The sequence below is a fragment of the Budorcas taxicolor genome, chromosome 5 (genome assembly GCF_023091745.1).
Source record: "Budorcas taxicolor isolate Tak-1 chromosome 5, Takin1.1, whole genome shotgun sequence".
In the NCBI taxonomy this organism is placed as follows: domain Eukaryota; kingdom Metazoa; phylum Chordata; class Mammalia; order Artiodactyla; family Bovidae; genus Budorcas; species Budorcas taxicolor.
The window spans coordinates 89518505-89662683 of NC_068914.1; the positions used below are offsets into that span (position 1 = coordinate 89518505).

General features: G+C 38.7%; 2 protein-coding genes and 2 non-coding genes across 5 annotated transcripts; all 4 read right to left on the reverse strand.

The window, feature by feature from the left end:
• Positions 1 to 213: 213 nt before the first annotated feature.
• Positions 214 to 81455, reverse strand: MDM2 (MDM2 proto-oncogene). Its single transcript, XM_052639444.1, has 13 exons — positions 80913 to 81455; positions 79982 to 80092; positions 75994 to 76136; positions 24256 to 24340; positions 21719 to 21793; positions 19443 to 19576; positions 17428 to 17477; positions 14469 to 14536; positions 14233 to 14329; positions 10132 to 10292; positions 5527 to 5682; positions 4475 to 4552; positions 214 to 2312 (listed from the first exon to the last, which is right to left on the reverse strand). Exons 1-13 carry the CDS (start codon positions 81312 to 81314, stop codon positions 1737 to 1739), a joined length of 2136 nt encoding a protein of 711 aa, XP_052495404.1. The 5' UTR covers positions 81315 to 81455; the 3' UTR covers positions 214 to 1736.
• TRNAG-UCC (transfer RNA glycine (anticodon UCC)) lies at positions 52718 to 52790 on the reverse strand. Its single transcript has one exon. It is a non-coding gene; the product is annotated as a tRNA-Gly (tRNA).
• An 11715-nt stretch (positions 81456 to 93170) lies between the features above and the next one.
• NUP107 (nucleoporin 107) lies at positions 93171 to 140521 on the reverse strand. 2 transcript variants are annotated; one of them, XM_052641153.1, is made up of 28 exons: positions 140426 to 140521; positions 139107 to 139198; positions 138298 to 138384; positions 137544 to 137659; positions 135282 to 135426; positions 129729 to 129832; positions 126155 to 126282; positions 125443 to 125491; positions 119406 to 119477; positions 118916 to 119004; positions 116698 to 116776; positions 115029 to 115142; positions 112519 to 112609; positions 112298 to 112374; positions 110181 to 110240; positions 109292 to 109437; positions 109116 to 109164; positions 104752 to 104821; positions 104325 to 104443; positions 103317 to 103355; positions 102819 to 102969; positions 102385 to 102497; positions 101714 to 101816; positions 100968 to 101128; positions 100248 to 100373; positions 99755 to 99868; positions 93891 to 94058; positions 93171 to 93394 (listed from the first exon to the last, which is right to left on the reverse strand). In XM_052641153.1, the coding sequence occupies exons 1-28, from the start codon at positions 140431 to 140433 to the stop codon at positions 93287 to 93289; spliced, it is 2778 nt and encodes a 925-aa protein (XP_052497113.1). In that variant the 5' UTR covers positions 140434 to 140521; the 3' UTR covers positions 93171 to 93286. The 2 variants fall into 2 exon arrangements, with proteins under 2 accessions (XP_052497113.1, XP_052497114.1); XM_052641154.1 differs by lacking the exon at positions 110181 to 110240.
• On the reverse strand, positions 105616 to 105747 carry LOC128049160 (small nucleolar RNA SNORA38). The gene has a single exon (XR_008199522.1). It is a non-coding gene; the product is annotated as a small nucleolar RNA SNORA38 (small nucleolar RNA).
• Positions 140522 to 144179: the final 3658 nt, after the last annotated feature.

The following is a 144179-nucleotide window of genomic DNA, read 5'->3' on the forward strand; positions in this document are numbered from 1 at the left end:
CAGCTAGTATAAAAACAATCTGTTTAGTCTATCCCTGACAATATCCAAGAGACTGGAGAATGAGAAATGTGTATTTCTTTTATCTAGAAAGAGTACAGTAAGTACCCTACATACAAACAAGTTCTGTTCTAAGAGCACATTTGTTAAGTCCAGTATGTTCCTTAGTTCAACCAAGTTAGCCTAGGTACCCAACTAACACAATCGGATACATAGTACTATACTGTAATAGGTTTATAATACTTTTCACACAAATAATACATAAAACCACAAAAAAATAAAATTTTTTATCTTACAGAGCAGTACCTTAAAAAAATACAGCAGTACATTATACTAGTACAATTCAGCTGGTACGCAGGCATTGGCACCAAGTGAATAGGCAAGAAGAGTTACTGACTGGAGGGAGACGTTGGGGCTGAAGGATGGCCAGCAACCGGGGACAGAAGCAGGCTGCAATTGCACTCATGCTTGACGCTGATGGCACAGGTTCTGGTTCCTCACTAGATTCAACTCTATCTACCCTCTTGGAAAAACGATCCAGGGATGTCTGGGTGGTAGCTGTTTTTTCTCATCATAAAATGACATGGTAACACTGGACTGCATTCTGAATGGCTGCTGCGACCTTCTTGCTTCGTGTACTGTTCTACATTTAGCTCCTGTGTCTCAACAATGAAAGGTGCCTCCTCAAAGAAAATCCCCATGCCATTTCCTGTGTTGTGAACCTCTTTGGTTCTTCAGCTACATTTTTCCTCTTGTCAGTCCACTCTCTCAACTGTTTTCACTTTCGTGCCCAGTTACCACTTGCTGCTTTTTTTTTTTCGGCTATATGAAACTTTGAGTATTTTATTCATTTTCATAGTTTTACAGTATTGGTAAAAATAATGGCCATTATAAATAAGTATGAAATGGAAGCTGATGAAAAAATAACCCCTAGTCTTCCTTGATTCCCACCCTCCCACCAAAAAATTAGGTAATATATAACAAATATCCTTTTCAGACATTATCTTTAAGCATATATTCACTTTGTAGTGGTAGATGGTCTAGTTGCTAAGTCATGTCTGACTCTTGCAACCCCATGGACTGTAGCCTGCCAGACTCCTCTGTCCATGGGTTTTCCAGGCAAGATTACTGGAGTGGATTGCCATTTCTTTCTCCTCACTTGGTGCTTCTCAGCAGTAACAGCTATATCCCTCCTGCTTTTACACTTGCTTCTGGACATCCTGAGCTTGAAATAAAAAATACTGTACCACTGTACTCTGCACAGTAGTGTACAGTATATACAAAAGCACCGGCTGCAGAGGATGGATGCATGTGACAATGTATAAAAGATACGTGAACTTAGTGGCTGAGTATGCAAATGCTTGTTTGCGTCTTTGAAAGTTCGCAACTTAAAGGTTGCAAATCTTCACATGTAGGAGGCTTACTGTACTTTAAGTCTCTCTGAAAGACTACAAAAATGAAGGATTAGAACATTAAAGAGTATCTAAAATTTAAATATTAAATCTTTCACAGGAACTTTTTTTTTACATGAAAGGTACTAAATCCAATCTAAATTACACTGAAAGCCAAATATAAAATAGCAACAGAATAGGCATTTTCCTAAAAGGAATAATCACTATTGGGAGAGATCTACATGTAAGGTATTATCTTGCTTTAATACAGCTAAAAAAATAAAAATAAATTTCAGGTCTAAATTTTTAGGCCTATAATATATAATTCTGTTTTTACAGGTAGTTCAACTAGGGGAAATAAGTTAGCACAATCATTTGAATTGGTTGCCTACATACTGGACAGGGCTTATTCCTTTTTTTTAACTTCTTTGCACAGGTAAAGCATGCCATGAGATGTCCTGTTTTGCCATGGACGATGCAACCATTTTTAGGTCGACCCTGGCAAATCACACAAGGTTCAATGGCATTAAGGGGAAAACTAGACTCCATACTTTCTTCTTTGTCTTGTGTTTCTTCTCTCTCAAACTCTTTGACATCTTCTTGGCTACTATAAATGATGCTATTAGAAGTCGATGGCTGAGAATAGTCCTCACTTTCTTGAGACAGAGAGGCTTGTGTGATTTTATCATCATTTTCTTCAACACATGATTCTCTGGAATCACTGACAGTAGATTTCTTACAGTCAGGGACATCAAAGCCCTCGTCTTCTTGCATCAAGTCTCCTAGTTTGGCTTTCTCAGACATATTCCCTTTATCTTTTCCTTTATCTTCAGGAAGCCAATTTTCACGAAGGGCCCAACATCTGTTGCAATGAGGTGGAAGGGGAGGATTCATTTCATTGCATGAAGTACACTTCCAATAGTCCTTCAAGAAAACAAGAGAGTTAGCTTCTATAACTCTTCAATAACCAATCCAGCAATGCTAACAACTTGTTCAATATGTCTAAGGCAAAATGTTTATCATACAACTCAAATTTCAGCATTTCATGTTTTATATAAAACAATGTCTTTCCTCAAACACAATCTTGTAAATACCTTTTTTCCAGCCAAACTATGCTGAAAAATTATAAAATGAAAAATGTATTCACCATGACCTTAACATGTACCTCGGTTGGTTCATTTAGTGTGTGTGTGCTCAGTCGTGTCCAACTCTGCAACCCCATAGACTACTGCCCATCAGGCTCCTCTGTCCATGGGATTTCCAAGGCAAGAATACTGGAGTGGGTATTTCCTTTTTCAGGGGATCTTCCTGACCCAGGGATCAATCTCACATCTCCTGCGCTGGCAGGAGCCACCTGGGAATCCCTAAGAAATGGATATACAGTGTGTGTGCGCTCAGTCGTGTCCAACTCACTGTGACCCCATGGACTGTACGTAGCCCACCAGACTCCTCTGTCCATGGAGTTTTCCAGGCAAGAATACTGGACAAGCTGCCATTTCCTACTCCAGGGGATTGTACCAACCCAGGGATTGAACCCACATCTCTTGCATCTCTTGCACTGGCAGGCAGATTCTTTGCCACTGCACCACCTCCTTTGGTTTAAGCCAAGTGCTATGCTATGGGATATTCTCTGTAGACGTCTGTACCCACTCTACTCCCTTAAAAGCTCAGATCTGATACCTTGCCCAGAGTTCACCAAATCAATCTAGACAAAACTATTATCCAGTTTGCCATTGACTAAATCTCTTTTAGAAGTTCTATAAAACCAGGGTTCAAATGAGTGTTCCTTACTTTCACCCCCAAAGAAACGCTAAACGTTCTCGGCAATCACCACCAGCTAAACTCTGCCATCCTTGTCACTAGCCAAAATGCATGCCCTTACTTGTCTATCCTTTTCTGGGTTCTCATCTCTGTAACTGCTCACTGCTTCATCCTTATTTCAACTTTATTTCTCAAATCTTTCCACCCATGATGCAATTTGGTTAACAAACTCCACATCACAAGTCTCTTCACTGAACTATCCTTATCTTCCTGCCTTAACAGAAGCACTGTTCTTGCCTGAAACACTGTACATGTAAAACTTGCCCTATTGGTCCCATTTATCTTGCCATGAATAATATAACCATTTTTAAGCTGCCTGACAAATAACATAAGATATTAGCAATAAAGGTCGAGACCAATCATCCTCCCACACTGGTTCTTTCAAGTTGTAAAAGCAGGGCTCTACTAAATGATAAAACCAAAGACAAAGGTCTTGTAATGTGGGAGGAAGGAAATGGCAACTCACTCCAGTATTCTTGCCTAGGAAATCCCACGGACAGAGAAGCCTGGCAGGCTACAGTCCATGCGGTCGCAAAGAGTCGGACACGACTGAGCACACAGTGGAGGAAAGTGCTTCAAGAGTTTGATAAATTTTAAGACCTATGTCTAAAATATTTAACTCAACCTGACATCAAATGAGTCAATTAGTTATTTGAATTATTTTCTAATATAGTATAGTATTTTCCTAAAGTTTTATAATTTCTCTTTTGCTTTAACTGGATAATTAATAATTGTTTCTATCTCAGAAAACAGAGAAATGAGATTTCCTACCTAAATAAAAGGCAATATTAAAAACAAAAATTAAACAACAATATTTAATTTAAAAAATACACATTCAATATCTCAAGAACTCTGAGGCATAATGTAAATGTTTAAGTCCAAATTTCTTTAATAGAAAATCCTGTATTTTCTAATATGAATATGAAAATATTTATATTTGGTAAGACTGGCAAAATGTTGGTAAATGTTAGAACTGAATGATAGTACAAAGGAGATACACTGTACTATTCTCTATGCTATATATACTCAAAATCTTCCGTAATACAGTTCTTTAAAAGTTCAAATTCCAGCACAAAAAAAGTAGAGTAGCAACAGATTCCAACCCAATAAAAGAACAAAAACACTTCAAAAGTCATTAAAACTTCACAATTTTAACTTTATAAAAATTATCTCATGTCAAGAAGTAGGAGACTGGATATATATTTTTTAATCTTGGTCTCAATGCTATTTTTTGATTCCTTGAAAAAAAATAAATGTATACTTACAGCTAAGGAAATTTCAGGATCTTCTTCAAATGAATCTGTATCACTCTCACCTGCCTGATACACAGTAACTCGATATACCTAAAACAAACAAAACAACATTAGCATCGATTCATCACCTTTCTTCTTCAACCAGTAAGACCTGTCAGTGGTAGTAAGTCCTAAACAAACAATATGTACTACAGTCGTAGGACCCTCTGAGGGATACCTAAAGCTGCAGATACCTAAGTCCCTTGTGTAAGACTGCACAGTATCTGCATACAACCTATGTACATCCTTCTCTATCCTTCAATCATTTCTACATTGTTTATAATACTTAATACAATGTAAATATAATGTAATAAGGTGTAAATGCAACATGAATGCTATGTAAACAGTTGATGGCTCACAGCAAATTCAAGTTTGGCATTTTGAAACTTTGTAGAAATCTTTTTTTGAGTATTTCCAAGCTGCACTTAGTTGAATCTGCAGATGTGGAACCCATGGTCCAACTGTGCTATATATGAGAAATCTGAGACAAAGGTCACATGGAATGAGTGAATACAAAGGCAGAGAAATAGAGGACAATAAAATCCTCACCCACTACTGTAAAAGTCAACACAGAGGATATTTAAAATGAATAAAGTAAAAAATTCAGTACAAGCAGTTTTGTTTTATAAATATGCAGGTATTAAATAACAGTGAGATAGCTAGAAATGTTCAAGCTGATCATTTCTAGGAAACAGATCTGGTGGTAGTATGTGACTTTAATTGCATGATTTTTATAAAAAGTAAATTAACAGTGAAAAGAGGAGAACTGGATTAATTTTAAAACGAGCAGACTATTATAATGCTCATTAAGGCCTACTGACTTCTTGACACTGTATTTCTAAAAATATAAATAAGACAACAAGGAATTACAAAACCTCAAGTCCACAAACCAATATTCTAGTTTGAATAAATCAAGAGTCAAAAATTGTGATGTGAAATCTGATAACATTATTTCAACTTCAGTTAATGAATATGGAACATATATAAGAATTTTAGAATATAATCAGAGAAAAGAAAAAAACTACCTCATCATCTTCATCTGAGAGTTCTTGTCCTTCTTCACTCAGGCTATAATCTTCTGAATCAAGAGACTCAACTTCAAATTCTACACTGAATTGATCTGAAACTGAATCCTGATCCAACCAATCACCTGAATGTTCACTTACACCAGCATCCAGATCCTAAAATCAGGGGCAAAAAAAGATGACTTAATGGACATTACCTGTAACAGCTTCTTAACTCATCCCCAGTGCACCTAATTTCCCCTCAGTCCGATTCTACACACAGACACTAGGTTAAGCTTCTGAGTTACGACTAGATAAATATTTTCTCTGTTCAAAACTCCATTTAAGAAAAAGGCCAAATTCCCTTGGCATTCAAGAAGGTACATACAGTAACATCTATATTAACATCTTCATGTTTTCTCCAACTAAACACCCTGCTTCCCCTTCACTAAATATGAAAAATTAGCCAGATCCAGATTGTTTTCTAAACCAAACTTCAACTTCCACACAATTCCTCCCTAACTGGAGTAACCTGAGTTTTCAAATCCTGCTCATTCTTTTTTGCCAAAGGCTTTGTCAATACTGTAACTAAAAAAACACTCCCACCTTTAATATCTGTGCTACTCATATTATTTTCACACACAAATTATACAAAACATTAATTTTGCATGCATGTTTATCTGAATTACACATACTTTAAGAGTTAAGACAATTTCTAATCATCTTTTTATTTTGATGCTAGTAGTTATAACACATAAAATAATTATGATTTATATTTAATGAACTTTGAGAATTTCTTTGGAAGAGCTTTCATATATAATTTTTAAATTTTATTTTAAAAAATTTGTATCTGCTCATGTGATTCCTATTTTAGAACTCTGATTAACAGTATAAGAAACTAAGACCTTCAGTCCTGTAATAATTGCCATCAGTGGCTAAGGGTAAGAACATACATAAAGCAGAAGGCTAGAAACAGAAAAAGTACTTTGGTCTAGTATTCAAGATACATACATTCTTATTTTAGATTTGCCAGTAAGTGCCTCAAGCTTAGACACATTCAGTTTGTAAAGGCCACAACGATTTCACCCATGAAACATGAGTTTAGATTTAATCATTTATAAAACAAAGGTATATTATTTTATAACCACCAAGGTCAAAAGACCAAAATATTTTAAATCATGATGTTAGGAAAACAGTAGTAAAAGTAACATTCAAATTGCAGTTCTAATTCCTAAAAAAAAAGGGGGGGGGGGCTCTATTAACAATCACACTAAAATCATAAGCCAAATCAGAATACAGTAACTATCCATCCTTTCACAGAAAAAGTTGGCCCATGCTAACCTAGGGGGTTCTCTGAAGAGAGCAAAATTTAAGGTAGTTTTCAAAAGTTTCACCTGATGTTCAAAAAAGAAAAACCTAGAAATTAAACACTGTGTATTTAAAAAGCATCAGACAGCCTTGATCTGAAAAAATATTAAAATCTGTTTTCCTGAATTTCAACTGTGACAATTATTAGTTATGTGATCTAAAGTTATCTGAAACCCCCAAATCTTAGTTTTCCCATCTATAAATGGAGTTTGAGGCTGCTGAGGTGACAAAATATGGTAATTGCCTAGTATAGAGCCTAGAATATAGCCTTAGTTCCAATATTTTGAACCCAAAACAAAGAGAAGATGGGAGGCAGAGCACTTTCCTTTAGCGCCCTTCACAAACGGATGAATGACAACACCAGACAACCACCCCATGTGAGAGAAGCTAAAATGAAGAGGGAAAGAAAAAATCAACCCAACCAAAAGCTTCCACAACTCGGGACTTCACCTGAAAACCAACAGAATTTTAGTTTAATAAACAGGATTTTTAGAAGAGAGCGTAGAATAGGACTAACCAAAAAAAAAAAATACCCTCTACACTGCTTTGGCTACAAGGCAGTATTTCAGGTAGAATGAACAAAAACTTTAATATCGCTTGGCTAGAATTCTGAAACAACTTTAACAAAGACTGTAAGTTTAAATGGGGCATAGTTATTGTATTAAAACCATCTGTAAGGAATAAAGTTATCCAAACATGAAGTTCATGACACATCAGTTTAATATAAGTGAGTGAAATCGCTCAGTCATGTCCGACTCTTTGCGACCCCATGGACCGTAGCCTATCAGGTTCCTCAGTCCATGGGATTTTCCAGGCATGAATACTGGAGTGGGCTGCCATTTCCTTCTCCAGGGAATCCTCCCGACCCAGGGATGGAACTCAGTCTTCTGCATTGCAGACAGACGCTTTACCGGGTGGATTCAATTTTTAAATCACACACAGTTGCTCTCAAGAACCTATCTTTTCCCTCACAGCATTTATTGACTGTTTAAATTATTTGTTTGACTGCCGATGACCTATCTCCCAATGAGAGTAAGGATCATATCCACCTTGACTACTACTGTATCATTACTGCCAAAAGGAACCTGGCACAGAAAAGGCACAAATATCTACTGAATGAAGAACTTGCTCTTGGAGGAGAGCTCATGATGCCATCTAGTGGCCTATACAAGTAACAGCTCTATTAAATATTATATCTAAAGGGTACATCTCTATCAATAAAATCCCTGCTTCAGAAGAAAAAAATGCAAAGATAATAAAGTAACAAGAATACATAAAAGAACATAGTTACTATCATAATTGGTTCATTTCTTTACATATTCTAGAAAACTATAAAACAATCACTAATATACAGAATGGCCATGAGACATTGCCATATCACAAATAAAGATTCCAATTTTAAAGACAAATGTTTAATGACAAGAAAATATTCCATTTGTTAAGTGTTCTTGTTGGCAAAAACTTCTTTACAAACCTTCCTTCAGTGGTATCTTAAAAACATTAGTGCTGGCTAATACTGGAATTATTCTATCAGGAATCAAAAAGTACTGGTATTTTCCCATCATCCATGCAATAATATACAAATATTTCATGGCCTTAGTAAATACTTTCCCTGATGTCTAGACCTACATATGGCAAGTGTGAAGATGAGATTACAGCTGAGAGCTGTAATAAGGTATTTTTACTATAAATATTCAAGACAAAATTGTTTAGAATTCTAAGATTATCTTTGGTGCAGTGGCTCACAAAGATTCTCCAATATGTATGGTGACATCAGTAACTATTAACATTGGTATGAATTTTACCAACACACTCCAGTGCAACTCCATTATCCTCCACCCTTTTCGCCAAACCTGGGTTAGGGGTAGGGAAGATCTATCAGTTCAGTAGCGTCGCTCAGTCGTGTCCAACTCTTTGCGACTCCATGAACCGCAGCACACCAGGCCTCCCTGTCCATCACCAACTCCCGGAGTCCACCCAAACCCATGTCCATCAAGTCGATGATGCCATCCAACCATCCCAACCATCTCATCCTCTCTCGTCCCCTTCTCCTTCTGCCCTCAATCTTTCCCAGCATCAGGGTCTTTTCCAATGAGTCAGCTCTTCGCATGAGGTGGCCAAAGTATTGGAGTTTCAGCCTCAACACCAGTCCTTCCAATGAACGCCCAGGACTCATCTCCTTTAGGATGGACTGGCTGGATCTCCTTGCAGTCCAAAGGACTCTCAAGAGTCTTCTCCAACACCACAGTTCAAAAGCATCAATTCTTCAGCGCTCAGCTTTATTTATAGTCCAACTCTCACATCCATACATGACCACTGAAAAAACCATAGCCTTGACTAGACAGACCTTTGTTGGCAAAGTAACATCTCTGCTTTTTAATATGCTGTCTAGGTTGGTCATAACTTCCCTTCCAAGGAGTAAGCATCTTTTAATTTCATGGCTGCAATCACCATCTGCAGTGATTCTGGAGCCCAAAAAAATGAAGTCTGACACTGTTCCCATTGTTTCTCCATCTATCTGCCATGAAGTGATGGGACCGGATGCCATGATCATCGTTTTCTGAATGTTGAGCTTTAAGCCAACTTTTTCACTCTCTTCTTTCACTTTCATCAAGAGGCTCTTTAGTTCTTCTTTGCTTTCTGCCATAAGGATGGTGTCATCTGCATATCTGAGGTTACTGATATTTCTCCCAGCTATCTTGATTCCAGCTTTTACTTCCTCCAGCCCAGCATTTCTCATGATGGTACTCTACATATAAGTTAAATAAGCAGGGTGACAATAGCAGCCTTGACATACTCCTTTTCCTATCTGGAACCAGTCTGTTGTTCCATGTCCAGTTCTAACTGTTGCTTCCTGACCTGCATATAGGCTTCTCAAGAGGCAAGTCAGGTGGTCTGGCATTCCCATCTCTTTCAGAATTTTCCACAGTTTATTGTGATCCACAGTCGAAGGCTTTGGCACAGTCAATAAAGCAGAAATAGATATAGGTGCCCAATACGCTACTGGAGATCAGTGGAGAAATAACCCCAGAAAGAATGAAGGGATAGAGCCAAAGCAAAACCACCACCCAGCTGTGAATGGGACTGATGATAGAAGCAAGATTTGGTGCTGTAAAGAGCAATATTGCATAGGAAGATCTATAGCTTCCTTTGAAAGAAAAAAAAATTACCAAGTGTATAGCATCAATCATACGTCATGCACGTACATTCTGTCTGAATGCCTATTAGGAATGCCAGAACTAGACTTTAGAGGATTACCGGATTTGATGGAGTTCCTGTCGATTCACTGCTACTGCTTCTTTCACAACATATCTCCCTTATTACACACAGAGCAAGGCTTTCATCAAAGGAAAGGGAAATATTATCAGATTTGTGGCGCTTTCTCTGTCGTTCACCAGGTAATTCATCTGAATTTTCTTCTGAATATGTAAAGAAAAACAATTAAATTGCTATACTGTAATTTATTTAAAAATTGAGCTGTCTTAAGTTACCTATCTGTACTAAAGCTGTTTCAATGAAATTAAACAGAAAAATAATGAATGCTTCAAAAGTGAACACTTTTACTGATCTGTCCAACTGATGGCAGAACATTACATTTTTTAAAAATGTTTCAGGACTTGTTTCAGGACTTCCCTGGTGGCTCAGACGGTTAAGTGTCTGTCTACAATGTGGGAAACCCGGGTTCGATCCCTGGGTCAGGAAGATCCCCTGGAGAAGGAAATGGCAATCCACTCCAGTGCTATTGCCTGGAAAATCCCATGGACAGAGGAGCCTGGTAGGCTATAGTCCATGGCGTCGCAAAGAGTTGGACACGACTGAGAGACTTCACTTTCACTTCACTTCAGAACTTTATCCAGTCACAATTAATTTAATCCATCTAGAGTTTTTACTAACAAGTCTTCGGATTTTTCTATCAAACTTTAAGATAAAAGATTTCAAAATTTAATTTACCTAGAAGATATTCTTAATGTTTCAGTTTCCTTAGTACTCAGTATTTTTAACAGGAATCACAACTAACAAAATTAGTCCATTTATTTATTTGGCCATGTGGGTTATTCATTTATTTATTGGGCCAGGTGGCATGCACGACCTTAGTTCCTTGACCAAGAATCCAACCTGTACTCCCCGCAATGGAAGCTCATAGGTTTAATCACTGGACCACCAAGAAAGTTCCTGATCCATTTTATTTTAAATAAGAAATTATCTCTGACTTAAACTCAGAACGTTACCAAATCTGTCAGGAATATAAATGAGTCCTACCTCATATCAGACATAAAAATAAATTCCAAGTGGATTAAAAAACCAAACACAAAGAACAAAACCATCCAACTATTTTTATATAAGAATGGGAAGGGTGGGAAAGTATAATGTAACACTACAAAGCCCTCAAGAAAAAGATTATCAAGATTAGGTTGTTAATTAAAACTTAATAACAATATAAAATACAATAAATAAAAGTGAAAAGGCATTGTCAAACTAAAAAAGAACTGCAATATATATTAGAAAATAGCTAATATCCATTTACACAAAGTTTTCCTGCCAATCAAGTAAAAGACAAAATTTTTAAAAAGTCAAAGGACAGTTCAATTCATAAAATACAAATGACTAATAAATATGAAAAAATGACTTATCTTCTAGCAATCAAAGAAATGCAAACTGAAATGAGACACCATTTTCCGCCCATGAGAATGACAAAAACTAAAACGAGAAAGTCTCAAGAGATTTGGGAGAGGACTTTTTATACACTACTGGTAAAAATCCAAAACAGTGTAACATTTTATGGGCAGTTTTTCTATCATAGATAAATACCTACATAATCATTTATAAACATATGTGCAAGGGTGCTCACTGCAGCCTTACATGTTAAGTACCTAAAAGGGTTATGAGATTTAATAAAAATATAATCCTCATCTGTATGCCTGAAACAAGTACAACTCATACCTCTGCTCATTCCATTTCCCTCTTGACCTTCCTGGTCAGAAGTAATCTCTTCTTCCTCTGAATTCCCAAAACACATTTATATCCTCTAAGATCACAAGTTTTTGATATAAGTTCTTAATCATGTTTATACTATTAGAAAAGGTGACCTTGACTGAAAGATGTGGGCTAGAAGGGTAAAACCATGCTGTTGATGCATATTTTTTCAAAGTCCAGAATATCTTTTTAACTCTATTAAAAAATAACCTTTGGGGCTTTTTCTGATTATCAAAGTGTTATATTACTTACTGTAGAAATCTCTTAATAAATAGAAATTTAAAAGTAAATCATCTATAATATTACTATTGAGATAACTACTATTAACCCTTAGTAATTTTCCAGCTGTCATTAAAATTTTTTTTCTTCTTAAACATACCTATTATCACACTGTATGTATAATTTGGGATTGTTTTCTAATTTTTTTTTTTTGGCTGCACTGCATGGCTTGCAGAATCTCAGTTTCCCAACCAGTGATCCAACCCAGGCCCTAGCAATGAAAGCATCAACTCCTCACCATTAAAAAAGAACTGCAGAACCACTAAAAAATGACAGCCAGGAGCTGTTTTCTCTTAAATATTCTTTTACATTATTTTTAATGCCTGAGAATATAGTGTCCATAATGTATGTTCATCATAACTGAACTATTTAGTCCACAAATCTGAGCACTGGCTTCTGTCTAGCACAGTGCTAGGCAGTGGGTGTAAAAGTGAAGTCAGCCATCATCCTTACCACCAGAGGAGGTTTACATTCAAACATCAAGGCAACCAAAACACAAGCATTTACAAGCTATAATGAGTGCTATGAAGGAAACAAGCAGAGTACCAAGGAAAAGAGTAACAAAAACGGATCTACTTGTCTGGGTGGTTAGAAGCACGCTCTCTGAGAAAGTAATAATTAAGCAAAAATTGAAAAATGAGGAGTTGGTCTTGCAAGGCTGAGACAGAAGAATTCCTGCAGAAAAAAAATTAGGTGCAAGCTGGAAAGAATTTTGACTTGTTTGAGAACCAAACAATCAATGTGGCTGAAACACACTGAAGGTGGGGGGAAAAGGCCAAAAACCAGAATAAAAATAGATCAGGCCTTGCAAGCCAATGTAAAAGTGTGGGTTTTATTTGAAGGTTAATAGCTTTAAAATAGCTAAAGGGGATCTGGCATACCACAATCCAGTTTACCTTTCATGATCCCTTTTGGTACTATGGTAAAGGACAGAAACAGAAACTAGAAACAGAAAATCAGAAGCTGCTGCAGTGGTCCAGGTAAGAGATGACAATGGCCTGGACTAGAGTGATGACATTCTCTGGCATCATGTATGTTTTCAACTATGCATAATGCTTTAATTAATACCTCTACATATAATCTTTGAATTTCTGACTATATCCTTAGGAGAGATTCCTAGAAGTGGAGTTAACCATGATAATGTTAAGGACCCCAAGCCTTTTTATAATTCATAAAGGTCAACCAATTTATACTGACTGACGTACCACCGGTGTATTAGTGTCAACACGTAAGTTAGCAAGAATTTAAAACCTTCTCATATTTATTAGTCATTTGTATTTACTATGAAATTTGCAACTTGGATTTTGAATACTCATTGATTTTTTGAAACTTTTAATATAGCAGAAATATTAACAGTCAAACTTTAAAAGTAACTCTATTTCAGTATGTTGTAATTTTTAATTTATCTTTTAAACTCATTCAGTATTCATTTTGGCATGATGTACAGATATAATTTGATTTCCACCCCACCCCACCCCCAGCCCTAAATAACTAACCATTTGTTCTAGTCCTATGAATTTAGTAAGACATCCTCTGCACTTTCTGCCCTTCACCCTCATGTACAAAACTCTACCCTGAGTTTATCTGTATTACTTCACTGATCTGCTAAATTCTTTTTTTTTCACTTGAAATATACAGTTTTAGTTATTATGACTTTCACTGGGTAACAGCCTCCTCCCTCTATTCTTATCTCTGTTAAAAATGCTCTCGGCTATTTTCTTTACCTCATCTTCATTCCTAAGATGCTACTTTCTGTTTTTAAACTCATTGCTATGTTTTATTTATTAGAAATAACAAATACTTTAACTGTAAAGGTGACTAAGAATGATGACTAAAACAGAGTTTAAATCCTTGCCCTCTATTATGTTGACTAGCAGAGAGCCAACTATAAAATATAGGACACAGGAAACTGTGCCTGCTGTAATCAACCAGAAACGTTGCTAAGAAAACAATTTTTAAGCCAACTAAATCATATAAAAATAAGAACCTCAGAAATTCATTCACATGAACCAAAATAAGCACAATTTAAGTCTAAACGGACTAGTATCAGTAAAAAATGAAAAATGAAAAGCAGTTCGAAAGTGCCAATTAAATATTCATATATACCTGTCTCACTAACTGCTCTCCTTCTAGATGAGGTAGACGGTCTAGAAACCGTATCTGAAGATGAAGGTTTCTCTTCCTGTAGCTCTTGCACAAGGTCCTAAGCATGCAAGGGAGAAACAACAACAAAAAAAAACCCACAAACTTATAACATCAGGAAGCTAAAAATACACTGTTTTAAACAACCTTCCCCAATTTTTAAGAAATATCATTGTAGAGTGAGTTCGTATCAATATTACCTTTTGATTACTCCCACCTTCAAGGTGACACCTGTTATCACTCACAGATGTGCCTGAATCTGATGGTTCTGATAGAAAATAAAAACAAAGAATCACAAACTAGGAAAGGAAGGGCTACTCAATAGATGCTATCTAGGACAAACTCCTTATACAGTTTAACTTTCAACCAACACTGAACCTGTAGTCTCCCAAGTACCATCCTGTGCTGGATACTAGAGATGTAAATAGATAATTCATTTTAATATAGAAGATACATAAGAATCATCATAAAGCACAATAAACACACTAAAAGAGGTAAATTAATGGAGAAGATGGGAGTATGGAGTAATGATTATTTGGCAGAGGTAAGGCAAGGTCTGAGTAAAAAAGAATCAGGAAAGGTTTCATAGTTGAACATATGGGAATACAACTGGGAAAGGCTATTTCAGACTGAGAGCCCTGTGTGAAAAAAGCATCCAGAACTACAGGATGTTTTAGAACTACAGCTACTTCATTACTATAGGAATGTAAGCAGGATCTTCAAGGATCCTGCATGTCTTGCTAAACAGCACAAAGATATCAACAAACAGTATGCATGCCACCAACTGCAAATCACTGCATCCTTCTCAGCTAATACTTCACATTCCTCCCTAAGCCACTCACCATTAAAAAGGTTTAATCTAAGAAATAAAATTGATCTGCTAGTTCACAGGAAGTATTTTGGCCAGCGAGTCATAAGAAGCCCCTAAATGTTCCTTTTTTGGCCACCTCATGCGGAGAGTTGACTCACTGGAAAAGACTCATGCTGGGAAGGATTGGGGGCAGGAGGAGAAGGGGATGACAGAGGATGAGATGGCTGGATGGCATCACTGACTCAATGGACGTGAATCTGAGTGAACTCCGGGAGTTGGTGATGGACAGGGAGGCCTGGCGTGCTGTGATTCATGGGGTCGCAAAGAGTCGGACACGACTGAGCAACTGAACTGAACTGAAATGGTCACTTTAAGCAGAGGAGTGACAACTCACTCTGTCAAATTTTAGAGGAGAATTTTAGTGAAACCAGTGCTAGCAACTGTAATTATGCAAATGAAAAGCATTAAAGCCTAAACTAAGACATGGAAAAAAGGCCAATTCCAGAGAAATTTAAAAACGTAAAAACCAACAGAAACCTGGTATCTAATACACAAGACAAGGGAGAAAGGAGTCAAGAAGGATTCCAAGATTCCATCTCGGGTAGATGAATGCGTGGCATATCATTTACCAAGAGAGAAACTTCAGATGAAGAACAGATTTGAATGGGAAAATAATCAACTGAAGTGGGTAACTTTCAGGTAGATAGGTTTAGTTTGTATGTGGATGTATAGACCCGTCACAGCACAAGTCAAAATTTCAGATATGGAATATATACAATCACCAAAGATCATAATCAAATACCCTTTACTACTCCCTTGGAAACATTTCACCTTAACAGTGAAGCCAGGTCTGAGTATTAAATTTTGAAATGATATGCATTATCATTAAAAAGTTTCTCTTTTGTATTATGGGTAAAGGTATTATATTGATTTTGAGTTGTCCATATGAATAGGTTATATTTTGTTTTAGTGTAAGAGATGTTATAAAACAGATGTAATAAAAGGGAAGTACCAAGTATAATAAGGTTGAGAACCTTTTTATAAAGGAGTTCTGAAGTTAAGTAATCTAAAACCTGAAACAAACTCAATCTAAATAACATAGGAAATCTACAGGTTACCACTTCATTAATACAATTTTCCTAGCAATCAACAAAGGTTTATTTAAATGAATGAATATATCAGCGATAATACTTCAGAAAACTGAAAATACTACAACAGATACTATAACTATAGTTGTTTATTTGCCTTCATTTGATTTCAACAAGTGCTCAGTAAAATAAAATCTCAAGTTACCAGCCTAATAATTAATTCTACTCTAGGATAAGATGGTGATGCCCTTTTATGGGTCTTAAATCCTAACTCTGGAAGAATAGGTATTCAATTCAACACATTTACTAAAAGACCTTATTACCAAACACCGTACTATATGACGCAGATTGCAAACCTGAATAGGACACAAGTGTGTAAGCAAGTAAGGGTAAAAAAGTAGTATAACAATAAAATCTAATATGGAATAATAGGAGCTCAAAGGGGTGGTCAGTTCATTCTGGAAAGTAAACAAGCTTCTGAGAACAGTTCTTAATTACAGACCAAAAATAGACTTTGAGAAGTCTGTGGTATATTGGAGCCAGCTCCTACCAGCATTCCCAAGCCAAATGTACATTTCTTCCTAACCCCATGTTTGTAGTTGAAAACGGTCAAGGTGAGAGTATTTATATCATGAAAACCAGTAACCACAAATCAAGGCTTTCCCTGGAGACTGGACTGTTAAACATTTACCAGAACCTCACTGTATATGTTTGGGTATATCTTTAAGGAATAAGAACCTAGCACTTTCATCAGATTATCAACAGGTTATGTAACCCAAAAATAACCAGTTAAGAACTACATCTAAAGGAAGGGAAGTAAAATGGCACTCACCTGAAAAAACTGGTAAACAAAGCTTTGTCTATTATAAAAAACACACAAGAAAAGGGCCTTTCCATTCAAATGGTCCTACCTAGGTAGCTGGATTACTTCCCAAAGTCTTTAAATACATGTTTCAAGGTTAGATCATAGGTCTACCATGCAGAATCTTTTGAAATTATCTACCTTTCAAACAAATTCTAACCTGACATCCCAAGGTTTAAATTTATGTAATAGGATATAGTGCAAATATGCACGAGAAACTTAGCATTATGTTATTTGTGCTCATATGTATTTCTTCCTGTTAAATTTATCATACCCTTACTATATACAATTAGAGCAACTTTTAAAGAGAATCACTATTATAAAATGTCTGCACATTCACAAAATGTCTTTAAGGTATTTTTACAGTATATGGTTTATGGCATTTAAAATTAACTTACCTTGCTGACTGACTACTATCAAATTTCTGTAGATCATTGTATATATTTTCCTTGTAGAGAAAAAAAAGATGTACATTTTAAAATAAAAATATATTAAACTGGGCTGAACAGGACTTTTAAATGTATATTAGTATAAACTATCAGACTACAACCCAAATTTTAAATTATTACATTCAAGTACTGATAAACTCCTAGACACTAAAAAGCACCAAAATAATTAGTTGCACAATGATTTACATACAGCCTAATAATCATTAAGGTCTTCCTAGCTCAAAGATTTCCCATCTCCATTTCCTGAAACATGCATTGTTTAGACTTTAGCAAAAGTCCACAAAAACTGGTATGAACACATGAGGCAGGTTAACATTCTTATTTTCAAACAGAAATTATCTAGCTCTGGGCATAGAAGTAGACTGCCTTAAAAAGGTAGTAGGTTATATAAAACCCAATATACAGGAACTTGATTTATAGTTTTGACTTTCATCAACCTGCATCAATCATCTAATGGATTTTCTTTCTTGATCTGAAAACTGAAAGATAAAATAGTATGCAGTCATTTAATACAGGCTGACTACTAGTCACTGTTCTAGAAATTGGGGAAAACAAAGAAGGAAATAAAAACAAATCTCTGCCCTCCTGGAACATAAGGAAACAATTCACTTATGCCAGTACTCAGTGAAGTCATGGTACTTCTTTTTTTTCAAATAAATTAAAGATTTTAGAGAACATTTATTGGTCACAAGACATTTCTAATTCTCAAGGTTAAGGGGAAAGTGCCAATCCCAGCTAACTGTTTTCATCCTTGGGACTAATAATATAAAGCTCCTTAAACTCACAAAAATCAATATTCCTATTCATATCTCATTCCCAAGTCAGTAGTTTTGCCAGTGTTTAACCTTAACACGTTAGACTTCAAGTCAAAAATAATTTTAAATTTGTACTTTCAGTATCAGAAATTACAGCTCCAAACATTATCAAAATTTAATACATAGTGCAAAATTATCAAGTTATTTATTTTATAAAATTAAAGCTTATATTCCAAGGCCAAGTATAAAATAAAGTATTAAACATAAATGGTGTGTCAATGGAAAGACGCTTATGTTAGTTTAACAGCAAGATGAAATCAAAGTATATTCACCAACAGTCAAAACACATCTGCGCATACCATCAAAATGATGAGTAAGAATACCTTTTGGTGACAAACTGTAGTCACTCTTCCCTGTCCTTAGCTCTCTCTCTTAATGTACAATAATGAATATATATTTTTAAGTGTGAAGCTGTTTTAAAGTTATAAATACCCAAACTCAATTATCTTTTTAGCTATAACATTACCGAACCTTAAATACTAGAAGCCAGTTAAATGTTGCAGATGAAAAGTAGTCATCTCATTAATTAAGATGCTGCGAAGAGACTAAATGTCCTAAACCAAATGAAAGGAATTCCGAATGTAAAGTAAGAATGACTGAAAAAAGGGTCTTCAGTTCCCAGGAGAACAATTCTAGACATGTTACCTGGGTTAAATGCAGCTGATTAAGTGTCACAATGGTATATGACAAAGAAAAAGATCTCTAAAGTAACTAGAGCTCAAATTTAAGCCTTTAACCACAAGATAATAGAAAGATTGTCTTTGGAAATGATTACAAGATTTTTTTTTAATATGCAGTAACTTGTAGCTAATAAATGCTTTCCATGTGCCAAACACTTTTTTTTTTTTACACACTGCTTCCTTATAACCTCTAGGATATTTATATTATTCCTACTTCATATTCAGGGCAAACTTAAGGCTTAACCCAATTTACCTAGTTTAACTGCTAGTAAATGACTGAGCTAGGTCTTAAACCCAAGCCTGTAAGATTCCAGAACTCAGGTTCTCAAACAATATGCTATAATACTAAGAAATGAAACTTCAGTTATCTTTTATACATATTATAACAATTTTCTCTGACAGAATGGTGTGAAGATGGAGGTGAACTGCAATGTTTGCCCAGGTGGCATTTTATAGACTAAAGACTTACCTGTGCTCCTTCACAGAGAAGCTTGGGACTCCAAACAAATCCCCTAGAAGATCATTTGAACAATATACAATATGTTGTTGTTTTTCATCATATAATCGTTTAGTCATGATATACTGGCCAAGATAAAATATAACCTGAAATAGAAATACAATTTCTGAGCATTAAAGAAAATTAAATGTTTGTTTCAAATACACTCAATAACATCTCTTTTATCTGAAGAGGGTTCAACAACCAACAACCACATCAATAACCACATCTAAATAACAACCATCCTATATTCTTAAAAAAAGAAAAGAGCTGATTTTATATGTTCTCCTTTTAATTTGATGGAAGTAGAAACACTGCTTCTGATTTACTTAAACTTTAAAATGTGTCTCTGGCCAGGGGTGGGGGAAGGCAGACTTCGCCTTTGCCCAGATATCTAGGTGTTACTTATTAGGAAGAAACTAAAAGGCAGCAAAATGCAAAACCAATGATAACAATAAAAAGCTGCAGAATCAAAAACATCAATTAAAATATAGCAGTGACCTGGAGTCATTTACTAAATAGTTCTGGATACCATATAACTCAATAATCTGAGGTCATCACAGATGAGGAAGACAAGATAATGACCAATTAATTACATCTATGTAACAGGTGGGGATAACTCAATGCATGAAATAAGCCCTCAAAGATACCAACATAATGCATACAGTAAGTAACCAAAATAATGACCCTGAATCATACATATATGGCTAAATATTTTACAGTTTACAATGTAATTGTACGAGTACTTTCTCTTTCTTCTGATATTTCATAAATCATATGAGAAGTAAAAAAACCGACCCGGTCTTCTGACTTTTAGTCCAGTATTTCTTTCTTTCTGCTACTCCATACCAGCTTTCATTACTCTCCCACATACCACAAAACAAAGATTCTACAACTGGAAACTGTGTCAGACAACATATACATCACTCTACACGGTCTAACATAAGCATTTTAAGTCTTTATCATGGTCTTGATCAATTTTCTCCTTATTTCTATCTGCTACAAGTCATATTTTTTTGTTTCCTTAACTGATTACATAATGATAACATAAGGTCAGACCCAAGTTAACATTCCTAAAAACAGAATTTACCTTGATACTTCCCTGCAAACACCATCTATAGACTTAATTGGCTAAGCAGGTTTCAAACTTAAAGGAATATTTCTATGTGACTGTGGATCAGAAATAGTAGACAGTGAGAAAGGAAGAAGGAAGACAACCTAGACTCCTTCCACCAAACATCTTGTAAGAAAATTTCTGGTGTGGCTAAAAATGAAAAGGATCTGAAATCTCCTCTTGCCCACTATCCTGATGTAGATAAGGTACTGAGCCCCATAAACTGTGAGAGATGGGGAAGAGGCACATTTCATTCACATCAAATTTTGCCCAAGACAGCCCAATCTCTCAGTGAAAAGCATGCTTTTGTGCACAAATTTAAAGCTAGAGAACACTACATTGAAATGTATCCATTAAATAGAATGTATGTTCACGAATCAGCTCACCTCTCTCCCAGAAAGATCAGTATACTGTACTCAAGTATCTCTAGTGCAGAAGTTCTTAACCTGGGATCCATGGATGCCCAAAAAGTCCTTGGATAGAATTCAGGGGGTCCATTAATTTGGGTGGGGAAAAAACTGTCTTTATTCTCACTACCTTTTAACTGAAATTTAGCTTTTCCTTCAAATATGAATACAGGCAACAAATCACAAAGTATTAACAATAACTGTGATTTTGTCACCAAAAAAAAAAAAATCACAAGCATTTCTCATATCATACTATGCTTGATGTAAACATCTGAAAATACCAATTATACTTACAACTTCCAAATTTATTAGATCTGTTGCTGAATTAAAGTGGTCATAAACAAGCATGTATCACAAACTTGTTTACTATTTTGTTAACTGTATTTTAATGTAATTTTCCCACTGTAATCCTATATATTTCATTTCATCCATTTAAAAACATGATTCTGAGAAAGAATTACCAGTTTGAAAAGACTTTACAACAGTGCATCAAGTGGGTTAACAGCACAAAAAGGCAAAAAACTCCTATAGAGCTTCCCCTTGTCTGAGGTTCCCAGCTGAGAAATGAAATTCGAGTATAAACTGAATTTTCAGCTTCAAATTACAGTCTAAATGAGCACAATACTTAATACTACTGCTTACTGAAAATCCCTCTATATGGCCAATTTCTCACCATGGCTATATGTAACTAGGAAGACTTTTTTTTTTTTAAACTTAGTTCAGCATACCTCTTTCATAGTATAAGTGTCCTTCTGTGCACCAACAGACTTCAACAACTTCAAAAGCAATGGCTTTGGTCTAACCTATAAAGAACAAAGAGTTGCTATCATACTTTTAAATCATTCCAGAACCAAAAGCCCTGCAGGAAACTCATCCATAGAGAATTTCAATAAGGGTAGCAAACACAATGTCTAGCAACCTCACAAGGTTAGACCCCAAAAAGTCAGTCATAATGTCTTCACTAAATGTAACAGACTATGTAAACTGAATACCACAGACTGTGTTTGGAGAAAAAAATACTGGGACGGAATTATTATGCAAGTAATCAGAGGACCCTCCAGTATTATCAGCTGTGATCAACATTCATGCCAAGGCAGTGAAACTCTTTTTCCTCCAGCTATTTCTATCACCTGCTTACTACCTTACAAGCTCAACTGTAAACTGAATACTCAAATGAGCTTACTGTAAGCTAAATGACAAAATCTGAGAGAAAATAAATGTAATTTACAATGAGTCCCTTTACCAATCTTTTCTTTCTGCAGATTAGGTTCGTGAAGGTTAAGAACTTTAACCAAGCTGACAAGGATAATTAAGAGCAGATCTGAATATTGCAACTCACAACCCTCAATGGCAAGCCAGCATTTTCCTCCTACTATAGTATCACACTGACTTTTAGCTGGCTACGTTCCACATATCCACTTGACAAGCATTTTTTGACCTTCTGCCATGAACCAGACAGTGCTGGTTATTGCACAAACACGAAAATGACAAATACAAAGAACAACCTGTATTGAAAGAGCCAGCCAACTAGATCAAGGGGTCATTTTTTTTCTTTAAAGAGCCCGACAGTAAATATTCTAAAGCTTTTCTCACCAGATAATATGACTCGGAAGCATAAATAATATGCAACCAATGCATGTGGATGCATTTCAATAAAACTAGTCACAAAACTAGGCAACAGACCAAATTTGGCTCATAGCCTGTTGTTTGCTGCCTCTGATCTAGAGGATCTGCAAGTTGTATTGAGAAAATAACTGGCAAGGGGGCAGGGATGTAATGTGTTTATGTTCTTTCTCCCTATCTAATGCTCTATTAAAATCTTCAAAATCTTTACAGCTACACAACCACCCCTACAGGCTGGTGCTTCTGCACCTCCCTTCAGTATACTCCAGTCCTATCTAACTTTGAAATCTGACAGCAACCCAGTTTGGGATCTAATTCTCAAAACTAGATTAAGAAAACTGCCTGTTTCCTGCTAATCAACAGAACATTATTTAATAACGGAAAAATTTTAAACACACAATAAATGTAGTATTGAATCATTAATTGTTCTCATCATGTGTTTTTTCCCATGTGTTTACATTATGAGCTTTATTTTCAAGTTAAAGAATCGATTCTCCCAGAGAACAGTTATTTTTCTAAAATTTTGTTATATTAACGTCAAACTATATAAAACAATGCAAAATGAAAAATCTCCAATGAAAAGCCATAAGCTTTTTATTAAGACTTAAAAGACATGCATTAATAAGAAAATTATTATAAAAAATACCAGTCTTTAATCTTACATAAATAAAATTCTAGATGAGAAAAGAAAAGGCACTAGAAGAAAATACAGCAATATATTTGCATCATCTTGGTAGGGGAGAGTTCATCCAAGACATGATATGAAATTCAAATGGCAGCAGAAATCAAATTTTACTTAAAGACCACATAAGCAAAGTTAATTGTACCATTTATAAATGATAAAAACCAAATACACTTGAATCAGAGAACAGCTACAAATTATTAAGAAAAACCAATAAGCCTAAAAGAAAAGTATACAGATAAGACCAAGCAAACCCCAAAAGACACAAATTCAACAAATGACAAGATGCCCAACCTCACCAAACATTAGGGAAATACAAATGTAAACAATACAATTCCTTTGTCAAAACAACCGCAAAATAATAAAGTGATAATAGTTCTGGCAGAGAGAGGTAACGCTTGTGTTAAGATATATAAACAAAGTGCTATTTGTAATACTCAAAAACTAAAAGCAATGTAAAAAAATCTATCACTGAAGGCATAAATTTTTAAAATGGTATATAAACACTGTCGATTACCATGCAGCTGTTAAAGAAGAATTCTATAGACTTTATTTATTGACACGATGTTATTTGCCCAATATATATACATAAAACCCTATTTTAGCAAAATAAACCAAACAACATAATTAAAACTCACATGTACACATATATATGTGGATATGTACATACAAAAAGATCTAAAAAGTAAACATGAACAAAAGACCAGCATTTTCAGTTTTTACTTTATACTTTTCTATAATGTCTAAAATCTTTACAACAAGCATGAATTATTTTTGTGACTTTCAGAAACCATTTAAAAGTTAAATGCTGACAGGTCAAAATCGAAAAATCAGTCACATAAACCATAACTTCACCATCCATACTTAAGAAGATAATGAAACTGACTTTTAAACTCAGTTTGGTAAAAAGCTAAGAAAATAACTTTTTGTTAAAGTTACACTGGAGACAAAAATACCAACCAGGGTCTCTTGTTCCGAAGCTGGAATCTGTGAGGTGCTTACAGCACCATCAGTAGACACAGACATGTTGGTATTGCACATTTGCCTAAGAGTAGGAAAAAAAAAACATGATAAAAACTTGAAATAATGAAACACCTGTTTTAAAAAAAGACAAAAATCATATAGAAATGAGACAAATAATGCCTTTACTAAAAGTAAAGCCGTTAGTAAGTGGGTCCTTACCTGGATCAGCATAAAGTGCTATATACGTAGGTGACTACAGGTTCTCTTTCCCAAACAACCAGCGAACACAGCTGGGCAAAGGCATGGTTTAAATAGCCCCAGCTGGAGACAAGTCAGGGCTTAGCTCCTTCTACTGCAGACTCGGAACGTGTCCGAACTTGACCAGCCCATCAGGAAAAGCTGAGTCAACCTGCCCACAGAACCAGCCCAATCTTGCCCAGACTCAGCGCCTGGGTAATAGAAGCTACCGAACAGACACCTGTCATTACTACGGCCCCGGGTCAAGAAGCTGCCCGCACCCGGCAGCTGCCCCCTCGCACATGACCTTTACCCCGGACGCCCGCGGAGCCCCCTCCCAAACCCCCCGCCCGCTCGGAGCGCGGCCCTGAGACCCCGCCCTCCTCCCTAGCCGCGACAGTCTCGCCTCCTTCCAGCAAAATTTCTACAAACCCACGTGCCCCGCGCCCCCCACCACGAAAACCTAAAGGCTGCGCGCGGGGCCGAGAGCGAGCCGGGAGACAGAAGTCACAGAGCAAACCCCGAACTGCCCACGCGCTTCCACGCCGATACCTGATGCTCACTAATTGGGGTTTTCCGCGACTGCAGTCGGAGTTGGGGGGGTGTCCCCGAAGGTCCCCAGTTTCCGTCACAGGGCGCGCGGAAGCCCGACGCCCCGGGCCTCGGCGACCATCCCACTCGCAGGGCCCTGGCCGGCGGGGCGCTCGAACGCAGTAGATCCGGAGAAAAAAAGAGGCTCCTGGCGGTGAAAACGGCAGGACCTCGGTCAGAGGGGTGAGGGCTACCCCTCAGACTAGGCTTCTTGCTCCATTTTCCTTTCAGTTACACCGGGCCGCATAGGCCCCTAAGCCTGCCGAGCTGGCCGAGGTGCGCCGGATGCGCGCCCCCTGTCGTCCGAGGGCACCGCGCCGGAAGCCGCGGCCCATCCGGGCTTTTGAGCGCGCGCGCGCGCGCCAAGGCCCCGCCGCCTCCGCCCAGTAGGGGCGGGGCTGGACCCGGCGGCCTCCGCGAAGGGGGCTGGCTCGGAGCGCGGCGCGCGCGAACGAACCAGATCGCGAGTTCCCAGCGAGGGGCGGGGGTTTCTGGTCCTTCGCGCCGCCGCCTAGTTTGGGCGCCAAACTTGGGACTTCTTTATCCCTTGGTTATTTTTGTGTTTCGTGAGTTTACACTTCCAGACCGCGATGGAAACTCAGGCAGATGCGAATATAAGTGCCGCTACCAAAAGAGAAACCAAAATTAACAGCTGTGCGATATATTAAGCCCGCACCACCGGCTGCTGGAGTTGTATACAAATAAGTTATTTGTTTGTTTTTTAAAAGTATGATTAAAAATAGCACAGTGAGGGCTTGTTGAGGGATGCATACAGTATTTTAGTTGGAGGAATTAAAGATTGGTGGTTAGCGTTCAGACGAACTGGGGTAGAGAACGGTTACGCCTTAGGCTTTTAGAGTGTTTGGGTTTATTTTGTCTATATATGAATGTATTCATTCCCATTAAAAATATATTTATTAGGCATTCAGGACTGAAAGACTTACCTACTTTGCTCCTTTTGGCACATAGGCATGGCCGTCTCAGAAATAAGCCAGGACGTAAAAATTGAGTTGGCTCAACCCAAAAAGTAAATAATGGACTGTTCATTACAAAGAACAGCTACTTCTTCGCCCAGGAAGCGATTAATTCCTTGTGAACAAAGAATTTTCTGATAAAGTTATATCTTTCCCTTCTCCCACCCTCTAACCTACTAGAAAGTAATCTTTTTTAAACATAGTGGTCACTAAATTGATTTAATCTAATTGCTAACATGATCTTCAGGGATTTATTCGGGCTTTATAAAAACTCATCTTTATCAAATAAAATATAGTGAAGTTTCTGGTTGTAAAAGTGTGTGCTTGACACAGCATACAAGAAAATCTCAAGCGATGAAGAAAACAGCATAGAAAGATAAATTATGCAATTTGTTAATGCCAAGTAAAGGAACAGGTGTGTGCTCTGAGTTGAAAAACAGGATTGCTCAGTGAATACTAGGCAGTGCACAAAGGCTTCACAGACCTTTAGATATAGTCCAGGCACAAGAAAAATATTCAAAAAGCCCAAAAGTGAAAATATAAAGGGCTGTTTCAGAAACAAGTTTGTCTTGCATAAGAAACACGAAAAAGAATTTTAAGAATTTGGATGTTTCCTTAAATGTCCAACAAAGGAAATATGGGCTTTGGACAGGGTAGGCAGTGGACAAAGGGGAAGAATGTAAACTGGTGAATTACTTTAAACTGTTTTTAACAGCATCACCATGACCAAATTCATGAATAGTCTGGAGAGCCTCCTCTGGACCAAATTTCCCCCTTCTCTCTGGCCTCGTATTTGAAAAAATCTTGGCAGAATTAATAGAGCAGAAACAAAGGGCAGAACTGATCAGATTAGTCCTTTTTTTTTTTTTCTAATGGAAGCAAAAAAAGAAGGGCAAAAATGAAGTGATAGTATTTGGAGTGTTGGGGGAAAAAAGAGATGAGGCAAGGATGCTTTCAGGGAAAAGAGACTGAAAATTAACCTAGTGTAACAAGCACTCTCCAAGGCCCCTACTGGTCATACTCCTTGCCATCATAGCACCTAGCAGGAAGACTATGAATTTACGCCCAAAGAAATAATGATACTGCTGACCAGAAGTCTGGAAGAAATGAGTTGAATGAGTTGTTGCATTTTGGATGATGCACCACAGAATGAAGAGCTCATGGTAGAAAATACAGAACTGAAACTCAGGCCGAAGACAGAGCTATCAAGTTTAGGTGTCATTTCAGGGGCCTCCAAAGAGCTCCAGTACCACAGTCCCTTCTGTCTCGGCACAGAAAGAATTCAGTGAGAGGCAAAGTGATAGATAAGAAGTAATATACTGGGATAGGCTCTTGTGAGGCTTATAAGCGGGAGGGCAAGGGGATGCCACACCCCAGGAACTCAGTATAGTTTTATAATCAAAGGAAAAGTGGGGAGGGAGAGAAGAACTTTGTCTTTCTCAAGTAGATGTCATGCTTTCATTATCAGTTCCGCCTCCAGGTTGAGCAAGGGAGTTTTCTTGTCCCTACATGGTCAAGCTAGGCTTCCTTGGTGGTTCAGCAGCAAAGAATCCACCTGTCAATCCAGGAGACGTGGATTTCATCTGTGGGTCAGGAAGGTCCCCTGAAGAACGAAATGGCAACTCATTCCAGTATTCTTGGCTGGGAAATCTCATGGACAAAGCAGCCTGGTGGGCTACAATCCACATGGTTGCAAGAATCGGACATGACTTAGCAACTAAACAACAACGACACCGTGGCCAAGCTAGGTCCACAAATTGTTTTTTTACATCTGCAAGAGCACGTTCTAGGGATTATTCACTGAGCTCACTGGGCAGGATGTGTGTGTCATGCCACCATTGTTTCATTGTTTGGGGGCATGTTTTGTTGTATGGTATTATTGCTAAGCAAGCCTGCTTGATTTTGTGGTTAAGCAAACCTGCTTTCTTGAATAATCATTAACTTACAGGGGTCCTCCATATTTTTTTCCTACTTACTATCCCCTAGTGGAATTAACAGTTTAATCACTTACTTTGTCCCTTTACTCTGTCCCTATCAGTTGGCTCTACACTTAAAACCTGATGAGGTCCTCAAAGGAAAGAGACTAAACTGGAATAAGGTAGCAAGGGAACAAACAGCAGAAAATGAGAGAAATGACCAGAAGGCCAACCAATGACTGGCCATATGGTAGTGTCTCAAAAACCAGAGGAGCCAAGTAATGGTACTGAACACTGCAGAAGTCAAAGAAAATGAAGAAAGAAAACACGCTGGATCCGCTCACTCTAAAAGCAGTTCCTGTAGGGGAAGTGGGTAGCTAGGGAGTGTGGGAGGGACATGTGCACACAGCTGTATTTAAAATGGATAACCAATGAGGTCCAACTGTATAGCACAGATAACTCGGCTCAATGTTACGTGGCAGCCTGGATGGGAGGAGAATGGACACATTTACATATGGCCAAGTCCTTTTGCTGTTCATCTGAAATGATCACAACACTGTTAATCTGCTATGAAGAAGTGAAGTGAAGTGAAGTCGCTCAGTTGTGTCTGACTCTTTGCGACCTCATGGACTGTAGCCTACCGGACTCCTCCGTCCGTGAGATTTTCCAGGCAAGAATACTGGAGTGGGTTGCCATTTCCTTCTCCAGGGGAACTTCCTGACCCAGGGATCGAACCCGGATTTCCCGCATTGTAGGCAGACGCTTTACCGTCTGAGCTACACGCATCCCTATACAAAAAAAGTTTTTTAAAAAAACAAACCAGTTACTGCTGTTTGTGACTTTAGTATTAAGGAAAAAATGCAGACCAGCTGCTGCTGTTTCCCTGCATGCATCCATCCCATCCATAGATGTCCTGTATTACTCTGCCCTTGCTGTGCTGCCTGGAGGCTTCTCTGGAGGCGCTTCTGCTTAATATTTAGCAACATTGTTCTTAATACCCTCCTTTGTTCTAAGAGATGGAGATACCTTGAGTATCTTTGCGTTCTTTGGCACCTAAGCTCTGCAAACACATGTACAATAGAGTTTTATCCTGGTCCAAGAGCCACTTCTTACTTGCATTTATTAATGACAACTGACTAATCTTTAAGGAATGGTAAAAAAAAAAAAAAAAAAAAAAAGATTTATCTCAGAATGTTTAGAATGCTGAAAGCTTTACAGTATTTAGGAGACCATCTAAAATTACAGAAGTAGATCAAATTTCTCCTATCTTTGCAAACATCTGAAGATAGTGTGATTTAAAAAGCAAATCCCAGCAGTGTCTATTAATACAGCATTTTTCAGTTCTATTTGGAGAAACAATCAACTTTTTGCTTATTTTCAAAAGATTCAAGTGTGCAGAAATATTCACAAAATAATTATTACCCAATGTTACCACTGCCTATAATATACATTTGTCATTTCTACTTCAGATATATTTTAAAAGCAGAACATTAAAAAATGAAATTCCCCCATTCTCATTCCTAATCCTATTCCCCTCCCTCTCTTGAGGCAATCATAACTATCAACTTGATATTTATCTGCTGATTCCATGTTTTTAGACATTGACTCTATAAACAGTAAGTACAATAGACCATATGCACATACCTGTAAGAGGAATTGCTGAGCCATAGGGTAATAATCTATATGGTAGGTTTCAACATCTAATAGCGAAAGCTAGCCTTATCTTTTTCACTATTGTTTTGACTCTTCTTTAATGTCATTTTTAGAATCAGGTTGTCTAATTCATAAAAAAGAATCTTATTGGAATTTTGATTCAAATGTATTGGATTAATAGATTAAACTGACGTCCTTTCAGTTTGGATTCTTCCCAGATGAGAACATAACAGATTGTTCCTTTTTTTTCAGGTCTCCATTTAACATTCTTTAATAATGCTTTATCATTTTCTCCCCAGGGCTCTAGTAACTTTGACTATTTTTTTCTGAGGTAATTTATAATTTTCATTGCTATTGTATAATTGCTGAGTTATATCTTTTTCTATTCTATTTCTAGTTGGTTATTCTTGGCATATAGGACAATTACTGATTTTTGTATTTTGATTTTAGAGCCAGTAACACTGCTGCATTTTGTTTTATAAATATAACTAATTTTCCAATAGATGCTTTTGAATATTCTATGTAATAATCTCATCTGTAAAAATCATCAAATTGTCTCTTTCTTTCTTGTGCATATATATATTTGTTGTTGTTTAGTTGCTAAATTGTATCCGACTCTTTTGTGATCCCATGGACTGTAGCCTGCCAGGCTCCTCTGTCCATGGGATTTCCCAGGCAAGAATATTGGAATGGGCTGCCATTCACTTATCTGGAGAATTCCATGGACAGAGAAGCCTGGCAGGCTATAGTCCATGGGGTCACAAAGAGTCAGACATGACTGAGCGACTAACATTTTCACTTTTTCTTTCTCCAGGGGATCTACCTGAACCAGGGATCAAACCGGAGTCTCCTGCATTGCAGGCAGATTCTTTACCACTGAGCCACCAGGGAAGCATATATATGTATATTTTTTTTTTTGGCTGAACCACGTGGCTTGTGGGATTTTAGTAATTTGAGCAAGAATGAAACCCAGGCCTTCAGCAGCAAAAGCACAGAGCATGGCATCCTAACTGCTGGTTTGCCAGGGAATTTATTTATTTCCTTGTCTTAAAACAATTATAAAAATTATTACTTTAGGAAATAGTAGTAATGATAGTGGGTATTCTTGTCATATGCTGAACTTTAATAAAAATGCTTTTAAAGTTTGATTTTTGCTGTCAGTTTTAGGTAGATGCCCTTTATTACACTATAAAAGTTTTTTCTATTTACAGGTTTTTACTTTTTTAAAATACGTAAGTGTTCACTGCTATATTTAAGATGAATAGCCAACAAAAACCTATTGTATAGCACATGGAACTCTGCTTAATGGTATGTGGTAGCCTGGATGGGAAGGGGTTTGGGAGAGAATGGATACACATATATGTATGGCTGAATCCCGTCACTGTTCCCCTGAAACTATCACAACATTGTTAATTGGCTATACTCTAATACAAAATGTTTTGGTTGTTAAAAATAAAATAAAATAAAAAATATTAGAAAACGTAGATAATAAATTACTAATAAAAATGACCAGACATCCATAAATATTTCTGAAAGTATATCACTTTTTTATAATTATTCATACTTCTCAACATGTCATAAACATCTTGACATGTGTCATAGGTATTCTTCTGCAACAATTTTAAAAAAATTCTATTTTTAATTGGAGGATAATTGCTTTACAATGTTGTGTTGGTTTCTGCCATAGAAGAACATGAATTAGCCATGAGTACATGTGTCCCTTCCTTCTTAAACCTCCCTTCCATCCCTCAACCTCATCCCACCCCTCTAGGCTATGTGTCAGTATTAAAAACTGGTCAACTAAAAAAAAAAAACTGGTCAACTAATAAATATATATATGTGTGTGTGTGTGTGTGTGTGTGTGTGTGTTCAATTTTATCAAATGCTTCTTTATGCATCTGGAGATGATGAAGTGTTTTTCTCTTTAATATGTTAATATGGTAAGAGTATAGTGATAGATTTACTAATATTGAACTACCCTTGTATTTATTTGGATAAAGTCTACTTAGTTATTATTTACGTAGGGCTTTTTTCTTATAAAAACACTAATGAATTAAATTTGTAACAAGAATCATGCAACAGGATAATATATGGAGTGTTCGTGTGTGCCTGCTAAGTAAGTTGTCTCAGTCGTGTCCAATTCTTTGTGACCGTATGGACCCTTCTCCAGGGGTTCGTTCTGACCCAGGGATTGAACCTGTGTCTCCTGCAACTCCTGCATTGCAGGCAGATTCTTTACCACTGAGCCACTGGGGACTCCCCATTATGGAGCATAACTGGTATCCTATCCTGTCCTCAGAGGTTACCAGTGGCTACAATCCTCAGGATTTTATTGGGGATGCTGCTCTATGAAGAACAGTTGCTCAGTTCTTCAAGACCAAGTTCAAATTAGGCCCAGTTCTTGACTTGAAACTCTGGTTCCCACAGGGGCAATACAGGTTCAACCAGTTTGATAACTTTTACCACTGAGAGTTTAAAGGGAGGACCAGGAACAAAATAGGTCACCTTTTGGAGGAACAGAGAGTTTATAACATCCCATCAGTTCAGTTCAGTCGCTCAGTCATGTCCGACTCTTTGCGACCCCATGAATCGCAGCACGCCAGGCCTCCCTGTCCATCACCAGCTCCCGGAGTTCACTCAGACTCACGTCCATCGAGTCAGTGATGCCATCCAGCCATCTCATCCTCTGTTGTCCCCTTCTCCTCCTGCCCCCAATCCCTCCCAGCATCAGAGTCTTTTCCAATGAGTCAACTCTTCGCATGAGGTGGCCAAAGTACTGGAGTTTCAGCTTTAGCAAATCTGAAACTGATCATATCTTATCTGGAAGTTGATGAACCACTCAACTGGCAGAAGAGACACAGTGAGTTTGAGTGGTATCTCCTGCCTTGGTGTGGAAAGCTTGCTGGAGTTTCTCACAGGCCCTTAAGAAGATGGCAAGGGTGTAAGGAGTTTTACTGGTAGCCCCTAAGATGAACACTGCCTTTTAACAGAATCCCAGCAGCTAGAGACTATAGAATGTGTATGGTGCAATATGCTGAGTTGTTGTAGAAGAAACTGAATTTCATTCAGATCCCCCCTGTCCAACTTCCCACCAGGACCAAGTCAGAGGATCCCTTTGGAGAGCTAGCTTTTGGACACCAGCCACATGGAGGGAACTGATATTCAACTGGTATTAAACAGAGAATTTGAAACTACCAACAGAAAGGGGGCAGAAATGTCTTCATCATGTAGCTGGGATTGTTCATATAAAGGAACCGTGATTATGCACAAATCATAAAAGGGAAACAAATTCGGAGGGCAATCATGTAAAGAAGGTCATTTTTCCCCACCCTCCACCTTCCCAACCCAATATCAAAAGAATAACGTAGTGGTTCTCTATTGCTGTGTAACAAATTATCACAGAGTGGCTTAAAGTAAAACAAATGTATTAGCTCACAGTTCTGTGTATCAGAAGTCCAAGTGAGGGCTTCCCTGGTGGGCTCAGTGGTAAAGAATCTACCTACCAACGCAGAAGACATGAGTTTTATCCCTGGTCTGAGAAGATCCCACATGCTGCAGAGCAACTAAGCCCATGCGCCACAACTACTGAACCTATGCTCTAGAGACCAGGAATGGCAAATACTATAGAGCCTGCCCACTGCAACTAGTGAGCCCGAGTGCCCTGGAGCCCATGCTCTGCAACAAGGGAAGCCACCACAATGAGAAGTCCACGCACCACACCTTAGAGAGCAGCCCCCACCTTCCACAACTAGAGAAAAGGCACGTAGCAACGAAGACCCAGCACAACCAAAAACACAAATAAATTTTTTTTTTCTTTTTTAGAAAAAGAGCAGTGTAAGTGAACTTAACTGGGTTTCCCTGCTCCAGGCCTCATGAAGTCAAACCCAAGATTGGCAAGCTTGAGCTCCTACCTGGGGGTTCTAGAAAAGAACCCACTTTCTAGCTCCTTCAGATTTGGGGCCACATTCAGTTTGTGTTAGTTACAGAACTGTGACCCCCTTTCTCTGTTGACTGTCAGTGGAGGCTGCTCTCAGCTCCTGAAGGCTGCTTGTGTTCAACACATGGCTCCTTTCACTTTAAAGGCAACAATACTGTAGTGAGTCACCTTATGGGGCATACTTTATTTTATTATGCTTTGCTTTATTGTACTGTGGATGCTGCTTTTTTTTTTTTTAACAAATAAAAAGTGTATGGCAATCCTGTATCGACCAAGTCTATCAGCACCATTTTTTCAATAGCATCTGTTCACTTCACGTCTCGGTGTCATGTTTTGGTAAATTTGGCACTATTTCAAACTGTTTCATTATTACATATATTATGGTGATCTGTGATCAGTGATCCTTGATGCTAATATTATCATTGTTTTGGGGTGCCACAAGCTGCACTTGTATACGAAGGCAAACTTAACCCGTAAATGTTGTATGTGTTCTGACTGCTCCACCAACCAGCCAGTCTCCTTCCTCTCTCCCTCTTCTTGAGCTTCCTATTTCCTAGGACACAGCAGTATTGTACTTAGACCAATTAATAACCCTACAAGGGCCTCTAAGTTTTCAAATGACAGGAAGAATCCTAAGTCTCTCACATCATCAAAAGCTAAACATGATTAAGCTTAGTGAGGAAGGCATGTTGAAAGCCAAGACAGGACAAAAGCTAGACCTCTTGTGCCAGTTAGCCAAGCTGTGAATGCAAAGCTATTTAAGAACTAGATTTCCTAGGGCTTCAACTGCTATAGACAGTGATTCCTCACAATGAGTCTGGACAAAAGCCAACTGAAAATCTTTTGGAAAGAATTCACCATTCTAGATGCCATTAAGAACATTCACAATTCATGAGACAAGGTCAAAACATCAACACTAACAGGAGTTTGAAAGAAGTTGATTCCAAATCTCAAGGATGACCTTGGGGAATTAAAGACTTCAGTGAAAGAAGTAACTGTAGACTCGAGGGAAAGAGAAAGAGAACTAGAATTAGAACTGGAGCCCAAAGATGTGACTGAATTGCAACAATCTCATGATAAAACTTGAATGGATGAGGAGTTGCTCCTTATGGATCAATAGAGTGAGAGCTTTCTTAAAATGGAATCTACTCTTGGTGAAGATGCCATGAAGATGCTTAAAATGAAAACAAAGGATTCAGAGTATTATTTAAATTTAGTTGATACAGGAGTGGCAGGGTTTGAGAGGACTGATTCCAATTTTGAAAGAAGTTCTGGTGTAGGTAAAATGCCATCAAACAGCGCTACATGCTACAGAGAAATCAGTCGTGGACAGAGTCACTGATGTGGTGAAATTCCCTGTGGTATTATTTAAGAAACTGCCACAGCCACCCCAACCTTCAGCAGCCACCACCCTGATCCGTCAGCAGCCATCAACACTGAGGCAAGACTCCACCAGCAGAAAGACTACTACTCTTCAGAGACTCAGATGACAGTTAGTATTTTAGAAACAAAGTATTTTTAAATTAAAGTTCGTACATTGTTTTTTAGGCATAATGCTATTGCACACTTAATATGCTACAGTATAAAGGAAACAATTTTTATATGCAGTGGGAAACTAAAACATTTGTGCAACTCTCAGAGAAGGGAATGGCAACCTACTCCAGTATTCTTGCCTGGAAAAGTCCATGGACAGAGGAGCCTGGCAGGCTGCAGTCCATGGGGTTACATGACTGAGCGTGCGTGTGTGAGGGTGGAGGGAGATGCTGGTAGCAATAAACTGTAGAACTAAAAAAAAGAAAAAAATTTGTGCAACTCTCTTTATTGCAATATTCACTTTACTGCAAAGCTAGGGAACTGAACCCACACTGTCTCCAAAGTATGCCTGTATTTTGAACCTCAGATTCCCCCCTGTGCCACTAGCCAGAGAAAGCTCTGAGTTTAAAGGCTCCTGTGATTAGAATTAGCCAACCCACACAATCTCCCTTTTGCCATGTGATGTAACATAATCATGGCTCTACTGACACCTTGATTTCAGACTTCTGACCTCCAGAATCATGAGACAATAAATTTCTATTGTGCTGAGACAATTTCATTTGTGGTACTTTGCCAAGACAGCCACAGCAAACTAATACAGTTAGTTTCTGATACTTACCACTGAGAATCATGACTAATGTTAATTTTGTATCGAGTGAAAAATTATGGCACAACCCAGAACTGGAAAATTTGGCTTAGGAAGGGATAGGTGCCTCTGAATGGCAGGTCCACGTGGACTTCAAATTAAAGTCTCACAAAAGCAGTACTGCCTTGCAGGACTGTGGAGCAGTCTTTGGTGGCATTAAAATCTTCCTCCCAAGACAAGTTGGAGTGGTTGTTGCCATGCTCAGTGGATGCCTTGAGGGAAGCAGAGCACTCCTGCCCTGAAGATCAGCAGTCTCTGCCTGACGACTCGGTTTAAACTGCTGCTGGTCGCTGAGGTGTTTGGAATTGTCTAGTATCTACCACAGGTTCCAGAGGTTTCCACTGTTGATCTTCAAAGTGTTTACGAAGACACTGTGCCTTCCCCATGAGGAGAAGCTGCCTCATACGCACACAGATCTCCAGGCTTTTTCTCATGTTGCCAAATCTAGAAGGGGAAGCCAACTTCTAATTATCTATCTCCTATTTCAGGTCACCCTAACACGTGTGTGGGTTTCTTTTTTTTTTTTTTTTTAGATGTCATGGTATTTTTTGTTTTTATATTGTGAGCCAGCACTACCACTTACAAAGATTATGTCAGACATTTTGGGTCAAACTGTTCCTTAAAACCCAAAAAACAGCAGAAAATTAAAACCAAAACAGCACAAATGAGGCATTTGCATTACACTAAACAGAGGGGAATTTAGGATACTTTCATTGGCTAAGAGTCTCGGCAGCATGGTACGCTTAATCTCATTGGCTGGAGCAAACAAAACAACTGCCTTACCAGCTCTAATTAGTTTCGACCACAGACAATGCTGAAAAGATGAGGGAAATAGATCTGTAAACAAAACTGTAATGGATTATTATACAAATAATGAGGTTGCACGTTTAACACACCACAGCTCAGACAAGCAAATAAAAAATAACACTTTAATTTTGCTATAATTCTTCCTAAGGATGTACCTGGAGTTTAATAGGAAAATTAATTAAATGTTCAATATTATTTATATCTGGTTATTTAAGTTATTTAAACAGCGCCCAATGTCTTTAATTTTATTATTGGTAAAGATAAGTCATAATTTTTCTTTATTATTGACATACAGTTGACTTACAATGTTGTGTTCATTTCCGGTGTACAAAAGTGATTCAATTATACAAACATATATATATCTTTTTTCATTCTTTTCCATTACAGGTTATTACAAAATATTGAATATGGTTCTCTGTGCTATACAATGGGTTCTTGTTTGTTATCTATTTTATATATAGTAGTGTATACATGTTAATCCCAAATTCATTTATCCTCTCTCCTTTCTGCTTTGATAACCCTAAGTTTGTCTTCTATGTCTCTAGGTCTATTTGTTTTGTATATAAGTTCATTTGTGTGTGTGTGTGCATGTGCGTGTATATATATATATTCCACATACAAGTGATTTCATGATATCTGTCTAACTTACTTCACTTAGTACAATAATCTCTGGGTTTAGTACAATAATCTCACCCATGTTGCTCTTTTAAACAGAAATGTTCACAGGTACTAACGGTATTTAACAGTTTATCCTAAGAATTTCAATGCAGTAGTCTGGTTTTAAAAAATAAATAGGTAGATAGATAAACAGAAATGCATGTCTTTCATTTAGATTTCCTTCACCCCCTGCTTTTCTAAGTTGATATTCTAGTATTGGGGTGGGAGTGGAGGCGGTCCTGGCATGTGTTGTTCTGTATCAATTCTGCTCACATCTTTTGCTTTCCAGTTAGGTGATGCCCTTTGACCACCTGGTTACTCCACAATCTGTTAGCTTCTGATGCTAAAATCTAGAGGTTATAGCCCCAACCCTACTAATAAAGTCTAACTGATTCTCTTGCTCTGTGAGCCCCTTGGTTTTAGGACTTACTGCTTAGATTTGGAGTCTCCCTTTTTATTTCTGGGGCTTCCCTGGTGGCTCAGAGGGTAAAGCATCTGTCTGCAATGCGGGAGACCCGGCTTCAATCTCTGGGTCAGGAAGATCCCATGGAGAAGGAAATGGCAACCCACTCCAGTATTCTTGCCTGGAGAATCCCATGGACAGAGGAGCCTGGTAGGCTACAGTCCATGGGGGCTCAAAGAGTCAGACATGACTGAACAACTTCACTTTTTATTTCTGGTAGAAAAGAAAACATCTCTTTCTTGATTTCAAGTTATGCTATATATGTATATATGTATATTTAAGTTTATATATATTTAAATTTTATTTGATGTATTACGCATCTCTTAAGTGTTTAAAGGGAGTACGCATATTTCATCTGCATCAGTTAATAATCAGAAAATGAACTTTTTAAAAATAAGTAATAAACACATTACCTTTGTTTAAAAAAGGGGCAACATTTGAGATCAAATCCCTTTTAAGTCCTACCCGCACTCCTGTCCCTCATAGAAATATATCTGTAACTTGCTTTTTTTTTTTAAGACTTTTTTTATATTTTTTAAGCTCTTTATTAAATTTTTTACAACATTGCTTCTCTTTTATGGTTTGGCTGTTTTGGCCACAAGGCACGTGGGATCCTAGTTCCCTGACCAGAGCCTGAGCCAGTACCCCTACACTGAAAGGCCAAGTCTTAACCACTGGACCACCAGGGAAGTCCCTGTAACTTGTTTTTTACCAAACCACATGCTATGGAGAGCTATCCAGGTTGGCAGAGACCTACCACACCCTTTTAACTGCCTCAAACCACCACATACACAGTTTGTTTATACGCTTCATTAGCCGTTCTTTTATTCATGGTTCTGCATTTCCTGCTCTTCCCTATGAGGAACTCCACAATGGACATGCTTGGACATGTTTCCTTGTGTACAAGTACCAGTGTTTTTGAAAAGGAGATGCTATATCTAGAGTGGCTGGCTCATAGCATATATGTTTTTTATTTTATTCAGTATTGCCAAATTGCCCTGTTCATTGTGGCTGTATCAATTTTATATTCCCATTAGCAGTGTGTATGTATATTCTACCACATTTTATATTTTATTAATGAGTTTAATTTGTATAATGGTTGAAAAATTACCTCAGTATTCTATCCAATTTTCTTGATAATTGATGACATTCAGCTTCTATTTATACATTCACTGGCCAATTTCATTTATTTTTCTACAATTAATTTATCCTATGATTTTTTTTTCCAGGTTCTCATTGGTTTATTTGAGTCTTACATTTTTGTAGGAATATCTTATGGATCTAAATACTAATCTTTCCTGTGTTATATGTTTGGCAAATATTATCTTCTAACTTGTCACTTGTCTCTGAACTTTGCTTACATACACTAGACATGTTATTGAAGGCTTATGATGCCTTTTGTAATAGAGAACTTATACATCCTGTTCAAATTTATCAATCTTGATGCAGTAAAACATATCAACTCATTCCCTATATCTTCTGCATTTAGGCTCTGACTAAAAACTGACTTCTAATTTTCCAGTCATAAACATTTTCCTACATTTTCTCCTGATATATTTAGGATTTTGCCTCTTAACACTTGAGTCTTTAATCCCTCTAGAATTTATCTTCATGAATGGTGTTAGGTAGAGAATCTAATTTTATCAAAACAAATGATCCACTTTCCCAAAGCCATTTACGGAATTGTTAGTGCCTCCTCACTGAAACTGATTCCATCTCTATTGTACATAACGCTCTAACTTTGATAAACTAGCCATTTGTAGGTATAACCCACAATAAGAAAAGGCTTAAACAGCATCTGCTGAAACTAGGCAACTATCCCCTGACTTAACTAAGTGAGCAGGATGTGTCCTTAAAATGAGATTGCTACATATTTTAGAGCCTGTTTGGAATAATATGCTTGTCCCACTGTATCCACGGGGGATTGGTGTATTTGCATAATAATCTATATGTATCCTCCCATATTTCTTGACTTCCTATTTTTGCATTCTGGTCCCCTATAATGTAAAGGACAGATTATAGGGGACTGGAATGCAAAAGTAGGAAGTCAAGAGATACCTGGGTTTGATGCCCAGGTCACAAAGATCCCCTGGAAAAGGAAATGGCAACCCACTCCAGTACTCTTGCCTGGAAAATGCTATGGACGGAGAGCCTGGTAGGCTACAGTTCATGGGATCACAGAGTCGTATACGACTGAGCAACTTCACTTAAGGGACACCTGGAGTAAAAGGCAAATTTGGCCTTGGAGTACAAAATGAAGCAGGGCAAAGGCTAATCGAGTTTTGCCAAAAGAACGCACTGGTCATAGCAAACACCCTCTTCCAACAACACAAGAGAAGACTACACATGGACATCACCAGATGGTCAATACTGAAATCAGATTGATTATATTCTTTGCAGCCAAAGATGGAGAAGCTCTACACAGTCAGCAAAAACAAGAGTGGGAGCTGGCTGTGGCTCAGATCATGAGCTCCTTATTGCAAAATTCAGACTTAAATTGAAGAAAGTGGGGAAAGCCACTGGACTGTTCATATATGACCTAAATCAAATCCCTTATGATTATACAGTGGAAGTGACAGATTCAAGGGATTAGATTTGATAGAGTACCTGAAGAACTATGCACAGAGGTTCGTGACATTCTACAGGAGGCAGTGTTCAAGACCATCCCTAAGAAAAAGAAATGCAAAAAGGCAAAATGGTTGTCTGAGGAGGCCTTAAAAATAGCTGAGAAAAGAAGAGAAGCAAAAGGCAAAGGAGAAAAGGAAAGATATACCCATGTAAATGCAGAGTTCCAAAGAATAGCAATAAGAGATAAGAAAGCATTCCTCAGTGAGCAATCCAAAGAAACAAAGGAAAACAATAGAACGGGAAAGACTAGAGATCTCTTCAAGAAAATTAGAGATACCAAGGGAACATTCCATGTAAAGATGGGCACAATAAAGGACAGAAATGGTATGGACCTAACAGAAGCAGAAGATGTTAAGAAGAGGTAGCAAGAATACACAGAAGAGCTGTACAAAACAGATCTTCGCGACCCAGATAAGCACGATGGTGTGATCACTCACCTAGAGCCAGACATCCTGGAATGCGAAGTCAAGTGGGCCTTAGGAAGCCTCAGTACAAACAAAGCTAGTGGAGGTGATGGAATTCAGCTGAGCTATTTCAATTCCTAAAAGATGATGCTGTGAAAGTGCTGCACTCAATATGCCAGAAAATCTGGAAAACTCAGCAGTGGCCACAGGACTGGAAGAGGTCAGTTTTCATTCCAATCCCAAAGAAAGGCAATGCCAAAGAATGCTCAAACTACCACACAATTACACTCATCTCACATGCTAGCAAAGTAATGCTCAAAATCCTCTCAGCCAGGCTTCAACAGTATGTGAACCGTGAACTTCCAGATGTTCAAGCTGGATTTAGAAAAGGCAAAGGAACCAGAGATCAAAAGGCAAAGGAACCAGAGATCAAATTGCCAACATGCACTGGATCATCAAAAAAGCAAGAGAGTTTCAGAAAAGCATCTATTTCTGCTTTATGCCAAAGTCTTTGACTGTGTGAATCACAGCAAACTATGAAAAATTCTTAAAGAGATGGGAATATCAGACCTTATCTGCCTCCTGAAAAATCTGTATGGAGGTCAAGAAGCAACAATTAGAACTGGACACGGAACAACAGACTGTTTCCAAACTGGGAAAGGAGTACATCAAGGTTGTATATTGTCACTCTGCTTATTTAACTGACATGCAGAGTATATCATGTGAAATGCCAGGCTGGATGAAGCACAAGCTGGAATCAAGACTGCTGGGAGAAATATCAATAACCTCAGATGTGCAGATGACACCACCCTTATGGCAGAAAACGAAGAAGAACTGAAGAGCCTCTTGATGAAAGTGAAAGAGGAGAGTAAAAAAAGTTGGTTTAAAAGTCAATATTCAGCAAACTAAGATCATGGCATCTGGTCTCATCACTTCATAGCAAATAGATGGGGAAACAATGGAAAAAGTGACAGACTTTATTTTCTTGGGGTCTAAAATCACTGCAGATGGTAACTGCAGCCAAGAAACTAAAAGAAACTTGCTCCTTGGAAGAAAAGCTATGACAAACCTAGACAGCACAGAGACATTACTTTGCCAACAAAGGTCCGTCTAGTCAAAGCTAGGTATGGTTTTTCCAGTAGTCATGTATGGAGGTGAGAGTTGGACTATAAAGAAAACTAAAAGCCAAAGAACGGATGCTTTTAAACTGTGGTGTTGGAGAAGACTCTTGAGAGTACCTTGGACTGCAAGGAGATCCAACCACTCAATCCTCAAGGAAATCAGTCCTGAATAGTCATTGCAAGGACTGATGCTGAAGCTGAAACTCCAATACTTTGGCCATCTGATGCAAAGAACTGACTCACTGGAAAAGATCCTGATGCTGGGAAAGATTGAAGATGGAAGGAGAAGGGGACCACAGAGGATGGGATGGTTGGATGGTATCACTGACTCAATGGACGAGTTTGAGCAAGCTCTGGGAGTTGGTGATGGACAGGGAAGCCTGGCATGCTGCAGTCAATGGGGTCGCAAAGAGTCAGATCCGACTGAGCAACGGAACTATACTGTACTGTATCCTCCCGTATAACTTTAAGTCATCTCTATTTTACTTATAATTCTTAATATAAGATAAACTATGTGTAAATAGTTGCAAATAAAGTCTGAATGTTATATGAAAAGTTGCCAGTGTGTGGCAAATTCAAGTTTTGCCTTTTGGAACTTTCTGAAATTTTTTTCCTGAATTTCTTCCATCTGATGTTGGTTGAATCCCCAGATGCAGAACCTGTGAATACAGAGGGACAACTGTATATAGTAAAGGAATGTTACATTTATATACAGCAAGTATATAAAAAGGAGAAATAAATAGTAAGAATTTGATCTTAGAGAAATAGAAAAATACATAAAAATTTCCAGACCTTTCCATGTTTTGAAAGAAATAGTCTTCGACTTAGTCTACTCCCTTCTCTCTGAATATATGCCCATTACAGAGCTTTTGACTTCATTCAGTTTCATAGGTACTATGATGCCAAAGGAGCAGATGTCCATAAGGAAGAAATGAGTAAATCAATCTTTCTGAATTGAAAAACATCCTCTGTCATAGAAATAAGTCCGTTAAGAGACTTTAATTGTGTAGTTTAAACAGTTCAAGCCATACAGTTTTCTGGAATTCAAGTCTACGGTCTTAGCTCTAGTGCTTGCATCAATTCAGTTCAGTTCAGTCGCTCGGTCATGTCCGACTCTTTCCGACCCCATGAATCGCAGCACGCCAGGCCTCCCTGTCCATCATCAACTCCTGGAGTTCACTCAGACTCATTGTATGTTGAGTCAGTGATGCCATCCAGCCATCTCATCCTCTGTCATCCTGTTCTTCTCCTGCCCCCAATCCCTCCCAGCATCAGAGTCTTTTCCAATGAGTCAATTCTTCGCATGAGGTGGCCAATGTACTGCAGTTTCAGCTTCAGCATCATTCCTTCCAAAGAAATCCCAGGGCTGATCTCCTTTAGGATGGACTGGTTGGATCTCCTTGCAGTCCAAAGGACTCTCAAGAGTCTTCTCCAACACCACAGTTCGAACGCATCAATTCTTCGGTGCTCAGCTTTCTTTACATCTCTCACATCCATACATGTCCACAGGAAAAACCATAGCCTTGACTGACGGACCTTTGTTAGCAAAGTAATGTCTCTGCTTTTGAATATGCTATCTAGGTTGGTCATAACTCTTCTTCCAAGGAGTAAGCGTCTTTTAATTTCATGGCTGCAGTCACCATCTGTAGTGATTTTGGAGCCCCCAAAAATAAAGTCTGACACTTTCCACTGTTTCCCCATCTATTTCCCATGAAGTGATGGGACCAGATGCCATGATCTTCGTTTTCTGAATGTTGAGCTTTAAGCCAACTTTTTTACTCTCCTCTTTCACTTTCATCAAGAGGCTTTTTAGTTCCTCTTCACTTTCTGCCATAAGGGTGGTGTCATCTGCATATCTGAGGTGATTGATATTTCTCCTGGCAATCTTGATGCCAGCTTCTGCTTCCTCCAGCCCAGTGTTTCTCATGATGAACTCTGCATAGAAGTTAAATAAGCAGGGTGACAATATACAGCCTTGACGTACTCCTTTTCCTATTTGGAATCAGTCGGTTGTTCCATGTCCAGTTCTAACTGTTGCTTCCTGACCTGCATATAGGTTTCTCAAGAGGCAGGTCAGGTGGTCTGGTATTCCCATCTCTTTCAGAATTTTCCACAGTTTCTTGTGATCCACACAGTCAAAGGCTTTAGCATAGTCAATAAAGCAGAAATAGATGTTTTTCTGGAGCTCTCTTGCTTTTTCCATGATCCAGTGGATGTTGGCAATTTGAACTCTGGTTCCTCTGCCTTTTCTAAAACCAGCTTGAACATCTAAGTTCATAGTTCACATATTGCTAAAGGCTGGCTTGGACAATTTTGAGTATTATTTTACTAGCATCTGAGATGAGTGTAATTGTGCGGTAGTTTGAGCATTCTTTGGCATTGCCTTTCTTTGGGATTGGAATGAAAACTGACCTTTTCCAGTCCTGTGGCCACTGCTGAGTTTTCCAAATTTGCTGGCCTATTGAGTGCAGCACTTTCACAGCATCATCTTTCAGGATTTGAAACAGCTCAACTGGAATTCCATCACCTCCACTAGCTTTGTTCGTAGTGATGCTTTCTAAGGCCCACTTGACTTCACATTCCAGGATGTGCTTGCATAGTGCCTGGTATATAGAAAGTACTCAGTACATTTCTTGAATTAATGGATGGCTAAAACCATCACTGTTGTTTTGTTAGGTGAACATTTAAAATGCTATGAATCACAGTAATTTTCCCCCTGAAGTATTACCGTGTAAATGATACATTTCTGTAAAACAGTATAGGCCTACATCTTGAAGTAAAGCTCATCACATTCAAGGTAGATCACAAATACCACATTTATTTACTCACTCATTCAAAAAAATTAACTAAGTACCTAAGCTAAGCTCTGGGAAATACAATTATTTAAAAAAAAAAAAAAAAAAAAAGACCAGGCTTCTTCTGTTTAACTAGAGTGGAGGGCAGAGGGAATTACAGTGGCAAATACTTGGAAATTTTAAGCAGCAGACTGAAAACCTTGGGGAAACCAAGGTATCTGTACTAAAAATGGGAGAAGACTAGTAGTCACTAACTGGAGAGGCCCCTGGACCTCTAGGGTCCCACTCATCCAACTGAGGTTCATGTATCAAGTACAAAGTAAAAAACTCCAGGTCTTTCCAGAGGACTGGGGAATCACATAGATTAGCGGACCAAGAACTGCTGGACATTTAGGTGCTTTCCAATTTTTTGCTATTATCAATAGTGCTGTGATAAACTTCCCCGGAAAAAATCCTTTTGCACATCTGAACTTCCCACAAGTGGATTCTTTGGGTCAAAGATTATGTCAATTTACAGTTTTATGAGCAATATAAGAGGGCACTTGTTTTCCCATACCTTTGACTATACTAGATTTGGAAAGATATGGAGTTCTAGGTCTCTATGAAAATGAAAACAAAATTTTTTCCAATTTTATATGTTAAAAGTCTCTGTTTAACTATTCATTTCAGAACTATTTTCATCAGTTAGGAAAAAATTCTGTTATATTTATAGAGAAAGGAATTCACTTTACATTATATTGCAATGATTGCTAGAGTCTTGTTTATTTGTATTAATATTCCCGAGTTGATGGGACTTCCCTGGTGGTCAAGTGGTTAGGACTCCCCGCTTCCATTGGAGGGGATGTGGCTTCGATCCCTGATTGGGGAACTAAAATCCCACATGCCTCATGGCCCAGCCAAGGGAAAATAAACATTTCTTGAGTTAAGGAAGACTGAGTCAAACAGTTAAAGAGCACTGGTGGGCTTAAGGAAGAGGCCTCTCAGAAGGAAAAAAGATGGAGTAGGTTAAGAAGAAAATGGAAGATAGGAAACTGAGACAGAAAGAGCAAAAGCAAGAAAGAAAATGATCTGACTCCTGCCACCAGAGCCCTGCCTGTGCTTGCCTACTTCTCCTGTAGTTTCCCTGTCTGATGTTTTCAGTTGAAACATTGAGCAACTGGCAGCTTCCTTTATCATCAGAGGAGGAAATGAAACAGCAAACATAATAACACTCTGAGAAGTAATTACTGGGGCCAAAATGAGAAATCAGGACATAATGTTTTGTCAAAGGGAAAATCGCATGTTGCGCCTGGCTAAGTCAGAAGGACTTTAGGGTTCTGACCCTCCAACACTAGTCATTCCTTCCTTTTCAGCAGTTCCCTCTCTAGTCTTCTAACTGGTCACTGTGCTGTTAATGAACACAGCAGGGCCCTTCAAATCTCTCGGAAAAGTCTGGGAATGAATGCAAATTTTAATAAGCAGTATTTCTGAATGCTGAAATATAAGTCAGTTAACTACTTCTTTCCTTCTACTTAGCATTTTCCCCATTTAAGGGAATTCACTGAACTAAAATTTAAAACTTTTAAGAGGCTTTCCTTTTAAGATAACAGAAGAGGAAGCTTACAATAAAAGCCAAAGGTAGCAACGGCTCCCTCTAACGCCCAGAAAAATGTTACAATCTAACGGTGGTTTTGTAGAGGCCAGCTGTAATTTCTTTTAAAAATCTTGGTCAGGCTGTTTTCTATCTCTTATCACCTTATTTAAAGTGTCCTCATCACTTTAAGTTGTTTGGAGACAACTTAAATATATCACATAAAAAACAGGAACAAAAAGTTAATAAAGTAATTTTAACGTAAATTACTATTTTTAAAAGTAGACCTGGGGTAGTGGGGCTGAGGGAGATGTTGGTCAAAGGGTTAAAAACTTGGAAGCTGGGAATATTCTGCACCTACCAAATAGGGTCCTGATTGCAGGAGAAGGGCTCGGGGCTTTTATGGGAAGAAGAGAGGAAGATGAGGCAAGTAGTTTTTTTAAGAGGAGTTTGTTGGTGCAAGATGAGGTGATTAATCAGGAGAAGTGTTCATTGGTAAAAGATGAGGAAAAGCTAGAGGCCACTAGGTTAAAGTTCATTGATCAGTCCTGGTCCTTTCAACAGAATAGGTCCTTTCTCATTTCTTTTCTGACTTCTCAGATAATTGGCAGTTTGGTCCAGTTCAGAAGTCAAAAAACAGGATATGCATGGCAGTTCCTCCAGAATGCCTGTTCCAGCTCTTTTTAAAATGGTTCCAGTTAGATCATCTTGCACAGTATCAATTTACTGGGTCTGTCATATGTTTCTCCATCAGTGGATGCTTAAAAACATTTCTTTCTAAAATGTCAGTAAAGCTGGTATCACTTATATTGTGAAAGTATATCCCTTAAAAGTTAAATACAAATTTAAAAAAAAAGCAGAATCCTTATCACAATTAAAAATAAATAAGGTCTTTAAAAAAGGAAACCAGATCAGAACTTTGCCCAGCACAGCCATTTAGCAATAACGTGGAAAGATGAAGCCAACGTGACCAGCTGTGTCAGAAGTTTCTGGCATTACCACTACAACCCTCTCAGCCAGGTTTCAAAACATTTTAAGGAGGAATTTGGCTGTGATCCTTATTTTTTTTAAAACAAATATTTATTGGCACAGTGCACAACATTTGAAAGACAGCCTGATCAAAACATATGAAGTCCCTGCCTTTCTGGAGCTTGCAGTGCGGTGAAGGAGAAAGGCTAGAAACAAAAGTATAATTGCAAATTGGGATGAAGCACTAGGAAGAAAGGAACTGGGTTCTTAAAAGAGAGACTAACAGGGGCATCTGGGCATCTGGACATGTAGACATAGACTCCCTGAGATTTATATTAGGGAGAGTTAACCAAGCAGAGGGTGGGGACAGCTTTGTGGGACGGAAACACTGACAAAGACACCGTGAGTAACGATCACTCAATTACTCAGAGAGCTGCAGCATTTGGGGACACGTTAATATTTTCTTGTTCATGTATGTGTCACTGCACAACAGTTCAGTATTTCGCATAGGGCTGGGTTCTCTGGCCTTAAGACTGAGAGCTCTCAATCCAAAGGATGAAAGGAAATGTTTTCCTTTTCTTTCTACTTTCCTTGATTTAGCAGTGTGGTGCACGCAAAGGTCTCTTGATTCATGCTCCTCACTGAATAAAGGACCATTTCTTGGAGTCCACCTAATTGGGGAAGTCCCCTTGGTTAGACTGCTTTGCCCATGGACTTTGTATTCCTAGCATCGAACAGAGTGTCTCCCATAATCAGTGCTCAGTAAATATTTTTGGAATAGTGAATAAAAGACCGGTGGATGACTAAATCTTCTACTCTATTCATATATCTATTTCCATGTGTCCAGGGAAACCACTCAGCTAGTCATTAAATGAATGAATAGGATGTGTCAGGCATTGTGCCAGGGATGGGGATATAAAAGTGAGCAGAAACAGATAAGACCCTGCCCTCATGGAACTTCCAGACTACATATTATAAAAGTCAGAAAACAAGCACATACTGTATTTTCTTTGTTGTCAAGAGAGACTAGGTACAGAATCACACCTTGACTGAACCATACATGTAGTTTTGTTTTTTTTTTTACTTTATTTTGCTTTACAATACTGTATTGGTTTTGCCATATATTGACATGAATCCTCCACAGGTGTACATGAGTTCCCAATCCTGAACCCCCCTCCCACCTCCCACCCCATATCATCTCTCTAGATCATCCCCGTGCACCAGCCCCAAGCATCCTGTATCCTGTATCGAACATAGACTGGAGGTTCGTTTCTTACACGATAGTATACATGTTTCAATGCCATTCTCCCAAATCATCCCACCCTCTCCCTCTCCCACAGAGTCCAAAAGTCCGTTCAATATATCTTTGTCTCTTTTGCTGTCTCGCATATTATACAGAGTGAAGTAAGCCAGAAAGAAAAACACCAATACAGTATACTAACACATATATATGGAATTTAGAAAGATGGTAATGAACCATACAAGTTTTAAAAGCCCAGAGCAGGGCTCCCCAGTGAGCAGACGCCAGAGTCTACTATTTGGGCTAAGATACAGATGGCGAAGCCGTGGAAAGGGGTTGGCCTCATAAGAAACACAGTTCTGTTGCAAACCAGAGGACAGAGGGCTCACAACCAGAGAGTAAGTCTGACTTCAAGTGACAGTGACTCTTGGAGCTAGGTTCCATCCCTCACCCAGTGCTGCAGATGGGATTCAGCTGAGAAGCAAAGCAGAGATGTTTCCATAAAGACAGGATTAAAGACACGCTGCAGATCTGCACAAACATCTCAAGAACGTGACATGGGTGGTCTCAATATCCTTATTTCCAAAAGGTTGCCCTTTCCTGGTCAAAGCTGACAGTTAGGTCCCCTCGCTGAGAGTCCTCAGGCCAGGTTTGCTCCTAGAGAGGGAATTACAACCTTCCTGAATCTCTGCATAGATTTGGCAATAGGACAATACACTTTTGTAACATTCCTATCAGACCACCATGGAAGTTAGACTAGTCACTCAACCAGCAGCCTGCACAGAGGAACTTCTCAGAGGAGACTGCTCAGCTTCACAGCTCACTGCTCTCTAGTCTACACAGCATTTAGAATAAAACAAAGCTTCATAAAGAATCACTGCCTCTTGGACTGCTAACATTGAGAGAAACTTTTCAGGAGAATTATTCAGAGAAACTTCATTCACCAAGCTGATGGCTACTATTCCTTTCTTAAGAGAGAGATTCCTTAAGAATCTGTGACTTTAATAGCTTCTAGTTCTCTAAAAGAGATTAAGAAGAGGTGACAAGAACACTCAGAAGAACTATACAATAAAGATCTTTACAACCCGGATAAGCATGACGGTGTGTTCACTCAATTAGAGCCGGACATCCTAAAGTGTGAAGTCAAGGTGGGCCTTAGGAAGCATTACTAAGAACAAAGCTAGTGGAGGTGATGGAATTCCAGCTGAGCTATTTCAAATCCTAAAAGATGATGCTGTGAAAGTGCTTCACTCAATATGCCAGCAAATTTGGAAAACTCAACAGTGGCCACAGGACTGCAAAAGGTCAGTTTTCATTCCAATCCCAAAGAAAGGCAATGCCAAAGAATGTTCAAACAGCTATACAATTGTGCTCATTTCACATGCTAGCAAAGTAATGCTTAAAATCCTTCAAGCTAGGCTTCAGCAATGTATGAATTGAGAAATTCTAGATGTACACACTGGGTTTAGAAAAGGCAGAGGAACCAGAGATCAAATTGCCAACATTCGTTGGATCATAGAAAAAGCAAGGGAATTTCAAAAAAAAAAACATCCACATCTGCTTCACTGACTGTGCTAGAGCCTTTGACTGTATGGATCACAACAAACAGAAATTCGTAAAGAGATGGGAATACCAGACTACTTTACTTGTCTCCTGAGAAACCTGTATGCAGGACAAGAAGCAACAGTTAGAATTCGACATAAACAATGAGCTGGTTCAAAATCAGGGAAGGAATACAACCAGACTGTATATTGATGTGGAGTAACAGTGTCAGACTATTTTTTGGAGGCTCCAAAATCACTGCAGATTGTGACTGCAGCCATGAAATTAAAAGACGCTTCCTCCTTGGAAGGAAAGTTATGACCAACCTAGATAGCATATTGAAACACAGAGATATTACTTTGCCAACAAAAGTCCATCAGTCAAGGCTATGGTTTTTCCAGTGGTCATGTATGGATGTGAGAGTTGGACTGTGAAGAAAGCTGGGCACCGAAGAATTGATGCTTTTGAACTGTGGTGTTGGAGAAGACTCTAGAGAGTCCCTTGGACTGCAAGGAGATCCAACCAGTCCATCCTAAAGGATATCAGTCCTGGGTGTTCACTGGAAGGACTGATGTTGAAGCTGAAACTGCAGTACTTTGGCCACGTCGTGCAAAGATTTGACTCAGTGGAAAAGACCCTGATACTGGGAGGGATTAGGGGCAGGAGGAGAAGGGGACGACAGAGGATGAGATGGCTGGATGGCATCACCAACTTGATGGACCTGAGTCTGAGTGAACTCCAGGAGTTGGTGATGGACAGAGAGGCCTGGCGTGCTGCGATTCATGGGGTCGCAAAGAGTCGGACATGACTGAACGACTGAACTGAACTGAACTAAACATCATGCTAAATGCCAGGCTGGATGAATCACAAACTGGAATCAAGACTGCTAGGAAAAATATCAATAACCTCAGATATGCAGATGATACCACTCTAATGGCAGAAAGTGAAGAAGAAGTAAAGAGCCTCTTGATGAGGGTAATAGAGGAGAGTGAAAAAAGCTGAAACTCAACATCCAAAAAACTAAAATCATGGCTTCTGGTCCCATCACTTCATGGCAAATAGAAGTGGAAAAACTGGAAGCAGTGAGAGATTTTATTTTCTTGGGCTCCTGCGGACAGTAACTGCAGCCATGAAATTAAAAGACGCTTGCTCCTGGGAAGAAAAACTATGACAAACCTAGACAGTGTGTTAAAAAGCAGGGACAGCACTTTGCTGACAAAAGTCCATATAGTTAAAGCTATGTTTTTTCCAGTAGTCGTGTACAGATGTGAAAATTTGAGCATAAAGACTAAGCGCCAAAGAATTAATGCTTTTGAACTGTGGTGCTGGAGAAGACTCTTGAGAGTCCCTTGGACAGCAAGGAGATCAAACCAGTCAATCCTAAAGGAAATCAACTCTGAATATTCACTGACAGGGCTGAAGCTCCAATACTTTGGTCATCTGATGTGAAGAGATGACTCATTGGAAAAAATCCTGATGCTGGGAAAGACTGAGGGCAAAAGGAGAAGGGGGGTGGCAGAGGATGAGATGGCTAGATAGCATTACAACTCAATGGACATGAATCTGAGCAAACTCCAAGAGATAGTGGAGGACAGAGGTGCTTGGTATGCTGTGATCCATGGGATTGCAGAGTTGGACCTAACTTTATGACTGAACAACACCAAAAGTTCTCCATACTCCAAGAAAAGAGGGATACATCTGCCAACTTAAAAATATGCACAATGTGAGAGTTGGGAGTTAAGTTTTATTTGGGGCAAAATGAGGACTGTGGCCTGGGAGACAGCAACTCAGGTGGCTCTGAGAAACTCTCCCAAAGAGGCAGGAGGAGAGGGGGAAGGTGAGTATAAATGTGGTTTTGGTGAAGGGGGAATACGTGCAATCAAGCACATATTTTTTCAAAAGGTTTCTACCAGTCTCGTGAAGAGGAACAGTCATCACCATTAAGGATTTTAGTGCTTTTCTAGATATCAGGAGATACAAGAATTCGGCTCATAAAATAGGCTCCTGAAAATAGCTAACTATCTGAAGACCTGTCCTGCCTGTTTTCCTCTGAGCACAGAGTGCCTCATTTTCTGCTCTTCACCTCAGACTCTTTTTAGGGGGTGTTGAAGGTCAGTAGTTGTAGCAGCAAATGCACTTAATCCTTGCAGAGGTAGATAGGTAGATGGCAAGTGCCAATTTGTAGTTGACACATTAGATATATTATACACACACACACCCTCAAGGGTTTATGTGCACTAACAAAAAAGTTTTACCTATTGAGTAATTGTTTTCTCAAAAACAGGTTCTAAATATTGCAAGTATAGGTTCCATGGCCATACAGCCTGGTATACTAGCTCTGACACCAACTTTCCCATTCTCTGTAGGCCTCAGTTTCTTCATCTGTAGAATGGGGATAACAAGATTATTGCAAAGATTCAATAAATTAATACATATACTATTATTGTTAATGATAATAACATGGAAATTTCCTACAGGAATTTTAAGGGCCATAAATAATACTGCTGTTACCGCATCCTGACTACCTTGTCTCTTTCAAATGTCAAGCTCTTTCCTGTCTCAGGATGTTGGCCTTTGCTATATATAATCTTCCTAGGATCCTCTTCCCCAGTTTTGTGCATGACAGATCTCCTTTCATCCTTGAGCTCTAGGCTCAGATGTCACCTCCTCAGAGGGGCCTTCTCAAAAACAGCCCCTCCTCCATCCCTCATGACTGTCTATCACATTCTTTTATTTTGCCTTTTTTGGCTGCACTACTCAACATGTGGGATCTTAGTTCTCCGACCAGGGATCAAACCTGTGTCCTCTGCAATGGAAGTGCAGAGTCCTAACCACTGGACCACCAGGGAAGTCTTCTACATTCTTGTCTGTGCTCTTCACAGAGTTGCTCTCCCTGTGAAGTCTCCCTGTTCGCCTCACCACTTGTCAACTGTCTTCCATCATTAGAATGTGAGCTCCACAGGGGCAGCGACATCAATGTCTTGTTTACCAAGACATCCTGAAGGCACAGGGCAGTGGTTCTCAAAGTATGGTCCATGGAACCCCTGGAAAGGTCTTATAAGGTCAAAACTCTTTTCATAATAACACTAAGACTTCTTTTGCTTTTTTCACCATGTTGACTTTTGCCCTGATGGTGCAAAGGCAACAGTGGGTGAAACTGTCGGCACCTTGGCATGAAGTCATGGAACCAGCTATACTAGCAGTCATTGCATTATTCTTCAGCTCCATGTGCTCACAGAAAAAAAAAAAAAAAGCCAGTTTCACTTAAAAGTCAGTTAAGAATATCCTTGAAGAAGCAGTGAAAATTATTTTCATTTAGTTTTTACCCTTGAGTATATGACTTTTCAGTGTATATATGCTGGTTATTTTTAGGAAGAGCTCTCTCCTGAGTAAATTGGTTTTTTTTTTAATGAACATAATTTTCAGTGGAAAGCACAACAATGAGCAGTGGATAGGAGCATGGAACTGAAGATGTGGTTTTGAGAATTACCAACTTAGAGCTGACAGTGAAAGATAATGTCTAGTAAGTACCTGACACTGTTTCTACCCAATGGCTGACAGACCAGTTTTCTGCTCTCAAGGATCTTCTAAGAAAGTAAAGAGTAGAGGTCAGGATGGAGGTTTGCTGTATATTTGAAGCTAGAGAAGAGGAAGGAAAAACAGGCCAACAGGAAACCACTCAGGAAATGCATCAGTTAAAGAAACATCTCTGCAAAGCAATATTGCTTATTATTAGCAAAGTAGAGTGGTTATGGGCTACATGCCAAGATGTCGAGACAATACTCTTATAACGGTAACTGTTATCGTTTTATTCAGCAAAATGAGATTCTACTTATATGAATACCACTTTAACGGATGTTGGTTTTTTTCCCCTTTAACAGAGGATCCTTGCTCATCCAGAGAACTTTCAACGTGAATTAATGGGCAAGGGGCAACATCACAGGCATCAAGTCCAGAAGTTGGTTGAAGGATAAGTCCTTTACCTGTCACCTCTGGGTTCTGGCCCATCCAGAATGGAAGAATGAAAGACAGGAGGAAGGAAAGACAGGGAGATGGGAAGGGTGACGCAGAGCACAAGAATTCCTGCAGTTTTTAGTGGATAACTTAACCTGTGCATCTTCACAGCAGGACAGAGGAGACCACGACGGGGTTAGAAAGGAGATAAGCAGAACAGCATTTGTGCCCGTGGGCACTCATCAGGTTTCCATGAGAGGCCATGCTTCTCTGGAGCCACACGGTGCTCTGTCAGGGGAGGGGCAGACGGAAGTTTCAGCTTGTTTCCTTGGCAAAATCCCTGAGTTCCAGAAAATTATTGAGTCTTTTTGAGGGATAAGAGATTCACAGGCTTGACATCCCTATGAGGAATGTGGTTTGAGTACAAGCACTGGATGTTCTCAAGATGTTCCTTGATTTCAGAAGAACAGTGCCCTGTTTGGCTGAATTCTCCATGACAGTCATTTCATTATAATGAGGCATTTCCTCTCAGCACACAGGTTCTGGCCAATGTCCATACTCCTGTGTATGTGGGCCCTGGGAGGCCCTCTAGTGATGCTCCATCTTCCTATGGTTTTACAGAGGTCCTGGACCATTATGAGACCGAGTTTTCCCTATGTCCTTTACTGAGTATCTGTAGAACCTTCATACAGATGCCCGGCTCCAAGACCCAGGCATGACCTTGCAGTGGTGATACTGCTTCCTTCATCCATCACCTCAAACTGAAGAACTGCGAAAAGTAGTGGAGATGAGGTAGTGACTGAATAGGTGGAAGGCTGCTGGGCAAGGGAAGCTTGGGATAATTAGGGATGACCAAAGTCAGGGAGCACAAAGAGGACGGTGGAGGGCCGAGCAGGCCACCTCCCACTTGGTTGGAAAGTTCGCTCTTGGATGCAACTCATTCACCCCCAGGCCGCCAGCGCCATGTGTAGACTCTATCTGTGAGCCCCATGTCCATCAGACCACTCCCTTTCTTTCACCCACCTCACCCCCTAAGGTTTGGTGCTCTATGGAATTCAAGGATGCCCAAGGGCAGGCTAGCTAACTAGTCTATTTTTGCTTTTAACCAGTTACATTTACTTACTGTTTTCTGGATTGTAAAGTCTATCAGACCGAGTCCCCCTTTCTTGTCCCTTTTAACCCTCAAATGTTCACTGGTATACTTTTAGCTGCATGTTTCAGTTAAAACTGGATTAAACAAATTGGGGTTTACTTTCCCTCTAGAACAAGAAGGAGGCAGGCAGCTGATCACACTGCTTAAGCAGCTCAGCACTACTGGACAAGGTTTGCTCACCTCCTTATCAATTAGTACAGTTCTAGACTTCCATAGTTTGGGGGTGTGGCAACATGGGAATGAGAGAATTTAGCATTTCTAGCCTCTAGAGTGAAGGTGAACAAAAACAGGAATGGGTTTCAGTTAGGAAACCAACTATGTCTTCCGTAGCATTTTTGCCTCTTTACCCCCTGTATAGCATTTTATTAAATTGTACAAAACTTTCTAACAAACATGGCCAGGGTATCATTCCATAATTCTCTAAGAACTCCAGTTCCAAGGTTAGTCTTGCTTTCAAACTCCAGGCGGAGAAAGACCTGGAGAGTCTGCTCATTCCTGTGGTAAAGCACAGTTCTGCAGATCCCAGGAGATCTCGTCAACAGACTAGTTGATTGTGAGCCTCCCACTTCCTGGGTAAAGGCACATCCATCACCCTCCTGCACCAAACTGCTGGCTCTAATTTTAAATTGAGAATACAGGAATTGAGAAAACAGGAAACTGATTTTTTGGGGGGAATGTACCCTTATGGCAGAAAGTGAAGAGGAACTAAAAACCCTTCTGATGAAAGTGAAACTGGAGAATGAAAAGGTTGGCTTAAAGCTCAACATTCAGAAAATTAAGATCATGGCATCTGGTCCCATCATTTCATGGGAAATAGATGGGAAAACAGTGGAAACAGTGTCAGGCTTTATTTTGGGGGGCTCCAAAATCACTGCAGATGGCGACTGCAGCCATGAAATTAAAAGACGCTTCCTCCTTGGAAGAAAAGTTATGACCAACCTAGATAGCATATTCAAAAGCAGAGACATTCTTTGCCAACAAAGGTCCGTCTAGTCAAGGCTATGGTTTTTTCAGTGGTCATGTATGGATGTGAGAGTTGGACTGTGAAGAAAGCTGAGTGCCGAAGAATTGATGCTTTTGAACTGTGGTGTTGGAGAAGACTCTTGAGAGTCCCTTGGACTGCAAGGAGATCCAACCAGTCCATTCTAAAGGAGATCAGTCCTGGGTATTTTTTGGAAGGACCGATGCTAAAACTCAAACTCAATACTTTGGCCACCTCATATGAAGAGTTGACTCACTGGAAAAGACTCTGATGCTGGGAGGGATTGGGGGCAAGAGGAGAAGGGGATGACAGAGGATGAGATGGCTGGATGACATCACCGACTCGCTGGACAGGAGTCTGAGTGAACTCCAGAAGTTGGTGATGAACAGGGAGGCCTGGCATGCTGCAATTCATGGGGTCGGAAAGAGTCGGACATGACTGAGCGACTGAACTGAACTGAAGGACAAAATGAAAACAGGAAAAAAAAATGAAGACATATGGTTGATTCGGATCATTTCATTTTAAAAGGGAAAATAATCTCATATGAGTAATGAAAAAAATCAAAATTTAGAGTGAATATGAATCTAAAATGGCTCTAAAAACTAAAGTCCTCTTTAAAAAAGACATAGTCCTGGCTGGTTAAATAAATATGCAGGCTTCCTCATGTGGCATGCCTAGTGTTCAGGAGATTTTAGTTAAATAGAAAAATGTGAATTACTATGGTTTGGGTGATGTGCTGTTTTCCAAATTAAAAACAGTACAGCAAATATAACCTCCAGATATCTATAAATAATTAAATCGGCAATAATTCACCTCCCAATGATTTCATGTTAAGTGTAAAGCAGCTTTGATAAATCAAATTAAATCATGTCTTCTAATATTTTATAAATATAAATCCATTTAATGTTTTGCATACTTTCTAAAAACAGAATATATGAATAACAAAGTGCATATGAACAAGAAACCAGCTCTCACAAGGACCAAACAAAATCTTTCTCATTAATTTCATCTAATATACTCTCAATATAAGCAAATGAGAAATTTTAATCTGAAAAAGCACACTCAGGGGATTTCAGAGATGGAGGGTTCCTTGGAAATCATTTGGACCCAAGCCCTCATTTTACAAATGAAGAAACTGAGAACAAGAGGCAAGGGGCTTCCCCACAGCCAAAGGTCAGCCTGGTCAAAGGCAGAGTTTGGACTGGGAGCCATGATTCTGAGGTCCACGCCAACCCTGCTCCACAGTGACTCACCTGCCCCCAGACTGGTCCTTTTCATGGCAGGTTTACTTCCCCCTTTTGAACTTTAGTGGTAACAGAGATAAGGAAACACATAACTGATCACCTCTTAGTGGGCTTGAAAGATTGTTTGCAAGTAAGCCAGCAGTGGGCAAAAGTGACTGTTGATTTTATTAACAGTAACCCACATCTCAAGAATATATTCAATAACCAAAAATAAAACTCCTTTTCAGAGTAAAAGATCATCTCTGTTACAGAAGTATGTGCACTTCTTCCAGGGGTACACAGGAATATTTGGTGCTTTGCAATTTTAATCCTGTAATAAAAAAAAAAAACCCATTCATGTCAAACAGCATTCAACATTGCCTGTAATAGCAATAGAATTGTCTGTACTCTTGGATCCATATCCTTCTCTCATACACTGACCACTCAGCCTACTCCAACCTGCTTTTTGCCTCCATCACACCACAGAAACAGCCTCATCAAGGTCCACAATAAACTGTCAATAAACACAATGGCTGTTTTTCTGTGCAAGTCTACCTTGACCTCCCAGCAATAGCAAAGGGTGGTCACCTTTGGCCACCCTCTCTCCCATTATACCATCCCTGTTTTCCTCCTTCCTCTGTGACCCTTCCTCTTCAGCTTCCTCTGTAGAAATACCTACCACTACCAGTATATGGTGGAGTTCCTCAAGGCTCAGCTGTAGACTTCTTGCATTATAATGTCTTCCAAGGTAAACTCATTCTGGTCTGTGTTTTCATCCTCAACAGGTGTACCCCAGAAACTCCCTGTTTATCTCCACTCCACACCAAAATCTCCTGTCCCAAAGACATACAGCTAACAGGCACATGGAAAGATGCTCAATATTGCTAATTATTAGAGAAATGCAAATCAAATTGATGAGGTATCATCTCACAACTGTCAGAATGACTATCATCAAAAGTCTACAAACAAGTACTGATGAGGATGTGAAGAAAGGGGAACTCTCCTGCACTGCTGGTAGGAATGTAAACTGGTGTAGCCACTATGAAAAGAGGATGGTGGCTCCTCAAAAAACTAAAAAGAGAACTCCCATCAGTTCAGTTCAGTTCAGTTGCTCAGTTGTGTCTGACTCTTTGTGACCCCATGAACTGCAGCACGCCAGGCTTCCCTGCCCATCACCAACTCCGGGAGTCCACCCAAACCCATGTCCATTAAGTCGATGATGCCATCCAACCATCTCATCCTCTGTCATCCCCTTCTCCTCCTGCCCTCAATCTTTCCCAGATTCAGGGTCTTTTCCAATGAGTCAGCTCTTCGCATCAGGTGGCCAAAGTATTGGAGTTTCAGCCTCAACACCAGTCCTTCCAATGAAAACCCAGGACTGATCTCCTTTAGGATGGACTTGTTGGATTTCCTTGCAGTCCAAGGGACTCTCAAGAGTCTTCTCCAACACCACAGTTCAAAAGCATCAATTCTTCGGTGCTCAGCCTTCTTCACAGTCGAACTCTCACATCCATACATGACCACTGGAAAAACCATAGCCTTGACTAGACGGACCTTTGTTGGCAAAGTAATGTCTCTGGTTTTTAATATGCTGCCTAGGTTGGTCATAACTTCCCTTACAAGGAGTGTCTTTTAATTTCATTGCTGCAATAGCCAGAGCCCAGAAAAATAGGTCAGGGGCGGCAGCTGAGAGAGAGGCTACCCTGCATCCGAGGTAAGGAGCAGCAGCTATGCTTTGCTGGAGCAGCCGTGAAGAGAGACCCTGCGTCCAAGGTAAGAGAAACCCAAGTTAAGATGGTAGGCACTGAGAGAGGGGATCAGGGGGCAGACAGACTGAAACTACAGTCAAGTCACGGACAACTAGCCAATCTGATCACATGGACCACAGACTTGTCTAACTCAGTGAAACTAAGCCATGTCGTATGGGGCCACCCAAGACGGGTGGAGAGGTCTGACAGAATGTGGTCCACTGGAGAAGGGAATGGCAAACCACTTCAGTATTCTTGCCTGGAGAACCCCATGACCATTATGAAAAGAAAAAAAGATAGGACACTGAAAGAGGAACTCCCCAGGTTGGTAGGTGCCCAACATGCTACTGGAGATCAGTGGAGAAATAACTCCAGAAAGAATGAAGGGATGGAGCCAAAGCAAAAACAACACCCAGCTGTGAATGGGACTGGTGACAGAAGCAAGATTCGATGCTGTAAAGAGCAATATTGCATAGGAACCTGGAATGTCAGGTCCATGAATCAAGGCAAATTGGAAGTGGTCAAACAGGAGATGGCAAGAGTGAACGTCAGCATTCTAGGAATCAATGAACTAAGATGGACTGGAATGGGTGAATTTAACTCAGATGACCATTATATCTACCACTGTGGGCAAGAATCCCTTAGAAGAAATGGAGTAGTCAACAGAGTCAACTAAAGAGTCCGAAATGCAGTACTTGGATGCAGTCTCAAAAACGACAGAATGATCTCTGTTTGTTTCCAACACAAACCATTCAATATCATGATAATCCAAGTCTATGCCCCGACCAATAATGCTGAAGAAGCTGAATTTGAACGGTTCTATGAAGACCTACAAGACCTTCTAGAACTAAGACCCAAAAAGGTGTCCTTTTCGTTACTGGGGACTGGAATGCAAAATTAGGAAGTCAAGAAATACCTGGATTAACAGGCAAATTTGGCCTTGGAGTACAGAATGAAGCAGGGCAAAGGCTAATAGAGTTCTGCCAAGAGTATGCACTGGTCATAGCAAACACCCTCTTCCAACAACACAAGAGAAGAGTCTACACATGGACATCACCAGATGGTCAATACCAAAATCAGATTGATTCTATTCTTTGCAGCCAAAGATGGAGAAGCTCTATAGAGTCAGCAAAAATAAGACTGGGAGCTGACTGCAGTTCAGATCAAGAACCCATTATTGCCAAATTCAGACTTAAATTGTAGAAAGTAGGAAAATCACTAGACCATTCAGGTATGACCTAAATCAAATCCCTTATGATTATAAACTGGAAGTGACAAAAAGATTCAAGAGATTAGATCTCATAGAGAGAGTGCCTGAAGAACTATGGACAGAGGTTCATGACATCCTCCAGGAGGCAGGGATCAAGACCATCCCCAAGAAAAAAAGAAATGCAAAAAGGCAAAATGGTTATCTGAGGAGGCCTTACAAATAGCTGTGAAAAGAAGAGAAGCGAAAGGCAAAGGAGAAAAAGAAAGATATACCCATTTGAATGCAGAGTTCCAAAAAATAGCAAGGAGCGATAAGAAAGCCTTCCTCAGTGATCAATGCAGAATGGGAAAGACTAGAGATTTCTTTAAGAATACTAGATATACCAAGATAACATTTCATGGAAAAATGGGCTCAATAAAGAACAGAAATGGTATGGACCTAACAGAAGCAGAAGATATTAAGAAGCAGCAGCAAGAATACACAGAAGAACTATGCAAGAAAGATCTTCATGACCCAGATAATCACGATGGTGTGATAACTCACCTACAGCCACACATCCTGGAATGCAAAGTCAAGTGGGCCTTAGGAAAAACAAAGCCAATGGAGGTGATGGAATTCCAGTTGAGCTATTTCAAATCCTAAAAGATGATGCTGTGAAAGTGGTGCACTCAATATGCCAGCAAATTTGGAAAACTCAGCAGTGGCCACAGGACTGGGAAAGGTCAGTTTTCATTCCAATCCTAAAGAAAGGCAATGCCAAAGAATGTTCAAACTAATGCACAATTGCACTCATCTCACACACTAGCAAAGTAATGCTCAAAATTCTCCTAGCCAGGCTTCAACAGTACGTGAACCATGTACTTCCAGATGTTCAAGCTGGTTGTAGAAAAGGCAGAGGAACCAGAGATCAAATTGCCAACATCCGCTAGATCATAGAAAAAGCAAGAGAGTTCCAGAAAAACATCTACCTCTGCTTTATTGACTATGCCAAAGCCTTTGACTGTGTGGATCACAACAAACTGAAAAATTCTTAAAGACATGGGAATACCAGACCACCTGTCCTACTTCCTGAGAAATCTGTATGCAGGTCAGAAAGCAACAGGGAGAACTGGACACGGAACAACAGGCTGGTTCCAAATCGGGAAAGGAGTACGTCAAGGCTGTATATTGTCACCCTGCTTATTTAACTTACATGCAGAGTACATCATGAGAAATGTGGACTGGATGAAGCACAAGCTGGAATCAAGATTGCCAGGAGAAATACCAATAACCTCAGATATGCAGATGACACCACACTTGTGGCAGAAAGTGAAGAAGAACTAAGTAGCCTCTTGATGAAAATGAAACAGGAGAGTGAAAAAGTTGGCTTAAAGCTCAACATTCAGAAAACGAAGATCATGGCATCTGGTCCCGTCACTTCATGGCAAATAGATGGGAAACAGTGAAACAGTGTCAGACTTTATTTTGGGGGGCTCCAAAATTACTGCAGATGGTGACTGCAGCCATGAAATTAAAAGATGCTTACTCCTTGAAAGAAAAGTTATGACCAATCTAGATAGCATATTCAAAAGCAGAGACATTACTTTGCCAACAAAGGCCCATCTAGTCAAGGCTATGGTTTTTCCAGTAGTCATGTATGGATGTGAGAGTTGGACTATAAAGAAAGCTGAGCGCCAAAGAACTGATGCTTTTGAACTGTGGTGTTGGAGAAGACTCTTGAGAGTCCCCTGGACTGCAAGGAGATCCAACCAGTCCATCCTAAAGGAATTCAGTCCTGAATATTCATTGGATGGACTGATGCAGAAACTGAAATTCCAATATTTTGGCTACCTGATGCAAAGAACTGACTCATTTGAAAAGACTCTGATGCTGGGAAAGAATGAAGGTGAGAGGAGAAGGGGACGGCAGAGGATGAGATGGTTGGATGGCATCACCGACTCAATGGACATGAGTTTGAGTAAACTTCGGGATTTGGTGATGGACAGGGAGGCCTGGCATGCTGCAGTCCATGGGGTTGCAAAGAGTTGGACATGACTGTTAGACTGAGTAAACACCTGAAATTAATATTGTAAATCAATTACACATCAATTAAAAAAAAAAGACTCCTGACTTCTAGACCTATATATCTGGTTACTTACTAACTTTAACTGGATTTGTCAAAGACACTTCAAAGTCGAGATAGCTAGACTGTGAAGTTAGTCTCCACATTCCCCAGCCCAACCTCTTCTTGTGTTTCCTATCTTGAGAGGGTACTTTCCTCTTTAAGCTGCCCAAATCATACACATGTGATTCCTGACTTCATCCCTTCTCATGCTTTCCATTTCCAATCCATCTCAAGCCCACTTGACCTCATCTACAAAATCCTCTTGTTCTACCCACTTCTGTCATCTCACCACCACCTCTCCAAGTGATCACATCTCACTACAGCTGTCTCCTCTTTGCTAGCCTCTCTCTGGTTCTCTCTCATGTGTTTCAAAACAAAGGCACTGACTGTGACGATGCTCAGAACACTCCGTCTTGCTCTTACTAGATTCCTAACACCATCCATAAGCTGTTCTGTGGTCCAAGGGCTGGCCTTTCTTTCCAATCCCTGGCCTTCCTTTGCAATTTCGTGTCATATCACATCTCCCCTAAATGTAGTTTCTACACTCCATCCTTTTTGCAGTTTAAAACTCATCACAAATTCCTCCAACCAAAGGGCCTTTGCATGCACTATTCCCTTTTACCAGAATGCAATCCCCCCTCTCTTTACTCAGCTCAGTCTTTGCTCAGCTAACTTCTACATGGCCATCAAATTCCAGCTCAGTTGTCCTCTCCTCACGGACACCTTTGCTGACAGCCAATCCTGGGCCAGACTGTTTTGTTACATGCTCCAGAGAACCATGTGCCTTATTCTATTTGAGTCTGAAATAATAAATTTTCAATTAATTTCTATTTTTTCTGCTGGAGTAATGTTTAATATCACAGGGAACACAGAACTATCTTTGCACAGTGTGTGGCACCGCACCTGGCACATAATGAATGTTTAATAAGTCTTGAATGAATGAAATGATCATCCTAGTCCTGATGTTAGCAACTACAATCTAGTTCAAGTTTGCAAACAGAAAGGCAAAACAGAATATATCTAATAAATACGGTCTTCATTCTTTTCTTCAGACCTTCTCCTTTAACCATTCTGCATATTCATTCACCCAACAACTAATCACCAATGGGGTCAATGTAGAGTGCTTATTAATAGATTATTAGTTGCTTATTAATAGATTTTTTAGAAAAGATGACTAGTGATTTGAAACTAGCAAGGTTTAAAAAGTATTTTTAAAAATGAACAGGAGAACATTGTCTTCATTTCACAGAGAAGAGGATTTCTTCTTTATGAGATTTTATTTATAAAAATATTTATTTTTTTTACTTATTTGGTTACATCAGATCTCCCTTGTGGTGCACAGACTCTAGTTGTGTGCGGGATTAGTAGTGTGGCACAGGCTTAGATGTCCCAAGTCATGTGGGATCTTAGGTCCCTGACCAGGGATCGAACCCACACTACCTGCACTGAAAGGCAGGTTCATAACCACTGGACCACCAGGGATGGCCCTCCTTTATCTTTTTTAAAAAAGAGATAAGGACTTTCTTTGTTGCTGGCGCTTAGTGCCTAAATTGTGTCCAACTCTTTGCAACCCCATGAACTGCAGCAAACCAGACCTCCCTGTCCTTCACCAACTCCCTGAGTTTGCTCAAACTCATGTCCATTGAGTCAGTGATGCCATCCGAACATCTCATCCTCCGTCATCCCCTTCTCTTCTGTTTCCTTAGGTGATGCAAATTCAGGAGCTGGACAGGCCAGCGTCACTCCTGCATACAGACGCCATCCTTCCTCTACTGGTTCTAACATGCAACTTGAAAGTAAAAACATCAAGTTCTCTTTATTTATAACAGGTAAAAACTGCAGTATGGTCATCTAATATACAATAAAAAAACAAGTGTAATTACATCCTTAACAAAAGGACAGCCAGCATGTTTTCTTCCATAGCACAGAATTACTGGTTTGTCTCCGCGGTTGGTCCTCATCATCTGGTCCATTTTCCTCCCAGGAATTTCCTTTTCAAAGGAAGACAGTCTTCAGGGCAAAAAATGTTTATCAGACTCTAGTTCCAGTAGTATATATTTTATTCACTTATAGATCCACAACCACCCCACCACACACTATCTTGCTCCAGCCTTCCTTGAATCCCTATTGACATCAGTCATTTATTACAACTCTGCCCCAACATTTATTATAACCCCCAAGTTGCATTTACAGTTAAGAAGAATCTGTAAATGGCACAAATCAACTCAGATATTAGTGCACAGAAGTCAAATGATCCTCTGAAATACTGAAGTACTTTTCTCCAGCTTTTGGTAAACAATTATATGTTCATTTAAAACACAGAGAACATTCCTTAGACAAACGTAACTCCTGAAGCTCATCTAGCAAGACAAATTACTTTGTATTTCTTAGCACAATAAAATGTATCTTTGGAAACTGAGAAGAACCAAAATTATTTAAAACAATAACAGAACACCACACATAAAAATCACACAACAGATTGACTGATACATTGAAATTCTGTCAAAATCGATTTTCAGTGAGGCTTTGCATTTCAAATAGGCCAGTAAAAAAAAAATGGTCCTAAAAGGTGTATTTTATACATGTGACCTTTCATCCTCCAAAGAGCTGTTTTTCTCACTTGAAGTTTCTAAATAACATTTATAAAAAGAAATATTATAAGAGGGATTATCCGGCTCAGTCAGTTTATTGTGAGAGGTTATCAACAACTGCTTTGAATTCTCAAATGTCAAGAGTGGGAAGCCAGTAATAGATTTGGCAGTTCAATATGTGACACTATTATATTCTTAAGTAAAATCATGTATTTCCCCTAGAATTTATTTAATTATCCCTTTAAAAAAATTCATGGAACTTATTAAATATTGACTATTTCTCTACTTCTCTTTCAAATCTTTCCTCATATCTTCATCAAGTTTCTGCTTAATCTCTGATAACATCTACCTTGACTTGCTGCTCAAGAATTTTCCTTAGCCCACTTAGAAAGGCTGACACAATTCACTCCAAACCCTTCAGTGTCAAAGATACCTCACATGTGGGTGTTGGGGGAGTGATGGCTGGGAGGTAGTCTTAAGCAATTATTAACATGAATTGCTCAAAGAAGCCAGGAGAACAGTCACCAGGATAAGAAGAAACCTGCTCAATTTCTCCTGCAGTCTTTTCTTTGAGTCGTGTAAACATGGAGCTCTTTTATTTTTGAACTTCATGTATAGTTTCTAGAGCTCACTGAGAGCTCAACAAGAGAACACCCATAGAAACTGTAGTTTTTTTTGATAACATTAACTTCTTATATCCCCTTTCTACTAGAAGAAGAATACTTTTAGAACTGATTTTTGCCGTATGATCTCCTTTACTGCACTTTGCTTCCCAATAATCATATGTCATTTCTGTAAATGAAAAAAGCAAGAAGTCATACTAAAACAACTAAAATAGAAATGCTAGCCTTAAATTCTGACTTGAATACTTTGGCTTCAATTATAATAGAACTCATATTGGGGACCACCTATGAGCAAGTCGAGGAATCCTATGTGTCCTTCCTTAAAAGCCATTGCACATTTGTGGTACAGTGATCTGAATTTCTTTGTCACCATTATAAAACTTTAATTTCATGTACTTCATTTGATATAACCAAACCATCCTATATACTTCATAGAATAACCTTTGAAAAGAAGCATGAGCCATGCTTTAGAGGATAAAGTTTTTCTTACAAGGTACTCTAAAAGAGAAAGTTCTATTTATTTTAATTAATTTTATTATTATTATTTTTTGGTCACGCCACACAGCTTGCAGGATCTTAACTCCCTGACCAGGGACTGAGCCTGCACCCTTGGCAGCGAAAGTATGGTGTCTCAACCACTGGACCACCAGAAAATTCCCAAGTAAGTCATATTTACGAATAAAATTTCTTTTGCATGACTTTTTGTAAATGATCGTTTAATGAATTTTGCAACATAATTTTCATTTCTTCTTTGAAAGTAACTTGCCCACCTAATACTTTTTTTGTTATGTTCAGGCAACTTGTTCTCTACAAAAACCTAATTAAGGACGTTGCACCAATTTACTCTTACTTCCTTCTTGTTCACTGAGTTTAAAATGGGTGTAGGCAAGAATGCCAAATAATGTACATAACATGCCAAGACCCTGATTAATTGACAATGGATCCTTGAATAAAACATATCCTCCAAATAAAGTAATGCAGAACTTGAAGTGTCCAAACATGTTATAGCTGAGGTTTATAGATAAGGATAAAAAAGAATAACAAGCTAGATGTTTTATATTCTCTCTCCTCTCTCTCTCTCACACACACACACACACACACACACACACACACACACACACACGCACGCACGCACAGCTAAGGCTTCCGATGGCTGGAGAGAAGTACATGAAACCCAGACTGAAGAGCAGCTCCCAAGTTTAAAGAACAGGAACTTCAGTGAAGCCCTGGGTGAATCCTAGTTTCTTCAGGTAGCTTTCAGTAATTAATCAGTGACAGGAGACTCCCTCAACTACTCTCCCTGCTGACCTCCCCAAACAAGAGAGAAGGGGCTGCGATACAAAGTTGGGAAAGGGATTCAGAACAAGTTACAGAGAAGCTCTTTTGTAGATTAATTTGTGTTGCTGTTTTATGGGGCCATTTCAAAACTTCCCTTGGCAAATGAGGTGAGACGTGTAAGGCGCCAGAGGGCTGACTCAAGGGCAATACAGCCAGTGTGCTTAAGCTTAGGAGGGAATCAGGGGCAGGGGAGGACTAGCCCTGAGCACCAGTGACTTGCCAGGCACTATGCCAGATGCATATCTAACACCATTTTATAATATTTAAGCGTCATATTTCCCTTCACTGCAATAGCACTCTTCTCATTTACAACAGTGGAGGCTCGAGGATTTTAAGTAACTTAGCTCACAGAATTAATAAGTGGCAGGGCCAGAGGTCAAACATAGATGGGTCTATTAAGTCTAAAGTCCATGTTTGAATTGAATTTACTCAAGCTGAGTTGAAGTTACTGCGCGTAACTTGCTGCTGGATTAAGGCATTTCCAAATCACTGTTCATTTAAAAGGCTAACTAAAGACACAACTGGTACCTTTACAAGTTATTCTTACTGAATTTTAAATCATTTTTTCTATATGAATTAGTACTTTATTATATTTCAGATGTCTGATATGTACCCATGTACTCTTCCTAATAATACTAGAAAGAGCTACCACTCTGCCCCGGCGTCATTGTGAGGATTAACTAAGCTAATATACGCACAGCTTTAAGCACCCAGTAAGGTCCCTATCTGTGAGCTATTTACAGCAGTGCTGTGCTGCGCTTAGTCACTCAGTCATGTCCACCTCTTTGTGACCCTATGGACTATAGCCTGCCAGGCTCCTCTGTCCATGGGGATTCTCCAGGCAAAAATGGGTTGCCATGTCCTCCTCCCAGGGATCTTCCAAACCCAGGGACTGAACCCTGGTCTCCCACGTTGTAGGCAGATTCTTAACTGTCTGAGCCACCAGGGATGCCTAAGAATACTGGAGTGGGTAGCCTATCCCTTCTCCAGGGGAACTTCCCCAATCCAGGAACCGAACCGGGGTCTCCTGCATTACACGTGGATTCTACACCAGCTGAGCTACCAGAGAAGCCCAGTAACAGCGATACTTACACCTAATAAACACCGGCCAAGTGCTGGACACACATTCTCTCAGACACTTACAGCAACCTAATCATGTGGGTACCATGACCCCCATTTCATAATGAGAGTGGGACAGAGATCTCTCACAACTCGCTGAGGCAGCAGCAGAGCTGCACCTGCATGCCTGGACCTGCCCAACCTCAAAGTCCAGGTTCCCTCCTCTGCTCGGAGCCCAACTAAGCAACCAGGAAGTTCCGTCTGGGCAGGAGAGCACAGGTCAGGTCACCAGGGTACCAGTGCTTGCCTCCCTCAACAGGGGTAATTTTCCTGTGGGACAGAGGACCTTCTCAAGGATGTTAATTATAACCACAATAAAACAGGCTTCATTTTCAATTCTGAGCTATCTTCCAGTGCACTGGCTCCCACATGCCAGCATTTCCTTACTCCTCAGCCTTTCTTTTAAGTGGTCAAGGTCTGTTAAAGGTATTTATAGGAGAGGAAAGGCAAACTTAAAGAAATTCTTCAGCGAATCCTTTTGTAAATTAGGAAAAAAAAAACAGGAGCAAGCTATATTCAACATCTCCAACTCCTCTAATTCTGCACTTTCTTCCAGTCGGCTTCCACCTGGACATTCTCAAGTTCTTGTCAAAATCATCAGTGCCTGCCCCTCACCAAGCCCTTCCTCAGTGGCCTGAACCTGACCTGGCAGCAGCTTTGGACACAGCTGACTCCCCTCCTCCTCACTTGGTTTCTGCACCCTCTCCTCCTTGCTTCCACCTCAACTGCTCCTTCGCTGCCTCTTCCGCCTGGCTCCTGTCATCTCTGCAAACTCTAAACGCTGAAGTGACCCAGGACTTGATCTGTAAACACCATTTTTTCCTCTTCCTGTGTGCTTAGTAATGTCAGCCAGACTCACTGCTTCAAACCACATCTACACACCACCAAATCTCTCCAGAATCCCTCTGGCCAAGACCTCGATCTTGAACTCTCTGACTTGTTTCACCCCAAACTGAGCACCTGGTCTTCCTCCCCACCTCCACACCTCCTTCGGGCTGTCCTATTTCAGTCCATGGCAACTGTACGCCACCAGGGGCGCAGGCTCAAAGCTGGCTGAGTCAACCTTCTTTCCTCTCTCATTCTCCACATCCTATCTGCCTGCAAAACCTGCTGGCTCTACTTGGAAATACATCCAGAGTCCAATCACTTCTCACTGCGTCCACTGTGACTCTCCCGGTACCAAAGCAGTGTAGCTTCTAACTTAGCATACTGCAGCAGCAGCAGATGACTTCCCTTCATCTCTTGCCCCTTTCAATGCAGTAGTTCTCAACTGGGAGTGATTCTGTCGTCTGGGCAAGGACACGGTTTTGGTTTTCATAATTGGGGAAAAGGGTGCTACTGCTATCTGGTGAGTGGAGGCCAGAAATGCTGCTAAACATCCTCCAATGGACAGGACAGGCCTCTGCAACAAAGAACTGTCTGGATCAAAAGGTCAGTAGCACTGAGGGTGAAAATCCTTGCCTTGCCTGTTCTCAACACAATAGCCCAGAGGGATTCTACTAAAACAGACATAAAATCATGTCATGTCCCTGCTCAATGGCTTCACATCTCACGTAAAAGCTCTGCTCAGTTTGACCCCCTATTACTCTGAGTCCTCCTAAAGCCACCCTGTGCTCCCCCTGCTCCAGCCACACAGGTTTCTTGTTCCTTCCAGTCTCTCGCCTGCTGTTCCCTGTGCCTGGCAATGCTATCCATCCCACTCTGCGTGGAACCACCTCACTTCCTTCAGGTCTTTACTCAAAAGTATCCGTTTTGCTGAGGCCTTCCTGTCTACCTTGCGTAAAACTTCACCCTGTCCCCAATATTCCACCACCCCTTCCCTGCTTCATCTTTCTCTCCTATCACTTGACACTATCTAACCCTGCATATGCACATTTCATTCCTTATTTATAGCCTTTCTCCCCAGAACTTAAGCCTGTGAGAGCAGAGATTTTTGTCTCTTCAGTTCACTGTATCTTCAATGCCTGACATACAGTAGATACTCAGTATGTGAATATTTACTAAGTCAAGGAATGGTTTACAGTGGGCGTTCAGTTAATATTTGTTGAATGAATGAATGGATGTTCTTAGTTAGGGCACATACTTGGATGCCTTGATCTGGCAGCACAAGTCCTGGCTAGACCACCCAGGTTCAAACCTGGACACCATACTCCAAGTGAGTTATTCAACCCCTCTGCACCTCCACTTCCTCTTCTGCAGAACAAAGACAGAATTTACTTCACTGAGCTGCTATAAAAACTAAATGTTAATACACAGAAGGTGTTTCAAACAGCGCCTGGCACAGAAGAAACGTTAAGTGTTGCTTTTGTTTTTTTTTTAAATTATTACTATTAGAACTGTTGTTATTTATTGATAGCTGTCAAATGTGCTGTTTTATACTTTGTGGACAGCTCAGTGTTCACTCAATATAGGTAAAATGCTAAAAATGGGCAGCTGAGTTTGATTAAGATCTTCAAGTCATGACTTCACTTCTTAATGTGAAGCAATATTGAGAAAAGCAGGCACACCCAGCCAGACAAGTACAAAAATAAACTCACAAGCCAGAGTGACTGGTCTGAAATTATTGTTACTTAGATTAACCACTCCTTTGTATTATTATTAAACTATCAATAACTGAAAAGTGATGGGAAACCTCAGTATTCACTCAACAAATGTTTATGTGCAAGGACTGGTGCTCTGCATTAATTCTGATACGGGAAAAGCTCACCTATTCCTTAAGAAAATTCAAAAGCATTTATGATGCAGAAAGCTGACCCATCTCCCCAGTTCACAGTTTCTTAAATCCCCATAAAGACTAAAAATAACCCAATCTACTCAATTTAGGCCATGCAATAGTAAGTGTGAGACTCAAATAAAGAAATCAGTGTGACAGAGTTTTGGAGAATATAAGACTATACATTTGTGAACTTTTAGAAAAAGGATACGTGACTGGTGAAGTGTTCCCAATGATCCAATAAATCGACAAGTTCACCATGAAAGCTATTACTCCAGAGAGCAGGACCATCAGCTACAAATAAACCAAAAGAATCATTAATGAAAAGCAGCTGCAATCATTACAATCATCAAGTGAAAATATACTTCATCAGGAACTTCTGTCAACCATTAAAAACCAAGACCTTTTTTTTGGCCACACCGCAGTGCCTTGTGGGATCCTAGTTCCCCAATCAGGGTACCGAAACCGGGACCCTGCAGTGGAAGCGTGGAGTCCAAACCACTGGGCTGCCAGGGAATTTCCCAAAATAAGATTTTTAAAAAGAGATAATCCAGTTCAGAGAAAGCAAGAACTGAGCATAAAAAAGCAGAATGAGTAGTATTTGAAACTGCAATTTTGTCTACAAAATGCAATGGAAAATTCTTCAACAATATGCTGACTTTGAATGTAAACTGCCAGGTTAGTTTTTCTTATCTATCCAGTGAAAAATTATTTTGTAATAATTTCTTTTTATAAAAGTAATACATATTCATCATGGAAAAATTAGAAAATAAAGATGAGCAAAAAGAACATAAGGGATTTTTTTCCTTCTACTTTTACCGAGATGTAATTGACACACAGCACTGTGTAAGTTTCAGGTGTACAGCGTCATGATTTGACCTACACACATTACGAAATAGGATTGCCTTGTAGCTCAGTTGGTAAAGAATCTGCCTGCCATGCAAGAGACCCATGTTCGATTCCTGGGTGGAAAAGATCCCCTGGAGAAGCAAATGGCAGCCCACTCCAGTATTCTCGCCTGGAGAATCCATGGACAGAGGAGCCTGGCAGGCTGCAGTCCATGGGGTCGCAACTGTTGGACACAACTGAGCAACTAAACCATAAACCAACCAACCATTATGGAATGGCTACCAGGGCAAGAATAGAGAACATCTACCATCCACACATATACAAAATTAAACATACAGGGAAAAGTATTTTTCCCTGTGAAGAGAACTCATAAGGAATTCTTATAATCCCAACCACTCAGCACAGTTAATACATTGGCATATATCCTTTCACACCTTTTTTTCCTTTGAATTGCTCATTTTATTCTTATTTAAATTGAATCAGTAGGCATTCATTCGATATCCACAAAACTAGCCCAGGCCTTATAAGGAACACAATGGGTTCTTGCCCTCAAAGATTTCAGAAACCACTCAAGGACATCATAAAAATCTTTATGATATAATCACAGCTTATACTTACATAGTGCTGACTAAGCAACAAGAATTGTTCTAAATATATTACATGTACTAACTCATTTAATTGTTGCAAACAGCCATGAGAGAATAAAATATTTTCCCTTTTCACAGACAAGAAAACAGCACAAAGAGGTCAAGTAACTTGCCTAAGACACAGTTAGTAAGTGGAAGGGCCAAGATCTAAACTCAGGGCAGTCTGATTCTGGAGTCTCTGCTCCTAACTGGCTCTGCTGTGCCACCTCTTAACCAAATGAAGCTTCCCCAGTGGCTCAGCAGTAAAGAATCTGCCTGCAGTGCAGGAGGCTTGCACGAGATGCGGGTTCGATCCCAGGATCAGGAAGAGTCCCTGGAGAAGGAAATGACAACACGCTCCAGTATTCTTGCCTGACAGTTCCCACGGACAGTCCATGGTGTCAGAGAGAGTCAGACACAACTGAGCGACTAAAAGACAGTGCAATACAAGACGCACAGCTCAGGCAAGAAGAGAAAATCAGTCTTGAGCTCTAACCTCAATTAACAGGCAAGCAGAGAGCAGGTTCTATAGGCTCCTCTAGACAGGAGATGTCCTTTTGGGCTGGAACAGCAAGAAAAGTCTTTGGATTTCAAATGCATGTTTAGATTAGAAAAAGAAATAACAGGGGCAGGAAACAGCATGGGTCAAAGCAGAGGAACGGAAGCCGAGGTGTGTGCGCGGGACATGGGTAAACCTGCTTGGCTGAGGATGGGAGACAATGGGCTGTCCCACTGTAGACACGCATGACAGTCTGTCCACACATATCCCACAATTTCATGTTAAAAGTTAGAAAACAAGTCAGACAGAGAAAGAAATATCATATATCGCTGATATGCGGAATCTTTAAAAAAAAAAGATACAAATGAACTTTTGTATAAAACAGAAACAGACTCACCAACTTAGAGAACACACTCATGGTTACTAGGGGTGAAGGGTGGGGAGGAGGGATAGCCAGGGAGTCTGGGATGGACATGTACCCACTGCTATATTGAAGATGGATGGCCAACAAGGATTTACTGTAGAGTGCAGAGAATTCTGCTCAATATTCTAAAACAACTAATTGGGAAAAGAATTTGAAAAACAACAGATACATGTATATGTATAACTGAATCACTCTGTTATATACCTGAAAATAACATAACACTGTTAATCAACTATATGCCAATATAAAATAAAAAATTTGTAAAAGGTTATAAAACCATTATCTACTGCTGAAATAGAATTTAGAGAAAATATTAGTTACAATTTGAATTATTAAGGAGTTTAAATTCCAAAGAAAACATGTCATATTTGAAGACTCTTTCTGTCCCATATGGGTTTTTTCAGTTTTTAAATCAGTGCAGTTGTAACTAGACCAGGGGAGTTGGATTTGCTATCTTTTAATTAGAAACAGTAATACCTTACTTTCTTTTTTTAAACAACAGTGAGGCCCACTAAATTTTTAACTAAGAGAAATTTGCCCCTTAAAGATTTAAAAAATTGTTTCTAGGAATGTATCATTGTTAATTTTACAGAGTTTACAGTATGTCACAAGCCTGTTTCCTGATGACCTTCACATCATTAAAAACACAATTACACTTTGAGACAATGATGCCCTCTAGAGACAGTGAAGGTGATTCTCCCTTATTCAGCAGTCTCAGACTGCTGTGCTCTTGTTTTTTTGACCTTTATTTATGGTCTTTCTGCTGAGGTCCTCATTTTTAAATGTCAGAGGACCAGTCACATAAAGCCTCTCCCGTCCTAGTCTAAGGTACCCAAACTACAGTAGTTTGATAAATTACCACCACCTACAAAACAGACATGCCCATGCCCTGCGTTAAATGTATGGGAAGCAGAAGTTCCTTTCGTAAGTAGGGGGGGCTATACTTTCTAACTTTATTAAAACAATGTCCCCAAAGTACAGACCCCTTTGATCTGACAATTCCATTCTAAGACTCTATCTCACAGAATAAAAAGGCCCAGTTCGTAAGGCCACATGTACAAGGCTGTTTACACAATACTGTTTATGGTAGTTAAGAACTGTAACTATTATCCAGTCATCAAAAGAATGATGTGAAGATATTTTTATGAGACACTGTTAAGTGAGAAAAGCAAGATACAGAAAATCATAAGTCCCTGCTAACACAGCAGGGTCCCAATAAAGCCTTGCTTGAATTTCTAAAAAAAGAAAACTTGTGTAATAGGATCCCACTTTTGTAAAAGAAACAAGTGTATAGTTTAAGTAGACATATGTGTATGTATGCTTGGGCATGTTGTATGTGCTTATATTAGGGTATGTACAGCACAGAGAAAACATGCAAGAACAAACACTAGAATATTAACATGACTTACTTTAAGGAGAGGGAGTGGGGTAATGGGATGATGAAGTGTGTATGGGTAGCGGGGCTGGGGAAAAGGAACCCAGGATAAAAACAGCATAAGTAATACGGTTACACATATATGAAATTAAATATACACACAACGTGCATTTATCTGTGGATTCAAAAAGATCCATGAAATGATCGTTACCAAAGTAGTAAAGGTGATTATCCTAGTGTGGCAGGATTCACGGGGACTTTCACTTTATAATTTTATGTATGTTCAAAAATATATATAATATGAACTATGCATATTATTACAATAAAATCAACAAAGCTATATTTTCGTTATAAAAAAATAAATGCCCCAAATATTTGTGGGCTACACAGCTTGGCACCACTGTGGAAGGTGATTGCAGCCATAGTGGAAAAGCCAATATGGTTTTCCCAATAGTCATGAACGGATGCGAGAGCTGGACCATGAAGAAGGCTGAGCACTGAAGAACTGGTGCTTTCAAACTGTGGTGCTGGAGAAGACTCTTGGGAGTCCCCTGGCCAACAAGAAGATCAAACCAGTCAATCCTAAAGGACATCGACCCTGAATATTCATTGGAAGGACCGATGCTGAAGCTGAAGCTTCAACACTTCGGCCACCAGATGATGTGAAGGGCCGATGTGATGCTGGGAAAGACTGAAGGCAGGAGGAGAAAGGAGCGACAGAGGATGAGGTGGTTGGATGGCATCACTGACTCAATGGACTTGAGTTTGAGCCAGCTCCAGCAGATAGTGAAGGACAGGGAAGCCTGGCGTGCTGCAGTCCATGGGGTTGCAAAGAGTCAGACACAACTGAGCGACTGGACAACCAATAGGCTTGCTTAGCACAGTAACCAGGCATCGGAAGACCTGAATTTTAGCCCTGGTTTTACCACTGACTAGCTGTTGCACCCTAAGCGAGTCCCTTAATCTTTCTCTGCCTCAGTTTCTTCATCTAAAGAATAATCTCTGGGCTTCCCTGGTGGCTCAGTGGTAAAGAATCCGCCTGCCAATGTGCAAGAACAGGTTCAATCCTTGGTCCGGGAAGATCCCACAGGACTCGGAGCAACTAAGCCCATGCACAGCTACTGAGCCTGTGTTCTAGAGACCGAGAGCCCCAACACCTGAGCCCACACACCACGACTACCGAAGCCGCACGCCCCAGAGCCCGCCTCCACAATAAGAGAAGCCGCCGCAATGAGAAGCCCGCGCACCGCAACTGGAGATGAGCCCCTGCCTGTCGCAGCTAGAGAAAAGCCTGCGCGGCAACAAAGACCCTGAACAGCCCCAAATAACTAACTAAATAATTAAATTTTAAAGAAAGGAATAATCTTACCTTGCCTCCCTTAAAGTGTGATTTTAAAGATTAAATGTGAGAATGGATCCGAGCTAGCACTCTGAAAACTAAAAACTGCATTAGTAATTATTACTGTCTTGTTTCTTAGACACCCACCCAAACAATTAGACCTTACCAAAGCAGAGACTGACCAGGGACCAAATATTCCTCCTTCTGCAAACACTGGCTCAAAGAAGGGCACAGCGATCAGCAACATGGCAGACGACATCGGGGCCTGGTAGTACAGCAGCTGCATCGAGTTTACTTGCAATTCATGCTGTTTGGCTCCTACCCACTGAAATTCAGAAGAGAGAACAAGTTAGGCAGAAAAAACTGTGGTACTCAACAAAGAAAAGATGCAATTTTGGCCACAAACATGGGAATGAGGGGCAGGGCTCAGGGAAGAGGAAATGCCTAAGATATCAAAGATCAATAATATATATATGTATATCTTGTAAGCTCCTTGGATAAAAGGAGTTTTCTGTATTCCATGTCTGATAATTGATTTTCTTACTATTAAAGGAGGGGAAAAAAATCCTCTCTTCCCTGCAGATCCTAGTAAATGTGGAAAATCAATGCATAGGTATCAGAGATCTTGGGAAAATTAGGCAGGTATGGATATTTATAAGCAGGAATAAGCAGGCTAATCTTCATAAGTAGGATAAGAAGAACACAGATGCACTGTCAGACTTCATTTCTTTCTAAAAATGGCCCCCAAAATGAAGACTGGGAGGCAGGGCGGACTCTTGACTGGAGACGAACAGAAACCTCATTTATCCCAGGTGGCCACCAACGTGTGTGGTCAGAAAGGTATGTGAGGGCTTTTCGTTAACTTCAGAAAACTCAATCAGTGGCAGAGTAGAAGGAACCTCCCTCTCTATGGCTGACTTTTCTGGGAATAATCCCCCCTAATAAACTATAGATAATCACAACCCCTAAAAAGGCTATGCTTAGAACAGACACTCCACAGCCTCAAACCCTTTCAGTTCTCAAAATGCTTCAGAAATATAACTGAAAAAGAGGTTTTAAAGAAAGTTTGATAGGACTGTCTGAATATAATACCTAGCAAGAACAGCCAGGCTTTTTTGAATAACTGCTCCTACATAATTCTTTTTCCTGTAGGTCCGGGTATCCTGTTACATAAACGCTAAGTCTACAGAAATTCACCAAGACAAAAATAGAAGAGCAGGAAATGTGAAGCATTATCCTGCCAGCCTTAATAAGAGTCTGCTGTGAACATGAAGGACAAAGAGTTGATTCTTTTGCTTGGGATACCACAGTGAGCGAAAATGAAGGCAGAGGGTGTACGCGCAGCCCTGCGTGGCCTTAGCAGCCTCTATGGGCAGCTGCGGGTCTGACACGAGATAGCAGGCCTGGAATGGTGCTGACTCTCAGGCCTCCACTTGCCCTCACTGCAGCGCAGCCTGAATTCTGCTTGTCACCATTCTCATGAAACTGCTCCCTGACAGGGTGCCTTCACCTGCGGCCACACTGATGGACCGCCCTCGGCCCCCTTCCAGCTGGAGCCCTCTGCAGAACCTGCAACTGCTCTTGGAAGGACTTGACCTCTGGTTTGTGCAGCTTTCTCACTCACCTCTTCCTTCCTACTATCTGTAAGGGAGATGTCTGGCTTTCCTCTTTTACCTCCCCAGCTTATCTTTTCCTATCCGCTGACACCTAGAGCTCTGACCTTCTTCCTTGAGCATCCTTTAAGTCACTCCTTTAACAGCTTACTGATCATTTCACTTAGATCATCTGCAGGATCATTATTTAGGATTAAGCTGATTACTTTCTTCCCCAAATGAGCTCCTCCTGTGTTGCTCCAATAATTAATGATATAGTCTCCTCCAAGGATCAGACTCATTTTCAGTAGGGTCTGCACTCTCACATTCAGTTGGGTCTTACTAATTCTTTCTCCAAAAGGTGTCTGGAGTTTGATTTTTCCTTTCCATGTCCAGTACCACTGTCCTTGTTCATGTCTTTCCTGTCTTCCCCTTAAACCATGGAGCACTTCCTGACTGCTCTGCTCTTCCCTCTTACTCATTCTTCACTGCCGCCAGAAGTTTCTAGAACACAGGGAATGATCAACTCACTGCCCTCTCTGAACTCCTGTCCTGGTGCCTGCAAGATAAAGGGCACACTTCCTCCACATGATACTCAAGACTCTGAAATCTGGTCTCACCCACCCCTCAGCCCTGTCTTTCCACCAAGCAACTACAGTCCAGTCTCACCAAAAAGAACCAACTTCTCCAAAAATGCTCTGTATTTTCACACATCATTGCAAAGAAAGACCTCTGCTATATTACTCTGCTAAGCAAATTCCTATGCGTTCTTCAATTTGAACTTTCCCATAAAGCCTTACCTCACCACCACCTCCTAGCAGAATTGTCTCTCTGTGGTATTCCTCAGAACTTTCCTCATACCCTGAGCTATACTACCTGTGATCAGCTTTCTCCATGCATTTCTTCGATACTGGATTATAGCTGCTTTTCATCTCTGTATCAAGGCTGAGTATAAAGCAGAAGAAATGTCTGCTGAATGGAGGAAAGACTCAATCATCTTTCTACAACTAAATCTAACAGCTCTTAATTCATCTTAACTCATTCAGCTCTTAACTCATCTCTTAATTCCTTTCAGTGCCCTAGTAGTATGAGAAGAAATAACTTGGAAATTATACAAGGATACAATAGGAAAATACAACTTTCCTTAAAATGAATTTTTTGGGGAATATATCTATTCTGTAACCATACTTTCACCATTTACCAATAATCAAAAACTTTGCCCATAATTTAGTCTAGTCTACAATCATTCCTTGGTCAATCTCATTTCAAATATCTACCTGAGAGATACAGAATTCTTTGATTCCAATCTATATCAATTTTGAAACTTGTCTGAACAAAAATGGTCATATTGGCGTGGCCAGTGAGTACTGTGAGTACTCTGAATTGAAGTTATACGTAAAGGATACAAGAAATTCTAACGTTCAACAAACAAAATTTCCTGCTCTAACAAATAATTCATACTGAATCAAAAAAGTCCATTTAACAAAAAAGATAAATAGTATCTAATGAAAAATTTAAACTCATTGAAGTATGCCCAAATGCAGTTTTCTGAAAGCACAAACCTGAGCTTCCTCTGATTTCTCTCTGTAGTAAAAGAATATCTTGGGGCTAAGTGAGAAGACTGAGTGGGTGCTCCTGCCTTTCATGTCACTGCTCTCTTTTATTTAAACTGCTTCTCTGCCACTAAGAAGTTTATTCAACCCCAGAATTTTCACATAACAATGTTTCTGAACTAACCAGTACTAGAAAATGCTAAGGCTGCATTATTAAATTCCTAACATTCATAATAAAAATGCCTTAGTATACAACTAGTGGATGCTTGTGAACAAAGTCAAATTGATCCCACATTTGGCTCTGATTCCCCATGCAGGCATACCCAGAATTTTCAGTCCAAGGTTTTCAGTATAGAGAAAATACTGTTTCACTGTACCCTTTGTCATTCATTATTCTTTTCCCCACTATATAAGAAACAAACAAAAAATACTTGTTGAGATTTTACGGTAATGAAGTAAATAAATCCATGAACAAGTTTTCAGGCAAGGCATCAGGCTAGCTCAAGAAGTGAAATACCCATTGCTATAATATACTAACAGAGACAAATGATTAGAATATACAAGCTGTAACAGCGGTATATCTTTTGAGGCAAAGATTTATAAATCTGAAATTTTCCTTTCCTGTTCAATTTTTTGGATCTGTATTTACTCCTTCACAGTAACATCATAATTAAAGAGTAAATGATAAATACCACAAAACCCATGAACACAATCCTCAAGTAAAAAAGTCTTATTACTATTTTGTAAGGATTTCCCAAAACACATTATACCATCATCTGAAACTCAGACTGTAAACTGTGGGTATCATACGCTTACAAACAGTTAGGGAGATACTTGGTGAACACCATACACCCACATTTCTGTCTCCTTTCTTCTCTCCAACTTGAGTCAGACAATTTATGCAATTATGCTTTCTTCCCAACAGTCTATTGTCTCTATACTGTATTGCCTAAACCTTGGGGCACAGCTTCAAAATTTATGAAACCTGCTAAAAGGCACATAAAGAAAAAAAAAAAATTACCAACCACTTGATAAAGGGATGTAACTAAAACACCAAGAGCAGCAAACACCGTTCCAAGGAAATTAAACTTCACATCGTAATAAGAATTTAGGATTACACCTAAAGTTATAGGAATCTGTAAAGAAAAAGAAGTAAATGTTGTTCAGATTAAATTTATGAGACATAAAATTAGCATTCCTTTCACAGTGTCTTACAAGGTTAACCATAAAAATGTCACAGGAAACAATGAACCTCTACAAACATTCTTCCATGTGAAAAAAAAAAGAACTGTTAATCCTACTTCCTCAAAGTTGAATGAAATAATTCTATATTTTTGTTCACATTTACTTTTATTTAAAATTCTGGGTAAAATAATGAGTCGATGCATTGCACTTTGCATGAAAATACCACATGCAAACACATCAGAGTAAATGGACTACAAAACTAGTGTCTAAACATAGAAATACAAGGGTATAACCAAAACCAGCATTAAGATTTTAAGTTCTGTAAGTTATGAAGTACTAAAATTATTTTAGCCCATCTTTTTTTATGTAAAGACTATGAAACCTCTGCAGTATGTCAACGCAAACATATCCTGAGAGACATTTAACGTTTATCATAAAGTCAGTTTGAGATTTTCCACTTAATCCGATACAGATTTGCATCACTCAATACAGCTTTCTTTCTTACTCAGAAATCACAGCATAAGGATTTCCCATCAAACAGTACTTACTAAAACTCACACAAGTACACTCTACTGTGCTGAAAGCCCAACAGAGCGCCAAGATGGCTTTTTTTCACCTTTCCCAAATAAGCGTGAAGTTCACAAATGACTCAAGTGTGGATTTTACTATCACGGGAAAGAGGATGGCGCAAGGTTACGCAAACTTGCCCGGGGAGAAAGATGGTCCAGGTGAGCTGTTAGAGGCGCACCTCACCCGGCTGAAGCTACTCACCAGCGTGAGCCGTATTTTGGTGGAGAAGGTTTTCTTGTAGCAGAGGGTCTGGATGACTATGATTACCGGCGTGGTCATGGCCTTGGCCAGCTGATAGGTGCCTATGGTGTTATTCTGCAAAGATAAGTTGGTGAAGACCACGAAGCCACAGAAGCTGAGGGCCAGGAGGAGGAGCTTGGAAGGCGGCAGACTTTTGGGGGCAAAGATGTCCAGCTTCTGGCAGACGTACAAGCCCAGCCAAGTGACCACGAAGTGAACCAGGGTCAGGCTCATGCTGGGGAAGCCGTAGTGGACATAGACCCATTTGTTAAGGAGCACGATGCAGATGGACACCAGTAGATTGAGTAGGAGCCCGGCCGCGATGCGCCCGTTGCCCCGTACTCGATCCGCCAGCGATGCCATGACTCTCGCGTAGCCAGGGGCCGTCAGCCTCGGAAAGGGGCGCCCGGCCTGTCCCCGACTGCCCTCTCCCTCCTCCTCGGCCGCCGCGTTCTCGCAGCCGCCGGCTTCACGGGCCGGCTGCGGAGAGACATTCGACCTTCGGGTCCCAGCAGAGTAGCAACCTCAGGGAAGCACACATGCTCTGCCGCCGCCCATTCAGTCTGCGACGACGCGGCCACACGTCCCGCGCGCCCCGCCCCCTTTCATCCGTGGTCACGTGGCTCAGGGCACCCGCGCTTCCGCCCTCGAACGGTTAGCGGAGCAGCGAACCCGCGCAGGCGCGTGGCGCTCTGGATGAGGCGAGCCGAGTCCTTCTTGCCGTACCACCTGAGTTCGCTAAACCCGGCTGTACCAATCTGGGACCCCTTTCTTGTTAGATATTTCCTGTGTGTTGTTTTGATCGACTTGTTAGCTACTGTTAGTTCTGAGCAAATTTAGCCCTTATGAGACAGGGGAAAGCATTACTTCTTGAAAGCATATTTTAAAACATTTTACTTATAAAATCTAAACATACGCAAGAGTAGACTGTACGATGAACCTACGTATATGCTCATCGTAGGTACTATTCAGATTTTTTTTTTGTTTGGCTTTTCATTGTTCTAGAAAAATGTCCATTTTATTTAGACGTTCTAATGTATTTCGTCAGAACTGTGCATATCTTTTACCATGTTTTCAATTTATTTCATCTGTTGTTACATCACTTTATTTATTCTAAAAATGCATTTGAGTTTTCTTTGTCCTTTGATTAGTCTTGTGGGTAACTATTTTACTGGCCTTTTCGAAAATTCTGATTTTGCTTCATAACTTTTTTCATTCTTTCTCTCCTGATTTATTCAATGGAAAGTTTAATTCATTTATTTTTATTTAAAAATAAAAAGATGTAAAACTGTGAGTTTCCTCTTTTAGAATACCTTTGGACACAGTCTTCAGGACAATATAATCTCATTTTCCTTAATTCTTTAGTTTGATTGACAGTTTTCATTTCCTCTTTGAATTGAGAATTATTCAAATATCGAGCACCTGTTTTGTCCCAGGCACTGTATTTGGTACTCGGGAGATACTGGCAAGTAAAGCCAGACAAAACCCCTTCTCATAGATGTCAGTGAGAGAAGACATACAATTATAAACCACAACAAATGAAAGTGTCTGAAGAAGTACAAAATATGATTCTATGAATGCAAACTAAGAGAGCCTGATCTAACTTGGGGAGGAAGTCATCCCCCAAGGCAATGATTCAAATTAAGATAAGAAGTTAATTAGGGACAGTCTGAAATCTGGCTTTCCTAACAGGGTCTTCCTGGTAACACTTTTCTTCCTGTCATGTCACCACACTCTAACAATTCTTACTAGAATTGTGTGCCTTTTCAATTGTATGTTCACACTGCCATCCTCTCTTCCAGTTTGGATCTGCAGAACTCAGCAGTGATTTACTCTTTACCTCATTTGCTCCGCAGTTAAGAATCTAGCCTTAGATAACCTGTCTTCTTTTAGTCTACTCAATTCACTGTTTCCTTGTGATAACAGATTTAGACTGATAATCTTAACATGATTGATAAATTTTATTTTTATCACTCCTCTATTTCTCTTAGAATATTTGAAGTTAAAATATGAACTCTGAAATTTGGGTTAAAATATAAAAATATTTAAAAGATTACAACTGCCTTCATTCAAGGCATCCAAGACCCTAACCTCAATTTCTGACATTTACCCAGTTGCCCATTGTTTCAGAACTTTTGCACATCTCCAGGCTGATGTAGTTGGGTAAGTGGTTTTCTCTACCTTCCTCACCAAAGCACAGGAGCCCTAATCCTTACTAGTCCCCAAACGTGATTATTATCCTTAGTCTCATTGACAGATGTTGGAATAGAGGTAATGAATGTTATCTTGCAGCTAGAATAGATGAATTCTGTTCAGTTCAGTCCCTCAGTCGTGTCCGACCCTTTGCAACTCCATGAATCGCAGCACGCCAGGCCTCCCTGTCCATCACCAACTCCCGGAGTTCACCCAAACTCATGTCCATCGAGTCGGTGATGCCATCCAGCCATCTCATCCTCTGTCATCCCCTTCTCCTCCTGCCTGCAATCCCTCCCAGCATCAGGGTCTTTTCCAATGAGTCAACTCTTCGCATGAGGTGGCTAAAGTATTGGAGTTCCAGCTTCAGCATCAGTCCTTCCAGTGAACACCCGGGACTGATCTCCTTTAGGATGGACTTGTTGGATCTCCTTGCAGTCCAAGGGACTCTCAAGAGTCTTCTCCAACACCACAGTGCAAAAGCATCAATTCTTCGGCGCTCAGCTTTCTCCACAGTCCAACTCTCACATCCATACATGACCACTGGAAAAACCATAGCCTTGACTAGACGGACCTTTGTTGGCAAAGTAATGTCTCTGCTTTTCAATATGCTGTCTAGGTTGGTCATAACTTTTCTTCCAAGGAGTAAGCGTCTTTTAATTTCATGGCTGCAATCACCATCTGCAGTGATTCTGGAGCCCCCCAAAATAAAGTCTGACACTGTTTCCACTGTTTCCCCATCTATTTCCCATGAAGTGATGGGACCAGATGCCATGATCTTCGTTTTCTGAATGTTGAGCTTTAAGCCAACTTTTCCACTGTCTTCATTCACTTTCAAGAGGCTTTTTAGTTCCTCTTCACTTTCTGCCATAATAAGGACAGTGTCATTTGCATATCTGAGGTGATTGATATTTCTCCTGGCAGTCTTGATTGCAGCTTGTGCTTCTTCCAGCCTAGCGTTTCTCATGATATACTCTGCATATAAGTTAAGTAAGCAGGGTGACAATATACAGCCTTGACATACTCCTTTTCCTATTTGGAACCAGTCTGTTCCATGTCCAGTTCTAACTGTTGCTTCCTGACCTGCATATAGGTTTCTCAAGAGGCAGGTCAGGTGGTCTGGTATTCCCATCTCTTTCAGAATTTTCCACAGTTTCTTGTGATCCACACAGGCAAAGGCTTTGGCATGGTCAATAAAGCAGAAATAGATGTTTTTCTGGAACTCTCTTGCTTTTCCCATGATCCAGTGGATGTTGGCAATTTGATCTCTGGTTCCTCTGCCTTTTCTAAAACCAGCTTGAACATCTGGAAGTTCACAGTTCACATATTGCTGAAGCCTGGCTTGGAGAATTTTGAGCATTACTTTACTAGCGTGTAGGATGAGTGCAACTGTGCGGTAGTTTGAGCATTCTTTGGCATTGCCTTTCTTTGGGATTGAATAGATTCAAACCCAAATTTCTATGGCTTCTAGCCCATTTCCCCTCCTTTTCATTATGAAAAATTCCAAACATATGCAAAATTAAAATAGTATGGTGAACCTTCCTGTACCCATCTCCTGCTTCAGTAACTGCCATTTTTGTTTCTAGTATTCCCACCCCATTTAATTTTTAAACAGCCAATTTAAATTCCCTCAAATGCACAAATCATATATTATAGTTTTTGACACTTGGATACACTTTATAATCCACACCTCTCTAAAGGCATAGAACTTTTCCATCACCACAGAAATTCCCTAGAAAATCCCCACCCCACAACAAAGAGGAAATCACTATTCTAATATTTCTTCACCTTAGAATAGTTTTTGACTGTTTTAGAACTTCATATAAATTATCATATAGTATTTACTATTTGTGGCTAGGTTTTGCTGAATAGATCAATTCTTTCCTTTTCACATTGCTGAGTAGTATGCCTTTGTTTAGTCATTAGACATTTGGGTTTCCAGTCTGAGGCTATTATAAATAATGCTGCTATGTATATTTTCTACAGGTCTTTTTGTGGAATTTATTTTCATTTCTCTAATGTAAATGTGTAGGCATGAAATTTCTAGGTTAAAGAGTAGGTAATTATAATAGTCAAAACATTCCCCCAAAGACTACCCATTTTACTGTGTCCAAGTCAGATACTCCACATCTTTTCACACGTTTGGTTGTTAGTCTTTTTGATTTTAACCATTCTGATGGAGGTGTAGTGATATCTCATGGTTTTAATCTGTGTTCACCATTGAGCATTTTTCATGGGTACACTGGTTAGGTATTTGTCCTCCTTTAAGAATCATCTGTTCTAGTACTTTTTTTGTCTTTGTATTATTAAATGACCTAAATCAAATCCCTTGTGATTAAACAGTAGAGTGACAAATACATTTAAGAGACTAGATCTGATAGACAGAGTGCCTGATGAAGTATGGAATGAGGTTCGTGACATTGTACAGGAGACAGGGATCAAGACCATCCCCATGGAAAAGAAACGCAAAAAAGCAAAATGGCTGTCTGAGGAGGCCTTACAAATAGCTGTGAAAAGAAGAGAGGCGAAAAGCAAAGGAGAAAAGGAAAGATATAAACATCTGAATGCAGAGTTCCAAAGAATAGCAATGAGATATGAAAGCCTTCCTCAGTGATCAATGCAAAGATATAGAGGATATCAACAGAATGGGAAAGACTAGAGATCTCTTCAAGAAAATTAGAGATATGAAGGGAACATCTCATGCAAAGATGGGCTTGATAAAGGACAGAAATGGTCTGGACCTAACAGATGCAGAAGATATTAAGAAGAGGTGGCAAGAATACACAGATCTGTACAAAAAAAGATCTTCATGACCCAGATAATTATGATGGTGTGATCACTCACCTATAGCCAGACTCCTGGAATGTGAAGGCAAGTGGGCCTTAGAAAGCATCACTACAAACAAAGCTAGTGGAGGTGATGGAATTCCAGCTGAGCTATTTCAAATCCTGAAAAGTGATGCTTTGAAAGTGCTGCACGCAATATGCCAGCAAATTTGGAAAACTCACCAGTGGCCACAGACTGGAAAAGGTCAGTTTTCATTCCAATGCCAAAGAAAGGCAAGGCCAAAGAAAGCTCAAACTACTGCACAATTGCGCTCATCTCACACGCTAGTAAAGTAATGCTCAAAATTCCTCAAGCCAGGCTTCAGCAATACATGAACCATGAACTTCCAGATATTCAAGCTGGTTTTAGAAAAGGCAGAGGAACCAGAGATCAAATTGCCAACATCTGCTGGATCATGGAAAAAGCAAGAGAGCTCCAGAAAAACATCTATTTCTGCTTTATTGACTATGCCAAAGTCTTTGCCTGTGTGGATCACAAGAAACTGTGGAAAATTCTGAAAGAGATGGGAATACCAGACCACCTGACCTGCTTCTTGAGAAACCTATATGCAGGTCAGGAGGCAACAGTTAGAACTGGACATGGAACAAGAGACTGGTTCCAAATAGGAAAAGGAGTATGTCAAGGCTGTGTATTGTCACCTGCTTATTTAACTTATATACAGAGTACATCATGAGAAACACAGGGCTGGAAGAAGCACAAGCTGGAATCAAGATTGCAGGAAGAAATATCAACCATCTCAGATATGCAGATGACATCACCCTTATGGCAGAAAGTGAAGAGGAACTAAAAAGCCTCTTGATGAAAGTGAAAAGCTCAACATTCAGAAATCTAAGCTCATGGCATCTGGTCCCATCACTTCAAGGGAAATAGATGGGGAAACAGTGGAAACAGTGTCAGACTTTATTTTTGGGGCTCCAAAATCACTGCAGACGGTGATTGCAGCTGTGAAATTTAAAAGACGCTTACTCCTTGGAAGGAAAGTTATGACCAACCTAGAGAGCATATTAAAAAGCAGAGACAACAAAGGACCTTGCCAACAAAGATCCGTCCCAGTTCAGTTCAGTTCAGTCGCTCAGTCGTGTCCGACTGTTTGCGACCCCATGAATCGCAGCACGCCAGGCCTCCCTGTCCATCACCATCTCCCAGAGTTCACTCAGACTCACGTCCATCGAGTCAGTGATGCCATCCAGCCATCTCAATCTCGGTCGTCCCCTACTCCTCCTGCCCCATTCCCCTCCAGCATCAGAGTCTTTTCCAATGAGTCAACTCTTCGCATGAGGTGGCCAAAGTACTGGAGTTCCAGCTTTAGCATCATTCCTTCCAAAGAAATCCCAGGGCTGATCTCCTTCAGAATGGACTGGTTGGATCTCCAGGCAGTCCAAGGGACTCTCAAGAGTCTTCTCCAACACCACAGTTCAAAAGCATCAATTCTTCGGCGTTCAGCCTTCTTCACAGTCCAACTCTCACATCCATACATGACCACAGGAATAACCATAGCCTTGACTAGACGGACCTTAGTTGTCAAAGCACTGTCTCCCCTTTTGAATATACTAATTAGGTTGGTCGTAACTTTTCTTCCAAGGAGTAAGCGTCTTTTAATTTCATGGCTGCAATCACCATCTGCAGTGATTTTGGAGCCCCCCAAAACTAGTCTGACACTGTTTCCACTGTTTCCCCATCTATTTCCCATGAAGTGATGGGACCAGATGCCATGATCTTCGTTTTCTGAATGTTGAGCTTTAGGCCAACTTTTTCACTCTCCACTTTCACTTTCATCAAGAGGCTTTTTAGTTCCTCTTCACTTTCTGCCATAAGGGTGGTATCATCTGCATATCTGAGGTGATTGATATTTCTGCCGGAATCTTGATTCCAGCTTGTGTTTCTTCCAGTCCGTCGTTCTCATGATGTACTCTGCATAGAAGTTAAATAAGCAGGGTGACAATATACAGCCTTGACGTACTCCTTTTCCTATTTGGAACCAGTCTCTTGTTCCATGTCCAGTTCTAACTGCTGCTTCTTGACCTGTGTACAGATTTCTCAAGAGGCAGGTCAGGTGGTCTGGTATTCCCATCTCTTTCAGAATTTTCCACAGTTTCTTGTGATCCACACAGGCAAAGGCTTTGGCATAGTCAATAAAGCAGAAATAGATGTTTTTCTGGAGCTCTCTTGCTTTTTCCATGATCCAGCAGATGTTGGCAATTTGATCTCTGGTTCCTCTGCCTTTTCTAAAACCAGCTTGAACATCAGGATGTTCACGGTTCACATATTGCTGAAGCCTGGCTTGGAGAATTTTGAGCATTACTTTACTAGCATGTGAGATGAGTGCAATTGTGTGGTAGTTTGAGCATTCTTTGGCATTGCCTTTCTTTGGGATTGGAATGAAAACTGACCTTTTCCAGTCTGTGGCCACTGGTGAGTTTTCCAAATTTGCTGGCACATTGAGTGCAGCACTTTCACAGCATCATTTTTCAGGATTTGAAACAGCTCAACTGGAATTCCATCACCTCCACTAGCTTTGTTTGCAGTGATGCTTTCCAAGGCCCACTTGACTTCACATTCCAGAATGTCTGGCTCTAGATGAGTGATCACACCATCATGATTATCTGGGTCATGAAGATCTTTTTTTGTACAGTTCTTCTGTGTATTCTTGCCACCTCTTCTTAATATCTTCTGCTTCTGTTAGGTCCATACCATTTCTGCCCTTTATCGAGCCCATCTTTGCATGAAATGTTCCCTTGGTATCTCTAATTTTCTTGAAGAGATCTCTAGTCTTTCCCATTCTGTTCTTTTCCTCTGTTTCTTTGCATGGATTGCTGAAGAAGGCTTTCTTATCTCTTCTTGCTATTCTCTGCAACTCTGCATTCAGATGTTTATATCTTTCCTTTTCTCCTCTGCTTTTCGCCTCTCTTCTTTTCACAGCTATTTGTAAGGCCTCCTCAGACAGCCATTTGGGTTTTTTGCATTTCTTTTCCATGAGGATGGTCTTGATCCCTGTCTCCTGTACAATGTCACGAACCTCATTCCATACTTCATCAGGCACTCTATCAATCAGATCTAGGCCCTTAAATCTATTTCTTACTTCTACTGTATAATCATAAGGGATTTGATTTAGGTCATACCTGAATGGTCTAGCGATTTTCCCTACTTTCTTCAATTTGAGTCTGAATTTGGTAATAAGGAGTTCATGATCTGAGCCACAGTCAGCTCCTGGTCTTGTTTTTGTTGACTGTATAGAGCTTCTCCATCTTTGGCTGCAAAGAATAGAATCAATCTGATTTCGGTATTGACCATCTGGTGATGTCCATGTGTAGAATCTTCTCTTGTGTTGTCAGAAGAGGGTGTTTGCTATGACCAGTGCATTTTCTTGGCGAAACTCTATTAGTCTTTGCCCTGCTTCATTCTGGATTCCAAGGCCAAATTTGCCTGTTACTCCAGGTGTTTCTTGACTTCCTACTTTTGCATCCCAGTCCCCTATAATGAAAAGGACATCTTTTTTGGGTGTTAGTTCTAAAAGTCTTGTAAAAGGTCCGTCTAGTCAAGGCTATGTATCAATGTGAGAGTTGGACTGTGAAGAAAGCTGAGCACCAAAGAATTGATGCTTTTGCACTGTGGTGTTGGAGACGACTCTTGAGAGTCCCTTGGACTGCAAGGAGATCCAACCAGTCCATCCCAAAGATCAGTCCTGGGTGTTTATTGGAAGGACTGATGCTGAAGCTGAAACTCCCAATACTTTGGCCACCTCATGTGAAGAGTTGGAAAAAACCCTGATGCAGGGAGGGATTGCAGGCAGGAGGAGAAGGGGACGACAGAGGATGAAATGGCTGGATGGCATCACCGACTCAATGGACTAGTTTGAGTGATCTCCGGGAGCTGGTAATGGACAGGGAGGCCTGGTGTGCTGTGATTCATGGGGTCGCAGAGTTGGACACGACTGAGCAACTAAACTGAAGAGTTTTTTTTTTTTTTTTTTTTGGCCTCCTTGTGTAGGATCTTAGTTCCCCCACCAGAGATCTAACCCAAGCCCCCTGAAACGGAAGCGCAAAGTCCTATCTACTGAGACCAACAGGAAATTACCCTGAGTTACAAAAGTTCTTTATATATGCTGGAAACAAGTTTTTTTTGAGCCAGTTTTCCTTTGGCAAATATTTTCTCCCACTATGTGCTTTATTTTCTTAATGGTATTTTTAAAAAGCATTGTTGTTATTCAGCCACCAAGTCATGTTCAACTCTTTGTGACCCCATGGACTGCAGCATGCCAGGCCTCTCTGTCCTTCACTGTCTCCCAGAGTTTACTCTAACTTATGTCCATTGAGTCAGTGATGCCACCCAAATAATCTCACCCTCTGTCCCTCCCTTCTCTTGCCCTCAGTCTTTCCCAGCATCAAGGTTTTTTTCCAGTGAGTCGGCTCTTTGCCTCAGGTGCCCAAGTATTGGGAGTTTCAGCTTCAGCATCAGTCTTTGCAATGAATATTCAGGGCTGATGCCCTTTAGGATTGACTGGTTAGATCTCCTTGCTGTCCAAGGGACTCTCAAGTCTATTCCAACACCACATTTGAAAGGCATCAATTCTTCAAAAATATTCTTTATGGTCCAACTCACATCTGAACAGGACTACTGGAAAGACCTTTGACTATATGGATCTTTGTTGGCAAAGTGATGTCTCTGCTTTTTAATACACTGTCTAGGTTTGTCAAAGTTTTTCTTCCAAGAAGCAAGCGTCTTTTAATTTCAGGGCTGCAGTCACCATCCGCAGTTTTGGAGCCCAAGAAAATGAAATCCGTCCCTGTTTCCACTTTTTCCTCATCTATTTGCCATGACGGGATCAGATCCCATGATCTTCCTTTTCTGAATGCTGAGTTTCAAGCCAGTTTTTCACTTTCTTCTTTCACGTTTATCAAGAGGCTCTTTAGTTCCTCTTCAGTTTCTGCCATTAAACTGGTGTTATCTGCATGCTGCTGCTGCTGCTAAGTCACTTCAGTCGTGTCCGACTCTGTGTGACCCCATAGAAAGCAGCCCACCAGGCTCCCCCGTCCCTGGGATTCTCCAGGCAATAACACTGGAGTGGGTTGCCATTTCCTTCTCCAATGCATGAAAGTGAAAAGTGAAAGGGAAGTTGCTCAGTTGTGTCCGACTCTTCGCGACCCCACGGACTGCAGCCTACCAGGCTCCTCCGTCCATGGGATTTTCCAGGCAAGAATACTGGAGTGGGGTGCCATCGCCATATCTGAGCATAAATTTTGTATTTTGATGAAGTCTAAGTAATCAATCTTTTTCCTTAATGTAACTGCTGTCTTTTGTATAGTAAATCTTTACCTACCCTCTAGGTTAAAAAGATATTCTCTATTTTTCTTAAGTTGTACAGTTTTAGTGTTTTTATTCAGGTTTATAATCTACCTTTAACTAATTTTTGTGCACAGTATCAATTAAGGGTCAAGGTTGTCTATTTTCCATACAGATATTCAGTTGTTTTCCTCATAATTTACTAAACTCCACCCCAATTTTTATTTGAAAAAATTTAAATCTTGTGCCCTTCCCATAGATTCACTGGTCCACAGATTCACTGGTTAACATTTTTTCATATTTGCTGTATCTATGTAGACTTTTATTTTAAAGCTAAACCATTTCAAAGTAAAGTACAGACTTCATGACCTTTCATTTCTAAATATTTCAATATGTTTCCTACCCAGAACACTCTCCTACCCAGCCACAATACCAGTATCACACCTAAGAAAATTAGCATTAATTCCACCATACCAATTTACATACTCTGCCTCATGCCAGAATTTCATAGGAATTGTGTTAAACCTATATACCAACATGGGGGGAGAATTTAAATTGTTACTGTGTTGAATCTCTAATTAATAAACAGTGTCTCTCCCCACTTATTTTGCTCCTTTGGTTTCATTAGCATTTTGTAGTTTTCTGAATAAAATCTGGTACACATTTTGTTAGGTTTACACTCTCACATCAGTTCATTCTGCTCTACCAAGGTATAAGAATAAAAGAGGTTTTGTTAGGTAAACAATTATTCTTTAGAACACCTGAACTAGCATAAATCAAAACTTGAGGCAGAGTCTGACATCTCTACACCTCTTCCCAAGTGATGCCAGGCCAGTTTCGTGGTCAGCTCCTGCTGTTTGCGTTGGATACAGAAGGATCAATACCCATCTCTGATTTAAGCCAGAATGTCCTGAACTTAGATTACTTATGGTGTATTAAGATCAGTTACGGTGTATTATATTTACACCAAATACAAATTGTATGACTCCCATCCCCAGCTCTTGGGGCAGCATATGTAAATACATATAAGAAACTCACCAGACAAGTCAGATGATCAACCAGGTTTGGGAACTGCTAATCTACGTCTCGCTTCCTCTTAGAGCCACATTCTCCCTTTTGGTTATCTATTTATGAGTCCTAGACACTAGTCAATTTGGCACAAACGCTGATTCACAAACATGCACTCATCATTTGCAGGCCTTGCTCATGCTGATTTCTTAAACTTGTAGCGCGTTACCTTTCTTGATCTCTGTCTTTGCAAATTCAATGCATTACCCAGACTCCAGCTCAAATACTACTTCCTCAGAAATCTCTTAGCTGAAAATAGTTCCTTCCTACTCAGATTACTTGTATTTTTAAATGCATTTAAAAGACCTATTTATTGTATTTTCCCTACTAGAAGGGCTAGATAAGATCTCACTCATTTTATAGTCCCCAATGTATTCAGTGTTTGCTGTGTGCCAGATACGATGCTAAGTCTTTACATGCTGCAACTTATGAGATCAGGTTTACCGAATGAGAATTAATAAACCAGAAGTGGCTTCAAAGTAAAATAACAGCATAATATTATTTTAGAAAACATTCTTGCTTTGTTCACCTAATTAATTGTAATATTTAAAAAACACTAAATTTTATGATGAGGAGTTACATATCTTAAAAATTTATCAGGACTTTCTATTTTTATAATTTTAAGATTTTAGAGTACTTATGATCACAGGGAAAAAGAATAGAAAATTTAACTTCTTATTATATCACAGAGGGGCATTCCTGGAATTCATGTGAACAAAAATTTTAATTTTTATATAGTTTTATTAATAAACACAGGGAAATGATATAACACATTAAATTTTCAAAGTCTCACCATAATATTCTTAAAAGTACAAAATTCAACGCCTAAATTTTACATTTTCCCCGTGATAATGGACAAGAAAAAACTCAGTAATTATAAATACATATATTTTACAAAAAAATTCCATTTATCATGGAAATTATCTAGATTACAAAGAATGACTGAATTATGACTGAATTTCATATCCTAATGGATCAAGGCCCTGGTCAAGGAGCATTAGAGAGGATTCTCTTAACTTCTGTAGCAATTTCCTTAATTCTTCCTTAGAAAACACCTGTTTTTAAAAAAGAGAAAATGTTAAGAATGAGAACAAAGAAGAGTGTAAATTTATAGTCACCTAATCAACCTGATTAGCTTAATGCAAGAAGAAATTCCTCTTTAAGATTTATGTAGCCAGAGGTCAGTATATTAGCATAGCTCAAATCTATTTCTCTGGGCCAGTCAATATACTGCTAACTGCTTAGATATGTAAACATATTCTGTATAGAGAAGCACAAACATGAAAACTGGATCATTACTTTAAGAAAATCTAAGAACATTTAAAGAATATATACATCTCACAAAATTAAATATTACTACTTGTGTGCATGCTAGGTCACTTCAGTCTTTCCAGGGGATCTTCCTGACTCAGGGATCAAATCCGAGTCCCTTACGTCTCCTGCATTAACAGGTGGGATCTTTGCCACTAATGCTACCTGGGACGCTCCAAATATTACTACAAAGGACATCAAATCATTAAAATTTACAAGTGCAAACGCTCTAGAACTTACCAAATATAGTTTGTGGCGCTCAGAGGACACCATATCTGCTAACTGCAGGCATTCCTGATACTGACCGGTACTATGCAATATGGTGTGAAGCAGAAAACACAACATTGGCAGACAAAGCTTTCTCAGTAAAACCATTTGATGTATTCTTTCATGGTCTTCCTCAGCATCCTACACACAAACCAAAATGCAACAAATAGAAGCTAAAGAGTTTCTATAAAGCCTATTAGGCCCATTAAAAATAAAACAAGGCGAGGTTTCTTTTTTTTTTTTCGGTCGTGCCACTCAACTTGTGGTATATTAATTTCCTGACCAAGGATCAAACCTGTGCTCCCTGCAGTGGAAGCTTGGGGTCCTAACCACCGGACCACGAAGATATTCCCACGGTAAGGTTTCAATCACAGTATCGAGTAGACACGATTTTTTGGCAAAAAACATGAACAAAATCTACTTCAGAGGAGTCACAAGTCTGATAATGAAAACAAAATGCTTCTGAAACTGTATCTACTATGTCTTAAATAAACATCTGCATAAAAGGAAAAACGTTAAGACTAGAGCAAAAATCAGAATAGAAAATAATAACTTTTCCCCTGGATATACATAGAAGGAAACAGAGGCAGATATTGGGCAGTCTGAAAGGGCATTTCATACCCTGTGATTCCTGCTGGGAAGAAGGGTCAGGATGAGGGGAGAGGTGCACAAGGAGGACAACTTCACTGCAAATATTTTTTTTAATACTTAGAATGAATTCATGATGCTTTTGTATAATTTTATAAAAATAGAAAAATTAAAAGAATGCAAAGATTTGAATAATACAGTGAATGGGGCAGAACTAACATATATGAGAAAACTTACTGTAGAGAAAACAATGAGCATTTCTTTATAAGTATACAGGGATCTTTCTAAAAAGTTTTGTAGACTCTCAAGAGTACAGAAAAAATAGACCTCTTATGTTCACTAACATTTTCTTATTTCTTATAGACCTCTTATGTTCACTACATTTTCAAAGTTGAAAAGTAAAATCATTTAAATAATAAAAAGGTACCCAAATTTTCTGAAATAATCTTAAAACTTGAAAGGAAATCCATATGACTAAGTGTAAAACAAAACTTAAGGAGTTTCCCTGTGGCCTAGTCAGGGATTAGGATTCTGGGCTTTCACCGCCATGGCCTGGGTTCAGTTCCTGCTTGAGGAACTGAGATCCTACAAGCTAGGCAAGACAAAAAAAGTAACATGTATCATATGTTGTGTGCTATGCTTAGTCGCTCAGTGATGTCCGACTCTTTGTGACACCATGGACTGTAGCCCACCAAGCTCCTCTGTCCATGGGGATTCTCCAGGCAATAACACTGGAGTGGGCTGCCATGCCCTCCTCCAGGGGATCTTTCCAACCCACAGAATGAACCAGGTCTCTCACATTGCAGGCGGATTCTTTACCGTCTGAGCCACCAGGAAAGCCCAAGAATACTGGAGTGGGTAGCCTATCCCTTTTTCAGGGGGTCTTCCCAACCCAGGAATCGAACTGGGGTCAGCCTGCATTGCAGGCGGATTCTTTACCAGCTGAGCTACCAGGGAAGTCCTGTATAATAGTGTAGAAGAAAACGGGACAAGCAAAAATAACAACTGCCCCTTTGAAAAGCCTAATAAGATAATTAATTAAAATTTTTCCTTATGACAATTATATTCATCATTAAAAGTATGTTCACGTGAGATATTAAATTGTTAAAACATTTTTCGAAGGTAGATATAAGTAGAAGTGTGAAGCAATAGAATGTAATCTGGAAATTATACCAAAGAATAATTGTACTAACTTTGACATATGTCAGGTTTCTATGCATAGGAAAAATTATTATCCATCTTTTTGTTCTGTTTTGAGATACAGATACATGGAAGCAAATATTAAAATGCATGCTTTGTATTTTCTTAGCTTTAAAAGGGAAAGCACCTTCATTTATTTTCTCAAATAAGCACTCATTCCCTTCACAGGCAGATTTAAAACACCTCGAGGCCTCACTCATAATTCATACTGGTGATTCCTACTTGGAGCCTAGTAAGAATGAGAGGACTGCTTCTTTTTGGGTCATTCCATTTGTGCTCCAATATACTCTTCTCCCCTACCCTAAAGAGACAAAGCGCCTGTGGTTCCTAAATCTCTTACCAACTGAAAGTAGCAGCTGGCTTTTGGATAACCTGGTCTCACAGGATGGATTCTGGGACCTGCCTCTCCTCAATCCTGCTGCTGCCAAGTATTAGGGTGTGATCTCTTCTGCTGACTGCAGGGGACTCCCACACCAGCAGACTGGTTGCATCAAGTATCCAGAATCATGCCTGATGGGCCCAGCAGTCTGCCTCAAGGAAAACAGAACAAATTGCTCTGCTACCACCTATGATATTTTTCTCATCTGAATGAACAAAAGCTTTCAAAGATCCTGTAAATATATATTTTAAAAAAGATTCTTTCCATCAGGGATGTACAGTGCCTTATATGTGAGAAAGGATCATTAACTGGGATGTGTTGATATGTATATATATGTATGTACCCTATTGAGGATAGGGGGGTGGGGCTGCAGCAGGGTCTCTAAAGACAGATAACACTGGAGTACTGCTAAGGAAGTAAGGAAGTCATCCATGTAGATATCTCAGGGAAAGAGCATTGTAGGCAGAAGAACAGCAAAGAGGCCAGAAAGTTAGAACAAAGGAGAGGAGAAGAGTAGGATACAAAGACTGGGGAGGCAGTCAGGACCAGTGTATGTGTGACTTTGTCGGTCAAGAAAAGAACTTTGGTTTTTATTCAAAGTGTAATGAGAAGCCATCAGAAGGATCAGAGTAGGAGAGTGATATCTCTTTGATTTTAAAAGAAAATACTATATGAAGGGGCTGCATACAGAAGAGTGGAAGCAAGGCAAAGACAGCTGACGCTTCAACCAGAATGCGGTTGAGGCAGAGGTGGTGAAGAGCAGATAGAGATGGCCTGTCTGCTCCATTTGCTCTGCCATCCTTGTGTGCCACCAGCCTCCAACATGAATGGGACCATTCTGCAGTTATGTAAAAAGTGAGGTGCAGATTATAAGAGCCAGCATATCAGGTCAGGGCTTTGAACAGCTGTGCCTTGCACAGTGGTGCTGGACAGTAAATGAGTGGCGGATGAAATCTAATCCCTGCTCCATTCTACAGGTCATGTGCACTTGACATGAAATCTATCTGTGTAAGAGAGTGGGTACCATTTCCTAATCCTTATACAAGTTATGTAAGTGCTAGCAGGAGCCCTGAATAATTTTCTGCTTCGCTGAATATGTAAGAGTATTAAGCTAAACTCAACTCAAAATATCATCCTTTATAATTAGTTCAAGAAATCGCTTCTTGTTTGGATTAGATTTGAAGAAGTGACTGACACAGAATGTTGACTTAAAAATGCTTGTAAACAAAATGGTATCATTCATAATCTTCCATTCCATCTCCATTTAAAAAATATTCCAAAGTGTCTGTTCTGTGACTTTCACTATCTAAGATTAATTAATACTTAGAATAACAATACGTAAGTATAAATATTTATGCATAAATAAGACATTGAGTCTTTTCAAACCTTAAATACCAATAGCATATTGCCAACACTAGCATTTTCTCTTCATGAGCATCAACATAAATCAGGAGAGAAAAGTTTAACATTAAGGAACCTGCTAAAGATTCAAAACTATTTTATTTCCCTGATAGCTCAATGGTGAGGAGTCCACCTGCCAGTGCAGGAGACAAGGGTTTTGGTCCCTGGTCCAGGAAGGTCCCACATGCCACGGAGCAGCTGAGTCTGTGTGCCGCAAAGACGGAGCCCATACACCTAGCACCTGTGCTCCCCAGTGGAGAAGCCACTGCAATGAGAAGCTGACGCACAACTAGGGAGTGGCCCCTGCGCGCCAAAACCAGAGAAAAGCCCGTGCAGCTATGAAGACCCAGCACAGTGAAAAGTAAATTAATGAATTAATTAGATAATAATAAAAAGAACCCCCGCCCCGGCACACAAAAAGGTTCAAAACTATGAAGTCAGCAGGGTTCTACTATGAATTTATATATAAGATGTGGAGACTTTTAAGATAATTACTATATCACGAGTAGTAGCAAACAGTAGTAGTAAACTAAAAAAGAAATACTGGGTTTCACCTCCATAGATTCTGGTTTAATTGGTCTGAAGTAGGGCTGGCCTTTTTTCTTTTTTAATTACCTAAGAAGCTTTAGTATTTAATTTACCTGGGAAGCTTTTAGTATTTTTTAGTATTTAAACAGCAAACTGTCCTTAATATTTTGCTTCTGGTCAGAAAATGGAAGCCAGTAAAGTGAGAAAAAATGTAGTAGCAAAAAACAAAACAAACAATAAAAAAGAAGCGAATATATTAGGATTCAGGGAACGCAGAAGGAAAGCTACCAAAGACACTCTTAGGATTTTTCTATTCAAAATAAGGTTATCCAAGAATCCAGCATGTATAATCCTTGGAACTGAGTTAATGCACTGTTTCTGTCATGCCCCAGGAGCGAGCCTCAATACCTTTCCCTCACAACATTATTACTTGCAGCATTCTTCCTTTCCCCTACTTCTACTCATCCAAATTTACCCATCATTCAAGGTTCAGTCAAATGCTATACCTTTTAAGCATTCTGTCCAGATCTCTTCTGGGTAGAAGCAGCCTTTGCTTTTTCTGAAGTCAGAAAATACTGCATCTGTGCTTTTTTTTTTTTTTTTGGCATTTAGTACTTCTGTAACTGACTCTCAACCCAGGCTACACATTAACGCCTTCCAGGTAATTTAAACTATTTTTTTTTAAAGCCCAGCCCTACTTCAGACCAATTAAACCAGAATCTGTGGAGGTGAAACCCAGTATTTCTTTTTTAGTATCTAAAAAACATTTTTAAATTGAAAATCATTTCAAACAAACTAAATTACAACAACAGTACAAAGAATATCTCAATACCCTTTACCCTGCTTTGCTCAATCTTTATCCTGTCTACTTTATGATTTGCTTGTGTATGCATCTATAAACACACATTTTTTTTTTTTAAACCCTTTGAGGGCAAGTTGCATAATCATGTTCCATTACCTCTAAATGTTTCAGAGTTTATTTCCTAACAAAGGGAATTTTTTTCCTAATATAGTCACACTGCAGTTAACGACTTCAGAAAATTTAACAGTGATATAATACCTTAACATCAATGACTCAACACTGTCCTTTATAGCATCTTTTTTTCTCCAACACAGGATCCAGTTTAGAATCACATATTGTATTTAATTGTCATGTCTTTTTGGGGACTCATTAAAAGGTTTTTTTGTTTTGTTTTAATACAACCTTTAAAGTTTATAATGGCTTTACTCCCCATGTTGTACAATATGTCCTCATAGCCTACTTTACACCCAGTGATTTGTACCTCCCACCCCACAACCCCTATGCTGCTCCTCCTTCCCTCTCCCCACTGGTAGCCACTAGGGGAATCACCCCAGTATTTTTTAAAGGTTCTCCAGGTCATTTAAATGGGCAGTTCAGAGGTGAGAGCCACTGCTTTACGTATGTCTTACTCACTCTACTAGACTTATCTTCACCTCTACAGACTGAGGTGAATACATGAATAACTGATTTTTGGTCCAGAATTTTTAAAAATTAGATTTTACTATACTATACTGACTGAACATATTAAATATGGAGAAACAGTTTACCCAGGAGTCAGACATTCATATATTCCCTAACTAGTATTCCAGGTTAGACTTAAATTATGGGATGTTCAGGTATAATATAGTACAAAGGTAATACAAGATCTGTAACTGCTCCTATTCAGAGAAAGAACTTTAAAAAAAAAAGATGTAGCTTGTAACAATGCACAGAGCTTACCTCTCTAACATCCACCATCCACCCTCCATCAACAAACAACAAGACATTGTACATTTTTTCCTTCACATCAGCAGTTAGGGCATCCAAATGCCCTTTCCAAATACCATAATCCATCTGGAAAACAGATATAAGGCAGACATATAATGGACTATAATATATTTGCAAAGTACAGAGATGTACATATATGGAACATCATTCTAAAGAACTGACATTCAGTAAGCCAAACACAAAATAAACATCAACAGGCTGCAGTTCAATAAAACACTAAAATGTTTACCATGTAAATGAACATTATTGTCACTTGAAGGTACGTTTCATGTTTGGTTAATTATCTACAAAAAGGTAACTAAACAGATTTCTTTTTTCAAACTGTAACAGTAATAAGGAAGATCAACTCTTATATTAGGAATATAACTGTTGAAGAAATGACCTTACATATATGACTTGTATTTTTGAGATGCAATGAGACATGTCTCATCTATATTTAACTTACTTCATATTTCTTTTCTTTGTGTTCATGAGCCACTTTCTCAGTAAAAGTTGCTTGAGTTGTCAAAGTAGGTTTTTGTGGAGCTGAATTCATATGCTTAAACCACTCATTAAAGGTTTCATGGGCTTCCTAAAATGTAAAGTAAAATAGAAAAATACAAAAAATGAAAACTTTTCACATATGTTCAATACAATTTTTAAAAATTTGGTTCTTAGAAGTAATTTTGCAGTAGTAAGAAATAAAATTTTTTGATATTTCTTTTTTATACAAAAAAATTACAGTGAATAAGTATTTTGTTTGTGATATTCACGTGCTTATCCGTGTCCTTGATGAGCCTATTAGCTTCCAGAGGGAAGCAAAGAAATTCAGACTTAGTCCTAAAACCTAGCTAATCACTTCATTATTTGTTGAATGAATTTTGAATGAGTATGTTGTTATTTTAGTCATAATATAGATTATCTTGCTTTTTTCAGTTGTTGCCAAAAGCAGAAATGCTAAAGTTGAATTAAGAATTCAAAGAATCTTAAGAAAACACATTGTGTGTTGGTTAACAATGATTAGAGGCTCCAAGTTCTTAGGGATCAGTGATTCCCACAGTCACAAGGGAGGTAAGATAGTAAGTCAATCACCACTTTTCAAAAAAGTAGTTTAAGGTTTGAGAGTGAATCAGGTTTGAAAGTCATCATAAAGGCAGGCACTTCATGGTTTTCTCTACAATCTCACCAAGTAAGCTCTGATGCACAAATGTTCTCGGATAGCGTTATCATCTTCAGCAGGAAGTGGGCTATCCATTCCTTGTTCCTCCCACTGGTTATAGATTTCTGCTATTGAATCCTGAGGAATTTTCACAAATACTTCTTTTGCAGCTTCGTGCTTTTTTGAGGCTGTGAAAAAGACATATAGTTTTCAATATACGTGGATTTCTGTGTAGTGGCTTCTAAAGGAGTCAAATTATTAGTCTGCAACTTTCACCGTGGCCTGTAACCATTTCAGGGCCCAAGGTACTTCTTTTAAAGGTTTGGGGGATCTTTCTACCTAATGGCTGGGCTTTTCCTTATTTCAGTGTGACAGTCACATAAAGGATTAATTAAATGTAGTTACTTTTGTTTTCATTATATATTTCAATTTTTGGCTGCCCTGCATAGCATGCCAAATCATACTTCCCCAACCAGGGACTGAATCCAAATCCACTGCAATGGAACACGGAGTCTTAAACACTGGATCACCAGGAAATCCCACAGCTACTTTCACATACTATGTCTTAAAAAAAAAAATTCCATTTTTCAAAACCTTGAGATTATATATAAAATTGAGTGGGACATAGTAAGTCACTATTAAATATGTTTTGTTTCACAATATCAGCCATAAAAGTGGGTATTTTGTACCTTACCCTACTGGAAGGGTTAGAAAAACAAAATTTAAGAACAGAAAAAAAAAACTTTGTAAAAAGAATATAAAATAGAGCATACCCAAGAATTTCCTCATTATCGCATTGCCTTGTTTTAGTGCTTCTGCTCTCTGTGCTGGGTCGAATACCAACCAGTCAATTACATCAATTTTTAATCGGTCTTCCTATTCATTTAATTGGAAAAAAAGAAATGTCAATTGTGCTTTTTCCCTAAGATATTCTACACATTAATAGAACCGGCTTACATCTGTACTACTACTGATTATTTTCCTTCAGGTTATACAAAATTATGAAAGAAAATATCTTTTCTTGGCTTATTTTCACATTTAATAGCTCTATATCTGATGTGCCACCAATTTAATTATCTGATTCCTTTAAGTGCTATTCTACAACCTTTTCTTTCCTAGATAAAACTTTCTATTCTTTTCTGAAAATAGGAATAAGTAAACTACATAAAAATTAGTTAACTGATCAAGTATCTAGAATAATCGGATGAGTAAAAATTCAATGCTCAGGTTTTTACTATTAAAGAAGCTTCCTTTAACATAAAACTGCTACTAAGCAATTCCTTACACAAGACTTAAGTTTGCTGCTAATTTTCATAACTTGGCTGACAAAGAAAAATTCTTAAAAACAGAAAGAAGCCAGAGTATTTTAAAGTAGACATTTAGAAAAAGCATAACACGAGGGATTATTCAGTCACATAATATACCTCTTGTACCCTCATATTACCTCGGTAGTACCCGTATCCAAGGCTGGGGACAGGTCATGATGACTGAATTCACCATCATCTTTCTTTCGAATATTCTCAACTACAGTTTTTGTTATAGCTGCAATATCCAAATCTAAAACATTTTTTGAAGGGACAGAAACAAGAAATTAATCATTCACACTAATTTCTTTAAATAATCACAATGATTTAGTAAATCTGGGATAACAATTCTTTAAAATATGAAAGAAATTATAAAAGAAAATGCCAAAATTAAAAGATATTTTACACAAGATACAGTATAAGTTATTTCATTCCAAAACAGAATTTTATTGAAAAGATCATTCCTTCTTTTCTTCTCAAGAGAAACAGGATTTAAAACTAGAAGGATATATGTTACTAAGACAAAATGATAATCTGCCTACAGAGCCCAAGAGATGAAGCCTTCCATTTTTACCTGCCTCTTTAGCCAGCTCCAGGCAATGGTGGCGCTGTTCAAACTCTGTAACACCTTCCAAAAATAATGCATACTGGGCAACAGCAAGGTCTTGAGGCAAATGACAGGTATAAAATGCTATGAGATTTGTATGTTTCTCATTTATTAAAAGCTGAAAAATAGAAAAGGATCAAAATGTTAATATGTCAATAATAAAGCAAGTTCTAGGAACAACAGCACTATTCAATTCAAAATTTTAAACATATTTAGGAGATATGCATACAGACATAGAGTTGTACTGCTAAACAGGATTAATTTTAAATTCCAAAACAAAGTATTTATGATAATTAACAGATATTTATGTATTTTGATAAGCCACTAGGTATTAAAACACTATCATTCTGATTTATGTTTTCATTAAAATGGTCAAAGGAAAAAAAAGAGGAAAAAAAAAAATGGTCAAAGGAAAAAAAAGAATCAAACTGTGGATTTGATTTTACCTGTTTTACCAGAGTTTACCTGTATGTATGTCTTTAAAACGTCAATGGAAATTTCTTCCTTCATAGGAAAAAAAAGATGTAATTATAAATACAGCTGTTTATGTGTACCACCAATATATCTTATAAAAATCCTGTCATAATGATTTTTAGTATTTACCACTGAGCAGTTACTACATGCCTGGAGAAGGCAATGGCACCCCACTCCAGTACTCTTGCCTGGAAGATTCCATGGATGGAGGAGCCTGGAAGGCTGCAGTCCATGGGGTCACTGAGGTCGGACACGACTGAGCGACTTCAATTTTACTTTTCACTTTCATGCATTGGAGAAGGACATGGCAACCCACTCCAGTGTTATTGCCTGGAGAATCCCAGGGACAGGGGAGCCTGGTGGGCTGCCATGTGTGGGGTCGCACAGAGTTGGACACGACTGAAGTGACTTAGCAGCAATTACTACATGCCAGGCTAACTGCTTAACAAATTTCTTGTATTAACTTACCCTAACTCTTTGTGAGTAATTACTATTATTGTTCACATTTCAGAGGAAGAATGTAAGACTTAAAGAGGTTTTATTTACCCAGATTTACACCACTAGAAGCTCCTGTGTAAGAATGTGAATCCAAGATTTTTAATCCAAAACCCCAGCTCTCAACTACTACATCATTCTGCCTTCTATGCATACTCTGCCCAAAATGTTACCAATCATTTAGGACAGAAGAAAAAGAAAGAAAACAAAGGTTTAATATCCCACAGAAAACTTAGTGTGGTTCAGTTAGCTTGCTGGTTGATTTCGAGTTGGGTACTGATGAGGACTGAAGTTATAAACTGTCTCCAGTCCAGGTAAACATCAGCATTCTGTAGTCACAGATCAGAACATTAGAGTCACCTGCAGTGAGTTATCACTGAGCAACAATGTGAGACTATGGTCACCATTCTAGAAAACAAAACCCCAAAGTAGCATGTTTTCCTGACAACAGATGTATAAAGCGTCAGCCTTGCAGAGAAGAGTATACAGCTCATTTTTATTTACTTTGGTCTGTAGTCCCAGAGTGCGGAAAAACAAAATCAGGTGAGTCATGAAGCGGAGGAGGTGTCCAGGTAGACTGTTCCTGCTTTTGGAAAGCCATTTGCTAAATTCATCCATCAAACCTACAAACCATTAAAGCAAAGATTTAGATGGATACAAATCAAAAAAGAGATACAAACACTATCCAAGGACATTTATTATATTCATATAGCACTCTTATCAATTCACTGTCTTACTGTTATGAACTACCACATAAAATAGCCTCTGGATTAAAGTCAAACTTTATTTTCTAAAAATTATATAGTTGCAGTCAAATAGGTTGAAAGAGATGACAAGATGTGGTAAGTCATGTGCACTGTTTTGATAACTTTTTAGAAAACTACTTTAAAAAACAAAGAACTCATGCAAAGTAAAATAAAATATATCTTACCATCAATGTCTCCCAGGATAAGGAATTTTTGAACTATATGATAATGTTCTTGATTCTCTTCTAGAACTCTCTGAAAAAATTTTTACATTTTCTGTAAATTTATTATGGTCATTCTGTAGTATATACTCATTGGTAAGCTAAAAACATAAAGTGTTGAAGGAACATATACAAACAAAGGGCTTCCCCGGTGGCTCAGCAGTAAAACAATCACCCTGCAACGCAGGAGCCGCAGGAGACATGGGTTCGATCCCTGGGTCAGGAAGATCCCCTGGAGCAGGGCATGACAATGCACTCCAGTACTCTTGCCTGGAGAATCCCAGGGACAGAGGAGCCTGGCAGGCTACAGTCCATGGGGACGCAGAGTCAGACACGACTGAAACCACTTAGCACACGTGCATTCAGATGAAGAAAAAGCTGGAAATGAAGGGTATTAAGAAACCTAAATAAAGTATGAGAAAGATACTGCCGTTGGGACTCAAGGTTGAACATTATTTTTTGAAACAGAGAACTGTGATAAAACAATTTAATCTCTGTAAATGTTATAAAACTTCTTCTTTTTTCAATTAAAATGCTTTAATCACACGTAGACAGATATATTTTTATTAATGTATTTTACTGTTTTCCTTGACTGTCCATGGTGAACCATAAGAGAAGGGGACAGGTGACCAAAGCAAAATAAGCTATAAGATTTCCTTCAATATAAACAGTGGTTTTTGAAAGCATTCATCTGCAAATTGTACCAAGAGTAATAAAATCCATCAAAATAGTGATTAGGCACAGAGTAGAAAAAATTTACAAGTAACATGCTGTTAGATTTTTTTCCTAAAGAAAATAATTTCTATCTTTTTGGTCAATTTTTTTTTTCTACATGGGATAGTCGATCCTGAGCCTGCAGCAAGGAAGCTAGCACCAGACTTCTCCAAATCCACATTTCCTTGCCTCCAATTCTTATCTGTCCAAAAGACAGGAAACCATAGACCTGCCTTTGTAGGAGGGTTTTAATTTTTATTTGTCTAAATTGTCTTCCAGCAGTCTTTCTTTCTTTTTTACAAATATTTGCTCCACCTGGAACTGACTGTAATGCATGTCATGAGGCAGAGATCTAGCTTTGTTTTATTTCAGACGGAAAATCAATTATGTCCATACTATGTAGGTAAATAAACCACCCCTCTTCCTCTGAAAGGAAAAGTCATCTGTCCTTTATTAGGTTCTCATATATATTAGAATCTAATACAGACTTGTATGTTCTGATGATCTATTTATTCCTGTGCCAATTCTATTGTTTTATTAAATCGTTATATTATTTTATTATTAAGGAACAACATAACTACTGTTCTTTTCTAAATCTTATTTCTATTCTCACTTACTCTTTTACTTGGAAATTTTCTGTTCAGAAATAATACCCCAAAGCAATAGGTTTCAACGTTAACTTTGGAATGACTGATATTAACAACAAATCATCTCATTCGGGAATGTGCTAAATCTATTTATTTGTGTCTTTCAATAAGATTCTATAGTTTTTTTATGGAGGTACTCAAACCCTTGGCTATTTATTCCTAGGCATCTTACAGTTTTGGTCAGTAATTTAAATGAGTCTTTTGGGGGTATTTAACTTATATGCAGAGAACATCATGAGAAACACTGGGCTGGATGAAGCACAAGCTGGAATCAAGATTGCCAGGAGAAATATCAATAACTTCAGATATGCAGGTGATACCACCCTTATGACAGAAAGCGAAGAAGAACTGAAGAGCTTCTTAATGAAAGTGAAAGAGGAGAGTGAAAAAGCTGGCTTCACTTCAGTTCAGTTCAGTTCAGTTGCTCAATCGTGTCCGACCCTATGAATCGCAGCACACCAGGCCTCCCTGTACATCACCATCTCCCGGAGTTCACTCAAATTCACGTCCATTGACTCGGTGATGCCATCCAGCCATCTCATCCTCTGTCGACCCCTTTTCCTCCTGCCCTCAATCCCTCCCAGCAACAGTGTCTTTTCCAATGAGTCAACTCTTCGCATGAGGTGGCCAAAGTACTGGAGTTTCAGCTTTAGCATCATTCCTTCCAAGAACACCCAGGGCTGATCTCCTTTAGAACAGACTGGTTGGATCTCCTTGCAGTCCAAGGGACTCTCAAGAGTCTTCTCCAACACCACAGTGCAAAAGCATCAATTCTTCGGCACCCAGTTTTCTTCACAGTCCAACTCTAGCATCCTTAAAGCTCAACATTCAGAAAACTAAGATCATAGCATCCGGTCTCATTACTTCATGGCAAATAGATGGGCAAACAGTGAAAACAGTGGCTGACTTTATTTTGGGGGGCTCCAAAATCACTGCAGATGGTGATTAGCAGCCATGAAATTAAAAGACGCTTACTCCTTGGAAGGAAAGTTATGACCAACCTAGACAGCATATTAAAAAGCAGAGACATTACTTTGCCAACAAAGGTCCATCTAGTCAAGGCTATGGTTTTTCCAGTAGTCATGTATGGACTATAAAGAAAGCTAAACACCAAAGAATTGATTCTTTTGAACTGTGGTGTTGTAAAAAGACTCTTGAGAATCCCTTGGACTGCATGGAGATCCAACCAGTCCATCCTAAATGAGATCAGTCCTGGGTGTTCACTGGAAGGACTGATGTTGAAGCAGAAACTTCAATACTCTGGCCACCTGATGTGAAGAGATGACTCATTTGAAAAGACCCTGATGCTGGGAATGATTGAGGGCAGGAGGAGAAGGGGACAACAGAGAATTAGATGGTTGGATGGCATCACTGACTCAATGGATATGAGTTGGGGTAGACCCCAGGAGTTGGTGATGGACAGGCAGGCCTGGTGTGCTGTGGTTCATGGGGTCACAAAGAGTCAGACACAACTGAGTGACTGAACTGAACTGAAATCCTTTTCTTACTAGCTGCAACAAGTACAAAAAGGCTATAATTTTTTTTATAACTTTATCTTGAATTTAGACACTTTAAAAATTCTCTTAATTATAGTAACTTATTGATTCACAAATTTTCTAGATTTATACTTTTATCATATGTAAATGTTCCCCTCTTTTTAGATTTGTATCTATTCCTTGACTTTCGTTTGCTGGAAAATAAAATGATTTTCATTTGTTTTATTTTCATTTGCTAGAATCTCCAAAACAGACTGATTTTTAAAAAAGAAAAATTTGATAAAGTATTAGCTTTTTTTCACCATACAAAGAGATCTTATACAATAAAAAGGAAAAGATAAAATTCAACAGAAAAATAAGTGAAAGTTCTAAATAGGAAATTAAAAAATGGTCAATTAACACTGGAAAACTTGCTCAGCCTTATGAATAGACAGGGAACTATGAGAAGAACAGGGAGTTTCTACTTCCCACCTCATCTGATGGGTTGGCAAAAACAAACAATGACATGTGGGGCTAGTTGAGAAGGTAGGGAAATGGCCATATCAATAAATTATTTGTAGGAATATGAATTAATTGCTACAACCAGGGAATTAATTTAAAATACATATACCCTTTAACTCAGCCACCCTGCTTTCAGAAAACTTATTGTAAAGAAACAGGACTAGTAGATAAGCATAAATAAGACTAACAAGAACATTCCCTGCAATGCTAGAAGTAACCCAAATGATTACCAAAAGGGGAATGATTCAAAAAGGATATATCACTCTATAGAATATTATATACCTATTAAAAATAATAAGTTAGGTTGTTAAATTTATATGCATTAACTCAAAGACAGTCTCATTAAATGGGGGTGGAGCAAAGGAGGGAGCCATAAACTAATGCAGGTAGAATGACACGAAAAACAACCTCTAAAACCCAAAATCTTATATTAGAATATTTACATACATTTCTAAGAGTGTGGAGAAGGATATGAAGGATACATATCCATGTTTTATCATCTCAGTGAATGAGAGTAATCCTAAGCAGGCTGGGAGGAAATTTTATAAAGGTCTTACTTATATAATACATTTTTAGATTATTTTGTTACAATATATACTAAGGTCATTTTTTTAAAGTTTTAAGAATATTACTTTAAAAAATACTAGATTATTTAGAGATCTAGGAAAATAAAGTTTTGTTAATTTTGCATTCCAATTTAATTTTTCAAGAAGAAAGAAATCAACTAGCCTACATGCATGCCATGTATTTCAATGAAATAAATTCTAAACTAAATAAACAGAAATGATACGTCATTTATATATGTAATTAAGTTTCTTCCTTTTAAAGCAATCTCTTATTTGAGTACGCCATGAGGAAAGGAAGAGAGAATATAACAAGATTCCACATACTTTTGTGCCTTTCAGCTATAGTACACAACAATGTAACATTTAGTTTCTGATTCTAATTATCCTAAAATATTAATATTTACCTTTTTATCAGTAGCTTGAAGTTCTTCAAAAACCTTTTCTAAGGTCCAACTTTTGAAACAAAAATCAAGAAAACGGATAAAGTTTAACATTAATTTATAATATGAAAAAGACTATAGAATAAAACTTCAGAGCATACTACAAATCCTCATGGTAGAAAACAAACCAATAGACTCACTTTGCTTCCAAATATTCTCTAGGGAGTTCTTCAGTTTCATCCAGAGTCATTACTGATGTCCTGATCTCCTGTTCAACCAGACTGTCCACCATCACCCTGAAGTAGGCCCACACTGTATCCTCCCAGGTGTCACAGACTGGAAGCAGCTTCACCCCGTTCCAAAACAGCAACATGCAGACACAGTCAACAAAAAAAAGGAAAAGCAGTGGAACTTCTTGATATGAACTATAAAGTCACTATAATAACATAAAACATATGGATTATAAGCTATTATCCAAATAACCCTGTGTCTCCAACTTCTCCCCAAACCACTTTTTGGTGGAGGGGCACAGTGGGCAGCATGTGGGACCTTAGTTCTCACATGGAAAGAGAGGGATGGAACCAGTAGCCCCTACAGTGGAAGCGCAGTCTTAACCACCAGACCATCAGGGAGATACCTCAAGCCACATCTTCTAAGAAGTCTGGACTCTTATAGCATCAATTTTCCATGCTGATAGAAGATGGTGTTTCAACTAATTAAAATAACATCCCTCAAAATAGCTATAAAATGTAGGGGATAGAGGGAGTTGCGAGAAGCACACGTACGTGAGATAATTCTAACAGTCATACTGTGCCTTAGGGGTACATTTATGGATAAAGCTATAGTTGCAAAAGTTATAAATGTGTATTGTAATTAAATTTACAATTCTGAGAAACTGAAGTCTGACTGCACAGATTAAAACATGGGATACATCAAATTAAGTAGCTCAAGTTACCATCTATTTCATAATAATCTTATCATCGCTATTCTTAGAAACTAGCTTAAGCTTATATGATTACTATATTAGAATATTTCATTCAGCCGATTCCATTCCATAGGAAAAAAGAATTATTAAAATACATTGCATACCTGCTTGAGATTCCCACTTAGAGCTGCATAAATTGCTCTCTCATATCTATTAAAAAGCTCCTGAAATACAATGAATATAAATAAAATTGAACTACTGTTTATCTCAGTTTGTCATTTTTTTTCACAATCTGGAATTCTGCAGTATCTTCTAAACTGAACTTATTTGGTCCCGAACAGTTTCTAAACTTTAGTAAAAGATCTACTGGGGGACTAAGAAGGAAGGATCCCTTAGTTTGATGTAGTCAATACTGAAATCGTCCAGAAAAGTCAAACAGCTAAATTTCAAATACAGAGTGAAAGCAGATTCAACTCTAATGGATGCTTTGATTATTTTATAGTCAAATTTTATTCCAGATAGAATCCGCATAGACGTTTTCTCCTATACAATTGCTAAATACCTAACACTACCTGAAACTGATCTAAGAACATCAAACAAGGCCCTTGGAGCCTGACATGTACCAGTTTGCATCAAATTCCTAAGCAGAATTAATTATTTTCACCAAATTATCCCATTTTACTTTTGGATTCTATTAATGACATTTCCTGTTTTCTCATCATCCAAACAAGAGTCTTCAGAGACTCTCACTACATAATTGAGTCTTCCTCTGCCTTGTTTCCAGTTTCGGCTCCTGACCATTTTTTGTTTCTTTCTTTTCTACTCGCCATATTAACCTAGGACAGGCCCTTATTTCTTAGTGTCTGAATAATTCTGATAGGCTTCTAACTGGTTTCTCAGTCTTTAGTTCATTCAATTTTAAGCCTATTTTCCACTGCCATGCTAATCTTCTTAAAGTACTGCTGTCACACACCCTCAAGGTTTTGATGGTTCACTACTATCTATGGTACAAAGTTCCCATTCCTTGGAGCAGCAATTGAGGACCACCACTGCCTACTCTTAATGCTTTGCAGTCATCTTCCCATTACAGTCAGTTCTGCTATAGTGCTTGTTTTGAAAATGTGAATTTGTTCCAATGCAATTGATTTATCAAGGAACAATTTGAACATAATACAAACGTCCCATTTCTTTATGCACAATTTCATCCACAAGAAACACTGGTTGAATACAGGAAACAACACCTAACTGAACCAACCCACTTAGAAATACACAAAACTGACCTGCCTCAAACATCTACCAGCCCCCTGGGCTCTCCACGTGTGTGTTAAATTAAATCCCTTTGCATCAATTGTTACAATTTTGTTTGACTTCAGATAGCCTCCTTCTATCACTTCTCCGTAACTCACAAGCTGCAACCCTCAGATATCCAGTACCACAAGCAAACTCCAGTTCTTTTTTAAGGTAAACTGCCATATTTATTGCAGTTACTTATGTATTTCCTGTTAATTTAACAGAGTGAAACTGTGTGGTTTTTATTAAGTTTTTATCTTTTTAAGCATTACTGATGGTTTTTGATACTGTGCTCATAACTCCATTTTCCCTCAAAGCTCTGGATTTTCTGCACCATTTGTCCTGCTGCAATGACTGCTAGGAATGCATAGGTCATGTCACAACAGAACTGACAATATTTCCTTTCGTGAGCTTTCTGTTCCAACCTGATAGGCCTACCTTCCCTTGAGTTTTTCCCATCTAGGCATCCTATCTAGAATTCCCTCCTGTTTATCAGGACCAACAACTCAAATTTCTAAAAGATCAATTCAGTTCTCTCTTGGGAACCCAGCCCAGTGCTTATACAGTGACTTCATTTGCTACTTTTTTTTTGCCTTATTTCAGCACTTAACTCTTAGTACTCAGTGTCTGAATGTGAAAGTGAAGTCGCTCAGTCATGTCCAACTCTTTGTGACCCCATGGACTGTAGCCCACCAAGCTCCTCCGTCCATGGGATTCTCCAGGCAAGAATACTAGAGTGGGTTGCCATTTCCTTCTCCAGGGGATCTTCTCGACCCAGGGATCGAACCCAGGTCTCCCACATTGCAGGCAGATGCTTTAACCTCCGAGCCTCTGATTAATAAAGCCTACCCTATTCTTCAGTCTGATTGAAAGTTCTAAAAAACAGGAACTTTAGTTCTTAACTACTCTCAAAATTCCACAGCATTTTCAGCAGGTCTTCAGTGTATTAAAAGTAAAAATCAGTATCAGTAAATATTTTATTAAATCTTACATCTTCTGCCATTCTCCAACAACTTATTTTCCAAATGCATCTATATGGATTCCCTTCAACAGGTTCTAATTCTGTTCCTATAAAACAGTAAAAGAAATAAAGTTTACAGTTTAAAATGAGATCTTACTTCAATAATTTCTAAAAACAAAAGCTATACTTCACAAAATTGCTATTTAGAGTTAAATATATCCCAACTCTTAGAATAAAATCTATTAAAATACCTCCATTAACATTGGGGTCATGATAGAGTTTCCAGCCTTCAAGTGTTGCAGCTCTCCAAGCCTGGCCACAGCGTTTGCAGAGTCGCTGTGCCTTTAGAAACAAGAAAAAGAGCGGTTGGCCATATAACCAATGCAGTACCAAAGAAATACGTGTGCTTTGTAGAAAAATATATGTGATTTAACAAAGGACTAGGTAACTTATGGCACAGATGTCACAAAGGATGGTGTGGACAAATTAGTGATGGCATTTCACATATGCATGTCTTTCTGTGGTCCCTCCCTATCTTTCTTTCCCTAATAATCCCTTTGCTCTTTGATTTTGGGCTCACCACTAGGTGCTCATGGTGCCCGCAAGCATTTAATTCTGCTAAAGACAAATGGGTTATAGAGGCTGATGACCCCTGATTTATGTAAAAATAGTTAAGTCTCTATAATGACAAGGGTGCTGTTGCTCATTCAGGCCATGAACATGATAAGTCTTTATGCTGAATGTGACCAATCAGATGCACCTGATGTACCACTGAGTAAAGACACATGTTTGTTGGTCCAGAATCTCTTCAGGAACCATCTCTCCCCCATTTAGTCACATGATTTGAGTAGATCATATGATTCCACCTCTGAACTCAACCATTAGGCATGTGATCTAACAAGAATCACTCCTAGGACTCTTGCCAGAGATACTGGGAAAGAGACAGTCCTTTTGCTGGGGTTGCTCGCTTGCAGGAAGATATAAGGATGGAGCTGCTGGTGGCTGTTACTGACACAAATGGCTCCTTGAGAATGAAATCACTGAGAGGATGGCAGAGTTAAGAGCCTGGACAGTATCTAATGACATCTTCTGAGTCCCTGGATCCTGCCAGATATAACCCTCTACACTTCTCTGTTCCAGGAACCAATCAATTCCCTGCTTGTAAGTAATGAGTTAGGTTTCTGTCATTTGAACCTACAGAATCTGATTAATACAACCAGTTAAAAAGCATCATACTCCAAACATATATTGAATGTATGGCTCATAAAAGTTATAAAAGCTATAATTAAAGCTATAATGTAGCAACATGGAAAAATATTTTTAAAATATTTGATATGTTATCTGAAAAAAGGCAGGACAAAATCTGAAGCAGAATCTTAAAAACATCTGTCTAAGTGAAATTAGCTAGACACAAACGAGCAAATATTATATGATTCCACTTACATCATAGCTAAAATAGGCAAATTAACAGAGACAGAAAGTAGACTGGGTTACCAAATATTGAGGGAAAGGGAAAATGGGAAATTACTGCCTAATGACTACAGAGTTTCTGTCTGGAGTGACAAAAACGTTTTAGAAACAGACAGTAGTAATGATTGCACAACACTATGAATATACTTAATACCACTGAAATTAACATTTGAAAATGGTCAAAATAACAAATTTTGTTATACATCTTTTATATAATGAAAAAAATCAATAATGCAATATACCAAAAAACTACTGAGTTAGTCACTTGAAGTGGGTGAACGGTACAGTAAAAAGATTAAAAAAAAAAAATACCTGGAGGTATACTGTGTTTACAATTATGTTAAAAACAGGTACAAAAGAAAAAGGGTTATAAGTAAATTTTTATTTAAAACTTCACTATCTGTGATTATGCAAAAGTAGTAGGACCTTAAAAGTTTTTGTTTTTCAAGCCTCTCAGTAATGTGATTATATTTTTGTTTTCTGTTGTCAAAAATACATCCCGTTTGCCATTGTGACTCCTAAAATCCTGCACATAACTTGGCACAGTGGCTGGCCCTTAAAATATTTTCTGAACATATGTTACTTCTTTTCTTAATTAAAAAATAAGAATGACGTTTAATAATCCAAGGGTTACTACTATAAGAAATTATTTAATATATGCTGGTGGTTTGTAACAGAGAAGAACAAACAACACTTTGAACTAACATATTTCTAGCTAAAGAACATCATCTAGAGTACAGCAAAACAGGTACAACATACTATCTGCTGCCTGAAGCACCTATGCATCAGACTGTCTCATTTAAAGGAGTCCACAAAACCATTCAGTAAGCTGTGTTAATTAGATACTTCACATCCTACATGCAAGATCTTAACTATCAGAAAGGAGGTTACATTTTAAAGAGGTGAAGTTAAAAGGAAGAAGTTTGAGGGCATCATAGTCTTCAAATGCTACACAGTGTCAACTAGAAGAGCAATCAGGGTCAGATTTCTTCTTAACTCTTAAAAATCCAAACTAGAAATAATGAGGTTATGCCTAGAGTACGAAGTACAAATATGGGAAGCCAAAGCTTAACTTCTTGTAAAGAATTTTCTACCAGAGATATACAAACTAAAGTGTACTGCTTTCTGAAACAATGTGTTCTTCATCATTGAAAATGTTAGGCGTTAGACCCAGAAATATTGTGAAAAACATTAATGCATTGAGGAAGTATACTAAGTTGTCACAAAGATCCCTTCTAACTTACAGTCTGTGACTTTTTGACATTGGACAAGCAGGGTATGTATCATTTACCTCTTCTGTCATTCCAGCACGAATTAGAGTGAAAAGATATTTGAGTAATCTGACTTCATCTTCTCTATCCAGATCATCAAGTGGCATCTTCTGTCTTATGGGAGCATCAGGGTCCTACAAAAATTAATCAACTATAAATCCTTTATATACATATATAATTTAAACATCATCGAGACATGATAAACATCTCCTGAGTTTATATACTGAAGTAAACTAATTTTAGTTAGGTAACAAAGGGAATGAAAAAGCTGTAAGTGTTCCAAATAAACGTAATTGTCTGCTGCCCATTCAAAACACTCCACTGGTCCACAAAGCTGCATGCCTTAGTCAGGCAAGGCAGAGATATCACTAGCCCAGCCCAGAAACTCTAGATATTCTACTCATAATTTAAGTAGACTTGAACTCTACCCTGCTGTAGCAACTACGTGGCCAAGTTAATCCTAAGCAGAATTAGGCCTACATGGAGAATGAGCAGAGAAACTCCAGGAATCACAATGCATGCCGTGACTAGAAGGTACATAGCTGGTTCTTCCTGAGAATATATGAGAAGAGGGCCCAGTATGGGATTAAAAATACATAAAAATAAATCCATGTCCAACAAAAGAAATTTTAAAATAGATTTCTGATAAATACTGCTACCCTCTGACAGTTATTCCTAACTACCTTTCAAAATAGAAATGTGCATTTAAACACTAGGGATAACACTGGCCTCACTTCTGCGGCAAAGAGCACACATTATCTACATGATGAATTTCAGATGAAAAGCTATTTAAATGTGACTTAAAAGGAGGAAGTAAATCTTATTCCAAATGTTACTGAGTAATATGAGTATCAGTTCAAAAAATGGAATACATAATAAATCAACTGGCTACTTCCACAAATATTTTTGCAGATATAATCATTCAATTTTGGAAGATGGTTTCTTTCTGACAAATCACTTTCCATAAATTAAGGATAAATGATTTGTAGTTGTTTGTTGTGGTATAATTTTGCTACAATTTATTACAAGCACTGTCAGTAGTTACCAAATAATTTTTATCAAAATGCACTTTTGTTACAAAATAAGAGTTTTACCCATTTTTTCAGTTACTTCCTTCTCTCACTCTTTACTATAAACTTTTAGTTCACGTGCCTCCACCTATCACAAAGCTCTGTTTCGTCATTTCTACAATTATTAGACTCTCGTTTTTTCAAACCCGCTGTTACTACCATTACTCATATCCTAGAATGACTTTTTTCTAACCTCAAGCTAATTCACAAAGCTTTATTTTCTCTCCCTGCTTTCTACATAGAAGAACCTTCTCAGATCACCATCTTATATTTAGAGTTAAACCTTACTATAAGGTCAAAATTAATTTGTTTTAATGCTGGCAAATCAGGAATACTTTCTACATTCTCTTTAACAATTTACAATCCATAGGCCACAGATGGGCTCAATACATGCCATTAAATTCAAATGCAACTTAGTACTTTTTAAGAGTTAAACAGTATATGCCGTCCTTCAGAAATCTAAAACAAAGATCCAAGAAAAGAAAATACTCAGTCTTTAAGAAAATCCAATACAATATTGTAAAGTAATTAGCCTTCAATTAAAATAAATAAATTTATATTAAAAAAAAAAGAAAATCATTTAACTTTGAGGGCAACTTTCATTTCAAAGAACACTTACCAATTCAGTGACAAGAGGACGGACACTTCCTATATAAGAAGATAGCTGCCGCTGTTTCAAGGTATGCAGAGTATTTTCCCTGAAAATATACGTACAACTTCTTTTGAGAAGAACAATTTGTATACGTCTACTTAAAGAATCAAGTCAAGTCACAGTAAGAGTACCAACTCAGAAAAAGCATGAAAATACACTAAATACAAAAGGGCATTTTAGCTCAGATGACTAACAATGTTGAACATTTTTTCATGATATATTGACCATTTATTTACCTGCTTTTGTAAGGTATCTGTTCAGATCTTTGTCTTTTTTATTGGGTTATCTCTTTGTTACAAGTTGGAGTTCTTTATCAACTACAGGTTCTTTATGATTCTTCCAATCTGTGGCTTGCCACCAATTCATTTTCTCAATTATGCCTTTTAATAAGAAGTTTTAATTTTGGTAAAGTCAAATCACTCTTTCCCTATTATTGCTTTCTGTGACAATCACTTATTCTCCAAGTCACAAAAATGTCCTCTTCTATTTTCCTCTAAAAAGCTTTAAGTTTTAGCTTTTACAACTGGGATTATGATCCATCTTGAATTAACTACTGGGTACAGTGAAAAGGGGCCTTCCCAGGTGGTGCTAGTGGTAAAGAACCCATCTGGCAATGCAGGTTAGACCTAACAGATGCAGGTTCGATGCTTGGGTCAGGAAGATCCCCTGGAGGAGGGCACGACAACCCACTTCCATAGTCTTGCCTGGAGAATGCCATGGACAGAGAAGCCTGGCAGGCTACAGTCCACAGGGTCATACATAGTCAGACACGACTGAAGCAACTTAGTATGCACACATGGTGCAAGGGAGGTATCAAGGTTAATCTTTGTTCACACAGATACGCAGTTTTCTCTGTACGGTTTGTTCAAAGAACATTTCTTTCCATCCCGGGCTGCTTTGATGCCTTACTAAAAATCAAATGACCATGTATGTGTGGCTTTGTTTTAGGATTCTCTACTTTTATTGATTGGAAAAAAAAAAAGGAGACCAACAGGTTAAAAACTTGCAAAAATCTTAACAGACATTTTAACTTAAAAATTTTTGTTTCTGGGACTTCTCTGGTGGCTCAGTGGCTAAGACTCCACACTCTCAATGCAGGGGGCGGGCCTGGGTTCAATCCCTGGTCATGGAACTAGAATCCACATGCCACACAGTTAAACAAGCATTTTTAAAATTTTTTCTGAAAATGGAAATTTCTTTCAGAAAAGTCAACAAGAATCAAGATTTAAGATTTAAAAAATATATATATTTGGTAGCATTAAGTTTTCTAGTTAAGCAGAAAAAAAATTGATTTGCAGACTTTATACACGTTACTGAATTCAAAGGCAAACTAAACATTTCTTTTTTATATTATTTTTTATTGGAGCATAGTTGCTTTACAATATTGTGTGAGTGTCTGCTGTACAGCAAAGTAAATCAGCTATATGTGTACATATATCCCCTTTTTTGAGTTCCTTCCCATTTAGTGAACTTTTTTCTTTAACTCTTGAAATAAATTGTCCCTTTAACGTGGGGGTTGCTTTCTGGTTTCAAGGTTTTAACAATAAATTAGAAGCATTGCAGAATGTAGGGAAAAGGGGAAAAAAAGACACACAAAAGTAGCTAGAAACACAGAATTCTCTTGATGATCAAACTATGATTATTAGGAAAATGAGCGCCTGACAACATGATCATGTCATTCTTTCATTCTCGAGGCTTCCTATCACATTTAGGATAAAGTTCCAAACCCTTATTTCGGGTGACTGTCAAAGTCCTATATTAGTTGGCTCTCTTCAATCTCATTAACTACTATTCTTTTTCTTTGTTGTGTTCACACTGGCCTTCAGCACAAATACTTTACGTTCTTAAAGCCTCTGCAGTTCCTGCTCTTGCCCAGAGCACTTGTCACTCAAGTTTTGTATGCCTGACCTCCATTTATTTCTTAAAAGCCTCTTACTCTTACTACCTATAACCTTACTTCCCTAAAGAGGCTTTCCTTGGTCACCTCTTCTACTTAAATCCCATTATTATCCTCTATCTATCAACTCTTGATTCCTTTTTCTTTCAAAGCTATTAACACCTAACAGGATATATGTATGTATTTGCTGTCTAACTCTTACAGCAAGAACTGAATAAATGGTTGTTGAAAGGTGAATAAACAAAATCAACATTAAGTGACTTCAGGAATAAAAGTTCAGTGACTTACCAATATACTGATTTTGCATAAAATTCAATATTATCGGAAAAATCTCCAATCTCATCTTTGGCAATGCTTTCTAACCAATCTACCACCAGCTAGGGAAGGGGGTAAAAAAAAAAGCATTAACTATAAATTTTGTTAAGGATTTTATTTGAAGTAGTACTACTCCTACAATTAAAAAAAGTTTCTAATTCAAAAAATACCAAGTAATAACTTTTTCTACCACTAGTTTTAGTTTTTAAAGATGTATAAATATTATGGCAAAAGAAATTTTCTAAAGGAATAATACAGTTTTTAATAGGCTATTCCTATAAATGCTAGGGCTATTATTTGAAGACCAAAAAACAAGGTGCTTACTTCCTTTTAATTATAAATTAAAAGATGAAAAAGAAAAAAAATCTAAGGAAAAAGTTTAAAATCTAAAAAACTTCATTTTTTAATGTCATTTACCTTTTCTCCATATTTCGCCCCCAAAATGTAAAACCTCTAGTCATACCTGACTTTGTCGGACAAGTGAATCTCTCTGAAACAATGCTTCCACAACTGCTTTTTCACTCGCATTAAGAGCCTATTCAAAAAATTTGATGGAAAAAAAGAAAAGGTGCTCAAGAAACATTATCTCAACAGAATGGTAAAAGAGAATAACTATTTTAAGACAGCAAATCTGTATATTCACCTTTGAAAATTTTTTATAAATAAATTTCAAACTGCTAGATCAATGAGCAGCTGCTCTTACTTGACATTTTAATTCTTGGTTACACTTAAAGTTTTTAAGTTCTGTTTCTCCAGAGATGTTGTTTTAGAGAACAATAAAACAAACATAAAACAAAATGAAGCAATTCACAATAAAGGGCAGGATGCAGTCATGAGGCATATTAGGAAATTAACATTTAAAAATTTTTAAATCTTTTCATTCTAAAGTTGATAGATGATAAAACTTAGGAATAATCCAAGGTTCTAAAGACTGACTTAGACAACTTGATATAAATATTAACAAGTTAAATCAAGCAATACAGTAAAAGTGTAACACACAACGACCAAATCTATTAATTAATTCATCTTATTCATGGTTCAAGAAAGAGAGATACACATGAATCTTGCGAACACGTATGTGTGCTCAGCTGTGTCCAACTGTTTGTGACGCCATGGACAGTAAACCCGCCAGGCTCCTGTCCATGGGATTTTCCAGGCAAGAATACTGGAGTCGGTAGACATTCCCTTCTCCAGGAGATTTTGATAGATGCCAAAATGCCATTTGATAAAAATATCCTTGTAAATTAGAAATAAAAGAATATTTTGCCAATGTAATGGAGTATCTATTAATAGTTGAAGCCTATAGCAAATATACTTAACTGTAAAGAGAGACACTCCTTTTAGAATCCAGAAGATGGAAAAAATTAGAATTGCTGCAATTACTCAAATTTACTGTTAAAGTTCTAGCTAATATATAAAACCAGAAAAAGCACTAAGTAGTTAAAAATATGGAAAAAGAGTCACAGTCATCACTATTTGTAGATTAACAGGAATGCCTACCTAGAATAGTATGATAACGAAAAACTATTAAAACGTGTAAGTGAGTTCAATAAATAGTCAAATATAAGATAAATAATCTTCCAAGATGTGTATCTCACTAGCTGGGAATGAAATAAGTATTTGTAGAATAAATAAATTAAAAGATTGAAAAAATATTTTTAAATATCAAGTGAAAAAGCAAGTTAACAAACGTGGTTGAAATCATTTATTATAAAATAAAAGTATCATAGTTGCTTTAAACATAGGTTACTTTTTGTAATAAGAACACAAAAACAATTAAACCCTAAAAGAGCACCTGGTCTTTATGGTTTCAAAGGCATATTTTTACCAAGGTTTCAAAGGCATATTTTTACCAAGGATTCAAAGAACAGGTTAATTACTATAATTTTCAAACAAAGCACACACACGCGTGCACACATACACACACACACACAAAGATGGAAGATGTATGAACTTGTTCTGCAGAGGTGGCACAATCCTAGGCACTAGAACTAGATATGAAAAAGTCACTAAAAAAGAAAATATATTTGGGAAACTTCTAAAAAAAAGCAGCTAATAAAATTTAGTAGCATATTTAAGAATACATCATGACTCAAACTTTATTCTGTTTGAGGATAGTTCAACATTAGAAGAACTATTAATGCAAACCATTATGCTAATAAATTAAAACAGTTATCTATAGGACTTCTCTGGTGGTCCAGTGGTTAAGAATCTACCTGTCAATGCAAGGGACACAGGTTTGATCCCTGGTCTGGGAAGATTCCACATGCCAAGGAAAACTAATCCCATGAACTTTAGAGACCATGCCCTGCAACCAGGGAAAACCCATGCAGCAACAAGACACAGTGCAGCCAAAAATAAATTTAAAACAGGTATCTACAGAAGATAAAAAGCATTTGACTGCAACTCTTAGCTAGCTAGGAGAAAAAAAAAATTCTTATTCTTCACTAAAACAAAATCATTCTTATCAAAAGTCAAATATAAGAAAGGAATACCTGCTATCATTGATATACTTGTATGGGAGTTCTTAGTCCATGATATAAGGCAAGTAAGAGGAATAACAGACTATGGACTTCCTTGGTGGTACAGTGGATAGGAATCTTCCTGAGAATGCAAGGAACATGGATTTGATCCCTGGTCCAGGAAGACTGCACATGCTGTGGGGCAACCAAGCCCATGTGCCGCAACTATTAAGCCTGAGCGCTAGAGCTCCCATGCTGCAACCACAGAGCCTGTGTACCCCAACTACTGAAGCCCACTGGCCTATAGCCCGTACTCCACAACAAGAGAAGCCACAGCAATGAGAAGCCCATGACTGCAACCAAGAGTAGCCCTCGCTCACTGCAACTAGAGAAAGCCAACGCACAGAAAGGAAGACTCAGCACAGTCAAAAAAAAATAGAAACTAAAAATAAAGAGTAAAACTTTCCTTTAAAATATAACAGAGTAGAAGGATTAAAAGAAATTCATTATTAGTAGATGATTTCTGCCAACAGGGAAAACCCAATAAAATCAAATTTAAAACTTACTGGAGCAAATGAGAGGTCCAAAAGACGGTCAAATATGAGCTTTACATGTAAATCATTAGAAAATGTAATAGGAAAGGAAAGTCATTCTCAACAGGATTAATGTAAATCCTTTATAAATGACTTTTATGAAGAGCACAAATCTATGTAATCTATAAAAGATCTAAATAATTAGAGATGCCATATTCATGAATAGGAAAATCCAACATAGTTAAGACGTCAGGTCTTCCCAAATTAATATACAGATTCAATATTATTTCAATAAATTTCCCAAAAGGACTTTTTAAAAAGGAAATGAAAAAGTTTATCTGGGAAAACGTGTGCAAAAATAACCCCAAATGTTTTTTAAAATGAAGAGAAGACTTACCCTACAAAATAGCAAAACTCCTGAGCTACAGTGACTCAGTTGTGTAGTACTGGTTTGCAAATAGAGCAACCAAAACAAAAAAGATCTATGTATAAATATGATAGGGCTTCCCTGGTAGCTCAGCTGGTAAAGAATCCGCCTGCAATGCAGGAGATCCCAGTTTGATTCCTGGGTCGGGAAGATCCACTGGAGAAGGGATAGGCTACCCACTCCAGTATTCTTGGGCTTCCCTGGTGGCTCAGCTGGTAAAGAATCTACCTGCAACGCAGGAGATCTGGGTTTGATCCGGGATTGGGAAGATCCTCTGGAGAAGGGAACAGCTACCTACTCCAGTAGTCTAGCCTGGAGAATTCCATGGACTGTATAGACCATGGGGTCACACAGAGTCAGACACGACTGAGCAACTTTCATTTTCATAAATATGATAAAGGGTGTCAGGATAAATGGATATCTGTTGGGAAAAAGTTAAATCTCTTCCTCCCTTCACAAACAATCTGGATGAATTAACTTCTTGTATAGGGAAAAAAACTTCATGTAGAAGAAAACTGAGAATAATTTTCACATGGGTAAGGCCAGCCTTCCTTAATAAGATACAGTGAATGATAAAGGAAAGCAGGATGGATGTTGATCAGTTAAAGACAGAAATGCCTGCTTGACAAAGACCCCTGAAACAAAGCTGAAAGACAAGTGACAGAAAGACTATCTTTACCATGTTGAGGAAAGAAAAAGGAAGTAATGAACGGACAAGTGAGCAAAGAATAGAATTCATACAATATAAACACTTCAGAATGAAAACACTCCATCTTACTAATGATTAATGATATGCATATTAAAATGAGGTACTTCCCCTCCAACTGGCAAAATCAAATGATTGATAGCAGAGCAAACATTTTCACATACTATGACAGTGTGAACTAGTACATTTCATTAGGAAGGCAACACGACAATCTCTCAAACTTTGTTCCAATGATTTCACTTCCAGAAATATAGGAAATCCTCAAATATGTAGGTAAGTGCGAATGTTCATTGCATTGATTACTATAAGAAAAATTCTGGGGACAATTTAAGTATGTCCAGCAGAATGTCTGAAAAAAACTATGGTACATTTATACTTGGCATACTATGAAAAAATAAGGTTAACTTATATGAACTGACATGAAAAAAACTAAAAAATATTGATGAATAATAAAAACTCTCAGTGGACTTTCCTGGGGGATGAGCATTCGCCTGCCAATGCAGGGGACACAGGTTAAACGCAGGAAGATTCCGCATGCCACAGAGAAACTAAGACCCTGGGCTGACCCTACTGAGCCCGTGGACTAAACTACTGAAGCCCATGCACTCAGAACCTGCACTTCTCAACAAGAAAAGTGACCACAGTGAGAAGCCTGCTCACCAAACTAGAGGGAGCCCACACAAAGCAATGAAGACCCAGTGCAGCCAAAAATATAATGAATTTTTTTTAATTTAAATTAAAAAAATAAAAACTCTCAGTATAATGTATAAATGAGAACATACTATATGGTAAAAAAGAAAAAAAAAAAAAAGAGAATACCCCCTTCCCCCCGCCCAAACCATCCCTGCCAAACGAAAGCCAGGAAGACTCAACAAAAGCTACTGACATAATTCCTAAGAAAAATGATGAAAGTTTTGGCTTAAGTGGTGGCAACAGAAACAAGATGAGAGATTAGAATTGCAACAGAAGAGACAGAGTCAGCAAAGTCTGATACATGACGTGCAGTTGTTTCTGAGATGAGGCAGAGACCAGTCTAGACCCTGGCTACTCAAAGTGCAGTTTACAGACCAACTACACCAGCACCATTGGGAGCTTGTTAAAAATGCAGACTCGTAGGCCCACCCCAGACCTACCTAATCAGAATCTGCACGTTAACAAGATCCCCAGGTGACATGTGCACAGCAAAGTTTGAGAAGTGCTGGCTTAGGGAATGTTCACTGGTCATGGTGCTATCCACTGAAAAACAAGAGTGGGTTTGACTTTTGACAAGTTGGAGTTATGGTACTTGAAAATTATTTTGCTTTAAAAGAAAAAAAGAAATACATTTGACCCAGGAACAATGCAAGGGTTAGTCAGGGTTATCGATCCTCCTTGTACTCGAAAATCCAAATATAATTTTACAGTTGGTTCTCTATACTGCTGGTTTCCTCTGTATTGGAGGTTCTGCACCTGAGAATTCAACCAACTGCAGACTGCCTAATACGGTAGTATGCATTTAGTGGGGGAAAAAAACAATCTGCATACTAAGTGGACCCATGTTGTTCAAGAGTTAACTGTAGAAGGTGCTGACTTCTGAAGGGGGGCCAAGTGGCTAGGTTCCCACAGGTCTGCTGGGAGTGAAGAAAACTATGAGAAGACGATTTATAGAATGAGACAGAGTCGGGTGACTCATTCCCTTCAGGCTCTATCTTCTCTCTGCTTGGAGTCTCTAGGAGAGGACAAAATACATTCAGCACTGCAAACAAGTCTGCACAATTTAACAACCTGACTAACACCTGGTGTGCTGCAGTCCACGGGGTTGCAAAGAGTCGGACACGACTTGGCGACTGAACAACAACTAATACCTTTACTAGGAACCAAATCACTGCAACACCCCACCCAAATTGCACTAAAAAACAGGCTTCTGCTCAATGGCCTAAGGGACGGCTCCTTCAAATTTCCTAGAAATGCAATGTTTCAAGTCAAGTGAGACACACCCTTCACCATCTTAGAGGGTACTTGGTCTGAAGGAAGGCATTTTTAGAACACGGTGATTGCTCTTCCCAAGATTTAACTAAATATTTCAAAATGACATTCTAAACTTGATCTTAAAAAAACACCCATAAAACTTCTGTGTATATATATGTATAGATGCAAAGAAAATGTCTGGTAGGATACATACTAAATTGTTAGATTGAACAGTACAAAGGATAAAACAGAAATTACACCTTTCACTCTACAGTGTACATCAGTTTTGCTTATTGTATCTTTTATTTCCTTGTAAAATTTTAAAAATGGAGAAACTCTAGATGGAGGGTCAAAAATCAAATTCTACTATAAAAACCATTTAAATTTTTAAGCATTTATAAAGGAAAAAACAATACAAAACTTACAGTAATTGCAAACATACTTTCATCTTCTAATGCAGACTGTATTCGGTCTCTGGGGAAAAACAACACAAAATGAAAAAGCCGTATTTCACAAGAGTAAATGAAATCACCATTAAGCTAATACATGCACAAACCTGCATTCCATCTGGGGTAACTTAGCCAACATGCTTTAAAAACAAGAAATCAAGTAGTAAATGCCTTCTGACTCTAATATTGACAAAAATAGTTTTTACTAAAAATAAACACAATACAAAGTCTTTGATGGCCACCTACTAAGGCATAAACTTAACTTTTCAATTCAACGTTTTCACATGGCCAAAATGAAAAAATACGACTTTCTCTTGAGGTATTCTCACTGGGATAAGAAAGCAACAGAATGAGGGCCTAAACCAAGGAGCATCTAAGAAAAATTTGGTTACCTTCTCTCAGACGTCTACATTATATAAAGTGTGTCTGCCACTTTTTTCCTTAATCTATCTTCTTCTAAATATTGCTGTGTTTTTAACACTTTCCTTAAATCTTTACAAATATCCAATTCGTGGTAGTTACCAACTTTATGATTTAATATTCCCCTCTTTCCTCCTAACTCACCTCTGACAACTAAAGGCATTAGACATGATAAGCATCATAAAATGGCAGAACCTATTTCCAAACACACCTCATTCTAACTTCTAAGTTAATCGCCAGTTTATTTCTGAGTCCTACACAACTTTACCTATACAAAGAAGCCAGCAGCCTCCATGTGACCATCTCCTGTTGAAGAAGCCAGAGCATACTGGCTGTTTTTGAAAACTTCTGAAGTCCAGGTGTTGCTCGGCTCACTATTTTATTCAATATATTTACCTGAATTAAAGACACAAATGTAAAAAGGTTTTCTGTAATTCTGAGTCACAATTTTGTATTCTTCAAGTACATAGTGCCAGAAGTACAAATTTACATTACAAATTTTTCCTGTCTATTGCCTTTTTAAATTAAATGTAATATAACATTCCCACTAGAAAGGGCCTTACTTTGAAGTAAGGTGTGTCTAGGTGAGTGTGTATGTAAAAGTTTAACATACTCTAGATTTCAGATTCAACAGTAACAGCCATGAGTACATTTTTCTCCCTGTAGATCAACCCAGAAGATAGCTAAATCTAACCTATGCTTGGTAAAATCATATATCATGAACCAACAGAGCAGAATGAACATTAAAAATAAGATACTTCCAAATTATCTGAAAAATTTATACCATATAAAAAAAATTAAGAAAAATTCTCCTACTGGTACAAAGACTTTTATACCAGTCTTTTCCTAAGACTCCTTTTCCTATTTGGAACCAGTCTGTTGTTCCATGTCCAGTTCTAACTGTTGCTTCCTGACCTGCATACAGACTTCTCAAGAGGTAGGTCAGGTGATCTGGTATTCCCATCTCTTTCAGAATTTTCCACAGTTTGTTGTGATCCGCACAGTCAAAGGCTTTGGCATAGTCAATAAAGCAGTTTTTCTGGAACTCTTTTGCTTTTTCGATGATCCAACGGATGTTGGCAATTTGATCTCTGGTTCCTCTGCCTTTTCTAAAACCAGCTTGAACATCTGGAAGTTCACAGTTCACGTACTACTGAAGCCTGGCTTGGAGAATTTTGAGCATTACTTTACTAGCATGTGAGATGAGTGTAATTGTGTGGTAGTTTGAGCATTCTTTGGCATTGCCTTTCTCTGGGATTGGAATGAACACTGACCTCTTCCAGTCCTGTGGCCACTGCTGACTTTTCCAAATTTGCTGGCATATTGAGTGCAGCACTTCCACAGCATCATCTTTCAGGATTTAATATAGCTCAAGTGGAATTCCATCACCTCCACTAGCTTTGTTTGTAGTGATGTTCCCTAAGGCCCACTTGACTTCACATTCCAGGATGTCTGGCTCTAGGTGAGTGATCACACCTCTGTGATTATCTGGGTCATGAACATCTTTTTTGTACAGTTCTTTGGTGTATTCTTGCCATCTCTTCTTAATATCTTGTTTCTGTTAGGTCCATACCATTTCTGTCCATTATTGTGCTCATCTTTGCATGAAATGTTCCTTCGGTATCTCTAATTTTCTTGAAGAGATCTCTAGTCTTTCCCATTCTATTGTTTTCCTCTATTTCTTTGCACTGATTGCTGAGGAAGGCTTTCTTATCTCTCCTTGCTATTCTTTGGAACTTGGCTTTGGAACCCATTCAGATGCTTATATCTTTCCTTTTCTCCTTTGCTTTTGGCTTCTCTGCTCATAGCTATTTGTAAGGCCTCCTCAGATAGCCATTTTGCTCTTTTGCATTTCTTTTTCTTGGGGATGGTCTTGATCCCTGTCTCCTATACAATGTCACAAACCTCTGTCCATAGTTCATCAGGCACTCTATCAGATCTAGTCCCTTAAATCTATTTCTCACTTCCACTGTATAATCATAAGGGGTTTGATTCAGGTCATATGTGAATGGTCTAGTGGTTTTCCCTACTTTCTTCATTTTAAGTCTGAATTTGGCAATAATGAGTTCATGATCTGAGCCACAGTCAGCTCTCAGTCTTGTTTTTGCTGACTGTATACAGCTTCTCCATCTGTGGCTGCAAAGAATATAATCAATCTGATTTTGGTGTTGACCATTTGGTGAAGTCCATGTGTAGAGTCTTCTCTTGTGTTGTTGGAAGAGGGTGTTTGCTATGACCACTGCATTCTCTTGGTGAAACTCATTAGCCTTTGCCCTGCTTCATTCTGTACTCCAAGATCAAATCTGCCTGTTACTCCAGGTGTTTCTTGATTTAAATGCTCAAAAAAGGTTGGCTATTACTATTATTTCAATTATTCTTGAAGCTGTTTTCCTTTTCTTTAAAATAGACAACTTTCTGAGCAGTTTTAGATTCACAGCAAAACTGAATAAAATACGGCGAGTTCTCATTACTTTCTGCCCCATATGTATACACACTTTCCCCCCACTATCAGTATCCAGTACCTGACTGGTACATCTGTTACAATCAATGAAACTACACTGACATGTCATTACTACCCAATGTCCATAATTTACAGAAGGGTTCACTCTTGGTGCTGTACATTCTATGGGTTTTGACAAATGTATAACGATGTACCCATCATATAATATCATTATAATCTGCTCAGTCTCGTACAACTCTTTGCAACCCAGTGGACTGTAGCCCACCAGCCTCCTCCATCCCTGGAATTTTCCAGGCAAGAATGCTGGAATGGTTTACCATCTCCTACAAATCCTACTTCTACTTCTTAAATATCACTCCCCTAAAACTCTACTGTGCTTCACTTTCTATCCTTATCTCTCCTTGAGCTCTGGCAACTGCTGATCTTTTTATTCTCTGTAAGTTTTCCCTTTTCCAACATATCATACAGTTGGAATCATGCCACATGTACCTTTGCATATCAGCTTCTTTCACTTAGTGATATACATTCAGGGTCCATCCTCAGCTCTTTATGGCTTGATAGTTCATTACTTTTAAGAGCTGTGTAATATTCCACAGACTGGATGAACCACAGTTGACTTACCCATTCTCTTACTAAAGGACATCTTGATTGGTTCCAAATTCAGATTACTATGAATAAAGCTGCTATAAACATCTATGCATAAGCTTTTATGTGGACATAAATTTTTTCAATCTTTGGGGTAAATATCAAAGAGTATGAATGTTGGATTATATGGCAAGAGTATGTTTACTTTTCTAAGAAACTGAGAGATTATGGTCCAAAGTGCTATCATTTTGCATCCCTAAAAATAATAAATGGGAATTCATGTTACACATCTTTGTCAGCATTTGGTTTTGTTAGTGTTTCAGATTTTGGTTATTCTAACAGGTGTATAGTAGCATCTTGTTTTAATTTGCAACTCCCTAATGACACATGGTATATTTAAAAAAATTTTTTTCAATCTTCACTTTATATTGGAGTAGAGTTGATGTACAATGTTGTGTTGATATTTAATATCTTTTCATATACTTATTTGCCATCTGCAGATCTTCTTTGATGAGGTATCTGTTTATATGTTTTGTCCATTTTTTAATTGGTTGTTCATTTTCTTATGGTTGAGTTTTAAGTTCTTGGTATACTTTGGGTTTTCCTTTGTCAAAGTTGCAAAATCCTTAAAAGAAATACTATAAGATTCTCAATGTGTAAAAAGTAGATCTGCTCTGGCTGACTTTCTATCTATCTCTAAGACATCCTCCTTAAATACAGGAAGGAAATTCACAAGCTAAGTTCAGAAAAAACTTGATTACTGAAGTCTGACCAACAATGAAGTCAAACAACTTACCTGACTACTACAAATGTTCTCATACTCTTCTACAAGGTCAAAAACAGTAGTTGAAGAGTGTTTCAAGAAAGATTGCAGGAAATCAGAAAACATACTCATGGATGCTAGAACACAATAAACAGAAGAGGAACAGACAAATTAAGTGACATACTTCCAAGTCATTCTGTTTGTTTGAAAACTTAAAACAGCTCTAAATCTTTCTTGAAACTACTGTGTTTTTAAAAATACATAATTGTGGTAAAATACACATAACTAAATTTATAATTTTAACCATTTTTAAGTGTTCAGTGGCAGAAAGTACATTCACAGAGCTGTGCCACAATAACCACCATCCGACCACAGAACTCTTTGCTTTTTGCAAACCTAAAACCCCAGAGAGCCAAGGCAATTCTGAGAAAGAACAAAGCTGGAGGCATCACACTTCCTGATATCACATTATACAACAAAGGCTAGTATTCAAAACAGTACTGGCATAAACACAGACACAGAAATCAATGGAACAGAATAAAGAATCCAGAAATAAACTCCTACATATATAGTCAAGAAATATTTGACAAGGGAGCCATGAATACTGAATGGAGAAAGAACAGTTTCTTTAAATAAACAGTGCCAAGGAAACTGGAAAATCACATGCAGAAAACCAAAACTGGATCCCTATCTCACAACTCATAAAACTGAACTTGAAATGGATTAAAGACTTAAATGATGACTTTCCTGGTGGTCAAGTGGTTAAGAATCTGCCTGCCAATGGAGGGGATAGGGATTCAATCCCTGGTCGGGAAAAAATCCATGCCTCGGGACAACTAAGGCTGTGCATCACAGCTACTGAGTCTGCACTCTGGAGCCCGTGTGCTGCAACGATTGAACCCTTGAGCCCTAGAGCCCATGCTCTGCAACAAGCAAAGCCATTGAAATGAGAAGCCCACACATCGGATCTCGAGTGTAGCCCCAGCTTCCCACAAGTAGAGAAAGCCCATGAGGAGCAATGAAGACTAAGCACAGCCAACACTTGGAGAAAAAAAAAAAATTATATGAAACTTGAAACTGTACAACGCTTAGAAAAAAAACATAGGGAAAAGCTTCCTGACACCTGTCTTGAGAATAATTTTTGGATATGACACCAAAAGCACAAGCAACAAAAAAAAGCAAAAGATCAACAAGTGGGACTATTATCAACTAAAAAGCTCTGCACAGCAAAAGATACAGTCAACAAAATGAACTGGCAACCGACGGAATGAGAGAAAATATCTGCAAACCATGTATCTGATAAAAAGTTAATCTTCAAAATATATGAAGAATTCATAAAAAAATCAATACGATTTAAAAATGGGCAGAGGAACTGAACAGACATTTCTCCAAAGATGACATACAAATAGCTAACACATACATGAAAAGATGCTCAACAACACTAATCAGCAGGGAAATACAAATCAAAACCACACGGAGATATCACCACACATGTGTAAGAACAAGTATCACCAATCAATAAGACTAGAAATGGCAAGTGTTGGTGAAGATGCAGAGAAAAGGGAACATTTGTGCACTACTGGTGAGAACGTAAATTAGTTTAGCCACTATGGCAAACAGTATGAAGGTTTCTTAAAAAATTAAAAATAGAACTACCAAATGATCTAGCAATACCACTTCTGGGTATATATTCAAAGGGAATGAAAACAGGCTAACAAAAAGGTATATATAGGAACTTCCCTATAAATACAGTGGTACAGTGGATGGGAATCTGTCTGCCAATGAAGGAGACACAGGTTGATCCCTTGTCTGGGAAGATTCCACATGCCGTGGAGCAACTAAATCCGTGAGCCACAACTACTGAAGCCAATGTACCTACAGCCTGTGCTCCACAACAAGAGAAGCGTTGCAACGAGAAGCCCGTGCACTGCAATGAACAGTAGTCCCAACTCCCTTGCCCCAACTACAGAAAGCCTGCACACAGCAATGAAGACCCAGTACAACCAAAAATAATAAATAAAAAGAAAAGGCAGTTGTACTCTCATTTTCAATGTGGCATTGTTCACCACAGCCAAGATAGGGAAACAACCCAAGTATCCATCACCAGATAAATAGAAAAGTGGGCTGTATGTGTATACACACTCATACACACATACACATATATATATGTGTGTATGTGTGTGTGTGTGTGTGTGTGTGTGTGTATATATAGGCCTGCCCTGGTGACTCAGAGGTAAAGAATCTGCCTGCTCATGCAGGAGACATGGATTCGATCCCTGGGTCAGGAAAATCCCCTGGAGAAAGAAATGACAACCCATTCCAGTATTCTTGCCTGGGAAACTGCACAGAGCAGCTGGGCGGGCTATAGTCTATGAGGTCACAAAGAGTTGGGCATGACTTAGCGACTAAACAACAACATATTAATACATACATAAACACATACACACACAAAACCAGAATATTTTTCAGCCATGAGAAAGTGATGTTATTTGCAACAGGATAGACCCTGGATAAACCCTGAAGGCATTAAGTAAAATAAATCTAATAGCTAACAGAGAGATAAATACTGTACTGTATCACTCATGAGCAATCTAAAAAAGCCAAAATCAAAGAACCAGAGCCTGGAACGGTGGTTTCCAGGGTCTGGAGGATAAGGGAATTGTGAGATGTTGGTTCAAGTGTACACATTTGCAGCGGGCAGATGAATAAATTCTGAAAATCCAATGCACACAGCATTGTTATAGTCAATAAATCTGCACTACATAGTTCAAAGTTGCTAAGAGATGAGATCTTAAATGTTCTTATCACAGAAATGATAATTATATAATGTGAAAGTATCATGGAGGCGTTAGCTAACACTAATAATCGTACTACAATATGCAAGTATATCAAAGCAATATGTCATACACCTTAAACTTACAGAATGTCAATTTCAAAAAAAGAAAGAAAACAAAAAACCCTAACACTGTAACTCTCCATTCTCCCTTGTCCCTAGACCTTTGCAATCATTATTCCACTTTCTATGTCTATGAGTTCGACTACTCTAGGTGTCTCATGTAAGTGAAATTTGGTCCCTATGCTACTGGCTTATTTCATCAGGCATGAAGTCCTCAAAGTTCATTCATGTTGTAGCATGTGTCTGAATTATATCCCACTAAAAAGTATTTATCATATTTTATCCTTTATCCATCAATGGGATTTGGGTTCCTTCTATCTTTTGTTCACAGGGCTATGAACGAGGAAATACAAATCCCTTTAAAATCTGGTTTTCACTTCTTTTGGAATATACCCAGAGGTCGTGTCCAACTCTTTGTGACCCCATGGACTACACAGTCCATGGAATTCTCCAGGCCAGAACACTGGAGTGGGGAGCCTTTCCCTTCTCCAGGGGATCTTCCCAACCCAGGGATCGAACCCAGGTCTCCTGTATTGAGAGACCGGATTCAATACAGGAGACCGGATTCTTTACCAGCTGAGCCCCAAGGGAAACCCATACCCAGAGGTAGAACTGCTAAGTCATAAGGTAATTCTATGTTTAATTTTTTGAGGAACGACCATATTGTTTGCCACAGTACTGCACCATTTCACATTCCCACCACCAACACACAAGAGTTCCAATTTTCCCACATCCTTGCCAACATTTACCATTTCCTGTTTATTTGGGTTTTTGTTCGTTTGTTTTTGAGAGTAGCCATCTTAATGGGTGTGAGGTGCTGTCTCATTGTAGTTTTGATTTGCATTTCCTTAATGATTACTACATCCATCCAGTGCTCAGTTGTGTCCAACTCTTTGTGATTCCCTAGACTACAGCCCACCAGGCTCCTCTGTCCCTGGGATTTCCCAGGTAAGAATACTGGAGTGGGTTGCCATTTCCTTCTTCAGGGCACCTTCCCGACTCAGGGGCTGAATCTCCATCTCATGCACTGCACTCTTTACCACTTGAGCTATACTGAGCAAATTTTCATGTGCATAATAGCTACTTCTGTATCTTCTTTGGAGAAATATCTATACAAGTTATCTGTCCACTTTTTAGTTGGATTGTCTTCTGCTACTGTTGAGTTGTAGTTCTTTTTATATACTGAATATTAATTTTTCGACTTGCAAATATATTCTGACATTCTGTGGCCTTTTTACTCTATTGACGGTATTTTCTGACCCAAATTTTGATGTAGTCCAACTTATCTATTTAGTCTTCTGTCACCTATAAGTCTTTTAAGATTCCAAAGATATATTAGTTATTAGTCTGTCAACAATTACTACAAAAACATGAGCCAAATTTTAAAACACCTGAATTATATTTTAAGTACACCATAACAAAGTAATTGGGAAAGTTATAGCATATCCTAAAATGGCATGCTTTATTCAGGGAAAATATATACACCCTACTATAATATTGTATATCTAAGGCCTCAGCCATGGTTCATACTAAACATGAAATTCTTATATTTTATATATTAAGTACAAAGCATTTTTGAATTACTCAATATTTGAATGCTTATCACTGGCATATACTACAAAGAAGTAGTAGTCACTACATTGTTAAGAGAAGGGTGCTGAAATCAAACTACTCAGTTTTAAATCCTGGTGCCATCACTTCTTAGCCAGGTAAGCTCAAACAGGTTACTTAATATATCTGAGCAGCTGTTTCCTTTCCACAAAAATGAAATAGTTATTGTATTTATTTAATGGACCATGAAATGCGTTAATGTGCATCCTGCTGCTACTGCTAAGTCACTTCAGTCGTGTCCGACTCTGTGCGACCCCACAGACGGCAGCCCACCAGGCTCCCCCGTCTCTGGGATTCTCCAGGCAAGAACACTGGAGCGGATTGCCATTTCCTTCTCCAATGATGAAAGTGAAAAGTGTAAGCAAAGCCGCTCAGTCGTGTCCAACTCGCAGCGACCCCAGGGACTGCAGCACCAGGCTCCTCCGTCCATGGCATTTTCCAGGCAAAAGTACTGGAGTGGGGTGCCACTGCCTTCTCCAAACGTGCATACAGTGGTAAGCATACTGACAAGCACTCATATATGCTAGTCTATAATGATAAATTAACGAAGAATCTATGTCATAATGTGCAGGTATAAGCACACTAAAAGCAAATGCTTTTTTCCAAAAGGGAATGGTAATAACCAGCCTAAAGTCAGAATGGTCACAATACTATTTGAAGAAACAGCATTAGCATTCAGGCCAAAACAAAACATGTCAACAATGTCAGATAAAAATTAAACAAAAAGAGAAGCTCTCTCAACAGCACAAGTTTGGAAAGAATAAAAGCATTAGCGACTAGTCTAATAACCTAACAGGGAGCTATTTACACTGAAAAGATTAAATGGCAGGATGCTGCTCCAACTGAGAACTAAGGTGAGGTTCTCAACCTTCTAGAGTTACTACTGGGTTGGCCAAAAATTCCACTGAAAAACCCAAACAAATTTGGCTAACCCATTATCATCAAGTGGCACAGCCATTACCGTAACTAATAAGCATAACAAAAAATATTTTTAAATATTCAGGAATAGGAGATGATTTCCTTGATGTTAGTAAAATGACAAACTACTGTGTTATAAACAAAGACCAAAGCTATTTTACCAGCTTCTCCAGGATCATCCTCTCGTAACATTACAGCACTGAGGGTAACGTCCTCTGTTACACTGTGGGGCTCTGCATTTGAGAACAGCCCTGCACGCTGTGATGAGAAAGCAGTGGCCCAGTTACTGTCATCCAGGTTAGTCACCTAAAAGATAAAGGAGATACAGAAAAGTAATGTAGTTATTGGCACTGAGTGAATAAAGACTTTAATACTATTAACATTTTTTTTAAAAAAGTATGTGTTTTTCACTTTTAAAAGATAGCCACATGATTATTTTGTTAAGGATATTATGGCTGTGTTTTCTTCTTTGCACTACTCCATTCTTTTATGCTCTAGTGAAAGTGTTAGTCACTCAGTTGTGTCCAATTCTTCATGACTCCATAGACTGCAGCCCACCAGGCTCCTCTGTTCATGAATTTTACTCTCTAGGACTACTTTAAATCAATTTTTTAATTTTGGGAAATATTATGGGATGAATGACTCAGTTTCTTAAACAAATAAATGGTAATGAAAAAAAAGGATGATTTAGAAACTTAACAGATTTAAGTACTTGAGACATACCAAGCAAATGCAATGTGTTAAAAAAATCCAGGCATGAGCAACAATAAAAATGTACCTTTAAATTAGTCTCCCCAAGGGAAAATGCTAAAGATGGGTGCTGGGACCCTATATTTTAATGAGATAGTAACTATGGGCTAAGGAGAGTTTAACTTCAGCTACCACAAGACTGATTTCCTTCTGGGTACTCATCATCATTAGCACCCAGATCAAACTGAAAATCTTACACAGTAGTGATATTCTGCATTCATAAAAATGTTTTGTAGGTAGACACATGGTGTACTTAAACTCAACCAAGGTAACAAATAATTGTACTTCCTTCAACCACCTCTCATAACTGATACTAAAATTGGCAAAACAAAATCAAGAAAACATTTTTTACTACAAAGTAACTTTCAAACATTCTGTGATAATCAATACATATTTACTCTATCCTGGCCTTTCAGTTCAGTTCAGTTCAGTCACGCAGTCATGTCCGACTCTTTGCGACCCCATGAATCGCAGCACGCCAGGCCTCCCTGTCCATCACCAACTCCTGGAGTTCACTCAAACTCATGTCCATCGAGTCGGTAATGCCATCCAGCCATCTCATCCTCTGTCGTCCCCTTCTCCTCTTGCCCCCAATCCCTCCCAGCATCAGAGTCTTTTCCAATGAGTCAACTCTTTGCATGAGGTGGCCTGGCCTTCAGAACAGTAATAATTTTACTATTAAACTTGCAGTTCTGAAGCACTAAATAATAAAAGTCATCATCTTATGTTGAAACCTAGAAGCAGTCAATTCACTCATGTTTTTAAGTAGAATAAGAATAAACGTTGCCAAAATAAACCAGCTTCATAACCAGAATAAAACTGTTCAATGACTAAATCACTGTTAAGATACTAACACTAAAATATTTCAAAGATTGATTTAACCTTCTAAGACAAGGAGAGGTTTAATATGCAAAACCATTCCTTTGAAAACACATAATTTAGACAATTTCTGGTGTGTGTAAAACTCTGTTTTTTCAATAACCACAGAGCCATTTCTGGTGTGTGTAAAACTCTCTCTGTTTTTTCAATAACCACAGAGCCAAATAAAGAGCCCTTTTCATCTTGTTCTTGGAACTAAATGAGCCATAACACTCTACTAGTCCAACAAAACTCTTCCGTTTTCATCGTCTCAGTTAGGCACAATTCTTTCTTTCTCTATAGGGTATTTTAAGCACCCAGGTCAGGTCATTCTGCATCACAGTCTATATGACATTTCTTTTGTTATTTTAAATACTGTATCATAATGATTCCTGAAGAGTGTCTCACTTACTTTTCCTCAAATTTTCTCTTTTCTCTCCTTTAATGCTTTGTTTTTCTTCCTTATGACAGTCTTCATTGCTTACTCTTGGCCTCCTCTTCTATGCTTCAAAACAGGGTTCGGTTTTTACAGCCACTAGCAACCAGTCAGAATTTATTTATTCTGATCAGTAAACTGTCAGATTAATACATTTTATCTGCATCTAACTGCTGCTGGTATCACAGTTTCCACCTATGACGTGAGATGCTTATGGGTCTCAGTTTTCTGAAAGTCTAACCAAAAAATGATTTCAACCTACATAACTGAGTTACTTTAATTATGAATAAGACTTCAATTCTCATTAAAAATTTTTTAGCTAAATATCATGCCATACTTAAAAAAAGGGAGAAAATTTCAGCCCCATTTTTCTACATACCATAGACAGATTTCCCAAGAACCCTGAAGACTGTGTAAGCCGGGGAGACCTCCCTCCAGTTCCAAGAATGCAGGATACATCTGGTTGCCTCAGTAAGCTCCGGCTTGGTGGAGTAACTACAAGCAAGAAATTAGTAAAAAGAATTCGAAGTGCATGAGCATTGATCATGAAAATGAAACAAGCAAATAAAAACGAACAATTTTCACTTTTCAATTATTTAGATTCTAACCAAATATACTTTCAATATTAACATTTCTATAATATCAAGATTTAACTTATTTTTCTAAATACGAACTTTTGGTACTACTGAGCCCACCAAAAAAATTTTACTGCAAACAGAAATGCTGTCATTATAACGTAACTGAACATAAAAAAAAAAAAAAAAAAAGACACTCATGAGTTCATGAATTTATCAAATTCTAATTTTATAAAGCATACTATAGTATAAAGGACATGGACTCTGAAGTAAGCAGATTATGATTTGAATTTTGGTTCCATTACTTACATTTTATCTGCATTAATCAACTTCTCTAGTTCTCATGTTCAGATTTGGCAAAACAGAGACAATATCTACTTCACAGCTATTATGCAATTATGTAAAGCCCTACACATGGTAAGAGTTCAACAAATAGTAAGTGCAATCCCTATTATTTGCTCTTAATTAAAAATAACTTATAAAATATAATATATATTACAGTATTAGCTGCTATTACTATTATCATTATTAAATGCTTTAAAAGCAAAAAAATCTTACAAGGTTGTCGAAATGAGCTCGGAGTTCGGGGCATAACCTGGTTTCTTGGAGTGGTATTAGAAAAAATTTCGTCTTGGGCTGCGCGAACTACAGGAAATGTTAAAGAAAGTTTTTCGTATAGAAAAAAACATCACTAAAGTTAGTATGAACCATATTTCAGTTCAGTTCAGTTCAGTCGCTCAGTCGTGTCCGACTCTTTGCGACCCCATGAATCGCAGCATGCCAGGCCTCCCTGTCCATCACCAACTTCCGGAGTTTATCCAAACTCATGTCCAAAGAGTTGGTGATGCCATCCAGCCATCTCATCCTCTGTCATCCCCTTCTCCTCCTGCCCCAAGTCCCTCCCAGCATGAACCATATTTACACTATACAAAATATGGGAATATGTTTTTCAAGGACAAGGTATTTTATAGCTACCATATTTTCTATGCAAAGAGTAAATAATTCCTTTTCCCCTTTAAATTCTAGTTATCAGTTACTACAGTCTTGAATTAAGTGCTGAAGTCTTAGGTTACCATACACTGAACTAAGAGTTCTTAGAACTCAAATAATAAAGAAAATCTAATCTCAGCAAAAGCTAACCACAATATGACAGTTAGCAGTAAAATGGAACATCCTTATTTTCAAGGAAATATGAATCTCACTGAATTTCAGCATCATATTTACCAAATAACACATCTGGAGAGTTAAAAAAAATTAATTTCCACAGTATTTTATTGCAGCTAGTGTTTAATATCACTATGAAGTCTATAATGCTAATTCCAAACATGTTACAATTTTTATAATGATGCTTAAAATGCAAAGGATACTTAAAGCTCTTTTTTGGGCACTCTGTTTGCGAGCAGTCCGAGTCACCTCTGCCTCCCGGATCACAGGAGATGACATCTCTCCAAAGCCACTCCTAAAATGGCAATAATCAAATTCACATGAATGAAATGAGAAAGGAGCATTTGCAAAAAACTTCTATCATTATGACTGAAGCAAAGGATCCTAAGTCAGTCTTTGTTTTTTTGTTGCTAATACTTCTCTGATTCCAAATCCAGCTTATCTCTCAAAGTCCTGCTCAAATTTTACCCGCATAAAGTCTTCTCTGACTTACTTGTTAATTTTTTCCTCCTCTGGAATTATTTTAACACTTGGAATCTAAATCTATATTCTAACACTGCTTTAAATAATTGCTTCGTGAAGATAAACCTTTCTTCGTTGGATTGAGGAGGTTCCTAAAGTTGCAGGAACTCTTAAAAGGATGTCTGTAGTCTCCAAAGTACTTCAAACCATGGATACTTCTAAGCTGGTGACTTGGGAAACTAAATAAAAAATAAATCTAATAAATTGGAAAGAAATCATCCTTCAAGCTTTTCTTCCCAGAGTACACTAAGGGTGTCGCCTGTCTCAGCACTATTATAGTCACAGACATTCTCAGCCCAAAGTCTAGAAAATAAATTGTGTGTATTATGAGACCTGTATCTTAAGAATCTAACGTGCATTTCCCACTTGAAATCTTCAGATAGATATCTCTGGCCTACAGAATCAAGTCCAAATTTTCTAACATGGCTTTTATAATCTAACCCCAGCTTACCAGTTCAGCCACAAACATCACTTTCATACAAACACACACTGCATGTGACCATTAAGCTACACTTTCATATCCTTACACCTTTATACCTTTGTAGGCAATTCTTTTCAGAGGCCTACATTCACCTCTTTGGTCTATCTGGTGAATACTTACTCATCAAACAGCCCCCTAGAATCTAGAAACACATATCCAGGTTGGCAACTTGGTTCTTAGCTTCCTTTGTTAGCTTCCTAACTGATCAAGTTCCTTAACCTCTTTTAGCCTCAATGCTATGTATGAAAAGAGGATCACAGTAGCTACCTTCATAGGATTGAATAACTCATCAGGCCCCTACATAAAGATGAGTTATTCAAGGATCTTGGCAAGGACCATATCCGTCCCCGGCCCAAGCGGCCTTTCTCCCTTAGCTGCAGTCTTCCAGCCGGAAAAGGATGCCTAGAATCAGCACCCAGGCCCTCGTCTGCTTCCTCTGAGTCGGGTTTCACCTGTTTCATTCCTCCAACACGCTGGAGAGGAAAGTGATCGACTTCAGCCTTCACCACCAGAACTTACCTGTCCATGGCTACAGCCTTCTCCACCGAGAACTTTGCAAACTCAACTCCAGCTTAGCCACCGCGTTTCAGCCTACCCGCTCACCGGAAGTAAACCCTTCGACCCGGAAGCAAGTTCTCATGTTCTCGCGAGGGATGGGAGGGGAAAAGAACCAACTTTTCCTCTAGGCGCATGCACAAAGCCGCAGTTTCGGCCTGCGCAGGCGCAAAGTTGTGTCGGCGATTAACGGCTCCGGGCTAAGCAGGGCCGGACCAGGGGCGGGGTAGAAGTGGGGTAGGAGGCGGGGCCTGATCGTTTATCCGTGCTGCGCGGCCGCCACTTTGCTTGACTGACATTTGTGGGCGTGGTCCAGGCGCCGGTGTCCTGCTAGAGGTCCTGATGTATATTGATGGTATAGAAAAACGTGAAGCCATTTCCTCATACTCTATGGGAAACACCCTGGTCGTTGAATTCAGACGTGCTGGCTCTGCTCTACATCTTGGAGGTTCTTATATCTCTGACTGTACTCACCTTGTTTGAGCTGAAGTGTAAACCCCTTACAGTCTTTGAAACTGTTTTCCATAGTGGCTAATTATTCTTTACTTGGTATATTTCCCTATTAAGGAGAAAATGATCACCTGTCTTAAAAAGTGTAAAAGGTGTTGGTATCGCCCTCTATTTCAAAGTGCAGTAGTCAAAAAGCTGTATATTCTAGCCCTAAAGGAATAAGTTTACGTTTTCCTTAGACATTTGTTGATATATTCCACCCTAATCCTGGGAAATGTCGTTCCAGGAGGACTTCTTCATACCTAATTCCTGCTGAGACAGCGTGGGGTTTTGAAAAAACGTGGCGTTGAGCTCCACCTAGGTTAGAAACCCCGGCGCTGCAGATTCCTTGCCTGTAAAATGGAGATAACGCGTTCATCACAGAGTTCTTGGGAGGATTAAAACGAGATGTCAAAGGTGCATCGCACATAGTAGTCATCGAAATGTTAATTTTCTCCTCCATCAATAACTATTTGAGTCTCACCCTAGTACTCTCTTTTTTTTTTTCCATATTCTAATTTTTCTTGTACAAAAGAGTACTTGTCTCTTAATGGAAAATGAAATGTGGCCTTAATGTTTTTTTGTCAGTACTGGAATCAGGTTTATTCAAAGTAGGAGCCTGTTTCAGGTTCTTGCCATGTGTCCCCTGGCAAATGAATTGTAAAGTGTTTTATTGTAAAATGTATTTGCGTTGATTGACCATAAGGCACACAGTAAAAGGGAAGAGCAGTTTGGAGCAAAGGATTACCTCCAAGGTTCACTTCATATGTAAAGAGGGAACATTTGTGTAAAAAGTGTGCCAGGAAACTACCCTGGAGGTCCAATTGTTAAGACTTTGCCTTCCACTGAAATGGGTGTAGTTTTCATCCCTGGTCCGGGAGCTGAGATCCCACATGCCTCTGAGCCAAAACAACAACAACAACAAAAGCCCAGAACATAAACAACAGAAGCAACATTGTAACAAATTCAATAAGACTTTAAAAATGAATTTTTAAGACTTTAAAAATGGTCCACATCAAAAAATTAAAAATTAAAAGTGCCTCATTCAAAAGGCAACAGCAAGCCCAGAAATAAGGAATGATTTCTATGGGCTGGGTAATTTCATAGACCAGGGCTTTCCAGGTGGCTCACTGTAAAGAATCTGCTTGCTAAGCAGGAGACGTGGGTTCTATCCTGGGTCAGGAAGATACCATGGAGAAGGAAATGGCAACCCACTCCAGTATTCTTGCCTGGAGAATCCATGGACAGAGGAGCCTGTAGAGCTATAGTCTATGAGGTCCCAAAAGATTCAGACATGATTTAGTAACTAATCAGCAGCAGTAATTTCATAGGCTAACAAGTGGAAGAATTATTTCAACTATTTTGGGGAAGGCAGGAGGATTTCAAGGAATTAGGCCACCACCACTTGATGACTTTTTACAGTGGGTGGGCCTCAGAACTGTCATGGCAACTATTATTTAGATGCTAATATATTACAATAAGCATATAAGGCTCAGGCTTCCCTTGTGGCTCAGCTGGCAAAGAATCCACCTGCAGTGTGGGAGACCTGGGTTCGATCCCTGGGTTGGGAATATCCTCTGGAGAAGGGAAAGGCTACCCACTTCAGTATTCTGGCCTGGAGAATTTCATGGACTGTATAGTTCATGGGGTCACAAAGAGTCAGAAACAACAACTTTCACTTCAGTTTATGAGGCTCAGTGTCTACAGGAAGTTGAATCTTCTGTCATCTTGGACCTAACTGGTTCTAACAGTTTATGTCATATTCTCAAAGGCTATGTCATTTTTTTAAAAAATAATTTTATTTGCTTATTTTTGGCTGTGCTGGGGCTTCACTGCTGAGTGGGATTTTCTCTCCTTGTGGCAAGCAGGGACTGCTCTCTAGCTGTGGCATGCAGGCTTTCCATTGCAGTGGCTTCTTTTGTTGAGGAGGACAGGCTGTAGAGCATGCCGGCTTCAGTAGTTGGGGCTCCCGGGCTCTAAAGCACAGGTTCAGTTGTTGTGGTGCGTGGGCTTAGTTGTTCATGTGGGACCTTACCAGACCAGGGATGGAACCCAGATGTCCTGCATTGGCAGGTAGATTCTTTACCACTGAGCCAGCAGGGAAGTTCAAAGTCTATATCATTTTTTAAAAGGAGGTACCCTGCCCCATTCTCTTCTGTTTCAGTTTTACACCACTACATTTGGGGGTTGCTTGTTACATAGCCATAGATAACTGGAACAAATGGGATTAGACTATAACACTGTTTTATAATCTGCTTTTCCACTTAACAGTGTGAACATTTTATCATGTCAAGTATTACTCATCTCCATCATTCTTAAATTAGCCAAATATTTTGAAAGAGGAAACTTTTGTCTCTATTTACATTAAGGATACAGCTTCACAGTCTGACCTCAACCCTCACTGCTAAATGAAATCTGCTCCAAGAAAAGTCACCGAAGATCTCTTTGTCAGGAAAAGTTTGCTTTTCATCTCTCATCATCTTGGGTGCGTTTGACGCTGTAGACCACTGTCTTGTCTGCCACCTTCCTGTAGGTGGGTGTCAGGACTTTACTAATGGGCTTCTCTGGTCTGAGTCCTCTGGCTTCTCTTAACTAGTCTCCTATGTGGGCTTTTGAAATCTGCCTTTCCCTTAAATGTTGATTCATTTTCTTCAGAATCCTAACCTAAGCTCTCTTTTTTTCAACTCTGCAGAATCCTCAGTCTTTAAACTACCAACTTTTCCCTCCAAGATTCTCAATCTATACTTCTTGTCCGTATCTTGCTTTTACTGGACATGTCCACTTTGAGGATACAGAGTATCTGAAATCTAATATGTTCTGATTCTAAGCTTGAACTCAACAGATCTGCCTCCTCACTCAAGTCCCACCAAAACAACAGAACTACAACCCTATCTCTCCGACGTTTTGCATCTTTGCAAATGGCCACATGCAGTTGCCCAAGCCAAAAGCTGGGGTTTTATTTCAGTAGGAGGGAAGTTTCACAGGGCAGAGGTATTCATCTCTTCACTGTAGATCCTCCAACTGAACTTATTTTTTCCTCTTGCTAGGAGAGTAATCTTCTAAAAATAGAAGTCTGATCAGGTAACTCAAATTTCAGTTTCTATGTGATCTCAATTTTTAACTTTAAACTACTTGACTCAGCCTTCTGGCATCATCTTACCACTCTCTTTATCTCAAATTCTGTGTTGTAAGCATGTTCAACTACAATTCCACACATTGCCATATGTCC

What these genes read in the sequence shown, in the direction of transcription:
- MDM2 (XM_052639444.1), bottom strand. Translation starts at nt 81,314, where the DNA reads ATGGCATCGCTGGCGGATCGAGTACGGGGCAACGGGCGCATCGCGGCC. An exon ending in TTACATCCCTTTATCAAGTG is followed by an intron (nt 76,137 to 79,981) that starts GTTGGTAATTTT and finishes TCTGAATTTCAG; the next exon opens with TGGGTAGGAGCCAAACAGCA. An exon ending in ATCCTGAAATTTCCTTAGCT is followed by an intron (nt 2,313 to 4,474) that starts GTAAGTATACAT and finishes GTTTTCTTGAAG; the next exon opens with GACTATTGGAAGTGTACTTC.
- NUP107 (XM_052641153.1), bottom strand. An exon ending in TATGCAAAATCAGTATATTG is followed by an intron (nt 116,777 to 118,915) that starts GTAAGTCACTGA and finishes GTATATTTTCAG; the next exon opens with GGAAAATACTCTGCATACCT. An exon ending in TGGATACGGGTACTACCGAG is followed by an intron (nt 101,817 to 102,384) that starts GTAATATGAGGG and finishes TTAAATGAATAG; the next exon opens with GAAGACCGATTAAAAATTGA.